At 50.5% G+C, this 128,775-nt stretch overlaps 9 protein-coding genes and 2 pseudogenes across 23 annotated transcripts in view; 6 read left to right on the top strand and 5 right to left on the bottom strand.

Annotated features, from left to right (window-relative positions):
* Dusp7 (dual specificity phosphatase 7) overlaps positions 1–6,500 on the top strand; it is a 7,368-nt gene extending 868 nt beyond the window's left edge. Inside the window, exons 2-3 of the mRNA XM_078043277.1 lie at positions 1,215–1,649; positions 4,444–6,500. Of these exons, the coding sequence (XP_077899403.1) occupies positions 1,215–1,649; positions 4,444–4,751 (743 nt within the window). The 3' untranslated portion in view covers positions 4,752–6,500. The remainder of the gene's footprint in view (positions 1–1,214; positions 1,650–4,443) is intronic.
* Positions 6,501–55,895: 49,395 nt separating this feature from the next.
* On the top strand, positions 55,896–58,544 carry Rpl29 (ribosomal protein L29). 3 transcript variants are annotated; one of them, XM_005326987.5, is made up of 4 exons: positions 55,896–56,006; positions 56,551–56,595; positions 56,904–56,968; positions 58,034–58,544. In XM_005326987.5, exons 2-4 carry the CDS (start codon positions 56,559–56,561, stop codon positions 58,430–58,432), a joined length of 501 nt encoding a protein of 166 aa, XP_005327044.2. In that variant the 5' UTR covers positions 55,896–56,006; positions 56,551–56,558; the 3' UTR covers positions 58,433–58,544. The 3 variants fall into 3 exon arrangements, with proteins under 3 accessions (XP_005327044.2, XP_077899405.1, XP_013214925.2); XM_078043279.1 differs by having other exon boundaries at positions 55,974–56,006; positions 56,557–56,595; XM_013359471.4 differs by lacking the exon at positions 55,896–56,006 and adding an exon at positions 56,049–56,136.
* A 143-nt stretch (positions 58,545–58,687) lies between these two features.
* LOC120884555 (translation machinery-associated protein 7 pseudogene) lies at positions 58,688–60,218 on the top strand (annotated as a pseudogene).
* Positions 60,219–61,656: 1,438 nt separating this feature from the next.
* Positions 61,657–67,711, bottom strand: Acy1 (aminoacylase 1). Of its 5 annotated transcripts, none has more exons than XM_013359429.4 (15): positions 67,409–67,711; positions 66,975–67,086; positions 66,131–66,195; positions 65,936–66,040; positions 65,611–65,705; positions 65,233–65,309; positions 65,052–65,141; positions 64,894–64,950; positions 64,493–64,566; positions 64,362–64,411; positions 64,109–64,253; positions 63,926–63,994; positions 63,220–63,299; positions 63,002–63,062; positions 61,657–62,919 (listed from the first exon to the last, which is right to left on the bottom strand). In XM_013359429.4, the coding sequence occupies exons 2-15, from the start codon at positions 67,066–67,068 to the stop codon at positions 62,755–62,757; spliced, it is 1,227 nt and encodes a 408-aa protein (XP_013214883.1). In that variant the 5' UTR covers positions 67,069–67,086; positions 67,409–67,711; the 3' UTR covers positions 61,657–62,754. The 5 variants fall into 5 exon arrangements, with proteins under 5 accessions (XP_013214883.1, XP_077899395.1, XP_077899396.1 ...); XM_078043269.1 differs by lacking the exon at positions 67,409–67,711 and adding an exon at positions 67,270–67,402; XM_078043270.1 differs by lacking the exon at positions 67,409–67,711 and adding an exon at positions 67,297–67,395.
* An 896-nt stretch (positions 67,712–68,607) lies between these two features.
* Positions 68,608–74,643, bottom strand: Abhd14a (abhydrolase domain containing 14A). Of its 4 annotated transcripts, none has more exons than XM_040269790.2 (6): positions 74,488–74,623; positions 72,304–72,373; positions 71,386–71,600; positions 71,138–71,253; positions 69,604–69,839; positions 68,608–69,384 (listed from the first exon to the last, which is right to left on the bottom strand). In XM_040269790.2, the coding sequence occupies exons 3-6, from the start codon at positions 71,517–71,519 to the stop codon at positions 69,178–69,180; spliced, it is 693 nt and encodes a 230-aa protein (XP_040125724.1). In that variant the 5' UTR covers positions 71,520–71,600; positions 72,304–72,373; positions 74,488–74,623; the 3' UTR covers positions 68,608–69,177. The 4 variants fall into 4 exon arrangements, with proteins under 4 accessions (XP_040125724.1, XP_040125722.1, XP_005327042.1 ...); XM_040269788.2 differs by lacking the exon at positions 74,488–74,623 and adding an exon at positions 73,019–74,481; XM_005326985.5 differs by lacking the exon at positions 72,304–72,373 and having other exon boundaries at positions 74,488–74,643.
* A 1,082-nt stretch (positions 74,644–75,725) lies between these two features.
* On the top strand, positions 75,726–79,919 carry Abhd14b (abhydrolase domain containing 14B). Of its 3 annotated transcripts, none has more exons than XM_005326984.5 (4): positions 75,759–75,888; positions 76,742–76,977; positions 78,344–78,585; positions 78,905–79,919. In XM_005326984.5, the coding sequence occupies exons 2-4, from the start codon at positions 76,767–76,769 to the stop codon at positions 79,082–79,084; spliced, it is 633 nt and encodes a 210-aa protein (XP_005327041.1). In that variant the 5' UTR covers positions 75,759–75,888; positions 76,742–76,766; the 3' UTR covers positions 79,085–79,919. The 3 variants fall into 3 exon arrangements, with proteins under 3 accessions (XP_077899402.1, XP_005327041.1, XP_013214812.3); XM_013359358.4 differs by having other exon boundaries at positions 75,778–75,928; XM_078043276.1 differs by lacking the exon at positions 76,742–76,977 and having other exon boundaries at positions 75,726–75,888.
* Positions 79,920–80,937: 1,018 nt separating this feature from the next.
* On the top strand, positions 80,938–91,722 carry Pcbp4 (poly(rC) binding protein 4). 4 transcript variants are annotated; one of them, XM_078043273.1, is made up of 13 exons: positions 80,938–81,111; positions 87,600–87,756; positions 88,137–88,160; positions 88,272–88,304; positions 88,534–88,650; positions 88,878–89,009; positions 89,170–89,298; positions 89,548–89,622; positions 89,795–89,839; positions 89,917–89,980; positions 90,099–90,151; positions 90,243–90,412; positions 90,540–90,762. In XM_078043273.1, exons 2-13 carry the CDS (start codon positions 87,676–87,678, stop codon positions 90,760–90,762), a joined length of 1,146 nt encoding a protein of 381 aa, XP_077899399.1. In that variant the 5' UTR covers positions 80,938–81,111; positions 87,600–87,675. The 4 variants fall into 4 exon arrangements, with proteins under 4 accessions (XP_077899399.1, XP_077899400.1, XP_077899398.1 ...); XM_078043274.1 differs by lacking the exon at positions 90,540–90,762 and adding an exon at positions 91,027–91,722 and having other exon boundaries at positions 80,940–81,111; XM_078043272.1 differs by lacking the exon at positions 90,540–90,762 and adding an exon at positions 90,830–91,722 and having other exon boundaries at positions 80,941–81,111.
* Gpr62 (G protein-coupled receptor 62) lies at positions 91,672–93,863 on the bottom strand. Its single transcript, XM_005326979.5, has one exon. The coding sequence runs from the start codon at positions 93,511–93,513 to the stop codon at positions 92,422–92,424; it is 1,092 nt and encodes a 363-aa protein (XP_005327036.2). The 5' UTR covers positions 93,514–93,863; the 3' UTR covers positions 91,672–92,421.
* Positions 93,864–94,662: 799 nt separating this feature from the next.
* Positions 94,663–104,583, bottom strand: Parp3 (poly(ADP-ribose) polymerase family member 3). The gene is made up of 11 exons (XM_013359365.4): positions 104,202–104,583; positions 103,220–103,405; positions 102,542–102,667; positions 102,172–102,354; positions 101,836–101,968; positions 101,522–101,748; positions 101,106–101,255; positions 100,827–100,913; positions 100,415–100,592; positions 99,169–99,324; positions 94,663–98,745 (listed from the first exon to the last, which is right to left on the bottom strand). Exons 2-11 carry the CDS (start codon positions 103,397–103,399, stop codon positions 98,576–98,578), a joined length of 1,590 nt encoding a protein of 529 aa, XP_013214819.2. The 5' UTR covers positions 103,400–103,405; positions 104,202–104,583; the 3' UTR covers positions 94,663–98,575.
* Positions 104,584–104,820: 237 nt separating this feature from the next.
* Positions 104,821–113,931, top strand: Rrp9 (ribosomal RNA processing 9, U3 small nucleolar RNA binding protein). The gene is made up of 15 exons (XM_005326977.5): positions 104,821–105,105; positions 105,392–105,474; positions 109,092–109,201; positions 109,596–109,663; positions 109,745–109,786; positions 110,057–110,183; positions 110,891–111,015; positions 111,096–111,188; positions 111,587–111,687; positions 111,771–111,905; positions 111,990–112,052; positions 112,629–112,774; positions 112,856–112,935; positions 113,566–113,639; positions 113,764–113,931. Exons 1-15 carry the CDS (start codon positions 105,019–105,021, stop codon positions 113,855–113,857), a joined length of 1,428 nt encoding a protein of 475 aa, XP_005327034.1. The 5' UTR covers positions 104,821–105,018; the 3' UTR covers positions 113,858–113,931.
* Positions 113,932–128,130: 14,199 nt separating this feature from the next.
* Positions 128,131–128,379, bottom strand: LOC101959524 (cyclin-dependent kinases regulatory subunit 1 pseudogene; annotated as a pseudogene).
* Positions 128,380–128,775: the final 396 nt, after the last annotated feature.

The raw sequence follows: 128,775 nt of genomic DNA, 5'->3' as shown, positions 1-128,775 counted from the left end.
CCGCCCCCCCATTTGTTTATTTATTTAATTTTTTTCTTTTGACGGGGCTACCATAGTGCCCCGGCTCCAGCTGAGCGCCCGAAAGGAGGGAGAGGCCACCTCCTGGAACCCGAAAAGCGTCAGGGCCTTAGTCCAGCGTGGAATTCATGTCCCTGGAAGGCCAGGGTCAGTAAGGGCACCTTTCATAACACCATCCAACTTCTTGAACATAGGGACTGTTTATGTTGGGGTCTCTGGGATCCCGTCATGGCCCCTATCACCCAGGGATTGCTGCCTTTTGGATGCACTTGGACAGAAGGTTGGCAATGCCCATTTTCATGGCCCGGGTCTCCTGGGGCCCCCAAGTCCCCAGCCTGCTGCCTTAGAGCTTTTGGAATAGAGGAGGCAGCGGCTGGGGGGCGAGTGGCTGCAGCCTGTGTTTCCAATTAACATTCCAAAATGGCCTCTTGCTGGCAGCCGGGCGGGCGGGAGGGGAGGGGAGGCCTGCGGCACCCTCGGGCGCAGGGCCCATGCCTAGCTGAAAGGCGCTTCCCATCTTTCCCATCAGTGTGTATCCCCAGTGACCCTCCTGCTCTTCAGGTCCAGGGCTAGACAACCTTGTGTTCTGAGGGAGGGTCCAGAGAAGTGTGTCTGGGCTCCCTTTCACCAATCTACCTCTGGGGGGGTGGGAGTATAAAAACTTCGGGGGGACTCGGGACCAACCTATACCTTCACACTACCGTCCCCTAATGTGGTTATGGAGGTGGACAACCAGAGACTGTCATGAGGCCCAGGTCCTCTCTATCTCTAACTGACCTAAATGTGGCTCTGGACCCTGTGGACTCATCTATAGGAGGGGTTTGCTGTGTGCTGGTCTGAGGGGGGATTGTGTACTTTTCTTTGCCTCTTACTGAGTACTAATGAGTACTAGGTATGCATGAGAACTGCAGGAGAGGATTGAGCTGGTGCCTGTCCTCAAGTGCCCTAAAGCTGGTGGTATGGCTGAAGTGTTATGGGTAAGGGTTCAGAGCTCTGGCCTCAGTTTCCTCATCTGTGAAGTGGTCATAGTTTAAATGGAAAGAATACATGAGAGGATGTACATTGTATGTTTGACATGACCCATGTTGCCCTTTGGTGGTATAATGCATGGGGAGTGCTGGCCATCATTGGTCTTATGTGGCCCTTTTGGACTCTCACCAGCCTCTCACCCAAGCCCTGTCTCACCTCTGTCACAGGTGGTTTCAACAAGTTCCAGACAGAGTACTCGGAGCATTGTGAGACCAATGTGGACAGCTCGTCCTCGCCCAGCGGTTCGCCGCCCACCTCGGTGCTGGGCCTGGGGGGCCTGCGCATTAGCTCTGACTGCTCCGATGGCGAGTCAGACCGAGAGCTGCCCAGCAGTGCCACTGAATCGGATGGCAGCCCTGTGCCATCCAGCCAGCCAGCCTTCCCTGTTCAGATCCTGCCCTACCTCTACCTCGGCTGCGCCAAGGACTCCACCAACTTGGATGTGCTCGGCAAATACGGCATCAAATATATCCTCAATGTCACGCCCAACCTACCCAACGCCTTCGAGCATGGTGGCGAGTTTACCTATAAGCAGATCCCCATCTCTGACCACTGGAGCCAGAACCTCTCCCAGTTCTTCCCTGAGGCCATCAGCTTCATTGGTAAGTGTTGCTGTGCTCTGGCCAGAGTGGGTGGGCGCATCAAGGTATGTGTGAGACTCTGGGTGTCGCCCCTGCCCAACTGGGTACCTCTGGGCCTGTCAAGACCTGTGTGTGCCTTGCATGTGCCAACGTGTACCTGTGGGTGTACCCATGCCTGCTGTGACTCACCGAGTCCCTCAGGCCCCTCTACCTGTCAGGGCCTGAGCAGTCCCCTGAGTCCTGGGCTCCCCCCAGCTCTTAACATGTCACCGTCTCTCTGCTGTCAATCTTATATTTTCTGGCTTTGCTGTTGTTTCTTACTTAGCAAGCCAAAACATTACAGCTTGCAGACTCCCACGAGGCCCAGTTGCTCTGCATCACGCCTTGGCACACGTGTCTTTCCAGGATGGGGCTGTCACTGTGCTTCTTTGGGCTTTACTGTGCACCTAAGAGGACTGAAAGCTAACCCTGGGGCCAGAGACTTATACCAAACAGGCAGTTAATGAGAATGTGGTGCCCCAGAGTGTCTCTGTGGGACCCCAGCTGCTCTTAGCAGCCTGTGGGGTTTGCTTGGCATATAGGGAGTGTGCAGAGAAGGTGGAGAAGCCTGAAAGAGGACTACATCCCCAGCCTCAGCTACCTCGGGCTTCCCCACTGCTTCCTCCTTGGTCAGCTTGAGGTTATTGGACTGCAAGTCATCTCCCCAGGCCTGGGGGCTCACCCAGGTTATGGGGAGGGACTCAGGCTTAAGATAAAAGCAGACCCTCTACTGTCTGAACCTGGTGACCTAGTGTTTCTGTCCAGCCTCCTGTGGTAGAATGGAGTTGGCCTGGGCAGTCTTTTCCCAATGGCGGCTGTGTCCAGAGGAGGGCGTTTGGTGTCAGCCTGGCTGGGCTAGCTTTAATAACAGGAAGTGGGAGGCTTCCCCGCCTCATCCGCTTACTGGGAACCAAAACTAGGTGCCTGCCTGGGAGGAAGGAAGGAAGCTGAGGCCTGGGGGAGGGGCCCCGACTGGGGCTGCCTGGAGCTTCCAGCCCTGCCCCAGGGGACATGCCAGGAGGACTATAGGTGCTGTCTCAGCAGTTGACCTCCCCATTCCCCCCCCCAGGAGGAAGAACAGAGAGGGGAACCCCAGATTTCTCGGGGCTGAGCCTACTTTGGGTGCTTTTATCCTTGAAGGTTCCCCCATATCTATTAGGGGTGAGGGGACCCATCAGGATGCAGAGGTAGAAGAGAATCTTTTTCCCTGTTTGACAAAGTGAAGGAATTGAGATCCAAATATCCCATAGGACTCACTGGGACAGGATTAAGCCAGATACTTGAAAGGACTCAAAATAAAGTCAGCAGAAAAACTTTCAGAGTGACCCTGGGAGTGTGTCCTCTCTGGAACCCTTTTTCCACTACCTCTTTCTCTCACTCCAGATCTCAAGGTCAGACCACACTTCTCCATACAGAGCTGCAACATCTGTCTCCTCTCCTGCTAGTCCTGTCCCTAGTGTCGTAGCCAAGGGACCATCCTGTTAGTCCCTGAGTCTGGACTAAGCACCTACATATGCTTAGTCCTGAGTCCCCTTTGTTGAGTAGAAATGGGGGAGGGAGGCCAGAGGCAATAAAGAACTTGGAGCCAGGTGAGGTGGCTGTAATCCCAGTGACTTGGGAGACTGAGGTATGAGGATCCAAGTTCAAAGCCAGCCTCAGCAGTGTAGCAAGGCTCTGTCTCCAAAACTGAAAGGCTGGGCATGTGGCTCATTGGTAAAGCAGCACCTCTGGGTTTAATTCTTGATACCAAAAAAAAAAAAGGGGGGGGGGACCTGTGTGTCATTTTATAGGAGAGCATTGTTTGAGTGCTGACTGTGTGCCTGGCTCCCAGTGGGTTTGGAGTCAACTGGAAACCTCGAGGAGCCTAGCGCTGCTGCTTGTTAGTCCACATCCCTGGCACAGCTATGGCACTGAGAGTGGAGAGGAGAGATCACAGGGCTAAATTGTTCAGGAGCTCAACCATCATTTACTGTGCACCTACTGTGTGTCTGGCAAAGGAGTCTGTGTAGCAGTGGGGGAAATTGGGAGGATGAAGAAAGAAGGGAAGACTGGCCGAATCCAGTTGGCTATGGGGAGAAATCACTGGAAGGGCCCCCACTTAAGCCAATCCCACCTGAGAAACCCCAGATGTGGCTTTTATCTTAGTCCCTGGCTCTTCAGAAGCTGAAGCTAGGGCCTTCGGGATGAGGTGGGCAGAGCCCAGAGCCCAGGGTAGGGCCAGGCAACCCACTTCCTCCCTCAGGCCCACTTTGCAGGAGGCACTGGGAGTAAGAGAATAAGCACAGCCCCCACCCCCAGGTCATGGTCTGGTAGCAGAAGGTGCTGAGTTAGGAGAAGCCTCTGGTGGCCTTGGGCTTGTCACTTTGTCTCATATCTGTTTCCACATTGTTAAAATGGGCTTATTGGCCATGATGCAGATTATTTGAGAGGAAACGGAAGACATCCTCTAGCCAGTTGTGACATGACAGTTGCTTATGTTTGCTGAACCCTGTTTGGCCTGGGTCCTTATGAGAGTACTGAGAATAAAAGGGCTCAGGTGAGGCTGAGGCTCGGGAATGTGCAGGGGCTTATAGCTAAAACAAGGCAGAACCCTTTGCACACCCCAAGTTGCTAGCCCACCACACTGGGCTTAGCTGGGTCCCTCAAGAGTCAGGTTGTACCAACAAGCCACCTGGCTGCCCTCTGTACCCAGCCCCAACTGCTGTGGCCCCTCTGCCCACCTGTTTGGGGAGGCTCTTTGAGACACACAGCCTTGACCCATGCCCCTGTGTTTCAGATGAGGCCCGCTCCAAGAAGTGTGGTGTCCTAGTGCACTGCTTAGCAGGCATCAGCCGTTCGGTGACAGTCACCGTAGCCTACCTAATGCAGAAGATGAACCTGTCACTAAACGATGCCTATGATTTCGTCAAGAGGAAAAAGTCCAACATCTCGCCTAACTTCAACTTCATGGGGCAGCTGCTGGACTTTGAGCGGACGCTGGGGCTAAGCAGCCCATGCGACAACCACGCGCCCAGTGAGCAGCTGTACTTCTCCACACCCACCAACCACAACCTGTTTCCACTCAACACCCTCGAGTCCACGTGAGACCAGGTGCAAGGATGGGCATGGTGCCGGGGCTCCCCCAGCCCTCCACAGGGCCCGATGGGGCCCAAGCTTGTTGTCCCTGGCCCAAGGAACCCACGGATGTCTCCTGTGCCCAGAAACCGAGGCTGAGTGGTGGCCAGCTCTCTGCCATTTGTGGGGACAGGGCCTCCCTCTGCAGGACTTGCTAAAGAGGCCTCAGCTGTCAGACACATGGCTTTGGGGGCCCCTGGACCCTCATGTCTATCCCAGGACACTCCTTTCTGCTGGTGGCCTGACCATTCTGGCTGTTTTTAAAGACACATCCATGGACCTGAGTTTACTTTTTACTTTTAGCAGGTAAATCCAAGCTCCACGGAGCACAGAGTATTCAAGCTCTTCTTGATTTTTTCTTTTTTTAACGAAAAGTGTTATTTTCAGGCTACATGCAGCAGTGGATTGTATAAACCAGTATTTCATCCTTTCTTGATCTTGTGAGAGAGAGAAGTGTTTTCAGTTTTGTTTTTCTTCCTATTTCAAAGAGCAATTATTGGTGTGTGTTTTTGTTTTTAATGGAAAAGACAAACCCCGTGTTGATCTTGACCAAATGCGTTTTGCACATGTATGGAGCTCGTTTCTCCAGCAGACACTTCTTAAAGGGGTGGCTTGCTGCTTTCCAGGCATCAGGACCCCCAGTTGTGCCATCTCCCACCCATGGCTCAGCCCAGCTTGGTATTGTGTCTGCCTGTGTACACTGCCTCAAGTTGTGCTTGGTGGGCTGGACCTGGGTCTTTGCATTGTCTGCCCTCCCATCCACCCCAAGGTGGTCCTGCACACCTCCTTGCGCTATCCTGCTGGAGGTGGGACTGCCAACTAGTAGCATTAACCCTTTGGTCTCAGCCCCTAGCAGGGCCAGGCCATGGGCCCTTCTATATACTTACCCAAGACTTCTATCTAGTTCTTTCTGTAACTGGGAGTGGAGACCCAGTAGCCGGGGAAAAGAAAGTTTAGGTGGTGGAGCCCAGCCCTGCCTCCCAAGTTCTTTTCTTCATCCTGGCTGTTGCTTTGGTCCAGCTGCAACTCCCAATTCCCTTCTCTCTGGAAGACTGCCTTGCTCACCTCCTGCCCATGCCTTCTACTACCAAGAAACATGTACCCATTTCAACCGTAGGGCAGGGGCAGGTGGGGCAAGGATGGACGAGTAGAAGGGGTGTGAGGCTCCCTCCCCATACCACCCCGGCCCTATAACTACAGGACAAAGCCACGGATTCCGTTACCCTCCTCCAGTTTTGTTCCTCAGTTCTAATCAGGTGTCAGGACTGCATGCGGGCTTGGGAGGGGTAAGCAGTTGGGCCAGGGTCCCTGATGGAGCCAGCACTCAGCATGTGAGCGAGGCCACGGAAACTCTGCCCCCACCGCATCTTACCTCACAGGGGTGGTTTTCAGGGATTCTTTAGGGCAGTGGATTCAAATCTTGCCACAGTCGAGAAATTGACAAAAAGCTTCCAAGCTGTATATGGTTCTCTTTCTCTCTCTCTCTCTCTCTCGTTTTTTATTTTTAAAAAGAAAACCCCAGAAAGATGTATCAGATTTGTGTAAATGAGGGTATTCCAGAGGGTGGCCAGTTTTGCTTTATGATCTTATGAAGGAAAATTTGTGACCCTACATATATATATATACACACACACACATACATATATATATATATATATATCCCGAACCAGCAACGGGACTTTGTTTATATTGCAAATAAATATTATTTTTTCTTTAAAATGAGTTGTGGTGTTTGGTAAGAGCTTGGGGCCCCAGGAAGGTGAAACGGGAGTGTTCTTCACTGCCACCCCAGTGCTTGCTACTGTGAGGCTAGTCCTGCCCATGGTATGCTGGGCACTTGCTTAGACCAGCCAGAGGTATCCCCCAGATGGCAGGGAGCAGGCAGGGCTTCTGTCTGGATGAAGCCTCAGTCTCCATCTCTAAAATGGGGCAAAGCACAATGAGACTCCAAGTGCTTTTTGTATTTGCCCCGATGCTCGTGATCTTTATCTGGTCAGGGTCTGGGTTTGCAGGGAGGAATGAGCTGAGCTCTAGCTCCCACGGGCATGGGGTAGGTAGAGAGAGTGGCCTGGAGCAGAAAAGGATCCTGGAGAAGGATGGTGGCCATGGCCTTCAGGATGGAGCTCCAGAGCCTTTATGTGTCCACTTCTGGCTAGATGGGATGAGTCCCAGGCCAGAACTTAAGGAGCCTGGGTGCTGATTCTGACCCCACTTCCGCCTCTGTCCGTAAGTGGGCTGTGATAGCATTAGGCGGGACCCAGGTGGAAGGTGGGTAGGGTGGTCCAGAAGCAAGGGCATCTCAGCAGCTCCCCAAGATATTCCCGTCAGGATGCCCAGGCTCTCCCTTCTCTGACCCTGACCCATTGCTTTCTGCAAGTCACGTTGGAGCAGAACACAGTCACCACCTTGGCAGCTCAGCCTGTGACCACCAGTAGAGGCCGGGTTCTGCCGACCATGGAACCTGGGTTCGACTCACAGCTTTGTGATTGCCTGCCTTGGCCTCTCCTGCTCAGTGCTCCTGTCTTCAGAATGGAGGGTCACTGTTTTCCAGCAGCTACCCGCAGGGTGGAGGCAAGGGGGAGCCGGGTTCTCGCAGCGTCGGCAAAGGGGCGGGTGCTGCTTTTGCTCTCGGACTCCCTCAGGGCCCTGGTCCTTCTGTGCCAGGGGCAGCCAAGGGGGTGGGGGCCTGGGCAGCCAGAGACTGCGCCTTTGTTCCCTCTTGCTGCCCTCGCCCAGGGCTGGGGAAGCCCGCGGGTGCTGGGCTGGGGGCTGGGCCCTTGATAGGCCAAGTAAGTGCCAGGCAGTGCCAGCGTGCCCAAGCACAGGACAGAGGGTGAGAGCAGCAGTCGCCTTCCGAGCGGACTCCTCAAACTGAGGACTGGGGGCTTGGGAGTGCATGAAATAGGCTGACCCCATGCACTTAACCCCATGCACTCTCAGGCTGGGTGGTCGCTCCGACCCTCAGCGTCTGATCTGTAGAAATCCTGACCTCAGCACTACCTGGCTAAGACTCCCTGCCAGGAGAGTCAGGTTGTAGCTGAGTGGCTAGGGCCCTGGATCCTTGCTCTGTGACCTGAGGCTAGTGCTGTGGACCATTATCCCCCACCTTGGGTCCCAAGATCCCACTCATGGAACCTCACTCTGAGCTCCTGTTATTCTGCCCCATCTCAGCCGTTCTGTCCCTCCATGGGCCCTGCCTGCTCAAGACCATCCTTGACCGGGACCCTTGATGCCAGAGTCCCCTGAACTTTGCATGTCTGGCTCTCTAGGGCTGCTTCTGCTTTGTCTCTCTTCTCCCAAATCCTGTCACTTTCCTCCTGTCCCTCTGTTAGCCCCCTGGGGGGTCCCTGTTTCAGTCTCCATCTCAGCTCCAGCCCCAGGGACCCATCAACTTCTTAGCGCTTCTTAGCATTCTCGTGGGAGAAGGATTCAAGTCACTTACTCACTTACACATTCATCCAGCAGCCATTTCCGGTGCCGCTTGGGCAGTCCCAGGAGTGGGAACATGCCCGAGGGAAAGTTCAGTGATGTCAGGCTGGGTGGCAGGATAATAGGGCCCTCAACTTGTCTTCTGATAAATGAATCAGGTGCAACAGCAAGAGTGACTAAGGCTAGACGTCAGGAAGAACTTTATAACATGGAGTAGCAGTCACCCTGAAGGGTGTTCTGACAAGGAAACCACAAAAGAGATGAGTATTTCCCTAAGGTTCTCTGCTATGAACCTGGGGAGGAGGAGGCAGCCCTTGGGAAAGGGGTCTGCCCCACTTGCTGCCTCCATGAGGTCCCTGCCCAGAGTACAAACAGAGTCATGCCTCATGAATGGGGCAGGGTAAGGGCAGGCAGTAAGCCCATGCTAGAACCTGCCCCTTCTCTGCCCCTGCCACTGCATGGCACACTGAGGCATTGGGCGGCCCCTCTGTGTCAGGATGGATACGTCTGGGACAAAAACATCCTTAGCAGAAACCACAGCCCGTGTGAGAGCACATTAGCATGTTAACCTCCAGACACCTGGGTCGGGGGTTGACGTCCAGGTTCTGATATTTGACGCTTTTCCCCTGACTGTTCTGGGCTCCACCAGGACACATCCCTTTCACCTCCTTGAAGAGGCCTCCTAGGATTGGTCCCATATGACACACAGTTCCGAGAGTCCTGAGCTGGCCCTGTTCCCCCCACACAGAGGAATGAGTCAGGGGAGACGCCAGACCTCCTGTGGCTGCTCTCTGAGTCTTTTCACCAGCCCTGCCTCCTCCATTAGGTTGGGCACCTTCCTTTGCTGGCCCTACTGGGACCAGATACGCACACACTCACATGCGCACACATGCAGCCTCCTCATTTCTGAGTGAGCAAGCCCAGGCTGGCCTTGTTGTGTTTGAGGAGCCGCCTGCCTCTGACTCCAGCCTCCCCTCCTCAGGGTGCGTCCTGGGTGAAGTCACCCCTCTCCAGGCATGGCCATTCAAGAACACCACTAGCAACTCTTGAAGGCCTCGGCCCCATTGTCTCTGACTGGGCTGGATGAGCCCCCGTAGGAGACACAAGACTCCAGTGCTGGAAGAACCCGGCTTTGCTCAAGCAGCAGGACCCTCCCCGGGGTTGCCCTACAACGCACCTCCAGGGGCACTGTCCACCCCACAGTGACCATGCATGTGTGGGGTCTCCATATACCCGCTCCATACCCACGCCTCCTCCTCTGGCCTCAGGGATACAGATAAAAGAGAAGGTGCAGTACCATGCTGGGGGGTTATGGAGGAACCTCTCTAGGGGACAGGGGTCCCCTAAAGGGCTTCAAGCCAAAGACTGACAGTCTGATTGTCACAACCAGATGTCCCAGTTGCTGAGTGGAGAATAGTCTGAAGGGCAAGCATGTGGGTCAGAGAATAAGTGAGGAGGCTGGGACAGTCATTCATTCAAGGTGAGCCAGGAGGGCTGGACCAGGGTGGCCTGGGAAGAGATGGTGAGAGGACATATCTTCACGACCAGAAAGACTTGGGCCCCATGGGAGGTGGGCAGCAGAGTGCCAGCAAAGGTTCTCAGCTTGTCTGACTGTGCCCATGGCCTGGATGCCACGGACACGATTCTATGCAGGAGAATGGGTCCTAGCCAGGGGATGTGTGGGTCCCCAGGGAAACCCTGAGTCCCCATTCAGCTCCCTGGAAGGGAACCTGCCCCCCACCCTCACTGTATATGCCATACCGAGAATCCAGAGAGATGCAGGGTACTATGGTTTCCATATGAGGTATTCCCCCAAAGCTCCTTTTAGTGCAGGGGGAGCCGTGACCTAATCAGTCCATTCTAGTTGAAATGGAATGATGGGTGGGAACTTTAGGCAAGTGGGGCATGGCAGGAGAAGGTGGGCCACTGGAGAGTGCCCTGACAGAGTGCATCTTCCCTCTGGCCCCATTCCCCTCTTTCTGCTTCCTGACCCCGCCATGAGCTGAGCAGTTTTTCTCAGCCGGGCTCTTCAGCCATGACGCGTTGTCATACCTTGAGCCCAGAGCAATGGAGTCGGCCATCTATGGACTGAGACTCTGATCATATGTACCAAAATAAACTTTTCCTCCGCTGAGTTGTTCTGGTCAGGTATTTTGGCCACAGTGACGCAAAGCTAACTAAAACACGGGATGACCAAGGTTCTCCTGCACACCGGTGTCTCTCCCAGGCACCTCTCAGAGTCTTGGGAATGTGAGCCATAAGGATGTTCATTGAGCCATGATCTTCCACCCTGGCTGAGGGGCACTATCTGGGACCAGTCATTGTTGATTCACTGTGGGATCTTGGGTGAGCCTCCTCCCCTATCCAGTCTTCACACAGGAAGAGATGAGAACAATTACCTTTAAATTCAGGGAGCATGGTCCAGACCTTCAGTTCTGTCCTGAGGGCTGGACAGCCTGGCCTCAGTATCCAAGAAACCTAGGAGCCAATATGCAGCCTAAGAGGAAAGGCCCCTTGACTGGGTGAAGCATTGGGATAGGGTGCTAGCTGGGGGCCAAGCTGCCTGGGCAGGACTGGGCCAAGCTAGTCCTTCTCTGCCCCATTCCCTTAAGGACTCTCTCTCTCTCTCTCTCTCTCTCTCAGTACCAGGGAAAATCAGAGGGGCTTTACTACTGAGCCACATCCCCAGCCCTTTTTATTTAATTTTTTTATAGCTTTACTATTTATTTATTTTTATGTGGTGCTGAGGATTGAACCCAGGGCACATGCTAGGCGAATGCTCTACCGCTGAGCCACAACCCCAGCATCCCCCACCAATCCTTTAAAAAAAAAAAAAATTGAGTCAGGGTCAAACTAAATTGCTTAGAGCCTTGCTAAGTTGCTGAGGCTAGCTTTGAACTTGCAATTCTCCTGCCTCGGCCTCCAGAGTTGCTGGGATTACAGGCATGTGCCCCTGCATCCAACCCCTTAAGGACTCTTGCTCCTTCCTTTCTGCTTCTTCCCTGACAAGGGATCCCTCTTCCATTTCCCCATCGTCCTGAGGTGCAGAGTACTGCCAGGGTCAGGGCACCCAGGTAAGCCATGGTTCCTGGTCACAGCTTCACTGCCTGCCCCTCGGTGTTCTGGTCTGGGAGTGGTTTGAACCTGGATTCTAGCTGTCTACCTGGGCTGGCCCCCCACTCCGTTCTTCCCCTTAAGTCATGTGTCACCTACCACCCCTTCCAGCCTGCACCCCCACTCCGTTCTTTCACTCTGCCTATTGCCTACACTGCTCACCTGCAGACCTTGCCACCAGCTTCCCAAGTCTGCACCTTTGTGAGCCACTTGTGTCCCCGCATCCTCTGCCTGAAACCTGGGCTTGTCTGAGAGTCACCTCTCTTCTTCCCTCTCAGAGGAGCAAGGGAGCTGGGGGCTAGTGTTCCTGAGAGGGCTGCAGAACAAAGGCACAGCCCATATCTGGCCTCAGATCCTTGGAGTCTCTCCCTGACCTTTGGGGGAGGGAGGCTGGATACTAAGCCCCTCCCAGACCACCTCTGAGCAGGGAGAGTGGGTATGCTTTGTCTGCATCTTGAATTCTTTCCCTGGGCCTTGTGCCCAGGAGTGGCATTTCTGGGACAAACACCTGAACTCAGTTTTCCCAAATTGGCTTCTGAAAAGAAAGCAGAACTCTCTTTCATATTGGTCTATTATTATTGATGATTTAGAGAAGCCATGTATTGGCTATGCCAGGTACACACTAGGGGCGTTGAGTCCCTATCAGCCTGAGCCCCTGACAGGCCCAGCCTGGGACTTGTGCTGCTGAGCCTTATCCTCTGCAGCTCTAACTGCAGCAAGAGTAATGATAACAATAATACACACAGCATGGCCCTTGCTCTGGGATGGGGTGTCTGCAGGCTTTTCATTATAAACTCATTTAACTTTCCAGTAGCCTTGGAGGAGGTGCTGGACTAACCCCTGTGGGCAGATGAAGAAGCTGTCAGCAGTAAACCCACGTGCTGGGAAGGGGCCACCCCAGGATCTAGGTGTCTGGCTGTCTTGTAAGTCCCTGCTCTCAACTACCCCATGCCTGAGAGGCAAGGGGGCCTTCAAGCCTTGGCTCCCTCCCAACTCCCAGGAAAGCAGCATCTTGTAGCAAGGAGCCCTCTTTGAGGACTTACTGCACAACTGTGGGTTACCTGGGCTAGGAGGGAGAGGCAGAGAAGGAAAGCTGGCAATAGCTGGGGAGGCTTAGGAGGAAGTGTGGCGTCAGGGCTGTCCTGGTGTGTGCAGGCTGGAGGGGCTGAGCGGCAGGGGTCCCCAGGTCTAATGAGTAAGGCCATCTGGGAGGTTTCTCAGAGGAGGCAACATCTTACAGTAAAGTCGAACCTTCTGCAGTTCTTTTATATCCTAATTCTTCCCCTTAAGTCATGCCTCACCTACCACCCTTGCTAAGTGGCTACCTCTGTCTCCTCTTTCCCTGAGCCTCCTCCTCCAGGAAGCCTCCCCTCACTCTGGTGCTTCCTGTGGCTTCCATGGCCCTCTGTACAGCCAGTGTGCCCAGACCCTCCTCATCCCCTCAGGCTGTATGTCTAGGGCATTTCTGGACTTGTGCCCAGCTCTGGATATCAGGCTCTCATGACTAGTGCACACAGAATTTCTGCCAGGAGTTTGAACATATTAGGGATTCAGCCCAGAGCCTTGCACATATTAGGTGAGCACTCTACCAGTGAGCTATGCCCCCCAGCACCCCCAAGCCCTCTAAGGCACTCACAGCCATTCTGCCTGGCAGGGTTCTCCTATGTGAAGAGCAGAGCCCAGCCCCCAACAATGGGTGAGCACCCCATGGGTCCCTGGAGTCCTTGCCTCCTACATCCCCTCACAGGTCCTCACATCACTGCCTCTGCCTGCCCAGGCCTTTGGTGGTGCCCAGGAGGTAGGATTGACCACCTCTGTGCCTCTGCTCCCTGATTCTGCCCACCCCGATAGCGGCTCACTCCTCGGCCAGGTTCCAGCCAGAAAAATGTCTGGCCTCTCCTGTTTAGAAAGATCTGTCACTGCCACAGCTAAGTGGAGGGGTCTGGAGGCCACACTAATTGATTAATTAAACCCTCTCGGTTAATTAGCTGCGTCCCTCCAGGGAAAAAAAAGTCTAGAGCTGAGCTAGGGCCTCCTCTGTGTTGGGGGAGGATTTCATTAGCCTGGGTCAGGCTGAGCCTGATGCCAGTTGCAGGGAGCTGTGGAGAGCCCTGGGGGAGAGTTGTTCTGGGCCCTGGAGCCCTTTAGGCCACCTGGATCCCGGAGAAGTGTCCTCCTGAGTAGGCCCACCCTGAGTCCCACAGGCCAGAGGCAGCTGGACCTGGGGGAAGAGGGAAATGTACACTCAAGCTCCAGACAGAACCCCTGGGAACAAGAGGATAGAGGATGGATATGGGAAGATGAAGCAGTCTACTATGGTCAGGGCTCCCTCACTGGGCTGGGGAGGATTCAGACAGGACCCCACCGCAGGTGCTTCATGCAGGAAGGGCCTTGAATGCCAGCCTAGGAACTTGAACTTCCTCTGGAGGTGGAGGGCCATAGTAGATTTGAAGCTGGAAGGAACTTGTTTTGGGATTTGGAAAGATTTCAGGGGAGGAGAAGGGAGAGGTAGGGGAGTATGGGAGCCCAAGAAAAGGGGCTTCAGGTGTCCAGAGAGATTGAATATCCATGAGGTCTGGGGACTTGTGGGGAGGATGGTCTAGCCTGAGTGCCAGAAGACCAGGTCCTGCTGTGTGGCCTATGGCCACCCAGTTCCCTTCTCTGGCCCTCTCTCCTCTCGTGTGCCAGGTGCTGTGTCTAGGCAGATGTTCCCGAAACCACAGCCTTGGTGAATAATGTCACTAGCACATTTCCTTGAGTCAGGGCAAAACACCTTTTAAAAAAAAAAATCGCCCAAGCCCTCTTTTCTTTTCTTTTTCTTTTTGGTGCTGCAAGGGTTTCAACCCAGAGCCAGGTACATATTAGGTGAGCACTCTACCACTGAGCTACCCCCCAGCACCCCCAAGCCCTCTAAGGCACTTGTGGGCATTCTGCCTGGCAGGGTTCACCTGTGTGATGAGCATCGCCCAACACTGGATGAGCACCCCTTTCAGCATCTGCAATATCATGATTCCCAATGGGAGGAGCTCAGGGGAGGGGGGACATTTGGGTAGTGGAGGGACACCTGTGCCTGGGCTGGATCTAGGAGAGAAAGGACTGACGAGGAGTAGGAGGCAGAGAGTCCAGGACACCCCAAGTGGCTACAGGCAACGGGCAGGGCTGCAGCCTTGGCACGAAGCCCGCCCTGGGCCGGTCCTCCAGCTCCCTGAGTGGCTGCCCAAGTGGGAACAATGACCCTTTCACGTCACGCCTCCTCCAGTCACAGCAACTTTGGCGCCGCAGGACAAAGGGGCCATTTCATCATTGTTGGGCTGGATCAACAGCCCGCCCTGCCTGAGCCCTGCTGCCCCCACCCAACCCAGGCCCCGGGAAGGGAGGTTGACTGCCCAGCCTGGCCAGAGCCTGGGACCTTCTCTCTATTTATCTGGTCCAGCCACATCCATGCTGGAGTCCCCCCTCCCTTTTCCTACCTTCCCCTTTCTGGCTCACTCCTGCCTGCTGAGGGGATGCCAGGCTGTGTTCCCAATCCTTGGTCTCCCCATGCATGGGAAGGGGTGGGGGAAACCGGCTGTCAGGCTTCATCCAAGTCTGCCACCTTGAGGTGTGAGACTTTCCACCTGTCTCTCTGCCCCAGCCAGCCCTGGAAACCCCAGAGGGAGCACCGAGGTGGGGTGGGGCAATACCTCCTTGAGAAGAGCCCCCTGTCCCAGGGGGTGAGGAAAGCAGAAGAGGCCTCTTGCTCTGAGTCTTTGTCAGGGTCCTGCCTACCCTTCTGCTCACAATGGCCTTTCACAATGTGAGCTCGCCCATGGCTAGCTTAGCTCGCCTTTTGGCTAGTCTCAGCCCTCCATGGGTATCTGGCTGTACAAGACTATACCCACGGTAGACTCCCCCATGCCCAGCTCTGCCTCCTGCCTCCTTTGCTTAAAGGATGAGAGTTTGGGACCCTGAGCCCCATCTTTCCATTTTTCTCTCTACTTAGCAGGATTTGCTACAGCGAAAAAGGATGGGAGGCCATAGCTTGCTCTTGGTGAAGAGATCCTAGTCTGAGCACCAAGACAAAGACTGTATACTTTTATGCACTCTGGTCAGAGCTAGGCCAGAAAAAAAGCTCAAGAATCTAGCCACCGGGCCAGGCATGGTGGTGCATGTCTGTAATCCCAGTGACTCTGGAGATTGAGGAAGGAGGATCATAAGTTTGAGACAAACCTTGGCAACTTAGCTAAACTCTGTCCCAAATTTTTTTTTTTTTTTAAGCACTGGGTATTGAACCCAGGGTCTTGTGCATGTGAGGCAAGCACTCTACCAACTGAGCTATATCCCCAGCCTCTCAATTTTTTTTAAAAAGGAACAGAAGTGTGGCTCAATGTTAGGGTGCTGCTGGGTTCAATCCCCAGTACCAAAAGAAAAAAATATTCAGCCACCAGGGGTCCGAGTTTCACTCTCAGAAGCAGGGGCTGTGGGACAGGGTGGTGCCTCATTTTGGGTGCCTACAACCTTGAGCCTACAGATAGCAGTGATGTTGATAGCTCACCCCCCAGTGGTGGGCAAGGGGTAAAGGGATATGCTGGGCTCCACCAGAGGATGGGGATGTAGATGATTCTGTCAAGGCCGATGGGCCTAGGGGATCTCCCACCCCCTGTACATCTGCATAGCATAAACATTTCAAGAAACCTTTCTGGAGACAGCTCAGTGCTCTGGGCCTGGATTCCCCTTCTGTGCAATGAAGGCACAGACTCTACCCTGGTGGCTCTTTCAAACCCAGGACCCTAAGAATGAACCAAACTGGCCTTCCAACAGGCTACTAATGTTGGGAAGGAAGGAACTAGGGGAACATGGGTTCCATGATCTTCCCCATTTTGCAGATGAGAACACCAAGGATCAGAGGTAAAGTGACCATCGAACCACAGGGCAGAGCAGAGACTTAGGAACTGTGTCAGGAAGGAGCTGGAGTTTCGGGCTGGTCACCACTGGGGCCTGGTCTCAAAGTGAACCCCTGCAGTGCTGGGCAGTAGGTTGGCCATGTATGGGTGTAGGAGACCTTCAGGACCAGGCTTGCTCTGCAGCTCCTACAGCTGCCTGTCCCCGCCAGGCCCAGAGGCACTGCACACACATGGCCCATTTGCCCTGCCTCACTTCCTCTGACTAAGACTAAAGAATCACCCCTCGAGGGGAGTGAAGCTCTGGCACTCATTAGCAGGAAATGCCCAGCCCTGCCCTCTCCAGTGCCTGCCTGCCCTGACACCCCTCATCTGGGATCTTGGCCAACGCTGCTAAGGAACACATGGGTGGGGGCACTGCCCTGGTTGGAGGGTGCTGGGCTTAGCCTGATCCACCTTCGTCAGTCTGGGGGTTAAAGCGGTTGCCCTTACACCCGAGCCTGGCCAAGGGCCCCTCTCTGCTAGTCTTAATGACATTCTAGCTTCAGAGTCTTTGGTGCCTAAGATCTTCCCCAACTTAGTCAAACCCAGATTTTGAAAGAGGATTAGATATCTAGCCCCCAGTAGGAGAACAAAACCTGGTCTTTGAGTCTAGTTTCAAACTCTTCCAATTTATTTATTTGTTTGTTTGTTTGTTTTGATGTTGGGGATTAGAACCCAGGGCCTTGTGCAAACACTCTACCTAATGAGCTATATCCCTAGCCCCCAATTTATTTTTATTTAAAATTTTTTTTGTTATACATAATATTAGGGTTCATTTTGATATAATTATACAGGCTTGGAATATAATTTGCTCCAATTCAGACCCGAGCACTTCTCCTTTCCCGCTCCTTCTCCTCCTTCTCCCTGTTCCTTTTCCTCTACTCTGCTGATCTTTCTTCTATTTATTTAATTTTTTTAAAATTAGCACATTTTATATATATATAGGTGAATTTCACTGTGGTATATTCATATATGTACATAGGAAAGTTTGATCAGATTCATTCCACCACTTGACCTTCTTCAATTTTGAGGTAGCTTCTGAAAGGTGTCTGCCCAAAGAACAGAGAGGTTGAGGCCGCCTCACGATGCCTGGAGAGGAATGAGAAGCTGGCCTAATGACGTTGGGGGATTTCCCCTTCTAGAATCCCTGGATGATCTACTGCAACCTCCATACAGGTGAGGAGGTGGGGAGAGTTGGGGCTTCAGAACACTTCTGGATCCAGGGCAAAGCCACAATTTTTCCACCAAGGCCCTGGTCTCCAGTCTCTGCGCCAAACTTAGACCCCAGGCTTCTGCCTACCCAGGGTGGGCCTGTACCCAGCAGAGGAGGCTACTGAGGCCTGAATGAGAGATGCAACTGGCCCAAGACTTTACAGAAGAGCAGGAGGCTGAGGCTTTGAATTCTGGCTCCAGCTCTGTCCCCTAAGGGCTCTGGGCATGCAGGCAGATCTTTGCCCTTTCTGAACGTTAGTCTCCCCAGAGATTGCCCACTGGCTGGGCCCCTGTCAGCGGCTGCCCCTGACTTGGACTCTGAATCCTTGGACAGTGCCTGTTGGCTGAACGTATCAGCACCAATTAGCCAAAAAGCCCAGTTACCAGACAGGGGAGTTCATGGGAGGAGATTACACTCTGTCCTCAGAGTTTGTCCTCCCATGAAGGACCACTGTGAAAAGACACAAAAATGCTCAAATGACAGGGCCAGCCAGTGCTGCAACTGGGTCAGATGATAGGATTCCCTTACTAGTGGAGAGACCAAACATGAAAAGGCCAGCCTTGCAACCTCACATCACTCACGAGGCAGCTTATACTGTGTTACCTGTAAGCACTTCACCAATCAGACTATGAAACACAGCTGGTGTAGAAAGTGCTGCCCCAGAGGGCTGGGGACAGGCAGAAAGTCCATCACAGCTCGGTCCAGCAGCCTGCACCCCTGAAACTCCTGAATGCCTCTCTGTGCACCCCATTACTGCCCTGGATCTGGTGAGCAACTCTAAATTGTGCGATCCATGGCCAGCCCTTCGTGCCTCCTTGAAGGCTGTGGGCAGGATCAGAGATCTCTGGTGAATAAAAGCTCTGGAAACAGCAAAGTTGGTGGCATCACACAGCAGCATTCCAGTGGGACAAGCTGAGTCTGGCTTTGCAGTTAGACTGGTTTGCAGTCCTGCCTTAGGAAGAGATCAGCTGTCTGGGTGCGGTGGCACACTCCTGTAATCCCAGCAAGTTTAGAGTTCAAGGTCAGCCTCTGCAATTTAGCAAGAACCTTAACAATTTACAAAGACCCTGTCTCAAACCAAAAATAATAAAATAAAAAGGACTGGGGATATAGCTCAATGGTAAAGCTGATTGGGTTTAGCTGACTTTTGGCCAGGTCACTTCATTTCTCAAGATACCTGTCTCATCAGGGGTGGGGTAACTTGGGGCAGCCATCATGAGAGCAAGTGGCATTGATCTGGGCTGCTGTCGAGTGGCTGCTGTGGATCCTGGGCTGCAGATCAGAGAATCCCATGGCTGGGGGCAGAACTACCGATCTAACCTGCTGAGATTCACCAACTGGGGCTGTTCAAGCAAACATGCTCTGGAGGACAGAAGGAATGGAGATGCTGTATTCAAGGTAGGGACACAGGCTGGTGACCCCAAAGGAGGGAACAGAGTGAGGGGAAGGGGTCCTGAAGGAAGGTGATTGACAGCAAGACTCTGAATACTGCAATCTGAGGCTGACTGTAGACGAGGGGAGCCCTGGGGCTTTGATCAATGACCAGTGGGCTCCATCAAACTCCCCCTTCTGGAAACGGGGCACCTGAGGCCACCAACGACCACTGCTCCCAGCTGAAAACTTCCCACAAGCTCTCAGAACTCCTCTCTGAACTTCCCCCTTTTACTGTGAATATGGACATTAAGGCTCACAGTTCAGTAACTTAGGATGCCAGAGAGGGCAGGAGGGATAAAATAGTAAGGGTGCTTTGTTCTAGAGAGACTTAGGGACAAGGCCCACCTATACTGACTCCTGGCTACCTTCTGCTTGGGCTGACATCACCTCTCCTGGGACAGACTAAGTTAAGCACCTTGGTGGTACCTCCACCCTGCCCACAAGGACTGTGAGTTCTTTCCCCAGGACCCCTTGGGAAACTCTGTGAGGCAGGACTGGCCCGCCCACTCCCAAGTCCCCACTGAGGGAGCAAGTGAAGTAGCAGGGGACAGTGAGGTGGTGAGCCTTGAGATCAATGCATGATGATGGCCTTTCAACAATTCTCAGGTGGCCTTGTCCCAGGCCAAAGTATGACTTCACTCCCATTGTCAGATGGGATGACTTTTCCCCCTAGGATCTCCCCAGCTTTCTCATAACCCACCCAGGGCATGGGAGTTGGAGATGCTTTCTGGAGGCCATTTGTCAACTTCAGTTTAAAAAAATAAAAATATGCATGACCTTTAACCTAGTGATCCTATTCCTCAGAACCTATTTGCCCTAGGAAAATCACTTGAAGGCACAGAGAAGGATCCACCTCTAATTGGCTCTGTGATCCCTGGCTCATGTCAGCTGGGGCAGTTTATGTCCAGCCTCCCCCACTGGGATTGTCTCCTCCCACAGGTTCACGCACACCATCCTCCCACTGTGCCCAGGCCACCGCTTGGGCCTGTGTCCCACACCTATGCCTTTCCCTGTCCAACCTCCACCTCTCTGGGACTCTGGACTTTCCTCTCCTCAACCACGGGTCTCTCACAGACCCCTTTCTCCAAGGAGTTTGCTCAGATTTCACCCATGGGGATCCTTTCCTACACTGAGGTCTCCACTCCCTGGGGTCTTCCTTGGAATGGGAGAAGGCTCTGCTTTCTACGGAGCTGCCTTGCCAGGCTCTGCTCAATTCCAAGAGTTCCCTGTCATTTGGATTATTGCTACTGAGCACCTTGACAGCACACCCCATGACTCATCTACTAGAGTCACTCTCATGTCCCTTTTCTTTGGCCATTCCCTATCCTATCATAGGATGCCTGGATGAGGAGAGGTCACCCTATTCCCTTCCCTGAATAGGCCCTAAGAAGGTTAGGGGGTCACACCTTTGTCCCTTCTCCTGTCTCCAGGCCCTACAGCTGCAAACTCGTTGTTTTTCCAGAAGGACCTATATGGAACTGCTGGCCTATGTGCTCCCTGTGAGTTCAAGGGTCAGAGAAAGGATTCTTGGCAAGGAGCTCAGCACAGGGACAAGGGACTTGATCCACTCAGTGCCATGTGTCACCTCTGGAAGTCCAGACATGGTGCTTGCTTCCTGTGAACTCAGAGACCCCTGAGCCAGGGAAGAGGAGGCTTTGTGATTTAGCCTTCCTGTGGGCCAGACTCCCTCCTAGGCACACATCACCCAATCTCATCGTCCCGGGAAGGGATTATTCTCCCCATCTTCTAGGCAACAAATCCAAGGAGTACAGGGAGGTGGAGGCCCTGGTAGGAGAGAGCTCGCAGAGCCTCAGAGCCATGAGCTCAGGAAGAGGGGTATGGGCGTGGCAGGGTCCCTAAGGCCTCACAGGCCTGTCCTCCTGAGTCTTTTTTGAGGTCACTTCTCCAAAGACAGAGGCCGGTGCTGGTAGCACAGGGTTTGTCTGCTCTGGCACCTCTCAACCAGGCAAGCCCAGGCCCTGGCTTCACCCTCACAGCCTCTGCTGAAGCCTCAGGATGTGCCTGGAATCCCAAAGCTGCACTGCAGTGTCATCTACCCAGGGCCTGCCAGCTCCAGGCAAGGGTCCGTTTCTCAGCACCGCACACACTGCAGCATCTGCCCTGGCCTCAGGAACCTACTCCAACAAAAGGGGAGTAAATCAAGCTCAACCATCTATTCCTGTCCCTTCTTCTCCCCACCACCAGACCTGAGAGAGAGGTGCTGAGGGAAGTGGGGGATCCTGTATAGTCCTCCACTTGTCTCTGCAAGCTAGTGGCTGCCCAGCCACCCACCCAGGCTCAGAGCCCTGTTCAGAGGACTGAACACAGAGCCAGGCAGCCACGTCTGAGCTCCTCCCCGGGTGCTCAGCAATTTAAAACAGAAAACCCTGTGCAAAACAGGCTCTCCTCCATTGGGGTCCATAGGCACCCTCCTTGCGGGCTGAGCAGGTGGTTGCTGTAGAGTTTGAACTTGCAAGTCCAGGATGGCCAGGTTGGAGCCCCAGCTCTGCCACCTACAGCTGTGTGACCTTGGGTACCTCACTAATACTGCTAAATCCCAAATCCTTCCTTGAGAAAATCAGGAGTATGTGACCAGAACCAGAACCTGGGAGGTTTATTTATTTATTTATTTAAAGAGAGAGTGAGAGAGGGGGGAGAGAGAGAGAGAGAGAGAGAGAGAGAGAGAGAGAGAGAGAGAGAGAATTTTTAATATTTATTTTTTAGTTCTCGGTGGACACAACATCTTTGTTGGTATGTGGTGCTGAGGATTGAACCCGGGCCGCACGCATGCCAGGCGAGTGCGCTACCGCTTGAGCCACATCCCCAGCCCAACCTGGGAGGTTTAAATGAGGCAGTTCAGGGCCAGGTGTGAACTCACCCCCACCAGCCCCTTTAGTGTGGCCTTAGGGTGGCCTTGCTCTGTCCAGGCCCTGCACCAAACCTTTCATATGCACAGTCTTAGCAATCTTTACAGACATCCCATGAGACAAGCTGGTGTAATGGAATATACCTGTAATTCTAGTTATTCAGAAGGCTGAGGCAGAAGGATCACAAGTTTGAGGCCCACCTGGGCAACTTAGAAAAACTCTGTCTCAAAATAAATTTTAAAAGTCTGGGGAAGGCTGGGGTTGTGGCTCAGTAGTAGAGCGCTTGCCTTGCACGTGTGTGGCCCTAAAATAAATAAATAAATAAATAAATAAATAAATAAGTGAAGGTATTGTGTCCAACTACAACTAAAAAATATTTTAAAAAGGGGGGGAGGCTGGGAATATAGCTTGGCACTGTACAAGTGGAAGCCTCTACCCCACCTCATGATAGTGCACTCAAGCACAAGACCCTGTGGTTGATCCCCAGTACAAACAAAACAAACCAAAACAAAATCCTGTAAGACATGCCTATTTGTCAAAGGTAGGGTATCCTCCACAGATGAAGAGACTGAGGCTCTCAAGGCTGAGACTCACCTTGTTGTGAGGACAGAGTGATGGGAGATAGAGTGCCATCTGTCTTGGGGGGTAGTCTGATGCAACTACACGCAGAGGACAGGAATGGGATGGGGGTGGGACGCCCAAGTCCTGTCCTGGGTATAAAGATAGGAAGGTGGAAATCCAAGCAGGGGCCAGTGCCCGACCAGCTTGTTGAGAGCCCAGTGTGGGGCTGCTCCTGCACACCCTTCCAAACTGCTGGGAAGGAAGGTGTCCAGGTCTATTCTTAGCAGGTCCCGCTCCTGAGCTCCCACACCCCACCCCTCATCACCTCCAACCCCTGCTGTCACTGATTCCCCACTGCTCAGTAGAGCGGCTTAGCTTGGCCAGACATAAGAGAGTTGTGATTACAGCTCAGGTGGTGGCAGGTAGACCCCAGGACAACAGAGATGGGGACTTCTCCAAACACAAGCTGCCCCTGGGGCACTTGGTACAGCCCCTGCCACACTCCCCAGTCTCAGCCCAGCGGGAGGGCCAGCCTGCACAACTGCTCTCCAGCCTGCACATGGAGCTGGCCAGGCTCCCAGGGAAGTCAGGAGCATGAATGGACTGCTCACCCCGCCCCGCACCCCCCCAGCAAGGGAGAAACAGCCAACACTGGTCCGCCTCTTGGGCGGTCTTGGTGATTAACCCTGGTGGCTTCCTCCTGTAGAACAAGTGCCAACTCCAGCCTGGAGACTCCATGCCAAGGGCCAGCTTCATCTTCTCTCCCCACAGCCTGCCAGGCAAGTGCCCCAGTTTGACTCAGAGAATCAAGTGATTGCCCTCAGTGATCTCCTGTCCCCAGTCCTTCTGCTCTCCTCACAGAGTGGCATGCTTCTCAGTCTCTTGGCCAGTCTCAGCCTGGAGACCTATCAGCCCTGGTCCCAGGCACCTGAGAAGCCCCCTGGGCACCAGGTGGTGGAATGTGGGGCATGAGAATGGAGCTTCTACCTGCTGAGGACCGGGGGGGGGGGGGGGGGACTGGTGGGAGCAGGGTCTGGAAGCTGCGGTGAGGGAAGGGAAGCAGGAGGGCAGCACAGCGTTGACAGGGATGAGGAGGGGACACTCCTGGAGGGTTGGGTCCCCAACTTCAGTGGCTGCCACGGTGCAGAGGGTGGGGAGATCTCAGTGGACCTTTCATGGCCAGTTCTCAGCGGACTCTGAACCTCACCCAGCTGAGAGAGACATGCAGAACAGCGCTGAGCCTGCTGGGCTGGGGGACACAGAGGTGAGACAAATGGAGCCTCCTCTGGTCAGGACAGGGTTCCGGTGGCCCCAATCCTGGGCCTGTTTCTGGCAGCGCTCCACTCAGAGCACAGATTGCTGAGAGGCGGGGAGGAGCAGTCTAACGGAGGCCAGTCAGATTCCATAGCTGTCAGGTGAGGAAAGTGGTGGCGTTAAAGTGAAGGCCCGGGTTCGATCCTCAGCACCACATACACATAAAGTGAACGGGGACCTAGGCAGGCTGCAAAGATGAGAAGGACCTGGCTGTAAGGAGCCTGCAGTTGCTGGTTACTTCCTGGTGGGCATTCCCAGGCCTGCAGTTCTCCCACACTCTGCCATCACTTGCCCCATTTAACAGATGGAGAAGCCGAGCCTGGCACAGTGCCCCAACTGGCCCTTGGCTAAGGAGAGATTGCCAGAAGCTACCTGGCTTCGCTCACCTCAGTCTCCCGAGCCAGGAACAGTCAGGCAGGTAAAGGGCTAAGGGTGGAGATAGGGAAGCACCAAGGCCATGACCTGCCCCCCAAAATGCCTTGTCTGAGAGGGTACAGTCCTGCCCCTGCTTGTCTCGGCTGTCTGTTTCACCCCTCCAGCCTCGCTTGTACCCTCTCTGTCCTCTGGTGCCACATTCACCCTGGGTATTACCACTGCCCTGGAAGCCTCCATTCTCCCATAGGGCAACCAGGCCCAGGGTCGCCACAGGGGAACAGGGACACCAAGGTTCCTTTGTTCCATCCTGTCCAAGATCAGCCCAAGCCAAGCTGGAAGTGTAGCTTGAGTGAGATTTTGACCACCACAGATCAGACTCCAGGGGGATACCCTGAGGCAGTCTGGGGACTCTGGGGGAGAGGGAGGGCCAGACATGTGACCCCGGGGAAGTGGGAGCCATCAGAAGAAAAGGAGAGAGGGAAGGAGGAAGGAGCTGCTGAGCAGGGGCAAAAGCAAAGTCCCCAGACTACCATTGTCTGGGCCAGCCCTGGAGCCCCAGCCAGAACTGCACCCCCAGGGACCTGGGCCCAGTCCACCTCCCCTCACTCCCAGCAGATGGGCAGGGAGGTAGGCAGAGAAAGAGATTTGAGGGGCCCCTGTGGGGGGTCTGTGTATGCAGTCAAGTGGAGGTGTGTGAAGGGTGTTCTTTGGGCTCTAAGGGTGCCTCTGGTATGTGTGTGTGTGTGTGTGGTTGGGTGCCCCCTCTGTCCCTAGTGCCATCCCAGCTAGTGTATCTACAAGACCTGTGCTACAGGGCGGGGCTGTAGCTCAGTGGTAGAGCGCTCGCCTAGCACGTGTGAGGCCCTGGGTTCAATCCTCAGCACCACATAAAAATAAGTAAATAAAGATATTGTGTCCATCTACAAGAAAAAAAGAAATTAAAAAAAAAAAGACCTGTGCTATACAAGTGGGATGGATCGATCGATAGCAGCTGCACTACCTCTTCCCACAGCAATGGCCTTGGACCACCTTCTGTGCCAGTTTCATGGCTGCTTTGTTGGGGTGCTGGGGAGGGGACCAACTGGTGAACATTTTGGGCCTCCCAGAGATCCACCATTAGGATTCTGCTGGATCAGATCCCTTGCCAGGAGTGTGCTTGTGAGCAGTGAGACACACTCCGGAGTCTTGGCCACTAGGTGTTGGGCCTGTTGATGCTCTGTGATGCTGGGCAAGGGGATTTAACCCCTCTGGGCCTCAGCTCTTCATCTGTAAAAATGGGGATTAATAATTTGCAAACCTTATGAGGTCTTGAGAAATAATTAAATGAGGCATTATCTGGAAGCTGGTATAGTGTTATTCTCCAGGTTTCTTTTGTTGAAGATATTATCCTCATATGCCTCATCTGTCCCCAGGTGCTGGACCCAATAGATCTGGGGTCCTGCTGCCAGCAATGCCTTCACTCAACGACATAACCACCAGGCTACTTCCTCAGGGTAGGACTTTTCTGAGAAGGGTGCCTGGACCTGGTCTGTAGTTCTGGGGGAACAGCCAGGTGCTTGTGTCCTGAGGATTGGAGGCTTGCAGCTCCCTATAGGTTAACATGAGATGACTCCACCAGAGTCATGCAACAAAAAAACCACTTTTACACCCTCAGTAACCAGTGAGACAATCCGTGTATGAAGGTGGAGGCCCCTGGCCACCTTTCAGTGTGGGAACCACCCAAGGAACTGGGATAGTAGGGCTGCCACCGTGTAGTGTTCATCAACTCCTTCCCAGGCCCCAGAACCCTTCTTTTCACAATCCAGACTCCTATCCCTTTCTAACATGGTCTAGGCTAAAGAGGACCCAGAATCTTCTGGAAGGCAGTTATGGGCAGAAATGTCCGAGGTCCTCAAAATCCCACCCAAGACTCCCACTACCTGCAGATGATTTCCAGGGCTCCAAGTGTGGGAAATACTTCCCAGAAAAGTCCCTGACTCATTCTGGCTCAAATCCACTGCCCTGGACATTGGAGCAGAGAGGAAAGACATGGTTAATCCCCAAGCCTGGCCCTGCGTCCCTTGGCCTGGGTCCTCTAACACCCAGAATATACCAGCCCTTAGGAATCCCAATAGTGAGGGCTGCAGAAGTCTCCAGCACAGAATGATGATGAGCCCAGGTGAAGGGTCTCCTCATTCCTTCTCCATCTCCTCCCCATTTCTGCCATCCAAGGCCTGGACTTTGCTTCTGATTCTGGAAAAAACCACGGTGTGTTTTTTTTTTTTGATGGGGCATTCATGAAGATCCAGCAAATGATAGACAGGTATATCCTAGGCAGAGAGCTAGCAAGACCAATATGTGAATCCCTGAATATGGGATTATACAGAAAAATTTGTCATTTTTCATTATTGAGGGGTTTTTTTTTTGGGGGGGGCGGTTGTACGCGCATGTGCACTTGGGATCAAACCTAGGGCCTAGCATATGCTAGGCAAACACTCTACCATTAAGCTATACCCCCAGTCCTTTTCATTTTTATTTTGAGACAGGTCTTGCTGAGTTGTTAACAGAGGCCTCAAACTTGCAATCCTCCTGCCTCAGTCTCCTGAGTAGCTGGGATTACAGGCGTGCACCACAGTATCTGGCTTTGAGTTAAGCATTTGTTCAGTAGTATTTATGGAGCTCTACTGAGTGCCAAGGTAGGGAGAGAGCATGTACAGAACAACTCAGGGCCATTCTAACAATTTGGGGGTGACAGCTTTTAGCTGGCCATAAGGATCCCAGAGCTGTTTGCTTCACAGTGTTTTTATCCAGCCTCTGTCAGGTGAGGCCCCACTGAGGCCCCACTGGAAGAGATTGCTGCTCAATGATCATCTTGGTCTCTGGATACAGTCCCAGGGGCCTGCCTTTAAACCTGTCTTCCTAGAGATGTGACCTTGGGCTGTTGACCTCACCTCTCTGGGCATTGTCTCTATCTAGAAAAGGATAACAGGGTGGTGGGAACAGCGCAGAGGCCAGACACATGGGGACACGTACACTAAGTACCCAGGGATGCAGCACCAGAAAGGTCCCTCTATCCCACCCGGCTCAGGAGGGCCCAGGGCAGGTTCAGAGCCCTGTCCTTGTTCTCTCTGGTAAGTGCAGCTCCAAAGCCCGTTTTCCCATCTGTAAGTTGGTGAGACAAAATCCTGGGGCCGTGCCATGGTACAGAATACCAAGAGGAAACATAGCCACTCGCTGTGGCCGGAGCAAGCTGCTCACAGGAGCCTTAAGTGTCAATGGCCAGTAAGTGTGGGGGCGGGTACCTGTGTGGGGGGGTTGGATAGCCCCAGAGAGGGGACGTGATTCCTTCTGTGCCCTCTGAATGACCCCAGGTTATCTCCTCCAGACAACTCCTTCCGCCAACTCTGCCCTCTGGCTACTGTTTATCTCCCTGATAAATGGCCTAGTGTCCTGACAGAGGGAGGGAGAGCTGTCTGTGTCCTTCAGAGCCCTCCCTGCCTGGGCTGGGAACAGCTGGGTGAAGACCTGGGCCTAGGCACGTCAGCACAACACTGAAGATTCTAGGCCTTTAACCCTGGTGAGACCCTGATCTGAAGGGAGAGACAAGGTCTAACCTTAGGAACTTGACGGGAGGCAAGGTCTGGTTCTCAAAGAGCACTTATTGTTTCCTCCCAGAGCAACCCCATACCCTGCATCCTCCTGCACCAACCCACACATTACAGAGTCTCTGCGTGTCATCAGCACACCATCAGTCATGACCTGGAAACAGGGAAGGGCTGCTTTGATCCGTGACCAATACATGACTCTTAGCAGCCGTGGTTGGAGGCTAGATTCCCACGCTGTGGAGTGGGCATCTGTAGAAGAGGAATGCATGAGCCTGTCTGTGGGCCTCTTGGTCCATATGAGCCCTAATGGCTCCTTGAATGCTGGTCCCAGAGAGCATGGGCCACTGGTATTGTCCTCCAGCAAAGGAACAGGTGCTTTCAGGCTGGCCTGGGTCTGCAAGATGGAGTCAGTTTGTACCTCTCTGCAGACAGCAGCAGTGTTCAGAGAGTGAACAGCCCACTGGAGCAAGTGTCTACTCTTCCCTTTGGTCAAAGGTCAAAGGTCAGCCCCCTTGAGTCTACTTCTCTTCCTGGCCTCAGCATGACGCCAATTTGTGCAAAGGCAGGGTTTGTCTGTCTATCTGTTCATGACCTTGGTGTTCAGTCAACTCCTAGATGAAGAAATCTATGTTGATGAATGAAGCTTTGCTCTACCTAGTTGGATATTTGAATTCTGGCACTTCAATATGTTATTTCAGGCTGGGATTGTGGCTCAGCGGAAGAGCGCTCTCCTAACACCTGCGAGAACCTGGGTTTGATCCTCAGCACCATATAAGATAAATAAATAAAATAAAGATATTGTGTCCAACTACAAATAAAAAAATAAATATTTAAAAATTATATATATGTTATTTCACTGGAAAAAAAAATCCTCACTCATTTGGTGCTGAGGCAACATCCAACACATGACCAGTGTCACTACTGTTGCTGATCACTTTACGGCTACCAGGGACATTGGAGCTGGCTCTGGGATGGCTACATTTGGGGCTCATGCATAAACATCTTTGCAACATCCTCAGCATGTGGGTGTATACATGCATTGTCGCTGTTATCAGCATGAACTTAAATTTCTATAAATAGGAACACTGGTTTTTACATTCATTTAGTCAACACTTGATATATATATTGATTAAGCACATGGTCTGGGCTCATCCTGGGAGTCGGGCAATGGGCTATAACAGCGACCAAGAAAATCATGGCCTGTCCTTTGTCAGAGGGGCATGTGTCAGTCAAAAAAGCACCCACTGAAGGAACTAATTACATGTTCCACGAGTCCTCCAAGAACAGTGGAGGGGGCTACAGGAGCAGGAATCAGGGGACTGGGGAAGTTACTCTGGGAGGAGGCTTGGGAGGCTGGCTCAGCAGAGCAAGCAGGAGGTTGCGGGTGAAACAGGGAGAAAATGTTTCCAGACAGAAAGAAAAACCTGGACAGAGTCCAGATAGTCAGAGAGGCCATTAAACCTGAAAGCATCCAGGGCAGTCGGAGTGGAGGAGGAGGAGGTGGGAGGGACGAGACAGCACTCAGGGCCTCTGGGTCTGGCGATGGGGAACCAGACCAGGGGTGAATTCCTCAGATCCCCCTATAGCTGCCAGGTATAAGGTGGATTTTGAAGGATTCTGCTTCCAAAAGTCTGGAGCTGATTTTATTGGTAAGTCAAGGATACAGGTTTTTTTGTTTTTTTATTGTCCTCTGCTGTCTCCCACATACTTGTCCAGACCTCCAGCTACAGAGGGCAAAGGTTGTGTCTGCATCTAATTCAGTTCTGAGGGCCCAGTATGCATCACAGGGGCCAAACAGATGCATGCTGAGAAAGGAGCTCATGGCAATGCCCCACATGTCTGTTGATGTGCATGAAGCCGACTCTCTGGTCCTGCCTCTACCCATGGGCTTGTGTCCATCCTCAGCTTAGTCAGGCCAGGAAAGACATGCAGGGTAACAGGCCAGGCATCCAGGAAGCAGACCATGTACCCTTCCAGCTCACACCAGGTGGAGACACTCTGACCTATAATCCCCACCCCAGCCATTACTGACGGAATCACAGGCACAGTCTATCCAGGACAGATCCCATTGGTAGTCAGAACCATGTGGGCTGCAGAAACCCAGAACTCTGCCCTGGCCCCAGCCTCAGTTCAGGTAGAGAATGTGAAGACAAAAACTTGGGGTTGGGAATGCATATAGATCAGGATGCAGAGAACTGTGGCAGGGAACTTGAGGGGAATGGCACCTCACTCAGGGTGGGCTTCCCAGAGCTGCAGTTGGGCTAGTTCACATAGGCAGCCAGGTAAGCATGAGCTCTCTCTCTCTCAGGCAAGGTGTGTGCAAGCAGAGACCAGAAACTGGAGGGACTCCCATCGCCTCTCCTCCATCCTGCTGGGAGAACTGCCCACCAAACATCCTCTGTCCTATTGGGGGCTTAAAAGCCATCTGCCATCTGTCCCTGGAGATGGTCACTGTGGCTGTGGCTGTGCGCTCCTCTGGCAGGTCCCTGCCCTCCCTACTTTGCTGCCTCTTCCTTAACACAGGAGTGGGTGATCTCAGGGCAACACTTTCCTTTCTTTCTCTGCACTCAGCACTGAACAAATTGCATTGAGTCTCGACATCTACAATAATTTTCTTTTCAAACAAAACCACTAAAAGTCTGTAACCAATTTGCAAAACCATAGGAAGTCACCTTAATTTCAGGATGCATGTTCCCATGCTTTCCTTGAAGGGAATTTAAGTATTTCTCCAGAGGCTCGAGGACATCTGGAAAGAGACCGAGGGAGGCCAGTGTGGGAGATCCCAGAGGCCTCCTCTCCTGCCTTCCACATCTTTTCCACTTACCAAGAGTCCTCAGGTGGGGTGATGGGTTCAGTCCTCCTTCTGAGCGCACTCGTGTACACATGCCATTCCCCTGATCACAGACCTCTTCCTTCCTTCCTGAGGAGATCCAATGCTCCCAACATGGCTGACTGATAAGGTCCCCAGATCTGGATGAACCAGTGCCTCCACTCAGTAGTCCTTCTCCTTCTCCTCCTTCTTCTTATACCAGGGATAGAATCCAGTGGTGCTTAACCATGGAGCCACACATTCCCAACCCTTTTTTTATTTTAAATTTTGAGACAGGGTCTTGCTGAGTTGCTTAGGGCCTCTCTAAGTTCCTGAGGGTTTGAACTTGCGATCCTCCTGTCTCAGCCTCCAGAGTCGCTGGGATTGCGGGCATGAGCCACCGCACCCCAGCCTCCTCCCATTTCTTTCTTTCTTTCTTTCTTTCTTTCTTTCTTTCTTTCTTTCTTTCTTTCTTTCTTTCTTTCTTTCTTTCTTTTTTTTGAGAGAGAGAGAGAATTTTTTAATATTTATGTTTTAGTTTTGGGAAGACACAACATCTTAGTTTGTATGTGGTGCTGAGGATCAAACCCGGGCCACATGCATTCCAGGCGAGCGCGCTACCGCTTGAGCCACATCCCCAGCCCTCCTCCCATTTCTTGATGCCATGCCACTCCCTGACTGACTCTCTGCTCCCAGGATTCGTACTCTATGCTCTTTTCTCTCTTTCCCCATCTTTGCCTAATTAGGGCACCTTCATCCTTTGGTCTCAGTTTATTTGCCTCTTTCTCCAAAAAGTTCTCCTAGACTCACCAGGGTTCCCATAGCCACTTGTTGGCCTCTTGCCAAAGCCTGCTGAAATTGTCCTGTACCTGCCTGGCCACCTGACTGTCAACTCCTTTGCTGCTCAGTATCTCAGGGCCCCACACAGTTCCTGACACAGAGAATGTACCCAGAAAGTGTTTGTTAAATAAATGAATGAATGACCCCCGAATTGCCTTCAGACTCAAGGCTGATCTTGACTGAACCTCCTGGCTCCAAGTTCATTATCAGGCCTCAGAAGGGCACAGGCTTACTGAGCCCTGGATGCTGGTCTGGGGCCTGAGACCTAGGGATCCCTGAGTTGATGGGAGGGAGAAGTGTGTGTGTTTAGAATTCTTTTCTAATGTGATCCTTTTACTTGGGATTGGGCCAGCTGAGGGCCCTCTGTGAACAGGAAGCAAGAAGGAGAGCTGAGCTTGGGTTCTCCCGCCCAATCTCCAATTTGGAGGAAATGCAGCCTGTAATTTGGAGGGCTAGTTTGGTCTGGGGTTAGGAAGGAGCACTCTGTATGCCAAATAATGCCATTTTCTCCCAGTAGACAAGCATCCCTTCCCTGGGGACTCAGGACCTCTGCTCTCAATCATAGGCCACACTACTCCAGTGTACCCCCTGAGGTCTTACCTGGGACCCCTAAAGAGTTGGATGCCCAGTGCTCATCCAAGGAAGAGGGAGGGAGGGAGAAACCAGGGGCCCAATTTCCTTAGCCATTGACTGTCCAGACAAGGGCTCCCTTGGGGCAGTGGGCCTCAGACATGAAAAGAGCCAGCAGAGGTCTCCAAGAACCAGGACCATGTGTGAGCACTGTCCTAAGGTGCTTCTGGCCAGCAGCTTGTGCCCTGTAGGATGCTTAGGAGAAACACAGGGAATTGGTCATTGTAATGACCTGACTCAAGAAACCATATTATCCAGCAACCACCTGACTCTAATTCCTGCTACTGTCTAAGCCCAGACACAAAGTCACTTAATGTCCCTGCCAGCAGGAAGGCCACTCTCATTCTGCTTCTAGCCTTTGGACACCTTTCACTTCCTCCCCATGAAGTCCTCTGTGACCACCAGAATAATTCAGGAGCTGCCTCCTATTTCCTGTCTTGCAGGTGGCTGGTTGCCTCTCCATCAGGACACAGGCTCAGTGAGAATGAGGCCTGGTTGTGGTCACTTTGGTGGCCCAGATCGCTACCCAGGGTCTGGCTTGGCAGAGCTATGATGATAGACAGGCAGAAAGGCTGCTCTGCTCAAAGCTGTGTGGACTTGGACTAAGCCTGGCAATTCCCTAGACTTCAGTTCACTTGTCTGTGGGCCAGGCACACAATACTAGCTCAGTATTTGCTGAACTGTCGCGACCCCCTTGCCCGCAAGGAAGACGCAACTCAGGAATCTTCTTTCAGCGGTTTATTCAGGCCCTTGATATTTCTTCTACTAATCCCTCGGATGCCCCTCCCAGCCTTAATAAAGCATCTCAAGCCCCAATGCAAAGCTGCCACGTGGAACTTTCTCATAGGGTGCTGAAAAACCATGCGCCAACTCTCCCAAATAAGGAGTTGTTTGTCACAAACCACAGCGGAGCCAGCGCCATCTTGTAATGGCGACCATAATCTGCATAAGCGGCAGAGGCGGCTCACCACACTGAACAAGTGAACAAATGAATGAAGAGTTTGGTTAGATGGTCTTCAAATCAGCTGGGTACAGTGGTGCATACCTGTAATCCCAGCAACTCAGGAGACTGAGGCAGGAGGATCACAAGTTCAGAGTTAGTCTAGAAACTCAGCAAGATGTTCAGCAACTAGACCCTATCTCAAAATAAAAGATAAAAAGGACTGGGGATGTAGCTCAGTGTTAACGTACCCCTGGGTTCAACTCTTGGTATCCATTAAAAAAAAAAAAAAAGAAAGAAAGAAAAAAAAAAAAGATCTTCAAATCCCTAGCAGCCCAAACCCTTCATGCTTCATCCAAGCTTTGAGCCTTTCTGCCCAGATACATGTCAGCAAGGACTGGCATTGGCCTTGGCATGAGTGAATTGGGCAGAAGCCCTGGGGAAGGTCAGAGCATGAAGGAGCAGAACTGAAACCTGTGCCCTGATGGGGTGTCAGGTGACAGTCATCGGGAGGGGTGGAGCAAAAGGGTGACAGTTAAAGGTACCCATCCTGTGCCCCATGTTCAAGGACACCAGCCAGCCTGAGGACAGCGCACCATCCCTATGCCACACCTTCCAACTCACCCACACCCCAGCAGTTCTCTTGAAACTTCTGCTCAGCTCTGTCTGTCGCTGGGGCTGGTGATTCACACACTCTGTTCTTCTTTCCTCTTTCCAACTAATTATAGCTACTGCGTGTTTTTCCCCCTGGAAAAAAAATGTCTTCTTAAAAAAAATATATCCCCAAGCCAATGGTAATTAATTTGGTGAGCATTGCTATATACAATTTAGATGGACTCCGAGGACAGACAGGTCCCAGTGTGGGGGTGTCTACTGACCAGCAGAGGAAGAACCAATCTGGGATATGGGGTGCACATGGGGACATGCAGCAGAAGCTCAGTCCAGCTCCCATACAACCCTTTGTGGCTCTGGAAAAATGGAGGATAGCAGTCACATTAGCAGCCATGGGGACTCTATTGAGAACTACTATTTGCTGGGCACAGAGTCAAATGCCTGTCATGTGCATGAACATTTAATCTTCAGACACCTGCTAAAGCAAGCCTAGATATAGGCCCCACTCTCTAGAAGAAGAAACTGAGGCTCAGAAAGTCATCCAGGGTCACACAGTCATCAGTGACGTAAGCAGAGGGAGGTCTATGGCCATTTTAAGCCATCTATGGGACAAGCAAGTATGTGGCCCTCTGTCCTGTTTCTCCCTCACCTGCCTTCTGGGAATTCCAGCAGCTCTCTTGGAATAGGACCAGAGCTGAGACCACAAGTGTCGCCGGAGCTCTTCCCACTGAGCAGAGGTTGGAGCAGATGTCTGAGTATGTGACCTGGCCAGATGGGAGGGTCCCAAAACAACAGACAAGGGCAATCTGAAACTAGATTAGAGAGAGCCAGATAGAGCTAGAGGAGACAGGGAGCCATAGGGCATTCCCCTCTCCCCCCAGATAGACAGAGCAGAGAGGGGGGTTGAACCAGAGACATCCTTGGCTGAGTCCAAGACCAAGGGATAAAGATAAAGCCCAGAAAAACACTGGGTGTGATGGTGCACACCTTTAATCCCAGTAGATCAGGAGGCTGAGGCAGGAAGATCACAAATCCAAAGCCAGCCTCAGCAATTTAACAAGGCCCTATGCAACTTAACAAGATCCTGTCTCAAAAAATAAAAAGAGCTGAAGATGTGACTCGGTGTTTAAGCAACCCCGGGTTCAATCCCCGGTACCAAAGCCCAAACCAAAACAAAACAAAGAAAAGCAAAGCAAGACAGAAAGACACAAGAAAGAAACTGAGCAAAGAGAGTAGCTGGAATCCCCCAAATGAGCGCAGAACAGCTGAGATGGGAGGGGAGTCCAGGTCCGGAGAGGCAATTCTGCCTGAGGACCAGGGCAGGAGGTTTAGGACAGAGCCCAGAAGAGAGGGAGCAGAAAGATGGAAGCCTCAAACTTTCATAGGGCCAGGCCCCACTGATGGAGCTCCAAGGAGTCAGGGCAGGCATTGGGCCTCCAGGTGAGGAACATGGCATCTCTCTGCCATTATCAATCCAGAAAGACTGTGGAGTGGCCCCCAAGTGGGTGAGCACTTGGACCTTGGGGGCCTTAGGAAAGCCAAGAGAGGATGGGGCAAGGAAGCAGGTAGGAGGTAGCAGCCACCTTGGGCCTATCCTGGGAGAGTCTCCTCCCGGCCCAGTCAGTTTCTGAGTCTAGCCAGCCTATCTCCCGCCTCCCCCTACCCTAGAGCAGAGATGAGGACCAACCCAGGGGTTGAGGAAAATCTAGGCAGTGCTAGGATTTTCCATCATTTCCTGGATGGCAAATTGCAGTGGGGAGACCCCCACCCCATTCCCCTCCAGCCATTAGGAAATATCCTCTCTACCTGCTCTCAGGGCCAGAAAGAGGCCTGTTCCCTCCTCAGACAGGCCAGTTTCCTTTAGACTAGTATAGGACTCTACTTGTGTCCCCAGGCCCCTCAGGACAGGGCCTGCCTCCCCAGCCCCCAGCTGGGCTCTGCCTTGGCAGTCCAGGAGGTGTTGACAGCCTTGCTAACCACAGGCAGCCGGTCCCTGGCTGCAGCCATCACCTCCCCCCAACTTCTCTGGACACCTGACACAGCCTGCCCTGGGTCAGGGCTGGGCGCCCAGGACCTGTGAGCCAGGCAGCTGTCAGGATTTCCGGCGCAGTGGGCCTCTCAGCCACTTTTCTTGTCTGGAATCTCCTGGCCAAGTCTGCACTCTTCTGGGGTCTGTGTCTGGACCCGGGAGCATCTGTTATGAGAAAGGAGGGGGACACAGCAGGGAGCAGGTGGCCTTGAGTGGCCTTGAGCCCAGAAGATTAGGCCCCGGGGAAATGCCAGTGGGCCCTAGGAATGAGGGAAGAAGAGGCTGCCAGTTCCAGGGCAGGGGTTTGGCCAGTGCTGGGGACAGGTGCCTGCACAGTCTCTTCACTGGTGGTCCTAGGAGCCCACTAAGCCTAAGAAGCTGTAGTGACCAGAGCATTTTGTTGGAAATATTCTTTTCCTGGGTCCCCCGAACACACCAGGAAACCCATGGGAATGACTCCATAGAGGAAGACAACACAGGGGGACAAGGGGTTCTGTCCATTCAGCTCAGGTTCTGGGGAGACGACTGACCTCAGTTTCTTTATCTATAAAATGGGACCACCTATAAATCCTCCCTCAAAGAGGACTGTGAATAAAAAAAGATTTCACACCTGAAAATGAAACACAAATGGTTCTATTTTAGGCAGCCCACCTCCCACTAGAGACCCTGAACCTCCCCTGGAGCTACCTTTCCCCAGTCTGGGCCCCCTTGGCAGAGGAAATAGGCATCCCTCAGCCTCCCACGAGGCCACACACCGCCCCCCCGCATTGCATCCTGGAGAAGACCAAACAGATCTGAGGGGAAGAGATGGCCTGGGAGGAGATGAGGAGCCAGGAAATCCAGTTTCCTCCTAGGAGGAAACACCAGCAAGCCCCCTCCCTCCAGGGCCTCTGAGCAATGGGGTTGCACTGGCTGGAGCTTTGCTAAGCCAATCTGGATACCACAGGCCACTCCCAGGGCTCAGTTACCCAATGCACCTACACTCTGGGCCCAGCCCCATTCCAAGCCAGCCTGGCCTTTGGCCCCAGCTCCTTCAACAAGAAAAGAGGGAGGAGGGCTGGCCACCCCCATTCCAGACCGTTTTTAGCCCCTTGGGAACTCGGCGTCCTCCCAGGAAGGGTGCGTGGGTCGTGGCGGGTATTAATAGCTCAGCTGGAGGAGGTGACAGGGACTCTCAGAGCCAAACTGGAGGCCTCACATCCTGGGCAGGCAGGGTAGCCCTCTTGTCTTCATCTCCCTCACGGGGCCCTAACCTCTACTGTGCCTGTCCTCCAGGGCCTCTCTCACCCTTCAAGGCCCCACCCTCTCACACAGGCTTGGTTGCCCCCTTGGTTGAATTTTCCTGTGGTCCCCTGGGGAGACGGAGTGCCCTTGGGGCAGGGCCCTGGTGGGTTGGTGGCCTGAGGCTGCTCTGTGACCAGACCCCGTGGGAGATGAGAACAGAGAAGCCTGTGATAAGGCTCCCCTCATGCACCCTTCTCCTCTGCCTGTTGGCCTCTCATTCCTGCTTGCCTACTCCACCCTGGCTCCTCTGCTGGTGCTGTGTGGGCTTGTCCCCAGATATCGGTCCCTGCTGGGCCCGGACTGGAAAAGAGATAGAAAAACCCAGCAGGACAAATGGGGGTCTAGGAAAAGTGCCCAGAGATTGCTGCTTGTACACAGCACAGGTAGGGGGACAGGCCATGGGGACACCTCTTGGGTAGCCTGGGAAAGGATAGGACCCTGGTCTGTGATTGGGGATTTAGAAACTCAGGACAGTGCTTCTGCTGTGCTTCTGCTGAGACCCACGCCATGGAGGTGGGAAAGGGGCTCAAACTCACACCTGCCTAGAGAACTCGTCCTCTCTCTGAGCTCACCTGCCCCACCCACAATCTCAGGGGCAGAAATTGGCAACATCAGGGGAGCAGGGCTGGTATGCAGGTGGGTGCTATGATTGCCCACAGTTCAGAGAGCAGCAACTGAGGCAGGGCGGGGGGGGGGGCATCTATAGCTCCGGGGACAAGATCCAGTCCCAGTCCCTTTCACAGTCAGATTCAATCCTGGAAAACTCCTATGTTATTTATTGCCAGCAGCCTCCTGTTCTGGGTCCTACTCAATTATTTCTAGGAAATAGGGAGACTTTGGGGTCCCTGACACTGCTCAGAAATGACCTTTGAGGTCAGGTTACTCTTTTTTTTTTTTTTTTTTTTTTAAAGAGAGAGAGAGAGAGAATTTTTTAACATTTGTTTTTCAGTTCTCGGCAGACACAACATCTTTGTATGTGGTGCTGAGGATCGAACCCGGGCCGCACACATGCCAGGCGAGCGTGCTACCGCTTGAGCCACATCCCCAGCCCCGAGATCAGGTTACTCTTGACCTCTGACATCTGACTCACTTCAGCCTAAGTCCTGACACTGAGTTCCGTCTAAGCTTGGATCTCAATCCTTATTACATCTTGATAATGCCCACCACCGTCTGACCCCTGACTTCATGCCCAGTCTGGACTTGACTCCTTAGGCAAGACTGGAGTCTAAACATTTGATCTTGAAGCTCTAGTTTTAAGTCTCAGCCCTAAAATCAGATGGAATCTGGTCCTCTAAGTCCCACCCAGGGCTGAGCTCCAGGCTAGGAACCCTAGTTCCCACTTCCCTTCCTGAGCCTCCATCTTGGTCTTACCCAGCTCACCAGCTCTAAAATTCTTAATCTGGAGGAGGCCCTGTATGCTCCCCACAGCCTCCTCAACCTGAGAACTTGAAACCAGGCAATATAGGGAGCACATTGGACCCAGTGATTTGTGACCTTGATAAATGGGGGTTGGAAACATGCTATTTCTGGACTAGATCTTACTGGTTTAGACTAACAGCCAAGCAGAACCCAAAACAGAGGAGAGGGATACAGGTAGATGAACCCTTAAACATCCAGACATCATGTGGTGGGATGCAGGGGCCTACGGGTGACCTGGGGCTGGGACCATTCTTCCTTGAGGTAGAGAGGCAGGCCACCAACCTGGGGGATAGAGGAAACAAATTGTGATAAATAACACACACACACACACACACACACACACACACACACAAATAAGATTTCTGTCCTAGTTTTCTTTCTAGCTGAAGAGTCCATATTCTAGGTGGCTCAAGGTTGAAACTGGCTCTGAGTTCCAGATCTCCTTCCTACATACCATGAGACCTGAAACTCTAATAGCCTCAGCATCCTCATCATCAAAACTTCGATCATCAAATCAGCATCATCAAACCCCAATTGTACACACCTGTAATCCCAGCAGTCTGGGAGGCTGAGGCAGGAGGATAGCGGGTTTGAAGCCAGCCTCAGCAGTTTAGCGATACTATAAGCAACCTAGTGAGATACTGTCTCAATAAAAGGTGCGGGGTGATAAGGGGAAAAATAGAAGTGCAATAGATTAGACAATGGGGAATGGAGAGGAGGGAGTGGGGATAAGCAAAGGAAAGGCAGTGGAATGAATCTGACATACTTTTCCGATGTACACATGAGATCATAGTTGAACCCCACCACCTTATATATCCATAAGAATGGGATGCTTAAATAGAATAAGATAAATTCCATGCTTGTATAATTGTATCAAAATGGATTCTGTTGCCATGTATAACTAAAAAGAACCAATAATAATAATAATAAAAATATATAATTATGGCAGCAGAATCCTGGAGCATGCCTGTCATACAGCAAGAGCTCACAAAAGGGAAGCTGCTACTATTATACCTGAGATCGAAGCAGAGCTGCTCTGGTTGTGTGGTCAGGAACCCCCACCAGCCCTGCCTCAAGCAGTTATTCTGACTTTCTGAGCCAACGGCTCCACCCAAGGGCTCCTGAGGGACACAGTTTGGAAACTTTGACTTAAGATTCTAAGCCAGCAGCAGGACCAAAAGTAGTGTTAGTTGACAATTAAAGGAGCTGGCACAGCAGGAATTTGTCAGCACGGAATTAGGTCACAGAATTCTTAAAACAGAGGAGCCACAGAAGCCCCCCCAAAACTCAACATCCCAGGGTGCAATGCTCTTCTGATTTCCTGGGCCAAGAATGGCATCAATCAACCAAGAAAGAACGTGCTCCTCCCTCACACAGCAGCCTGGATGCTCTGGGCTCTTTCTCTGGGTGCCCTGCAGCATCCAGGGACAGGAATGCTCTCAGGATTCACCATGATCTTGAATCCTCTCTTTATTGGGGATTTCCTGTTTCCCTTCCTCTACCAGCTTAGGTGTCCCAAAGGTCCAGACTAGATGAATATTTGAGTTGAATCCCTGGGGTGCGGTGTTGGGGAGTGTTCCTGCTGCCCTTGACCTTCTGGGCAGTGCAGGGTGGGCTCCTGTCACACTATTAACCTCAGATCCTGTGTCCTTTGGCCTCCTTGTCCTCACAAGTGAGTGAGGAATTGGCCCCATGGGAAGAAAGTGAGCATTCACTCAAGTGAGGGGTACCTCCTGTGCACCAGGGTTTTATGACCACTGTCTCTGATCCAGGAAACTGAGGGCCAGACAAGAGAAGTAACATACTGAGAGTCACACAACTAGGAGGTGGTAGGGGGAGGATTTGACTTAAGACTGCTGCCTGGGAGGAGAGGTGAGGTATCAGGTCCCAGCTGTCAGATGGGCTTCCACTTAATGGGCAATAGCAGAGACCTACAGCCAACACATCCTGCACCCCAATATTCTGAGGGATAGCCCAGCCTCTGCCATGGCTGGCTGAGTCCCCCTCTGGTGCCAATCCTGCATGACCTTTCCAGGTGGCTAATGAGGACCTGGGTACCACTCAGTAATTGGCCTCATTAAGCAGCTAGGGCTACCCAGGGGATGGGGTGGCGGATGCTAGGCCTCATGGGGACCGGCCAGACAGCCGCCCGTTAATTACCTGAAAAATCAGACAATTAGGCTTCCTGCCACCCGCCTGCCCACGTCCTGCTGGCCCCTAATTACTGAGCGGCAGCTGAGCAGGCCAGGAATGACCTGGATTTCGACTGAGGACTACCCCTGCCATTTCCATCATCTCCCATCTCCTGCCCCCATCACAGGCTTCAGAGACAGAGACTTGGGGTAGGGTGCATCTTTTAGGGATCCTCCCTTGCAGCCCCCAACTCTTAGCCCCTTTTTCCCAGACCTGGACCCTGCCCGCCCACTCTCTCTACTGGGGAAGGCAGCTCTGGAAGAGAGGCAATGGATGCTCAAAGCCCTGGCAGTCCTCAGGGAAGATGTGTGGGCTGCTGGAGGGAGGAGGGGGAAGACCCAGAAAGGGAGTTTCAAGAGGTGTGGGGGTGAAAATGGCTGACATCTCCCTCTGCCTGGCTCCTCCAGGGAAAAGATACCAGACTGTGTTCAGGAATAAGAATGGCAGAGGAGTTGACATCTCCCCTGCGGGTCCTAATGCAGCCCAGGGGATGCCGGGGGACTTGTACTTACCTCTGGGGAGCCCTGCCACTCAAAAGGGGAGATGGTCTTGTAAAAGCACCACCAGTGTGTGGAGACAGAGAGGCCTGCCCTGGCTGTGGGGAGAGGTGGTGGGTCCTGGAAACCTGCCCAGTGACAGTGACATTTAGGTCTAGCTAGGTAAGGGTGCAGACAGTTCCAGGCAGAGGGGACAACATGTGTGAGAGTCTGCAGGCAGTTTCTCCTCCGAAGAAAAGCACAGACCAGAGAGGTACAGCATCCCTCACAGGCATCTATAGTGCATAAACCAATTGGCTGGAGGTTGCCAGATGGGCCCTGCCCTAGCAGGATGAACAAACTGGGCAACTAGGGTGGACCCCTGGAATCTAGAGAAAGACTCCATGGGTGTGGGCAGAGCATTGTCCCTCACCCTGAACACTACTACCCTGACAGGTGGGTGCTGAAGGAGAATGTCTGATCTAGGGGTGTAGAGCCTCCTCTTGCAGGAAGTACCTGGGCCACCCCCTTCCTTACCTATTTCCTTTGCTGATTCTGTTCTGGGATTGAAAATCCCTTCCACTATTTCCCTGTAGGTCCAAAGATGCTGGCTGCTCAGAAAGGCACTTTCGGCCCAGAGAGGTCAGGAGGCTAAGTTGAGGCTGCCCAGCCAGCTGGCTGGAGAGGGCCTCACAGAAGCATCTACTCTAGTCTCTCATTGAGATTCTAGAACCAGTGGGATCCAGAGATGATGCCACTGCAATAGAATGGGATCGACAGGAAGGAGTCGGCATGGGGAGGCTGAATATACGGGCATATGGGAGCTGCCAACAATCATGCTGATTCCCCTGTCCCTAGGTTCAGCTCTAGGTTGGCCCTCTGGGGACCTCAGGCCCCTCCTGAGAAATGGGCCGGGAAGGCTTTGTGAGTTTCCTTTACAGAGGTGCTGGATCCCGAGACTCAGTACAGCCAGGTCCAGAACCAGGGAACAGAGTCTGGGGGGCATAGTCGCTGAATCCCCCTCCTCTCCATCCTCTCCCACTGGTCTGGGCTTGCTGACAGTCACTGGTATAATTTCCCAGCACTTTACAGCCCTCATAGCCACAGGGACCCAGGAATTTCCCTGCCAAACACATTACTTGTTGGGTTGTGATGACTGCAGCATTGTGGGGGGCCTTCAGGCTTCTGCCAACTGCTCCCCAGAGAGTCAGAACCTCGTGGCACAGGCTCACATGCATGTGCACACAAGTGCACCCAACCTGGTGCCTGACTGCCTGATTGCCCTTGGGCCCAACTGTGCTGCATTGTCATTATTCAGCAGAGCACGCTGTGCCCTGCACAGCTCCAGAGCATGTCCTCCCAGACACCCATTTACCATCTCTCTGTTGTTCAACTGGCCACTTGCTTACATCTGTCTGATCTCCAAAGGCAGGCATGAGCCGTGCTCCTTGTATTACCCTCATGGTGGCTGTCCCAGTGTGTGACACACAGAGGATACCCTGTAAATGTGCACTGGATGGGTAATGGATGGGTGGACGGGTGGATGGTTGGGCAGAGGAGTGACGTGTCCAAGGTGTCTAAGCCAGATGTAGGACTTGAACCTGGGTCCTGGGGCTGATCACCCAGCCACAATCCTTTTTCTGTACAGTGGACACCCCTGATCTGTGCTCCCACTTCTGTCTGCCACTGGTCAGGCTAGGTCACCAGACTAGGAAGGTGGTACACATCTGAAGGAAGAGAACATTGCCTGGGCCAGGAGAATTTTTCCATGTGATGTCACCTTCAGGGTCCAGAGCTGGCAGGGAACACAGCTAGGTGGAGGGCAGTGGAGGCTGGGGGGGATGAGAAAGGGGTTCCTCCACATCTCACCAACCCCCAAGACCCAGTGAAGAAAAGAAGGGGTGATGGGCAGAGACAGGCAGCAGAACGGTCTCAGAGCCTGCAGGCATCTGCCTCGCCCTGGCTTTCACTTTCTTTCTGCACAGTGCTGAGTTTGGCCAGACCTGGGGACAATCTGCCTCTGTGGATCACTGGCTTGGTGCCCTCGAGCAGTCTGCTCCTTTTGAAGCCTCATTTTATTCACCCAGAATTGGGTGAATAATGAAATTAAATGCAAAAGATCTCTGAGCATGGTTCCCAGGTATTGTAACTATCTCACAATGGTAGCTACTGCCTATTGCCCCATTTTATAGAAGGAAAAACTGAGGTCTAGAAAGGCAAAGCAATATCCTGAGGGCAATAACAGGGTGAGGAGTGGCACTCAGATCTCCTGGCATATAGTATAGCATCTTGGCCACAGTGACCCCCTGGTTTAAGGTGGACCAGGTCCAACTGGGCTCAGGTAAGCTGAAATCTGTGACCTCAGTTAGGTGCACAGGGGTGCCATTTACATCTAGGAAAATCTGGCTAAACAGGTCCCCAAAGTAGTATGCCTGCGTGACCCTCATGAAGGCTGGCCCTGCAAGGAGTTGGGAAGGGGTGTGCCCTAGGCAATCAGATCTACCCTGAGTCCTTTCACTATTCCTTCTCAGTATTGAGGCTGCCCTTTCTTCTCTATCCCAGCCCAGAACCAGCTGCCCAGGAAGCTATCCTGGGCCATACTCTTGGCCTGAAACCTCCACTGGACATGGTCAGATACATGTCCTTCTTCTGAGGAGGTTGGACCAGGATGGGCAACACCTCCTTGGCTCTTTCTCAGAGCCACACCAAAGTACAGGCTGTTCCTGAAAGACTGGAACATGATCTGGGGCTGGTGGGACTGTGCCCAGGGCCCACAAGGTTCTGGGCAGCTCTGGGGCCAGTGGACTGCTGGCTGTCCTGAGATCAGACTCTGGGATCTATATCTTGGCATGTTAAGGCCAGTACCCCATGGAACTGGATTCTTTCCTGGGGAGAAGAGTTAAGTGCCAGGATCCCCACCCCTGACATGATGATCATGTGTAACTCATTTTACAGTCTAAAAACTCTAACAGTCTCACATCTCCCAGTCAGTGATGGCCAGTGGGGTCGTGTGTGGGAGGGCCTGAGCAGTTTTCTCTATCCTGGGTATCTCCCTATACCCATTCCACAGATGAGGGCATGAAGATTCAGAGAGGGGCAATCCCTTGCCTGTGATCACACATCCCTCCAACTAGGCTCTGCCCAACCTTGAGTAGGTGCTTCTCACTGCTACCAAGGATGTGGGGGGCATGACTACTGCTAGCAGATGGGCTGGGGGCTCAGAGCTGTGCAGCAAGGCAGGCATGGGCCTTGGGCCACTGGGCAGGAGACAGAGGTCACCACAGGAGGACTATCCTGGCTGACCCTGGCCCCTTACCTACCTAATCCTTGGACAGGGCTAAGAGCTCTAGGTTCCCCTGGGGTAAAGGTAGAAGATGCAAGGGACAACAGCCCTCAGAGGGAAGCAACAATTGTCTTGCAATGCTCCCTGTCTTTCTCCTGCCACCAAGAGCCAATAAGCCACAGATCCTCCCATAATCCTTCTCAAATGCCTTGTGTCCCACCATTGTAGCATTGAAGATTCTGAATTGAAACCCTGCATCTGCCTTCCCACCATCAGGAGCTCTAGGAAGGTGGCCATTGTCCGCTTTCCCAGCTTGGCAGCTGACAGTAAGGGAACACTCTGAATATTTTGTAAAATGCATGGATGATTGCAATGGTTTGGATGGTTAGGTGATGCATTTGCTTCTACAGCTGCTGATAAGAGATTACCACAAATTGAGTGGCTTGAACAACACAATACTCTGAAAGGGGTCTTCCTGGGTTAAAATTGAGGTGTTGGCAGGGCTGCATTCTGGGGGCTTAAGGCAGCATCCTCTTCCCTGCCCTTCCAGACCCTAGGGGCTTCTTATTTTCCTTGTCCTGTGACCCACCCCACCTTCCTCCGTATTCAGAGTCAGCCATGTCTGGCCAAATCCTTCTCACACTACCATCTCTCTGGCTCTCTCTTCTGATTCCCTCTCTTCTTGAGAACCCTTGTGATTACATTAGGCCCATTCAGCTAACTCAAGCTAATCTCCTTATTTTAACTGCAGATAATTAGCAACTTAAATTCCATCTGTTACCTTAATCCCACTTGCCATGTTAAGTAACATAATCACAGGTTCTTGGAATTAGGATGTAGATATCCTTTAGGGGCTATGGTCCTGCCTATCACAGATAGATTGGATAGATAGTTGGTCCTACAGATGGATGGGTAGATGGATGGATGGATAGATAGATGGAAGGACAGACAGACAGTTGACAGACTGAGTCCCCACAGTGGGGATGAACAGCTTGAGACAGAGAAGACCTGTTATTGTCATCTTCTGCACCTTCTCCTCTAGTAATGTAGTTTAAAAGCCCTAGACCAGGGGTAAGGAGAGAACTTTTCCAGGCCTTGTATTTTTCTCTATTGTGTTTTATCTCCCCAACTGGCTCTGGCCTTCCCAGAGGTGGAGAATTCTCTCCCACCCACCATCCTGGCCCTCCAAACTGTAATTGACCCTTACTTGCTGAAAAGTAAGAATGACTTCATGGGACATTAGGCTGGGATGGAACAATGGAGGGCAGGGGCAGAGATCTGGAGTTGGGAATACTAAGTGAAATGTTGGAATATGGATGAGAGGAGCTCAGCTCTTAGAACCCGCTTACTTGGGTGGGATTATTTTTCTGGGGGAAGGGAGGTCAATTAACTCTATGTTTGTCCCTTGTTTATCTGTTTAAACATAACATGATGAATACGAAAGAACATCTGTAAGGAGCTATGCATAAAAACATATATACAAATCCTTATAACTATATTGTTTAGTTTTACTTTGGGCCTTTGAACTGAATGGAATTCCCTGTAATTTGCTTTCTTTACTCCACATTCTGGTTTAGGATTCACCCCTGTGGCTCTGGGAGCTGCAGTGACTTTCTCATTTCTCCTGTCACTGGATAGTTGTTCCGTTCCTTCTTTATCCTTAGGAACAGTGCAGCTGAAAAATGTCCCTGGGGTTGAGGATAGGGGTTATTGTCCTTATTTTTATCACTGGTCTTGCTCCCATCCAGGAGAGTTCAACACCTCCTTCTCTTCTCCCTGACCCGCTGCCCACACAGCCACTGGGCCCGCTGATGCCCCAGAATGAGACTTCCATGACCTGAGCCAACCCTGGGTAGAGGTGGAGGAGGCTTTAGTGGGGTGAGGCTGCAGGGAATTTTCAGGTCAGGATCCATACTCATGCATCCCACCTGAGTCACTCCCATAAGTACCTCTGATCCTCCAGGCCCCATGGTCAGAACAGGAAAAACAGACTCCAAAGTCATACAGTGCTGGGTTCAAATGCCCAGCCACCATGTGTCAGTTGTACAGCCTAGGATAAATCAGTTCCCCTTTCTGAGCCTCAATTTCTTCCTGTGTGAACTGGGGATAGACAGTCCCAGTGTGGCTCTCACAGTGCACAGAGTTGGGGTGAAGGCAGAAGAAGCTGGTGGTGGGGCTATCATTCTTTTCCCTACTCCTGCTTTGGCTTATTCTTCTCCCCAGCCAGGCCCAAATGCTTCTGGGTGCTTTAGAGCCCCTTCTGAAACGGAGACACAGGTTGTTGGGGCTCTCTTCCTCTCACCTGCTTCAGGGCTGATCGATCCCACACTAGTATGCACCTACTACTTCTGTGTGCATGTGGGAACGGCTATGCTGCTCCACTGCCATGTGGCCCTGGACCCACCTTCCAGACATTGTCCTCCTTCCCCTGCTCTGTCCTGGCCCTGGGATAGGAAACTGGGGGAACACTGGTAGAGTCAATATAGTCATCTACTGTGCACCCTGACCCCAGCTTCCAGTAGTTACCTTCCACCCTCCACGAACTCTGGAGCCCCCATGTCCCCTAACCAGATCTGCTTCATCTCCAGGGCCCCAGGTCCTGCCTGGCTTAGGGCCTCCCAACCTTGGTGCCTTTAGAGCCCCCAACCTTGCTCTAAAGGCACCAAGGGGGTAGGCAGTGACAGAAGCCTGATATTCTCTCCAAACAGATGCGGTGCCTCTCCCAGAATAGGGGCGGAATCAAATGCTTGGTTTTACAGTTGTACCCAGTGTTCAGATGAGGCAGTTGATCCCAGTGTCACACAAGGAATAGAACAGGAGCCCAAATGTGAGGACTCTGCCTGATGGGCCTGTTTCAAGAGCCCTGGGCAGGAGGAAAGGCAGGGGGCTAGGACCCTGCCTGGAGTGCACTGCACAGGCTTCTGGAAGGAGCTTCCTGCCATAACCCAGCTAGGCTGATCACCCTTAAGGTTGCAAGAGCAGGGCTCAGGGCTAAGCCTCTCCCTAGGCCTGCTCTAGAAGGATGGTCCCCAGGGAGCCAGCCTGGAGCCTGGTGAGAAAGGCCACTCTCCCTTTTACAAACTGCACCCTACCCACCTGCCAACACTCATTCTTCTCCATTTCCTCTCAGGGAACCCCGCTCCTGGCTGCTGCCACATTCCCTCCAGCGCCCCCGCACCCCCAGGCCCCTCCTCTGCGCCAGGGTGGGAGTGCAGTAATTCAAGTTATTTTTAGCCAAGCTGAATCCTCCAGGAGATTCGAGTCAAGGGGAAGCCGCCCCCGCGCCTGCAGGAGCTGCTTGCGGAAAACGATCGATTAAAACCAGTGCTGCCAGGGCTCCGTGCCAGCCGGGCAGCAGGCACTGAGACAGGCAGAACCTGGACTGCGGCCTCTCACTGGTTGACTGGCTCCGGGCGCTGGTGTGCATTGTGAGGCGTGGTGGGAGTCCCCGTAGGCCCCTCATTGTCACCTCTTAGCAGCTGCTCCTAGCCCAACTTTATCTGGCCCTGCCCCCCCGGCAGCTCTGCCCATAGTGAGGAGGGTGGTCCCCAAGCCATCCCTCCCGACTGCCATTCCTCTTCCAAGCCCCTGCCCATCAAGGGTGACCTGGAAGGCAGGGAAGGACCCTTTTCACCGGCCTGATCTTCTGCCTGATTCCTACTTTGTCCTAGGAAAGCTGCTGGGTAAGTTGAAATGACCTGGACCCTCTGACTAATAGTGTAGGGTCCTTAGGAGTTATTCAGAAATAAGGACCAGGGCAGCAAGCAAGCAAGAATGGGAGCAGGAGCCTGGCCCAGGAATTAATCAGAGTACCTGGACAAGCAGGTGACTGAGCAGTGACCCTAGTCCAGTAGTTGCTTGTAATAAAAGAGTCCAGGGACCTCACCACAACCTTACAGATGAGGAAGCTAAGCCATGGAGGTCAAGTCATCCAGCTGCTAGGAGAAAGTTGCTCTTGAGCCTTCACCAGGGGATGTTTGGTGAGAGGAGAACCAACTAATGGGAATAGGGTAAATTGAAAAGGAAGGACTGGCTGGGGGGGTATGAGAAAGCACACACATGGGATGAGGTGGGTCTGCACCTCCCAGCACCCCTCACCTGTCAGGGATGCTCCCAAACCTTCCATCAGAGGAACATTCTCCAGGAAAGGCATCTCAAGCCCAAGCTGTCATTGCTGTGACCAGTCTCAGACAGTGTCCAACCCCAGATGAGCTTCCAACAGTGGCTTTAGCAGAAGAGAAAAACCTAGGTGACCATGAACAAGTCACTTTACCTTCCTGAGCCTCAGTTTCCTTATCTGCAATATGGGATTAACAAGGGAGGCTACTCTGAGAGTGGAGCAAGGACCAGAATAATCCTGCAAGGCTCCTGGCTCCGGTCCCAGGAGCAGCCCCTTTCCCATGTCTGATCCATGAACTTAGGACTATGTGCTGGGGAACTGAGGGACCCCTCTGTGGTCAGGCCTCCAGGACTTTAGGGGTGCAGCAACAGCTCAGGGAGGCAGGGATCAGCTGGGAGACATATGAGGAACACATGTTGGCCTTTGCTCTCCCCAGCCTGCTGTGTCCTCCTCACCTCTGCCTGACCTTACAGGGTCTGCCTCCTCTCCCAGAAGGGTTCCCAGGTCCCTCCTCCAACTCCTAGAGGCTCTGTGGGGCCTCTGGCCTGGCTTGAATGAAGCTCTTTCTGTTCTGCCTCTCACCTGCTGTGCCCGTAGCTTTTCCTCACACAGTAGGTCCTCCAAGTGGATCTTGGCAGCGTCCCAGGTTCAGCAGACACAAGAAGTTTGGGGCTAGGGGTCTCACAGGGACAGCCCCAGATCTGCTGGGTGGAACCCTTTGTGTCTACTACCTTGTGAGAATCCCCCAGGCTGTGTGACTGGGGCCATTTTTCATGGGATTTAGGAAAGGGAGTGAGGGGAGATCTAGCAGCCCCTGGGGAATTGGTTGAGTGACATACAGCTAGGACAGGGCGTGCTTGGTTAGGTATGATCCATTGCCTATGGCCACAAGGCCTTTTGTCAGGGCACTTGATGCTACAGGTGTTTACCCACCTTGTCCCCCACCTCTTTCTCTGTGTCCCTTGTGCCTCCCTGACCAGGGCTGGGCTCTTGTCTCCCTTGCTCCCTGGTGTGTGGGGCCTGAAGGGAGAGGCAGGCACCTCTCTGAATAGAAGCAGGTAAGAGCAGGACAAGAGTTTTCCTGGAACCCCTGGGGGAAACACCACCAGCCTGCATCTGTGCAGCTAGCTGGGCTGCAGCCCTCCTCTGGCCCTCATTCATTGCCTATGTTTCCTGCCTGACTGCCACACAGTCCCTGTGTGCTCTCAAGCTAGGACTTTCTCCTCCCTGACCTCAGTTTCCCCACTCATAAGCTTGGAGAGGGGAACTAGGTATTTTTAGGTCCTGCCTCAGTGCTGTTTTCTTAAACTTTGCCTGACCCAAAGGGTAGGGCATTCGGGTGATATTCTGGGTCACAGTCTCATCTCCTGGGAGCCATGGAGCTGGGGCAGGGGAGGGGGGTAGGGACTGGGAGAGTTGGGACTTGAAATCTTTGGGACATGATCTTCCCCTTGTTCATTCAGAGTAATTCTCTGAAAGGTCGCTTCATCCTGCCCTCTCTCTCCCTTAAAGAGCCCTCCAATCTGTCCCTGGGAAGGGGAGGTCCTGGGGTGCAGCCAGGACATTAACCCCATGGCTGTTTGATAACCAGAGTCCCCTGTCCCCCACCCCTGAAGCTTCTCCTTGACCTGGGCTGGGAAGGGGGGGGGGCGGAGCAAGCTAGAGGGGCATCCAGGCAGGATAGGGTTAAAGGAGAAAGGGGAGCTGGAAGGGGGCCGTGTTGTCAAGGCAACACCATTGCTGGGGCCTATGGAGCTGCTGGGGAGGGAGATGAGAGGGGTGTCCCTTGCAACCCTCAGCTTCATTCTTCCTGTTCAGTTACTCTTTGTTAAAAGGGAGTCTTCTTTGCCTCCTTTTGTCCCTAGGGGTGGGAGTGGAAGAGCCACTTGACGGTTCCTTCCTGCCCTTTTTAGCACTCTCTTGCACCCACCTATTCCATCCTTTCCCTCTCACTCTTTCTGGAAGCTCAATTCCTTGCTGCTGAGCTTGACTTTCATTCACACCTGCCAGCCTCTGCCCACCTGAGGCCAGCAGAATGCAGACCAATCCTGAATTGTCTGGAGACTGCCCTCCGCCCGGAGACATTCCCACCTCCTTTCTAGGCTTGCTCAGGGTAGGCTGGTGGGTCTCAGTAGAGGCAGGGCCTGCATAGATGAGCCCACACTCTAGGCATCTGTTTCCCACAAAATGCCTTCCAGAGGAAAAATCAGTGTCCAAAGGCTGAGGGGGTCTTTTTGATGATCGACTCCTGTGTCACCTGGAGGTAACTGCCACAAATCTTCCTGTATGCCCTCACCAGGTCCAAACCATTGCATGTGGGACCCAAGGACTTTGTCTTCCCACCTGTGAAACAGGGTGATTAAAAACCCCCACTAGGGCTCCTGAGCTGCTATGTGGCCTTTGGAGCCGACCAGAAGCCACTAGGACACACTGCCTGCTCATTTTTGGGTGCAGCTCTTCCCTCCTCTGCAACAGATAAGGAAACTGAGGTCCAGAGAGGGGACCACTCTTCTGGTGAGGAGCAGTCAGAATTAAAACCCCAGTGCATATGATGCTGAAAAGCCTGTCCCTTGAATCTCTAAGGGTGAGGCTTTGGGTATCTCCAAAGTGGGCCAGGAGGGGCCCTGTTCAGGGATGTCCACAGACTCCCTTTCTTTCTTAGGGGAACATAACTCACCACCCTACCAGGAGCTTGGAGCCTGGAGAGACCTGACCTATCCCAGAGAGCTGGATCTGGTGGTAGGGGTGGTGGCCTTGGTGAGTGGCAAGAAATGGCTTTGAGTTGCCAGGAGGCTTGGAGGATTTCCCCAGGGAGGGAGTAGAGCTGGTGCCTGCAGCAGCGACACTCCATTCATGGTTTCACACTGCCCCCTTGTGGACCACAGGCGCATACTCCTAGTTTGGGATACTGCATCACCCCAGGGTCAGGTGAAAATCAGTGTCCTGAGGCTGAGAGGGACTTTTTGATGACCTGAGCAAGGGGTTGCACCTCCATATCTCTCTCTCTCTCTCTCTCTCTCTCTCTCTCTCTCTCTCTCTCTCTCTCTCTCCCCCCCCCCACATCTCTAGGTGCTGGGGATCCAACTCAGCTTCTTCTTCAAGCTAGATGAGCACCCTACCACTGAGCCACTGCACCTCCAACTTGTGTTGGAACTGGCAGACCCTGAGCCTCACTCAGCCTGGCAATGCACACTGCAGCTTTCCTTCTCCCAGTAACTTTAAAGCCCAGACTTCCTGGGTGTGAGGACACGTGCTTGTAATCTCATCTATTCAGAAGGCTGGGAACAGGAAGATTGCAAGTTCAAGGCCAGCTTGGACAACTTATTGAGACCTTGTCTCAAAATTTAAAAAAAAAAAAAAAGTTTAAAAAGAGGGGGCTGTAACTCAGTAGTAGAGCACCACTGGGTGAAATTTCCAGTACTGAGGGAAAAAAAAGTTGTACTTTTCAACCCTTCATTGCATATTTCAGCTCCCAGCCCAGTCATTTCACTGTTGTTTGCATATGCCTTGTATCAGGGAGCTTACTACCACTGGGAACAAACCAAGGTTTGGAAGGGATTCTGATTGCAGAAATAACCCTCTCCATGCAGTTGTCATTTGCCTCTCTCAGTCATAGCACTTCCCTTATGGACACAGAGAATGAGGTGGAACTTCAATGTGAGGCCATTCAAGTGCTTAGGGGCCTCCCCCCCCCCCACCAAGTCTTTTCTCTCGTGGCTCTGGTTACCATTCATAGTCCCTCCATTTGAACACACTGGTAGTCTCTATCTCTTGGAACTTCAGAGACTGAGGGGGATCAGCACCTTTGAGGACTTTCAGTTTCTTTTTTCTTTTTTTAAAGAGTGAGAGAAAGAGAGGGAGAGAGAATTTTTAATATTTATTTTTTAGTTCTCGGCAGTCACAACATCTTTGTTTGTATGTGGTGCTGAGGATCGAACCCGGGCCACACGCATGCCTTGCGAGGGTGCTACTGCTTGAGCACATCCCCATCCCGGACTTTCAGTGTCTTCCACCCTGGCTCTCCCTTGTTCTTCCTTGGATCCTGTCCTCATTTTTAGCATCTGTTTGCTGCTGAGTTTCTTTCCTTGAACCCTGAGGTCCTGCGGGGAAGAAGCATAAATGGGGCTAACAATGATTGAGCACCTAATATGTACTCAGCACAGAGCCTGCTTCTTTAATCAAATTATCCAGTTTAACCCTACCAGGCAATGACTGTTTTTATCTCCGCGTTACACTGAGAACTGAGGCTTAGCAAGCAGAGCTCTGGGTATAGTACAAGAGCTAACTCTTATCTCCATGAAACCCCTGCAGGCCAGTCAGCCCCTGATTCTGTCATCTGCTTAGATTTGAGAAATGTGCACAATTCATTCCTTAAACATTTATTAGGTCTGCACATATACCCAGGACTGTGAAAAATACTGCAAAAATAACCCCAGATGTCTCCAACCCTGTTACTTTGCTGAGTAGATCCCACTGGACATACTTGGTCTGAGGATTGGGCTGAGGGTCTGGATAAGGCCTATGCAGAACAAGGCCCTGTCAAGCCATATGGCTGGGGAAGATCACAAGCACCCTGCTCAGTGCAAATTTATCTTGTCACCCAGGCCTCACACCTCTCTCCCCCACTCTGTTTTGTGCTCAAGGAATTTTGTGTTAAGGGGGCTAGTTGATTGGTGCTCTGCTGACTCTAGGTAGCACTTTGCTCAAGGCTGTGCCTTTGAGGAAAGCAAGTGGGCCCAGGCTTCCATGTGCACTGGAGAAAGAGTAGTAGCTACTCACTCAGGAAGGGTGGAAGTGTGTCAATCTCCGAGGGAGGGTAAGTTCTTAAAAAAATTTATATATATATATGAGAGAGAGAGAGAGAGAGAGAGAGAGAGAGAGAGAGAGAGAGAGAGAGAATGGAGAACGTCCAGTGGGACCTACTCAGCAAAGTAACAGGGTTGAAGAAATATATATATATATTTCCAGAGACTTCTTTGGCATCTCATGATGCTTATTGACCTCTTCTTGGAATAATATTTTCATTTTATTTATTTTTTTGTGTGGTGGTGGGGGAATAAAGGTGCTAGGCAAGCATTTTACCCCTGAGATACACTCCAAACCTCAGATTAATGTTTTTTGTTTATTTTTGTTATTTGATCTTGGGGTTTATGTTGTTGTTTCATTTGTTTTTGCAGTGTTGGGGATTGAACCCTAGTCTAACTTGTGCTAGGCAAGTGCTCTACCACTGTGCTATAACCCTGGAATAATGTTGTTAAATGTGTAAAACAGGGCTGGGTTCAATCCCCAGTACCACATACACATACAAACAAAAGTGCAAAATATAGTAGAATTACAAAGGGTTTCGTGGATGGATAAGAAAACAAGTCCACAAATTATTATTTTTTATTTTTAAAATTTTGTTATTATTTTTTGGTACTAGGGATTGAACCCAGGGATGCTTTGCCCAATTGAGCCATATCTATATCTATCTATCTATATCTATATCCAAATATATATATATATATATTTTTTTTTTTTAAATTTAGAAACGGGGTCTTTCTAAGTTGCTCAGGGTCTTGCTAAATTGCTGAGGCTGGCTTTGAAACTGCAATCCTCCTGCCTCAGCCTCCCAAGTCACAGAATTACACCATGCCCAGCCACAAATTATGACTAAATGTATAAAACGCTTATAGAAGCGTTCACAATAAGGTTGCATTTATGAAGAAAAAGAGAGGGAGGAGGAAAGGGAAAAAGAAAGGGGAGAAAGAATGAAGAAAACAAACAAAAAGAAAGAAAACTATCCCTTTGGACATGACTGACCCTACCATCCATTCTATCTTGAAAAAGCCTGGCAAGTCAGTAACTCCAGATCATGGTCCTCTTTGGTCCCTGGACAGGCCTCCTCATATCACAGCCAAAGAAAGTTCTTCATTCTTGTCATTGCCTCCCCCTTGCCTAGCAGTTGGGATTTCACCCTAGGCCTATCCCAATCATAACCTCAATGTTATTGCTTGGCCACTGATTATCTTTGAATCTTCCTTCTCCATCAGATGAGGCTCTCTGCTCCTGTTCATTCTTCCACTGTCATAACAGCCTGGAAAAACTGGGTCCTGAGTGGGTGTCTCTGCTCACTTTTTAGGAACTATTGGAAGGAGATAGAGCAGGGCAGCCTAGTTCCTTTAAAGTTGTCATAGCCTCCTCTGCCAACATCTAAAATGCTTGCTTGCTTCTCTTTCTCAAGGACAAAGAAGTCAGACTTGTCCTAACCTCTGACCTCACTTCTTCCACTCCCTGGGCTAAGGCCCAGACTTCCCGTCAGGCATCTTGCTACCTCCACCATCTGAAGTCCCTACCTCTGCCCACCAGCTCCTCCACCTGTGCTCAGCACTCTGCAGGGACTTTGCTCCTTCAGAGACATCTTCCTCTCTGGCCTCAACTCTTTCTTTCTTGCTACTAGGTCATCCATCAGCAAATGCTTTTCATTTTCCCAACTCACAGCTCACAGAATAATCTCTCCTTTCTCAGGAATGTGTCAGTCTTTGCGTGTCCTGTTTCTAAGTCCTCCTTTCCCCTTACTCCCTAAAACTTTGCAACATGCTTCCATCACTCTGTGAACCTACCTTGCCAAAGAGTGTTCATGTGGCAGATGTTTACATCAAGTGCAGTTAGGCAGTAGAAAAACAAAAGTGACCAAACCAGTCCCAAACTCAAGGCACTGGGACAATGAACACATACACAAATAAACACATAATTAGAGTCAGGGAAGTTCTATGAAGGAAGCAAATAGAATGAGTAACCGGGGAGAAGGGACAGAGTGTGTCTATTTCAAATAGGGTCGTTCAGGGAGGCCTGAACAAGAAAGAGAATACCATCCAAAGAATAGGGAAAAGGACAGATCAGGTAGAGGGATAGAAGTGCAAAGACTTTGAGACAGCAAAAGCATTTATACTTGGCAGGAAAAAAAAAAAAAAAGAAGGCCTAGGGGTTTGGAGGAAAGCAAATGACAAGGAGAGTTTGCCAGGGTCAGAGAGGTTGTCCTTGGACAGGATCTGGTATCTATCTTTAAAAAGACCTTCAGGCTCCCTGGCTGTGTGGCAAATGAACTGTAGGGGGTGGGGAGAGTCAGAGAGGGCAACCGAGTTGTTAGGAGGCAATGCTTACTCAATTTGGATGTCATCTCACATTTAATGCATGTGAAAAGAAACATTTGGATCATAACCTCTTCAAAACAAAACGACTAAAGCACCACTTTTCCCTATCTCTGTAAAAAAGGACCGTTCACTCAGACGTTTAAACCCAAGTCTTTGGTTCCATGTCTCTTTTTTTCTCCCTCATCGTCTGCATCCATTCCTCTCCATCCTAAGGCAGCCATCACTTCCCATGGTGTTCCACCCAAGCCTCTTTCTCACTCTTCCTCCTCCCCTCTGTCTGCCACAGTCGATTCTCTAAGCAGGGGCCAGACATGCATTTTTATTAAGAACACAGATCTCCTGTCACTCCCTAACATCCAGCACTCCATGATCTTTAAGGAGACCAACTGCCAAGAGGCAGGTCCTGGAAGAACGGAAGGCAAAGGAAAAGGGGTGGAGACCGATGAAGGGAGGCGGGACAAAACTCCTAGCACCGCCTCTCCCTCGAGCTGGCGCCCTTCCGGGCCTCGGAACTTTCCTTCCTGATGCCGCGGGGAACCTTTTCCAGTAGTACCTTCCGGTGTGGTCGGCCCCATTCATCGGGCTGCGCTGAGACCTTTCTCTTCCTCTTCCGGTCCCAACCGCTCCGGGAGCGGCGTCTCGCGGTGTGTTGTCTGCGCGGCATCTGGTGCCATCCGCGGCTTACGGGCGGGCGTGGGGCGCGGAGCTTGGGGTGCCGGCCGCGGGGAAGCCAGGGGGATCGATTCTGTGGCCGTGGAGAGTGAAAACTATAGGGTGGGGGTGTTGCTCAAGAGGTGGATGGCTGAGGGAGGACCTCGGAATTGGTCGGGGAGCTCAATGTTTTGAGTTGGGGGAGTTGGTTTCAAGGTATCATTACCTGGGTTTGGTAGGCAGGAACTGACTTTGGGTCGTGTTAAGTGAGTCCATACTGATGGAAGTCGCAAATATAATGCGTCTGTATTGCAGCCTCATGTTCCATCAGATCAGGGCAGCAGAGGTGGCCCATCCGGGAAAGGCCCTTCCTCCCCCAGTCCTTAATGCTACTTTTCTCCCTTGTGTTTTTTTATTGGTGCATTATAATTACACGTAATAGTGGGATTCGTTGTTACGTGTTCGCACATGCACACGATATAATAATGTAGTTTAGTCAATATATTATCCCCCCTTAACTCTGCTCTTTTCCTGTAGGTGCAGACATGGCCAAGTCTAAGAACCACACCACACACAACCAGTGTAAGTTTCTTGGTCCCAGCTCTCTGCCCCATACCCTGGCAAAGATTGGTTTGGAGATACTAGAGCACAGTGAGGGTTTACCATTCTGGAGCTCCTTTTGTTATTAGTGTTTTGAGATTATACATTTTGGACCAAGTATCCAGTTGAGAAACCCAGGGTACTTTGTATTCAGTGGTAAGGAGTTTTCCAGTTCTCAAGAAGATCTGCTCTGGGACATAATGGTTTTCCCAAGCCTGCCAGCTTTGATACTGAGTAGTAATATTAGAGAAAATTTCTGCTCTAATTTCTTTCCTCCTCATCACCCCCAGCCCGAAAATGGCACAGAAATGGCATCAAGAAACCCCGATCACAAAGATATGAATCTCTTAAGGGGGTAAGTATATGCATTGAATAACATTTTATGTCCCTTCCCAGCTCCAGGTGCATGTCCAGGACCTTTTTGTGTAGTACCCCCCACACACACCTCCAATTCAGCCTCTGCCTAAGTACTGTTGTTAATTGTCCCTTGAATTTCCTGCCCTGTTAAGGACACAATTTCGTTCTCTATATGCCAGACCTAATAAAGTTTTCCTTGGCTTTCCCAGCCCTCCATGTAACCTGCATCCTGAGGGTACAATGGCCATTTCCCTTGCCCAGCCAGAGCCCTTAGGGGAGGAAGTCCTGCCTGTAGTGGGTACCTTAAGATCCTCTTCCATGATCTTTTATTGGGGGGGGGTACCCAGGATTGAACTCAGGGGCACTTGAACACTGAGCCACATTCCCAGCCCTTTTTTGTATTTTGTTTACAGACAGGGTCTCACTGAGTTGCTTAGCACTTTACTTTTTGCTGAGGCTGGCTTCAAACTTTTGATGCCATCTTCCCGTCTCAGCCTCCCAAGCTGCTGGGATTACGGGCTTGTGCCACTGTGCTGCTTGGTGCTTTATGATCTGTATCTGATCAAGTACTATGCTTAGGGACAGTTTGACTCCCTTTGCCAGGAAGTTCTAGGGGAGAGCTGAGCCTCTCCCTACTCTGTTCCTCCCCAGTACTCTTGCTCTCTGATCTTTGGTGTGAATCTGTTGGACTAGGCTTGTTATTTAATTGATAGCTTCCTTTAAAGGGGTAAGGAGTATCCCTGAGGGGTTGTCAAGGTGTGGGGGTGGTTTAGCTGAACTCCTATAGGAAATTCTTGCCTTACAACTTTGGCAAAGAGGTCAGCTTTCCTTTGTTCCTTCTATCAGCATTCACATTTGACTGTTACCTCTACTAGGCTCTGGAGGTGTGGCCTTGAAAATGTGACTGCACACCATTAGCCAGGTGGTTAAAGGATTGGCTATTTCCATATTTAAGGTTGATTTGATGCTATCTTTAGAGTGCCTGTCACCCTTATAGAAGAGGACACCAGGGTATGACTTGGGGACTTCATATGCTGCCACTTACAGCTTTCCTACTTTCCAGGTGGACCCCAAGTTCCTGAGAAATATGCGTTTTGCCAAGAAGCACAATAAGAAGGGCCTGAAAAAAATGCAGGCAAACAACGCCAAGGCCATGAGTGCACGTGCCGAGGCTATCAAGGCCCTTGCAAAGCCTAAGGAAGTTAAGCCCAAGATGCCAAAGGGTGCCAGCCGCAAGCTTGATCGCCTCGCCTTGCTAGCCCATCCCAAGCACGCAAAGCGTGCTCGTGCCCACATGGCCAAGGAACGCAGGCTCAGCCGGCCAAAGGCCAAAACCCAAGCCAAGACCCAGGCTGCAACTCCAGCTCCCGCATCGGCTCCGGCTCCAGCTGCAGCTCCAGCTCCTGTTCCCAAGGGTGCCCAGGCCCCCAAGGGTGCCCAGGTCCCTGCAAAGGCTCCATAAAAAAATCCTCTAGGTATGAGGACAGAAGGACTGGTGTGACCCCTGAGCCTCTATCTATGGGAACTGGTGTCCTCCTGTGCTATTTGTACAAATAAATCCAGAGGCAGGATCATTTTAGCCTGTGTCTGTTGTCCTGGGGTTGGGTGGGGTTGCAGCCTTCTTTGGTATGGGAACAGACTTGAGCCTTCTGTGAATGGTGGGATGTGGATCAGGAAATGGCCAGAGCTTCAGCGTAGGTAGGACACCTCGTTTGCCTAGTTGGGTAAGCTAATAAAGAAAGGAAGAAGTCTGGAAGGAGCCCCATTAAAGAATCTCTACTTGAGCTGGCTTTTTGTTTAGTTTTTTTGTTACCAGCCCTTTTTAATATTTTATTTAAGGACAGCATCTTGCCGAGTTATTTAGTGTCTCACTAAGGTGCCGAGACTGGCTTTAAACTTCCAATCCTGCCTCAGCCTCCTGAGCTGCTGGGATTACAGGTGTGTGCCATTGTGACTGATTATCTGCCTGCAGGGTCTTAATCCTCAGAGAGGTTAGGGGAATAAGTAGTTGTAGTAATGAACATCTCCAGAGGCTTCCTATAGACGGCACCATTTGGGTCATGTGTAGTAGTGCATAACTGTAATCTCAGCCACTTAGAATCCTGAAACCAGAAGGATCTCAAGATCTGAACTAACCTCAGCAACTTAAAATAGTATCAAGTAAAGCACTTATACTTTTTTTTTTTGGCTGGGGAGGGAGGAGAAGGACAAAGAAGTTTTGCTTTGCTAGCAAAGGAGGGGACTCCTGAACCAGAGGCTGTAATTGTGTATATTTCATCTTCAAAACCAGTTGAAGGGCTGGGAATGTGGGTCAAGCAGTAGCGCGCTTGCCTGGCATTCATGCGGCCTGGGTTCCATCCTCAGCACCACTTACAAAGATGCTGTGTCGGGGCTGGGGATGTGGCTCAAGCGGTAGCGCGCTCGCCTGGCATGTGTGCGGCCCGGGTTCGATCCTCAGCACCACATACCAACAAAGATGTTGTGTCCGCCGAGAACTAAAAAATAAATATTAAAAATTCTCTCTCCTCTCTCACTCTCTTTAAAAAAAAAAAAGATGCTGTGTCTGCTGAAAACCAAAAAAATATATATATATATTAAAAAAACAATTGAAGCCAGCCTCAGCAATTTAGTAAGATATCTTAGTGGTGGAGTGCCCCTTGGTTCAACCTGAGCCACATATAAACATTTAAAAAAGCATCAGCCTAACCTTGGTCACTTTGAAGACTCAGATGGGGTACAACAGTACCCCATTTTATTGTCAAGAGTAATGGGTGCAGCCTGGGACATGTCCTCTCTGTTACATGGAGCATGGATGTCAGGTGGGTTCTTTGTCTTGTGAATTCAAGGAACAAAATTCATGATTGTAAGGATGAAAGTGAAGTAACAGGGTTTAATTGAGAGTAATAGGCACCATGTCCTGCTGGGAAGGTGACAAGAAGAAGCCCTTGAAACAACCTAAGAAGCAGGCCAAGGAGATGGATGAGATAAGGCTTTCAGACAGAAACAAAAAGAGGAGCAGAAGAAACTTCAGAAGCTAAAAGTGCCAGGAAGGGCCCCCTGGCCACAAGTGGAATTAAGAAATCTGGCAAAAAGTAAGCCGATTCTTGTGCTTGAAATGATGATGACCGATGATTCCATTTCTATTTAGACATCAGGATCCCTGCTGTAACATCTTTTGCACCTATAGCTAGAATTAAGTGTTGTATTGGGGTTATTTGTAAATTTAATAAACTTTTTTTAAACGAGAATTTTTTTTAATATTTATTTTTTAGTTTTAGGTGAACACAGTATCTTTATTTTGTTTCAATGTGGTGCTGAGAATCTAACCCAGTGCCTCATGCATGCTAAGCGAGCATGCTACCACTTGAGCCACATCCCCAGCCCCAAGAGAGAGAATTTTTTAATATTTATTTTTTAGTTTTGGGTGGACACAACATCTTTATTTTATTTTTATGTGGTGCTGAGGATTGAACCCAGCACCCAGCACATGCTAGGCAAGTGCGCTACCATTTGAGCCACATCCCCAGCCCAAAAATATTTTGTAAAATAATCACACACACCCAGAGTAATAGAGCTCCTGAGGGAGGGATCCCAAGTGAAGGGTATTTGTTGGTGTTTTATGGGCTTAGATCTGTTCCTATAGGTAACTGGTGGGATATAAGATTCAGAAAGGGGGCCAATCAACATATTTTGTCATCTTCAGAAAAATTTGGAGAATAGTGATTTCTAATCCTTCATTAGCACAAGGGTGGGGGTGAGGGCCTGTTGGCACAAGAGAAAGTACCTTTTGCAATTGTTTGTTTCTAGGGGCTGTTCTCACAGCTGGGACCAGCTGTCATGGGAAGCTTGATCCCCCAGTCTTCTCTCTACTTTTCCTGGCTGCCTATGGGTGATTTGTCTCACTACCCCTGAAGTAAGGTTACATAGGTGGCTAAGAAAGGCTGAAGGTAGCATTTGAACCCGGGTGGTCCATGTCAACCTCAGGAAGTAGGTTTTTTTTTCCAATGCCAGGTGGTAGCACTTAAACCCAGTTTATTTAGAATATCCAACCAAGAATGTATGCTAGCTCTGTGGGTAGCCACCTGCCCCATGCCACGGAATAAAATGCAGGGAAGTAGGAGCAAATTTTGTGTGCTGAAGGAGGCTGATGACTTGCAAAGCAAGACCTCTGTCCAAATGCCCCAGATAGGTGGTGTAGTGAAAATAACCAGCTCCAATTGAGGGTGAGAGAAAGGCCAGACCCCCAACCTCAAGAAACTCCAGGTCAGGGGCTTCAGCTAGACATCACTGAGTTGACTCCATCTCCAAGCTCCAGTTAGGCCACCCTGTTGAAGTGGAGCTTCAGATTGTGCATCTCCAGTGTGACCTATGTCCTAAGGGCTACCCTGGGGGTTCAGTGAAGCAGAATCCTTGGTCTTTGCAACTGAGCAGGGGTCATTACGGTTGATAATCTTCAGACTTCCTTTCTGACCACAGCTATGTACTTAAAGTCATCCCTCTCCTCTGTCCCATGGTCATGGAGGCAGGACAGATCAATCAGGGAAAGGAGTAAGCTCAGCTTTTAGGGCCATAGCTAAGCCTGGGGCACTACCATGACTTTAAGAAAAACCCTAGTATAGTATAAATATATGGGAACAAGCCACCAAAGATAGAAGGTGCCAAGAGACCAAAGAAAAGGCAACCAGATTTGTATAAAATGCAATTTATTAGGGTTAAGGAAAGAAGCAGGTCTTGGGCAGCAACAGGAGGATCCTTGCACCCTGAGGCAGGAGGAAGGGGTTTATATGTCAAACTAAATAAAGGTAGCCCACACCCACAGCCGACTGGGATCTGTCTGGGTTTTCTCAAAAAGAAGGAGGAGAAAAAGCAACAAAAACTAATATGTCAAATGTCAGTTAAGCTAGCTGACTACCTTAATGGCTTGATATATCCTATAGGTTTTGGAGTATATAGCAGGGTTCCAGGCAGGCAAATGGTTATAATCAAGATGGCTTTAGTTATATCAAATGGGATCCTGACAAGGGCTGACAGATTGAAACTCAACTCCTGGGCCCCTCTGCACACAATGATTCATGATCACTGGCCAGTCTGCTGGATCTATCAAGGCCCTACTCCCAACACAAGAGTCAGTGGGTTTTGACCAAATAGAACAAAAAAAAAAAAAAAAAAAAAAAGGGTGCTCATACCTTGCAAGCTGTCTCTGCCTACCCACCTGGCAGTGGCCCATCTGGTCCCAGGATCCTGAGTATATCCCCAGAAAGCCAGGAGTAGTTCCCTGAGACGCTAATCTTGGTATGCTCCTTTATGGTACTGGAGATTGAACCAGGGGTGTTCTATGTCATAACCACATCCCCAGGCTTTGTTTGTTTGTTTTTTTGTTTTGAAATGGTTTTGCTAAGCCTGGCCTCAAACTTGAGATCCTCCTACGTTGGCCTCCTGAGTTACTAGCATTACACTTATGCCCTTTTGATGGGAACAGTATCCCTGACCTCACAGTCAGAATATGGTGGCCATTGAACTATGGCCCCTTGTTGCTAGGCAGATGTGGCTGGGACAGTGTGTTATGTCATGAGGGCACAGAGCCAAGCTGTTTCCTCATCTGTGAAACTGGGTTGGTAACAGCATGTCCCCAGAGTAATAAGACTCCCTTCTCCATGAATGTGTGCAGTGTTAGTATTTAGGAGCTGCCTTTGTCCACACAGGCTACATTACTGGTCAGGAGAAGAGGAGGTCCTTGGCACTGGTTGGGATGAAAGCTCTGGGGCAGCCTGGAGGGTATGGGGCTCATTTTTCATTGGGCAGGGCAGGCACACTGGCCAGAACAGATAGCAAGCGCATGTATATGTCAATCCCACGAAGGAACACGGTCTCATGCAACCGCTCATCATGGTCATGCAGCAGCACAGGTGTGCGGTTCATGGGTGAGAAGCCTAGAGCTGGGATCCCCACCTGAAGGAGCAAGAAGGAGCTGTTGGGGGGAAGCCAGCATCCAGACCATCCCCCTGCCCATCCCCCAGTGCAATCAGCTCACCGCACGGAGATAGCGGCTATCAGTGGCAGCAGGGAAGATCTCCGGCTCTAGAGTGAGGTTCCTGCAGAGGGAAGAGCCTGATGAATAAAGGGGGACAGAGGAGATGGCAAGGGAAGAATTCAAGGGGAAAAGGAAGGCAGGGAGAAAAGCAGGGGAGGGGTAGCAAGAAGGAGAGGAACAGGTTGCTGGGTTGGGTGAGGGCTGGTGGGTATGCTTACATGTCCTTGCAGACCCGGTTAAAAGCCGCCCACCAGGGGTTTGCATCATCAATAGGTGTCACTCGGGGCTTCATCCACCTCTAAGGGAGGGGAAGGAAAGCAGGATCAGGACAGAGGCCTGGGCATCTTGCCCTGTTTCTAAGAGTAAGCCATGCCTGGCACAGAGCACAACTCTTTCCATCTACCAGAGACATCCAGGTGGCCAGTGTAGCCACAGGCCCTCTTCCAGGACCTCAAATGCCCTAGATGGTCTGGGACCTTTCCACAACGTTCATCCACTTACCTTCTGTCTATCCTTCAGAGCCTAGCCCAAGTGCCCCTTCCTTAAGACGGCCCCCCCCAGACCACTGGTCCAATGCCAGATTAAATGTTCTGAGTTCCCCCCTTTTCCTGGATCAAATGTGTATACACTCATATCAAAGCAATATTAAGTAAATATTTGACTTATGTCTATCTCTCCCCTTCATGTTCTAAGGACCATGAAGGCAAGCAATAAGCCTAATTTATCTCCCCACTGTATTTCCCAGCACCCATAATGGTCTTTACACCTAACGCTCATTGAATGATAAAATGTCTATTTTGGCTAAAGAAACGCCTGAATATATGTAGACACACCAAGCATACACTCCTACACTCACACATTTGGTAAGCCAAGTCGTCCCCAGCCCCCAGACTACCCCATCATGGATAGGTCCCAAGGTGATACCTGAACAAACTCGAAGGTGACACCCTCACCAGCTGCCTGGCACCAGCTCTGTAGCTGCTTCTCAAAAGCCTGAGAGAAGGGAAACAAGATGATCTCTTAGGCTTTCTCTGAGTCTCTAGGGCACGATTAGAGATATGATTAAAGATGCAGGTTCTCTCCCTCTAACCCAGGTAGAGTCAGCACCTGCAGGTCCACATCTGGTGCCAAGCGGAAGTCAAAGCTGGCGCTCATAGTGGCGGGTACCACATTATAAGCCACACCACCCTCTAGCTTAGTCAGGTTCACACAGGTTACGGCCCCCTCCTTCAGATGAGGGTTTGACTGCAGCCTTTAGTTGGGGGGGAAACAGATAAAAGAAAGTAGCTCAGCCTCCCTCTCCTCTTGCACTGCCCCCCAAGGGCCACCTCCACCCCACCTCATTGCCAGGCCGCTTTACCTCTGCCTTTCCTTCTCCCGGAATGCCAAGATGGAGCTCACAACTTTGTGCTAGAAGAGCGTGAAGTGAGATGTGAGAGTGGCCCCAGGATGGAACCTCCCAAACACCCAGATTCTCCAAGGACCATGTACCAGCTTCTCTGCTGCTGTGTCCTCAATGAAGCGTGACCCATGGCCTGGCCTCCCAGAGCTGGTAAACCGCACCCCTGGGGAGATGTAGAGGGAAGAGAATATTTCCAGCACATGAGAGGGCTGGAGATGCAGTCATCCCAGGTATCTCCCTTATTCCAAGCACCTCTATCAGGACCCTGTCCTGCTTGGAATCACAGCATACAGCTATTCCTGCCTATAGTCAGAACTTGCCCTCAGAAGCTCAGGAAAGAGGAGACCAGGCAGGAAGAGGTGAGAGGCAAAGGCCCTGGCTTCAAGGCCTATTCAGGACTCAACGGGATTTGTGATCCTTTGTAGGCTGATGCTCTTTTTCATCATCCACATATATAGCAAACCCTCCCTCCAAGCCCACCCATACTCACACCAGAGGCTCCGCTCACTATAAAAGACAGTGAAGGCATCAGTGGGGTTAGCCAGGCCTGAAGGGGAAAAGGAGGTTCAGAAAATGGAGTGACTCAGCCCCCACTAGCAGCCTCCATACCCCCATCCTGGCTGATCAGAGGCTTACCAACCTACTCACCCTCATCCAGGGCAAATCCCACCCTCAGGGCCTGGAACTCAGGCCGCTGTACGAACAGCTCCATGCCTTTGTGACCTCCGATTTCCTCATCTGTAAAAGCACAGGGACTTGTGATAAGGGGACTGCTCCATGACACTCCCCTTCAACCCCAAAGCTGCCCTCCTTCATAAGTCACTCCTACCAGGTACAAAGGTCATGTGGATGGTTCTAGGAAAACGGTGGCCCTCAACCTTCAGCCTTCTCACAGCTTCCAGGTACCTGAGGGGGCATAAGCCAAGCGCTGCAGGAGCTACAGATGCTTATTAGAATGGCCCAGCAGAAGGGCCAAGCTGGACTAGCAAGGTGCAGTCCTACCCTGCCATGATCTAGCAAGGGCTCCAGAAAGTCCCTGCCCATCTCTGAATCTCAGTCTTCCCATCTGTTCAATGGTTATGGAAATAATTTTGCCCAAGCTAGGGGTCAAGATGACTCTTACACTGAAGTTCTCCAGTCACATTCCTGTGTCAAGCTATTGGTCCATTGAGGACACTGCAGGGGACTGGGAATAAAAGATACTCACTGGATGCTGACACTCTTCATGTCTTGGGTGCCCCTGGCATAGATGTAGCCCTCAGAATCCTTGAAGGCCTCAAAGGGGTCATGACTCCAATGTTCCTAGGGATAGGGATGGGAAAAAGAGGTGACAGAAAGGGTGGTAAGGAGTACAAAAGAGTACTGAAGAAGGTAGCTGATCACCATCTGGCAGAGTCAATGCTGGAAAAAGACTACTTGAGTGGAGAAATGGCATACAGATGTCAAGAGTTAGTGCTGGGACCAGCAGAATGGATTTCTGAGGTCTACATCCTGTGAGTCCTCCAGGCATGCATATACCCCTCCACACATACCTTGAAGACAGGTACCACATCCATATGGGAGTTGAGCAAGATGGAGGAGAGTGTAGGGTTGGTGCCTGGCCAAGTTAGCACAGGGACCACATAGCCAGGTGTCACCTAGAGACAGTCAAAAGAGAAGTTGGTCTATTCAGGGTGAGGAGGTGCCCCAGGCCCATTGCCCCTCTCCACCCAGGACTCCAGGCTCACCTCCACTTTCTGAAAGCTCAGGCCTAGCTGGTGGGCTCTCTCCTCAAAAAAGGCCACAGCAGTGCCTGGGGGTATAGAGAATCTTGGGGCTGTTTCTGCCTACCCATGGCTCCCACCAGCCCAAGCAGCCAAAAAAAAAAGATCCAGAGATCGGCTTCTGCTTCCCATCACAGTTTCATAACCCTCAGAGACACTTGCATTTCTATCCCCAAGGAAAAAGATATTTTTGGCTAGTGTGCAACTTTGTGGAAGACAAGGGTAAAGTCCAGGATTGGAAGCATGTGTTTTTCTTTGTGTGTATGTGATACTGGGGATTGAACTCAGGATCATTGATCATGCTAGGCAAATGCTCTACCACTGAGCCACATCCCTAGCCCTTTTTAAATTTTATTTTTAGACAAGGTGGCTTGGAACTTGCAATCCTCCTGCCTAAGCTTCCTGAGGAGCTAGGATTACAGGTGTGCGCCACCATGTCCAGCCGCAGGTGTTATTCTTCTTTAAAAGATGAGGGAATTATGGCCTAGAGACTTGAAAACATTCACCCAACATCTCTCAGCTGACAAACTATTGAGCAGAAATTTGGACCCAAGTACACAATTCCAGCTACCAAGCTTGATTCCTGAGGACCTTTATCAGCCCCAGTAAGATCCTTGAAGGGCCTCTCCCCAACCACTCCTGCTCTGGGAAGTTGTTCCCTAACCAATTGCTAGGAGTAACATTTGGAGCAACACAGCTTTTGGGAAAAGGGCAGTCAACAGTAGAAGTGACATCTCATCTATTGACATAGGGAATGACAGAGTTGGAGGAGGTTAGAGCACAGGCCCTGGGACCACCATGTTCTCACCATAGTCGGGATTAGGGTGGACAGTGCGGATGCGCAGGTACTGGCGGAACAGCGTCACAGATGGGTGCTCAGACTCAGGATCCTTGCTGGCCATGGCTCCGATCGTGGTAAGCTGAAGGCAAAGTGAATGGAGAATTGACCCTACCTGCACAAAGGGCTTCCCCACCGAGGCTCCCCAGAAGTTCTAAAGGAGAGGACACCTTATTTTGGAGCCCCTATTCTGCCCGCTTTCAACGCATATTCTTAATTTAATTCCCCAAAGAGCTCCAGGAATTTTGTGTCTCTCAATGCTCACTTTATAGAGAAAAAAGCTGGGGCTCACAGAGGTTCGGGGACAGCCAGAGAGTTGCTGAGCCAGGTTTGAATATGGACTTTGTTCCCCACGCCCTCCTCAAGAACCCCAAACACCTCTAGCCCTAGCCAAGACACCCAACCTTTCTTTCTCCTGGTCTTGGGCCGGCGTTCGCCTTTCAGCTCCCGCTGCGAGAAATGTGGCGGGGACTCGGGTCCAGCAAGGTCGCGAGATCAAAACTGCCCTAATCCGCTCACCACTTGGCCCAAAGCCGGGTCGCGGGGCGGATATCGCAGATTGCAAGTCACAACCTGCCCACTCCCTGCGGCAGTGTAGGCGCCTAGGTCCGGGTCCTCCACCGAGCAGGACCTCCACTGAGTTATTGGAGGCTTGAATCCAGGATCCCGCCCCCTGGGCAGCTCTGGCCGCCGCCAGCTCCGCCCCACAGGCGGCACGTTGGGGGCTGGCTCCACCCCGAGAAGGTTCCGCCCCCAGAGGACACCTCCTTCCCCTCCAGCCTCCAGAGGAGGCCCTAGGAGAAGAGGGCGGTCCCTGACGCTAAAAGTGGCCGCTGCGGTGTTGAGTAAGTAGTAGTTCTCAAGGCGCAGGGCTGCAAAGGCCTGGCCTGTTTCCCCACCCCCTCCCGCAAGACTTCAACCGCTCTCCTTTTCGTGCTTCAGCGGATCGAGAAGATTCTCCCATGCCTCATCTCCATGTTTAGTAAGGTTGTTGGTTAATATCTACCTGTTCCACACTGTGACCTCCAGGAAGCTGGTCCACGTGTCCGCAGGATTCTGACCCTGGTCAGGCACAGAACAGCTGTCCAGACAACGTACCAGGAATGAAGGATACATGGCCTTGTTGGGAATATGTGTGACTGTGTGAATGTGCCACGGTGTGGGCAAACCTGTGTATCAGTGGACATGACCATATGTGTGACAATATGAATGTGAGTTAGTGAGTGTGATGGGATGTCACTGAAAAAGATGCAATCCTGACGCCTTATGACAGTGAGACGTGGGGGAAACAGCACACTCTTGGCTGCCCCTGTGCCAAACTGGATCTTCTTCACCCACCAGAGACGGAGAAACAGACATAGAGGTACCCTTGGCCACCTGCATGTGCACATTTGTGTAACTGGCTGCTCTTTGCACTCTCAACCAGTTCTGCTCTCTGCTCCAGTGGCTGAGTCAGTTTGGCAGCCCACAGGAGTGGAAAACTTCAACCCCTGGACCAAGAAAGCAGTCTGGAAGGGTAAGGGAATGGCCCATCCCATCCTTCCTGGGGTTGAAGTCTCTGGATGTTCACTCACACATAACAAAGGAGCAAACAGGCTTGTGATTCAATAGCAATGCTGTTTTAATTCTTAAACCAGTTTCCCCATACTTCTGTCTACACACTCTACATTCCAAACTCAGCTCAGCTACCCAGACCCTGGATTTCCCACCAATCTCAGTGGTCATACAGCAGCATTAACATGCACTCCTGCTTTCCCCATCTCCACATGACCAAATGCTTTACTTACCAGACACATTCAATCCTACAACTTCCTTCCGAGCTAGATGTTACCATCATGTCTGTTTAACAGATGCCTAAACTAAGGCATACAGAATTAAGTCGTAGAGTGAGGAAGTGGCTCACTCTTAGATCCACAGGGTTCTGGAGCACCCCCCCCCCAACCCCAGCACCCGCCCCTAAAGAGTCCCAAACTTGCTTCCTACTCCCACCTCTCTGGAAGCACACCAGGAAAGAGAGCCTGTTACTCTCTAGGCAAAACAAATATGCTTTTCTTTATTGTGCCTGTGAAGTGAAATGAGACATCCTGGCTGGGCCTGCCCCTTGGGCCTGGCTGGGCCTGCATCCCTGGTTGGGAGAGAGTGGTGGTCCAGACCCTCCTAGCACAGGACAGGCCTAGTGCTTTGGAAGTGGGTTAGTTCGAGACAAATGGTCAAGAAAGTCAAGGAGGACGAGATGGAAGTCTTGTGGCTTGTGGAGGTAGCAGGCATGGCCTGCGTTGTGTATCTTCACCACAGAGTGATTGGGCAGGTGGCGGAGCTGCTGCAGTGACTCTTGAGCCAGTTTGTGGTCGAGCTCCCCATACAGGATCAGGGTTGGGGTCTGCAGGGCAAGGCAAGAGGCTGTGATCCTGGAGACAGGTGAGGATCTGATCCCCAAGTTATTATCTTAGGAAGACTTTCCGAATCCCCACCTCCTCCATTCAAAATCACCGTTAGAGACATGTCCCACCAAGTAAGACTTGAGTCCTGACTGCCCCCTCCATGTCACAAATTAGGGACAGGGTGCCACAGTGACCTTTGAAGATCCTTATTCTAGTACCTTCACAGCCCAGAATTGTTCCTGGTTGTAGTTCTGGGTGGAGGTGGGAGCGATGGGCACGAATCCACGTAGCTGGTGGTGGCTTTGCATCAGGAAGGGCAGGGCGTAGTGGCCACTCAGTGAGGGGCTCACTAACACAGCATTCTGCACCTCCAGGTCTCGCAAAACTCGCTCCAGCAGCTCTGCCCTCCCTGCCTCTGTGCTTACTTCCTTTGAAGGTGCTGAGTTCCCGAAACCTGGGAATGGCAGCAAGTACTAGTTGAAGGTAAATCTGGACTTCTTTCCCACCACAGTGTAGAAGACATGGGGACCAGTGGCACATGGTACATGCTACCCCAAACTTCCTAGAAGCAATTTTTTTTTATATATAATGTAATAGGCCTGCTAGAAAAATATCTTTTAGCCAGGCACAGTGGCACATGCCTGTAATCCCAGCCACTTGGGAGGCTGTGGCAGGTGTATCACAAGTTTGAGACAAGCCTCAGCAATTTAGTGAGATCTAGCTTAGTGAGTTCTAGCCAAGGATCTAGCTCAGTGATAAGAGTACCCTGGTCTCAATCCTCAGGACCCGAAACAAAAAATACCTGACAATACCCAGTTTGGGGGAAAGATGTAGAAAAACAGGCACTTTCATATATGACTAATGGGAGAATAAATCTGTGCAGCTCTTTGGAGGGTGAGGTAGTATTTTTCAGAATTTTAAAATGTGTATCCTTTGATCCATCAATTGTTCTCAGTAACTACCCTAAAAAAAGGATTGCCTCCATGCTTAAAGAAGCATGTCCAAAAATGTTTTACTCTTGAGGATTTCAACTGACATTGAAAACTCTAAATCAATCTACATATCCACCAGTAGAGGAATGGCAGATCAAAGGAGATTTGCAGAGACCAGCATGATCCAAGAGTCATAGTGTAGGGGGAGAAAACCAAATTGCAGACAGACTTGCAGAGCCAGCAAGACACTAATCATGTTTTCAATCCCCACCACACTATCCTGCATACCATCTGTGTTTCTATGTGTGGAAATGCTGAGGAGAGGGGTCTAGCACCCCTGCCAACTGCTTAGAGAGGGAGTGAAATGTGGCACAATCTCTGAAGGCTTCACTTTTTTTTTTTTTTTTAATGACAAAAATGACAGTGTCAGTTAAGGGTGTAGCTCAGTGGAAGAGCATGTGCTTAGCATGCATGCACGAGGCCTGGGGTTGAATCCCCAGCACCAAGGAAAGAGGAAGTGTCACAGGGGTGGTGGTGATGAAGAATTGACAGCACCAATCATTTGTGTTGTTAAAAAAACCAAAAAGCCACAGAGTTTGTGAGTCATATTTCTATTTGCTCTGACATACAAACACACTGTAATTTTCAAGGAAAACAATATAAATACACATTTTCATGTGACCTGCCACTGCTTATCCAGACACTGGCCCCCAAACCATACCTTAAGGCTTCCCTACCCTTCCAATTTCCCCTTCTGGGAAGCTGCCCCTTTGTAATTGCTATGTCCTGCCTCCCTAGATCTAAGGGTGGGGGTGCTCACCTGGAAGGTCAAGGGCCACAGCCCGGTAGCCCCTCCGTGATAATAGCTGCAGTGTGCCCAGCTGCTCCCATGTGTGGGAGTTAAAGGCCTTTCCATGAAGCAGCACCACCTCCACCCTGCAAGCACACAGGGAAATATATCCTGAGACCTGGGGCAGCCTACTGTTCTTTCTCCCTAAGTTTTTCCCATTGCTTTTGTAGGTCCCAAGCACCCTGAGTCAGGCTGGGGTCCTTCAGGTCTACACCCACCTGTGTGTCCGATGGAGTGGAACCACCTCACGGTAAAAGATGGGGGAGTTTCCTGGGGTAAGACCAACCAGGACTGTGACATTGGGGTCTCCCAAGAGCCAGGAAGTTTGCTCAGGGGGGCCAGGCAGTCCCATATACAATAGCAGCAGGAACAATAATACACCTAGGCCCAGCAGAGCAGCCTTGTACCGGCTCACGCAGGTCTGTACCGCAGTCTGGAGGAGGAGGGAGAAGGAAAAGAAGCAAGGCTGAGCCCCTACAAGGTGTCTGGACCCATCCCCAAACCCCAACCTGAAGTCCCTACAGAGAAAGATCTGCAACTCTGGCCCTTTCTTTGCTCTGGACAAAAGACTGGGGGTTCAATACCCAGCCACTCCATATGCCAGGACAAAGGCCCAAAGTGTGAGGAGGTGCATCTGAGTTGTCCCTCTAGCACACAGCATGCTCAGTGACCATCATCCCTGACAGTTAAACTTACTTCAAGCACTGATGACAGCAGGCTCCTGCTCAGCCCCCCTCAATAAGGAGGTCCATAAAGAACAATAAAGAAGATATAATTACAGGTCTCTTACAAATGAGGAAATTCAGGTTTGGAGAGGTGAATTCTATTGCTCAAGTAGCACAAAGCGGGAACTGGGATTTGAACCCAGGGCTGGACTCCTAACCATCAGGTCACACTTGGTTTGGAAGAAGGAAAACATGGAAATGGGAGGCAATGGATGAACTGAAGCCCCCCTACTGGATAGAGTGGTGAGGGCTATCCAAGGAGGAAGACTATTTGAAGAGACCACCCTCTGAGGGCAGGCTCGGAAATAGTTCATTTTATTATTCTGTATATAATACTGCTAAAATCAGAATGTGTTTTATGGTTGATGGGAATATTTAATGGCTGACCACAGCTGTTTTGAGGAAGCTCACAGAGAATGTTGGTGATGGAGGAAATGCAGAGGCCTGAGCCGGTGTGGGGCCAGGGAGGAGCGTGGTTCACCTAGAAATGGAAAAGGCAGCTGGAGGTTGGAGAGATGAATGTCTCCACCCCCATATACAGACACACATACAGCTTCACACCAAATGACCTGCTTCATGGACTCCTCCAGTACAGGGCCTTTGCCAGCCCAGGGACAGAGCCCAAGCAGGTAGACCTGGCTTTACAACAGGTCTCTGCCAATTCCTGACCCTGAGTCTTCAGTATATCAGTAAAGTGGGATAATTCTGGTTGCTCTCTCAAGTCTCCTGTGAGATTTAAATAATACAGGGGACTTAAGAGAAGGTGGGCTCTGTCCCTGTCATCATTTCTTGGGCCTAGGATGAGCACAGCCTGCCTTCTCCTAGGATTCTAGTAAATAATCTTTTTTTTCCTTTTCTTTTCATATTTATCTTTTAGTTGGACACAATATATTTATTTATTTATTTATTTTTATGTGGTGCTGAGGATCGAACCCAGGGCCTCGCATGTGCTAGGGGAACGCTCTACTGCTGAGCCACAACCCCAAGCCCATCTAGTAAATAATCTTTATTGAGCACCAAATAGGTGCCAGCTAGAATTAGCTGGAGTCCAGTCTTGGATCTCTCACACACCTCTGGGGGACATTTGGAGGGGATATCCTTCCCCTGCCCCCACTCCCACGCCTACCCTCCAGGTTCCGGAGTTAAGTGGTGGATAGGCAATGGCAGTTGCACTGGTGCTGATGGAAAAGCCAGGTGGAGAAACAGCTCTTCTTCCTAGTCAGGAACAGCAATAGGACGCATACCCACAACCTAGCACCTACAACGTAGTGTTAGTCTTGATTCCTACTATACTGAGCTTTGGGGTTGGACCCCTCCTGGCTGTCGGGTCTGCTGAAAAGTTGCAGCGCCTCTCACAGGAGGGAGGGGCAGGGCTTTGGTCGTTGCTTTGGCAATCCAGGGTGCAGCCCTTCTAGACTGTTGCAGCTGCAACCGGTGGCTCTAGAGATGGGGTTGGGATGGGGTGGAGTGGAGAACAAGCTGCCCTTTAGGCCACCGAAACACGTGTCCACAGTGACACTCACGTGTCCATACGTGCACACAGTCTTGCCCCTGTACCCTTTTCTTTTGCACGAACTATTCCCTGTACATACATGCAGAGTCCTTGCACACTTATTGGTCCTTGCACAATCAATCCCTTGCAATAACACTCTCAAAATCACGCACACAGTCAGGCATCAGGAAGGCGGACAGTGAACTGGCACACTCTTTCAGAAGGACTTGTACAGGGCGCTCTGGCACATGCCTGTAATCCTAGGCACTTGGGAGGCTGAGGTACAAGGATTACAAATTCGAGGACAGCCTGGGCAAATAAGCAAGACCTTATCTCAAAGTAAAAATAAAAAGGGGGCCTGGGATGTGGCTCAAGCGGTAGCACGCTCGCCTAGCATGCGTGCGGCCTGGGTTCGATCCTCAGCAGCACCACATACCAACAAAGATGTTGTGTCCGCCGAGAACTAAGAAAAATAAATAAATGTTAAAATTCTCTCTCTCTCTCTGTCCCCCTCTCTCACTCTCTCTTTAAAAAAAAAAATAAAAATAAAAATAAAAATAAAAATAAAAAGGGATTGGGGATGTGGCTCAATGGTAGAGCGATTGCATGATATGTGCGAGGTCCTGAGTTCAAATCTCAGTATGGCAAAATAATAATTAATAATAATAATAATAATAAATTAAAAAACCCAAACAACCCACATGCAGACACTCAGAAATACCCAAGCACACAGTCACACATAGTCCTAAAACTACACACTCACATAAGAAACACAAGCACAGACAGATAATCACACTCCCACAGATAATCACACATAGAGAAATACCCCAAAGTAGACATACATAGACCCACAAATACACCGCCCCCACATCAGTACGAAGAAACAGACTGACAGATACACAAGCGGACACATACATATTCCTGGATTCCCAAGAATACAGCCTTCAGGCAGACACTTGCGTGCACACACACACAACACGCGATCACAAGTACACTCCCAGACCCAGCGCGTGCCCCTTCAGTAGGACTCTGCCCCAGGAGGCCTGGGAAAGGTAGCCCGCCTCCGGGGCCAGCCTTCCTCCTTCCTCCCAGGGGACACTCACCGGGCCGACCCCGACGACCCGGCGAGCTACTGCGGGGCGGGCCCCGCCCCAGCGGAACCAAGAGCCAAACAGCGCCGCGGCCATGGCGTGGCCTCCGTCACTAGGTCGGCTGCTCCGTGACTAGGCAGTGACAAGTGAGGCTACCGAAGTGCGCCTGCGCACTCTGCAGCTGGCAGGCGGGGCTCCTACGTAGCAAATAGTTCTAGAGGAGAGGACTGGGGGTGGCGCCTCAAAGCACCAAGACCCGGCCGGGCCCTCCCCGTCCAGAATTTCCGAATAGTTTTGGGCTTAAGAACTGGCGGAGAGCCACCAGATTCTTGTCCCTAGAACATCTTCACTTTAGCTCAGTTATCTCTGTGGATACAATGGGAAGGATTTAAGACCTGTCAAGTCTCCAAGTCTCAGCCTGGCACAGAGGCCTCCTTCTGTAAATGCAGATACTATTTGTTGTTATGCAGCTGTTACAGGCGCGCGCGCGCGCGCGCGCACACACACACACACACACACACACACACACACACACACGAGGAGTCAGGCTTGAGTTCCTGTCTCTCATGCAACCTATCCTGCTTGCGATGTGTGACCATAGTCTGGTCTGTCCCAGGCTCAGGGCTCCGCGTGGTAACCAAACTCGGCACAAAGAAGCTGTGTACAGTGCACAGAACTCGATTCTTACTGGTACCCTGCAGAGGTGGGCAACATTCCACCCATTCTACATGTGAGGAAACAGGCTTGGAGAAGTTGGGAAAACGACCAATGCCACCGGGCTGAACCTTTTTTTTTTTTTTTAATATTTGTTTTTTAGTTTTCGGCGGGCACAACATCTTTGTTTGTATGTGGTGCTGAGGATCCAACCGGGACGCACGCATGCCAGGCGAGCGCGCTACTGCTTGAGCCACATCCCCAGCCCCCCACCGGGGTGAACTTTGACGGAGCCTTGCACTCAAACCTGAGAACATTAATTCTATGCCAGACGTACAATTCTGCTTGGGCAGACCTGACTGGGGATGAGGGTGATAATGGGCAAGAAGGGAGCAGCACAGGGATGCAATTCCGAAAGGGCCCGCATCCTCAAGGTGTACCGAGTCTACAGTGGGCATGTCATGAGGGCTTCGGGACCGCTTTCAGTCTCGCGCCTTGAGCATGTGGGACCGAGTGGCTTGGGGAAACTAAGGTCTCTGTAAGAACAAGAGGGTTTAGTGGCGTGGACAGACCCGGAGACAGCTTGTGAACACAAGAGGGCGCCCTGCAGCATGGCCGGGTCCCCGCCTGGAACCCAGCCCGGGTCCCAGCCCCGGTTCCCGCCCCCGCCCTGGAGTCAACCTCTTCCCTGTTTTCCTCCCCATCCGCTGCGGGCACTCTGCTTGCCTCCGGTGTGCGCGAGACTACGCCGCTCCCCAGGTACCCAACTTGCAAGCTCGACGCACTCTTTCTCTCTCTGGTCAGAACCCACTCCCACCTACCCCAAGTCTTCCCATCTGGCTTCCCAGATCCCCTCCTTCTGTGCTGCCCTGCTTCCGCATGGGTCCGCCAGACCTAGGGAGCCGAACCTTGGTCCCGGGAGTAGACCGAGTGAACCGAGTGAACCGTAGCGGGGAGGATTTGACGGCGCCCCTGGCCAACGCTTTGGGCCCCTGCCGTTAGCACACTGAGCACCCTGTGCCCCTTGCAGGCTGGAACTCCAAAACTCTTGCCCGCTGGGCACTTGAGTTTCGGCCTTTAGAAAATGGGCATTTTATTGTAAACTTTGGCTCCTACCGCCTGCAGTGCCAACTCCCGACCTGTACCAGAGCGTTGGGGAAGATAAGGTTGATAAGCAAATTACTTTTTGTCTATTGAGCATTTACTGTGTGCTAAACATGGTGCCTGATGCGAGCATTTTACATGCGTGGCCTCATGTAATCCTAGCCACCTATAAGCCAATCCTAGTGCATTGTCCCCATTTGTACAAAAGGATAATAGCGATAAGAACAATAACCTGTAGAAGAGCTCCGCTGTTATTTATTTTCTTAAACTCTTAATAAAATTCGTAATTCTTGAGGTAGGCTTTATTATCCCCATATTGCAGATGAGGAAGCTGAGGCCCAAGGTCACACAATTAAGTGAGTGGCAGAGGCAAAAATGACCTTGAAACTTGTTTCTAAAGCCCTGGAGGCCTCCTTGCTACCCACTCCAGACCTCTCTCTGAGAGCCTCCCTGCTCCACCTGGGCAGGATGTTCTGTGGCTCCTCATCAGTCTGGCTTTGAACCACAGGCACTTCAGAACAGCAGCAGCAGAAATGGCAAGTGTGGAGCAGCGAGAGGGCACCATCCAGGTGCAGGGCCAGAGCCTCTTTTTCCGGGAGGCACAGCCTGGAAGTGGGCAGGCCACTGGCTTCTCTGTGCTGCTATTGCATGGTATCCGCTTCTCCTCTGAAACCTGGAAGAACCTTGGTACACTGCACAGGCTGGCTCAGGCTGGCTACCGGGCTGTGGCCATTGATCTGCCAGGTACTTCTGGAGCAGGCTTCTGGGTAGGGGTTGGGGAGGTCATATCTCAGACCCAGGGCCTGGGATGGGAGGGCTAGGAGGACCTAAGAGTTGGGTGTACACTATAAGTGTCTTTGAGCTTCTCCACTATTGATCTAGATGGGGCTTGGACACCACTCAGCTTCTTGCTATTACCCGGGGTGTCTCTGAGCCTTATTTCTTCATCTGTAATGGGAGAAGATACTGCACTCATGTATGGGGTTGCCCTTAGTGAGAATGGAATAAGACTGTCCATGTGAGTATATGGCTAGTGTCTGACATACAGAAATGTGTACTCAGCTCTTTGGAAGTTAAAGTATTTTGACAGAGCCACATTCACAGGCTGTTAGAAGAGTGAGACTTGAATCTCCTGGCAACTTGGAGGGCATGGCAGCACCTGATGGGTAGTTGTCATCCCACATGCAGATCTCTGAGTTGGGCGCTGGAGGAGGTAGGGACAGCCTCCAGAGAGCTTGTTAAAACCTGGACTGCAGGCCCCAGCCCAGCTATCAAGTGTGGGAAAGGAGGCCTGGCTGATCTAATCCCCTCAGAGGCCAGGGTTGGTAAGGTTTCAGGGCTCAAGGGCAGGCCTCCAGCCTGGAGGAATTGATCCAACAGCGGGTTGGGCTGAGCTTCAGGGCAAAGGTCTGGAGCTAAATTGCCGGTGATGGGGACTGGCTGGATGCAGTGGGGCAGACCTATAATCCTAGCAACTCTGGAGGCTGAGACAGGAGGATCGCAAGTTCTAGGTCTCAAAATAAAAAGAAATGGCAGGATGTAGCTCAGTGGTAGAGTGCCCCTGGGTTCAATCCACAGTATGGTGGTGGGGAGGTGGGACTGATTGATTGGAGAGGGAAGGTATGAGTGCAAAAGCGGCCCCTCAGCCACTGTCCTCCAGGACCCCACTCTGTGTTAATTCACAGCCAGGTGCCCTTTAATGAATCAACTTATTTTCCCACAATAGTCTTCAATGGCAGGTACTTTTGTTATCCTCTTTTATCAGGGGACACTGAGCAGCTGAGAGAGGGTTGAAGGGACTTGCTAATGGTCACATGGACAGTAAATGGAGAACTGGGACTTGGATTCAGCACTGTTAGATTTCAGATCCTGATTTTTTTTTCAGGGTACTGTTAGTGGGAAAGGTGGGCACAGTATGGAGGGAAATGCTTATGCTTGCCATATTTATGATAGATTAGGCCACCATAGTTGTAAACTTGGGCTACTGGGTATAAGTAGAAACCTGGGCACAGAGAGATTGAGGTTCCTGGGAGGGCTTCCTGGAGGAAGAGACTTTTGTTTTCCCACTCACTATCCTTGTCTTGCCTTTCCCATACCTGAATCTCTGCAGGTCTGGGCCACTCCAAGGAAGCCGCAGCCCCTGCTCCTGTTGGTGAGCTGGTTCCTGGTAGCTTCCTGAAGGCTGTTGTGGATGCCTTGGAGTTGGGCCCCCCAGTTGTGATCAGTCCATCATTAAGTGGCATGTACTCCCTGCCGTTCCTCATGGCCCCTGGCTCCCAGCTCCGGGGCTATGTGCCAGTGGCCCCCATCTGTACTGACAAAATCAGTGCTGCCGACTATGCCAATGTGAAGGTACCCTTGTGTGGGAAGCTGAGACACCCCTGCCAGGAGCCTGGAAGGGTCCATCCCTGAGTCTTCCTCATCTGGGGGCTGGATAACCAATGGGTGGCCTCTGGGAGGAAATGACTGCCAAATTCCATCATTTTGATGTACTTATCAGATTTCTGTACTAAGCTCTGTACTAAATTGTGTGCTGGGGCAGACACAAATCCAAGCCCCCAACCTACTGATCCAGCTTGTCTCAGTGTGTCACCGCTGATGGCTAGAACTGATCTTCAGGAGGCTGGAATGGCAGGCCCGCCCTGTTGACTCTGCTCCCATTTCCTTTCAGACTCCGGTCCTAATCGTATATGGAGACCAGGACCCCATGGGTCACACCAGCTTTGAGCACCTGAAGCAGCTGCCCAACCACCGTGTGTTAGTTATGGAGGGGGCTGGGCACCCCTGTTACCTGGATAAGCCTGAGGAGTGGCATGCAGGGCTGCTGGACTTCCTGCAGGGGCTAGCATGAGGCTCAGCCTTGCAGATGGGGGTGGACTGCCTTCCTGCCTGCCTTGGGAATCTCTCTCTTCTCCTACCTGGGCTCTGGCTTATGCACATGCAACAGGTTTGTCTGTCTATAAGTCTATATGGAGTCTTGTCTTTTGGGGTCTGTCTGCCTTTTTTCTACTTTCTCTTGCAGTGACAGATTGAGAAGGTAAAATCAAGAGGGGGAAAAAAACCCTCAGGAATTGAAGAACATAACCTGGTGGAGGGTAATTGATGAGTTTCTCCTACAGGCTTTTCTGCTTGGCCTTAACTCCTTACTCTGCCCAGCCCTCCCCTGCCCTCCCCTCCCCTGCCCTCTCCTCCCCTCCACCTCCACCTCCTTCTTTAAGCCCTACAGGCCAGCCACTCCCTCCTCCACTTCTCTAGCCCTCTTAGGCCACTTGCATGCTTACACATTTGAGTCTATGTTCCCAAAGGTCCTAACCTTTCACCTGGGAGCCAAACCATACAGGTGTATGTAACTCGACTGTCATGCACATTCTCATGTACAGTGTGCATTGCATGCATATAACACAAGTGCTTACACATGTACACTTCCACACATGCAGACCTCACTGGGGACCTCACACGCCATCCCTTGCTGGTGACTCTCTTGCTCAGGATGTGGCCAGCCCGAGGCTCCACCCATTGGTTGCAACTGGTCCCAGCCCAGAATTGCCCCCTTCTGGGCGTTCCACACTTTCCCAGGTTATCAGGCCTGGGTCTTCTCAGCTAAGCTAGTTTCCTGCCCTGAGGTTTGGGGGTTGGGGGAGGAAGATGGATTGTAAAGGTCGGTGAAATAAAGTGCTGCAATTAGACCCCACAGGCTCTTGCTGTCTCCGGAGCACCGCCCCTACCTCCGCCCCTTGGGACTGCCACTGTCGGCCCCTCCCCCACCCTGGCGGGACCAGATGGTCCCCCTGCCCTTTGTCCACCAGACCAGATGGAAGGAAAGAGAGATTGGATTCCCCTCCCCACCCACACACACCCAGGTGCCAAGAGACTCAGCTGTGGGGGGAGGTGGAGGTCAGTGGGACCAGGCTGAGCCGATTACAGAGGAGAGGGGGAGGAAAATTTGCTCCCGATGGAGTGGGGGAGGGGCAGGGGACTTGGGAACCGCTCGGCTCCTCCCCCTACTCTTTCCCTAGTAAAGAACTGAAACGGTGTCCCATCCCTTTGGACCCCTAACCCCAAAAGGATTTCCGGGTGTAGATTTGGGGGAATCACGGGGCGGGGTGCATAAGGGCCACACGGCTCTCAGGCCCCTCCTCCGGCTAGTCGGGTAACCTGTCCTGCGCGGATCAGGGCCGGGACGTGCGGTGCGGAAGCTGTGGGTGGCTGAGGGGAGCGGGTCTTGGTGGGCGAGAGCCTGGAGCAGAGGATGGAGCAGAAGCGAGGAGAGCCGGGGCGGGGCAGAGGGTCCAAGCTTGAGGTCCGAGGGACCAGAACTGGGAGCCCGGCAGCGCAGGGACTAGTGCCGGGGCCGGGATCGAGGATGCAGGGAGCTCAGCAGATACGCGGGGTCGGAAGGACTGGCCGGGTGGGAGCTGAGGGGCTCCAGGGCCTGGCGCAGTGGGGAGGGCGCGGGGAGGACCGTGGCTGGGCACCGCGCTTCAAGCTGGACCCCCTGCTCCGCCACGGCCGAGGGCTCTGGGAGCTGCAGGGGAAGGGTCGCCGGAGCCCTCCCGGAAGCGACCGCCGCTCGGGGCGCACCGCGGCGCGCGGGGCGGGGCGGGCGGCTGCGGCACTGGGGCGGCTGGGGCGGGCCCGCCGCGCTGTAATCGGATCCGGGGAGGGGGCGGGGAGGGGCCGGGCCAGGCGGGCCGGGGGGGTGGGGGGGGGGCGCGGAGCCGGGCTCCGGGCCGGCCGGGCTCCGCGCCTGTCAAACCCCTCATTGTTCGCAGCTGATGTCACTCGCAGTTGTGAGCGGCCGCCTCTCCCGGGGACAATGTGGGACTGAGCGGCCCAGCCGCCGCGCCGCCGCCGCCGCCGCAGGACAGCCCCAGCGAGGTAGGGCGCGGGCCGGGCGGGGCACGGCGGGCAGCGAAGTTTGGGGGTTCGGCTGGGGGCGGAGAGTTGATGCCCGAGTACGTGGGTTGGGGTCCTGGGAGACTGCGAGGAACACGTTCCTTGCCCCATAGGGCTGAGGCCTGCACAGGTGGGGGGCACTGGTCTGCCAGGAGAGCCCCCAGCACCAGGCAGGGGCTCCTGGACCTTAGGTACCAGATTTGAGGCCCCATCCCTTTCGCGCTTTTTGTCCTTTGAGCCTGCCCTGTGTTGGGGGTTCTGTCCACATCTGCTATTCTCCTGCAGCTCCTGGCTTGCACACACCCCTTCCCATTCTCTGCAGTCCTCAGAGGAACCAGACACAGACTTCCAGGCCAAGGGTGTATGCAGATGGTAGTTGGGGGTAAAAGTGGTCCCTTCCTATTCAACTCCTAGGTTCTGACCTAGCTTCTTGTTTGGGGTCCTGGGGGGTGGGGGTCTCTGCTACTCACTTCAGCCTGGCTCTTCTGCCTGCCTGGCCTGGGGAGGGAGGTGCCTGCCTCTTCACTCCCCTATCCCAGGACCGCCATCTTGAGACCTGTGGCACCCAGGGCCCCGCCCCACCCCAACACCCAAGGGAGTGGTCTTCAAGGGGATGTACCCTAAGCCAGTTGCATCCCCTGTTCCCAGAATATGGGGCTCTGGGTCCACAACAAGCCCAAGATGATCACCTTCTTGCTGGACCAACAGGACATGTGTCCCTAGGGCTCCTCCTTCCCCCACAAAGAGCTCTTAGACCCCAGGCACTCCCCAGGGGCTGAGATCTAGCCCTTGGGGTCACCCTCATGGCCTCAGGACCAGTACCTGGTACGCTATTGTTTCCCCATCTGAAGATCTCCTAACCCCTCCAGGTCCTGGAACCCCTTCAACTTGCAAGGCACCCCCATCCCTGCCCCCACCCCCTAGCCTTCATCAGCATGCAGGCTCAGACTGCCCAAACACAAGGGGATTGTTCTCCTTGCATGCCCAGGGTGGGGGGCTGGGAGCAGGCGGCCCACACACCCTGGCAGGCCCAGGCCGTGGGGAGGCTGACTTGCCCCACCCTGTGTCCCCAGACAGGCTCTGTCCACTTACCCTACTCCCATCACTGCCTCTCTCCTCCAGTCTCCATCACCGTTGCCCAGTGGCACCAACCTCTTGAGGAATGAGCATTGAGCTGCCCAGGTGGACCCCGGGTTCTCCCAGTCTGCCAGTTGTGGCATGTAGTCTTACAAACAATTCCCTTATATTCTGGACCTCAGGTTCTTCTCTTGATTGGTGAAGCCTTTCTAGTTGTGATAGGCTGAACCCAACTCAGTTCTGTGAAACCTATCCCATGCTCTAGTGCTTCTTACAACCCCCCTTCTTGGGTAGCCTATTCTGATTCCCTAGAAATCTCAAAACACAGTCCAAATTCTTCATTCCAGCAACATGCCCAGGGAGCCTCTAGACCCCCCAAAACAGCAGGAGTAGGGGCTACTGGGTGCTGAGAAAGAACTGAGAATCCTATCCAGGTAGAGCCTGGCTCTCTGCCCATGTGGCTAGTCCTTCAACCCTGGGTCCTTAGGTGAGCCTCATGGTCTCTAGCGATCTCAGGCCCTGTGAGCCCTAACAATTCTGCCTGTATTCTGAGCCTGGTCCTGTCTCAAATTTCTTATCCTCCTGAATCTCTCAGGGTAGTGGAAGGACGGGCTCTGAAATGCTCAACTGGGATTCCTTTGAGTTACAGCCATATCTTTGGGGGCACAGAGGCCTGAGTGTGTCTCATCTGACTTGGAAGGTTGGGGAAGGCTCCACAGAGGAGGTGGCATTTGAGAAGGATTTTGATAGAGAGTGAGGAGGATGGGCCTTTCAAACTGGGATCATCAGCCTGGGCAAAGGCCCAGAGGCCTGGAGGTGGTAAGAGGTGGTTCTGCAGCCTGACCTGTATGGGGGATGGGGTAGAGATGAGACAAGAAGAGTTAGCAGGGGATGGACCATGAAGGGCCTTGATTGCCTGTCTATGGGTTTACTCTTTGGGTTCTGGGAATCATGGCTACTGAGCGGCAGAGAAAGTGCGCTGTCTTTAGCATGGAGAATGGAAGCCAGAGATCTTTCTCAATTTGAGTGAGATCATGCAGGAGTGGGTACCAGTGAGTGGTGCTGTGGCATTTCTCCTGAGCCCAATCTAGTTTCCCTTGGTTGTGAAGACTCTTTGGGGCTATCTAATGATGCCCTGAGGAGGGGAGGCTGTAGCATTTATAGCTTCTGATAAGGGGAATTTATCAGAGGTCCCCTTTCCAAGCTCCTCCTTCTTTACTTTGTCTATGAAATAGACCCAAAGCAAGAAACCAGAGTCTGGGCCTGGGGATGTGGCTCAAGTGGTAGCACGCTCGCCTGGCATGCGTGCGGCCCGGGTTCGATCCTCAGCACCACATACAAACAAAGATGTTGTGTCTGCCAATAACTAATAAATAAATAAATATTTTAAACAAAAAAAAAAAAAAAAAAAAAAAAAAAAAAAAAAAAAAAAAAAAAAGAAACCAGAGTCTGGAGCTTATAGACCCCAGGCTGCTCTCCCCTTCTCCTTCCAAAGGGAGACTGAAAGGCTGAGGCTGGGCCCATGGTCTGAGGGGCAGTTTTTGTGGTGGTCTAGCTAATCAGCAAGGGTGAGCATCCCTCAATTAGGCTACAGGCAGGGGAGCCAGTAGCCCTCCATGCTGACCCCCTGCCCAGTGTCCACCTCCTGCCACACCCTGCCTTGCCTGATGCTCTGAGCCATTCCCTAGCATCACTGGGTGTGGCCTGCATGACTGCTTTTGGAATAGGAGAAGTAAGCTGCTAGGTTGGGAGCTGGGAGAGCTGAGGGAGAAATTGAGGGATGTGAGGTGGGGGATAAAGCTGAGACTGGATCCCCCTTTCTCTCATCCAGGTGGGTCCACAGGCCCCCAACTGGTCCAGATACTCTGGCCAGAAGAGACAAGGGAATCCCCAAGGGGTGGGCCAGTCTACTTGAGTTGCCTAGCCCCAGGAGCCCTCCCCTCCCCCGGATTGTTCTTGCTCCAGAACAAAGCCAGGGTGGACACTTGATCCCTGCATGTGGGGGGAGCTGGCTAAGCCCCCGGCCCTTTGATTGGGCAGCTGTCATGGGAGAGAGACAGCTGGGGGGGAGGGGCAGGAAGGGGGCAGCCACCATCGCTTACACAGCTGTCACCCCCCCACCCCTTCCAGCCTGAGTGGCAGGAAGCCAGGGACAGAAGGAGTGGGCACCGGGTCTGGGGAGGGGGCCTGGGGAGCAGGAGGGAAAGCCCGAGGTCAGAGGCCTGATCTGAGCTTGGTATGTTCTGCCAGGGAGCCCTGCTGACCAGAGGGGGCTGGGCACCCTCAGAGGTGAGCTGGAGGTCAGTGTGGCATGATGTGTGGCTGCCACGTGGGTGGCCCAGCAGAGACCCAAAACCCACCAGACTGGAGCAGCAAGTAACTCTCTAGAGCCCCAGGGAGGGCAGGGGAGCCAGTAAAGCTTAACGGGGGCTGCTTATTTTTAGGGCTATAGGAGAATAATCTGAAAGACATATATCAGGACCCCCTGTTCTCTCTGAAAGACAGGAAAGACCTTGAGGGTCTCTCAGAACAGAAAAGACACAAAGAAACCAGCAAGTCTCCCCCATCCCATCCCCCAAACATAGTTCAGGTGGGTAAACTGAGGTCCTGAGATCAGGGGAAGGCTGGGCCAAGGTCACCAGTTGAATTTAGGGCAGTGAGTCTCTGTTGCAGACCCAGGTGTCTTTTTCATGGCAGGAGCTTCAGTTCTGGCCAGGTTCCAGCCCTCCTGCCCTGTTTTTCCTGGGGCTACAAGAGGTGATGAGACGGTATGGGGACACAGTGTCATTTCTCCCAAAGGATACCTCCCCAAAGTGGATCCCTTTGCCCCACCCCCAAATTCTGGAGTTCAGGACTGTTTCTTTGGACTACCTGTCAGTCCTCTCCAAACAAGACCCACTAGCCACTGTCCACTAGCCAGGCAGGGGTTTCTGAGACAACCAAAGCCTGCAATCCCACCCTGAAAAGCCCGACCTCCAGAAAGAGGACTAGCAGACCTAGACAAGAGCGACCCGAAAGGGGACACACATGGGGCGTGATTCAGGCCCGTGCTAGCAGGTAGGACCCTGCTGGTCTCTTAATTCCCCTTCTCTCTGTGACCTTGGGCAGGTTAAGACCCTCTTTAGGTATCAGGTTCCCCTTCTGTGCAGTGAAATCATCTCAGATCACCAGGATGTTTGAGCACCGTCTCTGGCCCAGCTCTGAACTGAGCCCCAGGGGACACAAGCAGAAGGTGGCAGCCTTGGCTCCTGCTCTAAGGGGCTCCCAGGCTTGGCTGCCCAGGGAGACAGAAACCAAGCACGTCATCACAGTGCTTTGATGGGGGAAGTGCAGGCAGCCAGGGGAATGTCTAGCAAGGGCAGCCAGCATTAGGTTGGCCAGGATGTCCAGAGAGCACAGTCCCTGCGTCTACTGCTGATCTCTCCCCTTTGGTGAGCCTGTGGCAGAACTCAAATGGAAGGAGGAGCAGGTGCCTAGGGAAATGAGCCGGGGAACAGAGCTGTCATCCTCATTTTGTATAGATGAGAAAAAGGATACTGCATGCAATACAGTGGCTTGCTCAGGTTTCCTGAGAAAAAACAGGTGGAGAGCCCCACTTTCCACTTCCCACCTATGCTCCACTAGTGCGAGGGAAGGTTAGAAGAGGGCCTTGGACAGAGCTCTGTGCCCTTGACCCTTATGTTAGAATGGGACAGGGGGCTGAGGAGAAAGATATCGAGAGGCCTTCCAGGTGTTTCATATCCAGTACACTCCTCCTTTGCCCCCATAGTCTTCCAGGTAGAAGAAATTTGTAGGGAGAGGGCTTAGTCTGGGCCCAGATTTGGCATCAGTTGGTCCCACTCCCTGTCTTTCATGTGTTTTGGTCCCTCAGTGAGCTCCTCATCAAAAGCTGAACCTTGGAGGGAGATGGCCTCTGAAGAAGGATTTCTAAGCAGGATTAAGTTCAGGATTAAATTGGGGCATGAAAAGGGGTCGGGGTGGGGAGGGTTGGTGGCTGAGCTAATCCCAGTAGCTAATCTCAGGCTCCACCTTCCTCCATCCGTTTAATGGCCTTGACATTCTTGCAGCCCACCAAATACCTTTCTTACCAAGTACAGTCCCAAGGAAACATCATCTGTTTTATAAGTGAGGAAACTGAGACCCCAGAATTCAAAACGAGTTTTTTTGTGATACAGTAGAAAGTGTTCAAGGCAGGGAATGTGGCCAGCCTGGATGTTTCTTGCCTTCGGTGCCCAGGGCCATTCTCCACAAATAGGAAAGGGATTGGAAACACTGTTGTGCCAGCTGCTGACCAACCCCCGTCCCTATTGAGTGCTGAGTGCATCCTGCCCAGAGCTATCTGCATGGAGCCTCAACTCTAGTGACCTCTAGTAGATGGGATGCCTCTGGGGGTGGCCTTTGCCAGACAGGGGGAAGGAAGGGCAGGAGGGCTAGAGCCTCACCACCCACCTGGCTACCCTCCCTTCAAGATCTCCATTTTCTGCATCAGCTTACTCTCCAGCTGCTGCTTTGCACAAAAGCCAGTGGGCTCTGGCCTCATCCTGCCAGGGTGAGGAGAGGAGCCATAGTTGGGCCTTTGGTGTCCATCTGACTCCATTCTTGTCTTGTTTGCAGGAGGTGGGCAATATAATTGGGAAGGGAGGTGCCCAGTTCTCCTCCTTTTATTTAAAGTTAAAATTTCAACCTTAATTCCACCTTCAAGTCCTATCCACAGGGATCCTGTCTTTCAGGGAAGAGGATGCCTTTTTTTGATTCTCATAAGTTTCCTAGTTAATTCCTCTTTTTTTTTTTTTTTCTTTTGGGGGGTGCTGAGGATAGAACCTAGAGCCTCAGGCATGCTAGTCAAGCACTCAGTCACAACTCCAGCCTTCCTCTAATATATGAGAGAAATGGGGTACTTTGTGAATGCACTTATCTCATTTTAATTCTCATAACTTGAGGGTAAAATTGATATCCCTTTTGAAGATGGGGAAGTTGAGGCCCAGAAGGATTAAGTGACCTATTACACAGCTAGCAAGACACACAAAGCACACTGGTCAGAGGGATATTTATTTTTGATACTAGGGATTGAATCCAGGGGTACTTTACCACTAAGCTACACTCTAGCTCTTTAATTTCTTTCTTTTTTAGCTTGAGACAGGGACTTGCTAAGTTACTTAGAGGCTTGCCAAGTTGCTGAGGCTGGCCTTGAACTTGTGATCTTCCTGCCTCAGTCTTCCAAGTTACTGAGATTACAGGCATGTACCACTATATTCAGCCAGGGACATTTACAAATCAAAGTTTATTCTATCTCCCTTTTCTGGAACTAGTCTGGCTCTGGGGTCCCTGTGTAAGGGCAGGAGCAGGGTGAACTGGGCTACTCTCTGAAACCCCTTCTTCATTACCTCTGCCAGAGCCGGCCAGGCCACAACGTGAACGTGGACGTGGACGCACTCCCTGGCTACTGTGGCCCCAGCCCCGCCTGACAGGATGAGCAGCTCAGATGCGGGGCTGGAGGAGGAGCCAGAGCTTAGCATCACCCTCACACTGCGGATGCTGATGCACGGGAAGGTGAGTGGGTGGGGCTGCCAAGGCTTGGGACTGTTGGAGGCAAGGCAGGGCAAAGCTGGGCCAAAGCAAATTTGATCTCAGGAATCTTGTCTTCTGTGGATCCCCTATCTGATGGAGGGGAGGAATCATCCTTGAGACATTGGTGTCCATCTAACTGTATTCTTTTTTTTTTTTTTTTTTTGGTATGGGGATTTAACCCAGGGGCTCAATCACTGAGCCAAAAAAAATATTTTAGAGAGGGAGTCTAAGGTGCTTAGGGCCTCGCTAAAATGCTGAGGCTGACTTTGAACTCATGATCCTCCTGCTTCAGTTCCCAAGCCAGTGTGATTACATGCGTGTGCCACTGTGCCTGGCTAACTATATTCTTGTCTTGTTTGCAGGAGGTGGGCAGCATAATTGGGAAGGTAGGTGCCTAGTTCTGCTCTTTACGTCCTTTTCAACCTGAGGCCTCAGCCCAGGGTAGGAGGCCATGACCACTCTGGCTAAGAGCAATTATCTTGCTTTGTCTCCCACAGAAGGGCGAGACTGTAAAGCGAATCCGGGAACAGGTGAGGATGGAGTTTGGGGGAGGAATACAGGGTACTTGATATGGAAGGGAGGGGAGACCCCTGTCCCATCTTCTCCCTGAACCATTCCATCTGCAATGACCAGTGAGTGCCTGAGAGGGTGGTGGCCTCCAGGCTTGGCTGGGGCCTGGTGACTTGGACGGGCAGAAAGACTCCTGGTCCCAGAGTGGGGAAGGTCCCCTGCTGCCCAGCATTTGTCCTGTACCCGCAGAGCAGTGCCCGGATCACCATCTCTGAGGGCTCCTGCCCTGAACGCATCACCACCATCACTGGGTCTACAGCAGCTGTCTTCCATGCAGTCTCCATGATTGCTTTTAAGCTGGATGAGGTCTGTGGATGGCTGGGTGGGCGTTCAAGGGTGGTTCCCTGGGAGAAACTTGACTCCTACTCAAGATAGTAGCAATGAATGGGAGGGAAGGTCAAGCCCAGGGCAGTGTTCCCTTGGAGGAGGACTGGGGAGGGTTACCTCCTTATGCCTCAGCAGAACAGGGCGTGATGAGGGTTGGAAGGAGGAGTGGGAGTGTGTGTGGCCAATCCACCATCTCCCTGCTCCAGGACCTTTGTGCTGCTCCTGCAAATGGTGGCAATGTCTCCAGACCTCCAGTGACCCTGCGCCTTGTCATCCCTGCCAGCCAGTGTGGCTCACTGATTGGGAAGGCTGGCACCAAGATCAAGGAAATCCGAGAGGTGAGGGAAGAAGGATGTCACCTAGAGGGAGACCCCACCTGCTAATAGTGAGAGGGGAGCTGGGCTTATGGTTTCAGACCCTCCGGGGAGCTCTGAGGCTGGGCAGCCCTTCTCTGGGCTCTCCGAGTAGCCAGACGTAGCCCCTGCTTTCTATTTGCAGACCACAGGTGCCCAAGTGCAAGTGGCAGGGGATCTGCTCCCCAATTCCACAGAGCGTGCTGTCACTGTGTCCGGGGTGCCTGATGCCATCATTCTATGTGTGCGCCAGATCTGCGCTGTCATCCTGGAGGTGCTGCCTGTGATCAGGGAGGGGGGCAGGAGATGGGCCCTGGGCCTTCTTTGTCGGGCACCCCAAAGCCCATACCTATGACACCAGATGGGGTAGGGCAGGGTTTCAGGGATGGAGTCTGAGCTCCAGAGTGTAGGGATGCATTTATCTGGGGGTCACGGGGGAGAGGGCCTTGAGGCCACTGGGCATTTAGAGAGAGAACTGGGGCCTGAGAGGATTCTGACAGAGTCTCCCATTTGTGCCTTCTAGTCCCCACCCAAAGGAGCCACTATCCCCTATCATCCGAGCCTCTCTCTAGGTACTGTCCTTCTCTCTGCCAACCAGGTAAGGGGAACAGCGGGAGGGATAGGAAGAATTACCGAAGAAGGGGAATCAAGATGGAGGGGAGGGGGTGGAAAAGGGAATTGGGTATCTGAGGAGATGGGGAGGAGTGGTCCTGCCCAGCTGCCCTGGCTGGTCACAGTAACCACCTTTTAACATCACTTTGTCCCCTCAGGGCTTTTCTGTCCAGGGTCAGTATGGAGCTGTGACTCCTGCTGAGGTAAGTGACCTACAGCCCAAGCACGCCTTCCTAAATCAAGCCTCCTCTAACCTCTGACCCCTCTTTTTTTGGCACAGGTCACCAAGCTCCAGCAGCTCTCGGGCCATGCAGTCCCCTTTGCCTCACCCAGTGTGGTGCCAGGTAAGCAGCCTCCGCACAAAGCAGGGGCAGATCCCATGAGGCGAGGCAGCCCCCTTAGAATGGAAATGGGGGCCCTGAGAGACCTAGAACCACACCCAGTCTCTCTTCTCCACCTTAGGACTGGATCCTGGCGCACAGACCAGCTCACAGGAGTTCTTGGTTCCCAATGACGTGAGCAGGGGATGGGGTGGCTGGAGGATGGGTAAAGGATCTGGGAATCCGACCTTTGCCCAGGGTTAAATTCTGCCTCTTCCTTCCTTAGCTGATTGGCTGCGTGATCGGGCGTCAGGGCAGCAAGATCAGTGAGATCCGGCAGATGTCAGGGGCACACATCAAGATAGGGAACCAAGCCGAGGGTGCTGGTGAGCGGCACGTGACCATCACTGGCTCGCCAGTCTCTATCGCCTTGGCTCAGTACCTCATCACTGCCTGGTGAGCATGGGGTGGGCGGCAGTGGGGTGATTGTAGGTGGGGAGGGGAGAGCTGACCCCCTTTCCTTCTGGACTGATCCTCTGCCTTCCCTAACATCCTTCCCTTTCCTCATGTTATTCTACCTAAGTCACCCATGTTGCCTCATCTTTTTCCTCTGTTCCCATCTCTCATATCCTCTTTCTCCACTGCTCTTTTCCCTGGACCTTTGGTCACCCCATTTCTGCTCTCTTCCCCATACTATATCTGCTTGTCCTTTCTGCCCTCCTCACCTTTCCACCTTGCCCATCTTCCTCCCAAACACATTCAACCTGTCTCTTCTCTCCTGTCCTTTGGCTAATCTAATGCCATAATCTGCCCTCATTACTCCTGTCTCATTTCCACTTTCCCTTCATCTCCCCTCTATATCCCTCTCTCCAGTCTAGAGACGGCCAAGTCTACCTCTGGGGGGACGCCTGGCTCAGCCCCCGCAGACCTGCCCGCCCCCTTCTCGCCGCCCCTGACGGCCCTGCCCACAGCTCCCCCAGGCCTGCTGGGCACACCCTATGCCATCTCCCTCTCCAACTTCATCGGTCTCAAGCCTGTGCCCTTCTTGGCTCTACCACCTGCTTCCCCAGGGCCACCCCCGGGTTTGGCAGCCTACACTGCCAAGATGGCAGCGGCCAATGGGAGCAAGAAAGCTGAGCGGCAGAAATTCTCCCCCTACTGAGGCCAGCTGAGGCACAGGCGGGGGCAGGCAGGACCACAGGCAGGGGGCTGCCTCCGCATCCTACCTGCCCATGGAGACTCCACCCTGGGGTCCCAAACACCGCTAATGCCAGACGCATGGATGCACCCCCTACCCTGCCCTGGTCTTTGGAGTTCCCCCTCTTGGAGAGGGGGCAGTTTCTGGCCCAGGGTTCTGGGAGCTATGACAGCCCCAGGACAGGAGGCAGTACCCCTTCAGCTCTGTGCTTGGATTCAGGAAGCAGCCAGGGGCCTCCCTAGTGCTCCACCAGGGAGGGTGGTCACCCATGTACTCTCAACCCTTAGGGCTTCCTGGCCTACTGCCCCACTATAGGAATCAGGGAGGAGGGCTGAGGGTCGGCTGGGGCCATGTTTCTCTCCACCTCCCTGCAGATTCCTGCTGCTTCCACTGATCTCCTTTTGACTGGAATGGACTGGTTGGGCTTGTCAGGGGGCAACCCAAAGAGGCGACTCTGCCGGGTAGCTGGGGGAGTGGCCTGGGGGCAGGGGCCCAGTTCTCAGCAGCAGACACTCTGTACAGTTTTTTCAATCCCTGTTTTTGAATAAATATTCTCAGCGACCAGAAAGCTGTGAAATACTGGTGTTGGGGTGGCAAAACCTCCAGAAAATGGGTATAGCTGAAGCCCCAGAGGACCTCCCATCTGTGAATCCACCAGCCCCAGTTGGGCCACAGCCCCTTTCACATGCCAGTTCTGGGATTCCAAGACTCTTTGGTGTGGGTCATGTTGTCCAGCCTTGCTATGAGCACCGAATTGATCCAGTTGATCTCTGGGCATTTTAGAAGCAGATAGAAGAGTTTCAGTGGCTCTGTCCAGACTTCTTGCTGCACACATCAGGGCAGTCCTAAGTTTCTCTATTGGTTTCTTTTGCTGTGGATGTAACTTACACCTGCCCTGTCTGGTCCATCACTTTGGCTGGAAGCCCTTAGGATTCTCTTCTTTGTGACCCTGCCCACTCTCTCTCCTCCCTGGACCTGGAGATATCCATGAATCCCACAGCCTATAGTGGAGGAGGGCGCCTTAGAAATGGTACAGGGTACAAAAGGGAAAACTGAAGCCTTAGGGAGGGTAGGTTTGGGCATAAGGCCATGCAATGTTGAGTCCCAACCCAGGATTCCAGAGAAGCCTCTGGGCCTTGCCAAACTGTAGACAATCTTCTCTTCATGTACCAGAGCTGAAAGTCCAAGCAAGGCACCTGCTTTGACCTGTGCAGGGGGCTGGATGGGCCCCCTCTAATCCTATTCTTTCTCCAGCTTAGGAGAGTTCTCAGGTGGCCTCTGGCATGCTTGGACTCTGTCCTCCTGCCAATTCCCTGGCAGGATCTGGTGCCTCAGAAGGACCTAGGGCAGGGCCCTGAGGGGATCCCTGGAGACGCTGCAAGAGTGCCCGCGGTTGCCAGGCGTGCAAAGTGCAGATTCCAGGCGTCCCGGGCAACGTACAGCGGGTGAGGCGACCCAGTGTCAAACGGATGGGGCGCTGCAGCAGGCCATACAGAAAGGGGTGTGCCGCGAAGGCCGAGTAGGCTACCCAGGTGACAGCCGCCTCAGCCTCTGCGGCCCGCGCTGCAGGCGCCAGGCACGCGCAACCATAAGGCAGCCAGCAGGCTGCAAATTGGCCCACGGCCAACGCCGGGGCTAGGGCCGCCTTGCCCCCAGGCAGGCGAGGCCGGAGGGGTGGCAAGAAGGAGAGGCGGCTGTCCAGAGAGTCAGAGCGCAGCCGGGACATGCGCGCGGGTCTCGGCGGCCTCAGGGCTGCGCGGCGGGCCACAAGAAAGATGCTGCTGTAGGCGCCAAGCAGCAGAAGCGCTGGCAGCGCGAAGGCCAGCAGCGCCCAGAGCGGCCGGAAGGGCCCGAGACCACCGACCAGGACCGAGCAGCGAGCTGGGGCAGGGGGCGGTGCGGGAGGCGGCCCGAGGAGGGAGAGTGCCCCCAGGAGCCCGGCTACCGCCCACACGGCGGTAAGGACAAGCCCCGGCGGCGGCCACACGCCTGGCCGCAGCGGGTGCACTATGAAGCGGTAGCGCGCTAGGCCGAGGGCGGCCACACCGAGCGTGCAGGCAGGCAGCAGCGCTGCGGAGAGGAAGCGCGCAGCGCGGCACGGCTCAGGCCCCAAGCGCACGCCGCCCAGCCCGGGCGGTGGTGCTGCCAGCAGGCCGAGTGGCATGATGGAAGCGGCTGCCAGCAGGTCCACGATGCACAGGTGCACCAGGTAGAGCGCGTCTTGTAGTCCTGGAGTGCGCAGCACCACGACCAGCAGCGCACCGTTGCCCAGCAGTGCCCCCACCTCCACGAGAACCGCCAGGATCAAACCCACCGAACCTGCGATTTCTGTGGCGTTCAGCCCTGTGGTGTTGGCCATTTGAGCGCTCAGGCTTCACCTGCGTTGGTATGCGGAGAGCAAACTCGAGCCTCCAGCTCCAGGATTCCCATCACCTGTCCCTTCTTTGCTCCTCTGGCCCCTCACTTCATAGGCCGCCCAGGAGGTGGCCTCGACGCCCAGGCTGCCATCCTCTTGGGGGCTTGGCCGGCCTCATGGAGGGGTGCAAGGCTAAGTTGGCCGGCTCTCTCCCCCTGCCCCAGCCCAGATCCAGCAACTCAGCTTCTGTCGGAGATGGTACTGGCTGTCACTCTGATGTTGCACTTTGGAGACACAGAGCTGGCAAGGGAGGGGCAGGGCCTGGTGCCAGCCCCCTGGGTCCTAGCAGCTGCCAGCTGGAGGCTAGAGGCTCTGCTGTGAAAGCGCCTGAGGGTGCCTGTTGGGGCGGGTATGGGGGAGGCACAGCAGATGTGTAGATTTGAGGCAACCAGACTGTTCTGCCTTTCCCAGGGATGGGAAGTGGGGGTAATCAGATCAGTTGATCCATATACTGAAAGAAACTGAGGTACCAGTCAGAAAAACGGGAGTAGGAAGACTCTTATGTATGCTCTGGCTCCTGGAAGGGCTAGTTCTCTCAGAAAGCATGTTGGAAAAGTCCCAGGGTATAGTATGTAGTAGGTGCTCAGGTAATAGGATCTTGGTATAGAATAGGCGTTCCATGACATTGAGTGGAATAAATGAGAGGAGGTCTTGGCAGGCAACTGCTGGTTGTTTTTTGAGTGATATTAAGTAAATCTTGAGCTCTACTTAATTTTTCACAATGATATGGGGATAGAAATCCTGCAATAACCTTTTGTGTGGGATAGGGCAAAAGAGAAAATAGATTGATATTGATGGAAACCCAGGTTCTTACTGTTTGAGATGGGAGGAAATATGGAGTTGGGGAAGAATGGATGGATTCAGTTACTAAATTGGAATTGAGGGCTGAGGATATAGCTCAGTTGGTAGAGTGCTTGCCTTGCTTGCATGCATAAGGCCCGGGGTTCAATCCCCAGCACCACATACACACCCACACACACACACACACACACACAAAAAAAAAAAAAAACCTAAATTGGAATTGGAAAAATAGATATTTTGTAAGTTCTGAGCCATGTTTGCCAAAAGGACTTAAAAGCAATGACACCCCAGTATCAAGGAACACATTTATTTCCCAGGTCTTCAATTCTAAACACCACTGCCTGCTCCAGAGAGCCAAGTCTCCTTGGAGAAATGGCTAATTCCAGATTTGTACAAGATGAACCTCGAACATCCTGTGATGCTAGAAAGTAAGGAAATGCTCAAAAGATGACAGGGGCACTCAAGGGAACTTCTGACCAAATCTGGACAATTTGAAAATCAAAATAAATAATGATAGTAATGGATTAAAATCCATTGGATATAGTAAGAATCCACGAATCTATACTAATAAGGAAAGAAAGAACCAGGCATGGTAATATCACTTGTAATCCCAATTCTTGGGAGGACCAAGCAGGAGGATCAAAATTTGAGGCCAGCCAGAGTAACTTAATGAGACCCTTTTCTTTCTTTCTTCTCCCTCTCCTTCCCCTTCCCCTCTTCTTCCCTCCCTCCATCCCTCCTTCCTTTCCTTCCTTCTTTTCTTCTTTCTTGAATCCAGGGGTGCTTAACCACTGAGCCACATCCCCAGCCCTTTTTATACTTTTTTAAATTAAAAAAAAAAACTTTTTTGTAGTTGTAGATAGATTGAATGCATTTGTTTATTTTTATTTGTTAATTTTTTTAAAAAAAAATTTTAGTTGTAGTTGGACAATGATATCTTTATTTATTTTTATGTGGTGCTGAGGATCCAACCCAGTGGCTCACACATGCAAGGCGGGTGAGCTATAGCCCTAGCCCTTGTTTATTTTTATTTTTATGCGGTGTTGGTGTTGAGGATTGAACCCAGTGCCTCACACTCTGGCAAGTGCTCTGCCACTGAGCTACGGCTTCAGCCCCTTTTTAAATTTTTGAGGCAGGATTTCAATAAGTTGCTTGCAGAAGCTGGCTTTGAACTCGAAATCCTCCTCCCTCAGCCTCCTGAGCTGCTGGGCTTACAGGCATGTGCCTCCTCACCCAGTTTAGTGAGACACTTTTCAAGATAAAAAATATTTTTAAAAGGGATGGGGGCCCGGGCACAGTGGTACACACTTGTAATCCCAGAAGCTGGGGAGGCTGAGGCAGGAGGAGTGCAGTTCAAAATCAGCTTTAGCAATTTAGCAAGGCACTAAGCAATTTAGGAAGACCCTGTCTCTTAATAAATTATAAAAAAGGGCTGGGGATGTGGCTCAGTGTTCAAGTGGTTAAGTGCCCTTGGGTTCAATACCTGATACAAAAAACAAGGGGTAGGGGGTGGGGAAGTAGCTCTATGGTAGAGTGTCTAGATTCAACTCCTAGTACTGCCAAAAGAAATTTAAAATGAAAAAGGAAAAATGGAAAGGAGAAAATAAGTATAAAATAAACAATGGAGCTCAGTAATTTCTATTTGTAACCATCTTAGTAAAAATTGAGTCAGGTGATTGAGTTCAAGTAAATATTATTGATGGATGCTGAAGTTTGTGGGTGATAGTTGAGGAGAAATGGGTATTTATAGCTCACATTTCCCCAAAGATGACTGGCTAATTACAAAGGGCATAAGTGGCAGTGTTACAGTGGAGAAACTTGGTGGATATGCCTCAATGAAGTGATTAAATTTAATTAATGTCTCCAAGAAAAGGACATGTCCCTCCTGATATAATTCTCAGAAGGCACATCATTTTATGTAGTTTCCTGCCCATGAAATACCTGAATCTACTAAGGACAAAATGCCAGAGAAACTCAAATTAAGATATATGAAACATCTTGCCTACACTCTTTGAGACTGTCAATAATGTCAGTTATGAAAGAAAAATAGGATTGAGGAAAAACTTTGGATTAATGGACACTAAAGAGGTACAAGAAGGCACTGGTGCATACCTGTAATCCCAGTGACTCGGGAGGCTGAGACAGGAGGATCCCTAGTTCAAAGCCAGCCTCAGCAATAGTGAGGTGCTAAGCAACTCAATGAGACCCTGCCTCTAAGTAAAATACAAAACAGGGGTTGAGTACCCCTGTGTTTAATCCCCAGTACCAAAAATAAAATAAAATAAAAATAGTAACAAAATAAAGAGACATAAGAGTTGAATACAGGCATGACCCTAGACTGGGTTCTGACCTGCTCTCCAGCACCAGTATCACCTAGGGGTAGGGTCACCTGGGGTGATAACTGCTATTGATTTCATGATTACAGAGCTATTCCCCTCCAACAGATGCATAACTTGTTTGTAATATCCAGAGATGAGACATACTAGGACATCTGATGCTAAGACATGAAGAATGCTTGATTCACCTGGCAATGTCTAGGGTAAAAGTCGGAATCACAAGGTGGGTCCCTGAATGATAAACAATTTAATTAGTTGTGAGGGTCCTTTTTGGAGAATCAATGATTAGAGGAGGCAGAGTTTCAGTGTGGCCCCTGGGTGGGCTGGGATAAGTGTATGATCCATGTTAGCCCATGTGAGTACCCACTCCTTGGAGTAGAACTAGAGCTGCCATGTGCTGGTTCACCACAGAGAAAAAGGAGGCCCAGGCCTGGAAAATTGTGGCACAAACAAGCAGAGTCCAGAGGTTCATGTTTAATAAACTTGCCTGTGAACATCAGATTTAACATATTGTGAGGAACATACCTATCAGATGTATAGACTAGGCCAGTGTGGATAGCCCTGGTGTGTGTGGAATCTGGCCCACTCTCAGCCTGTGTCCCTCTAGCCACATAGCCTTCAATGGGCTGCTGCATTTGGGTCCCAGTAATGAATCCATCCCTACCCCTGCCTTTAGGAGGAAAAACTTGGGTCACAGCCATACTAAGGCTAACAGGGATTAGAGGAAAGGGGGTTCACTTTCTGAGACACAGGAGGGCCTGACAAGAAAGGGTGATTGAAGTAGTGAGCAATCTCACTAGTCCAAAGGAAATGAAATCAATATGAACAGATGTCTGCATGCTTGTGTTTATTGCAGTACTATTCACAATAGTCAAGATAAGGAACCAACCCAAGTTGTCCATCAGTGGATGAATGAGCAAATAAAATGTTAGATATATATATATATATATATATATATATATATATATATAACAGGATACTATTCTGCCTTAAAAAAAAAAAAAGAAGGAAACCCTGTCATTTGCTACAACATGGATGTGAAGCTAAGTGAGATAAGTCAGGCACAGAAAGATAAATACCACGTGATCTAACTTACATATGGAATCTAAAAAAATTGAACTCATAGAAGTCAAAAGCTGGAGGGAAGTGAGGTTGGGAAGATGTGAATCAAAGGATACAAAATTCACCTAGGAGGGATCAGTTCAAGAGATTGACTATAAAATCTATTATATAGGTACTGACAACGTATAGTCATTTTTTGCTTAATGATGAGGATATGTACTCAGAAACACATCATTAGGCGATTTTGTGATTGTGTGATTATTATGAGTGTGCTTATATAAACTAAGATGGCTACAATGTCACTAGGCAATATAATCTTATGGGGCCATTACAGTATATGCAGTTCACTGTTGACCAGAACATTATTATAGGGAACATGACTGTACTGTATTTTTTTTTTTAAAGAGAGAGAGAGAATTTTTTTAATATTTATTTTTTAGTTTTTGGTGGACACAACATCTTTATTTTATTTTTATGTGGTGCTGAGGATCGAACCCTGCGCTCTGTGCATGCCAGGCGAGTGTGCTACCGCTTGAGCCACATCCCCAGCCCCTGTACTGTATTTTTTTTTTGCGGGGGAGGGGTGCAGGTCTCATTCTGTTGCCTAGGCTGGCCTTGCACCCCTGGCTTCAAGCCATCCTCCTGCTTTAGCCTCCTGAGTAGCTGGAACTACAGGCCAGTGGGCCAGGCATGAATTATATTCTTGGGGGCTGTTGAGAAGGGGTGATATGGAGATACCAGAGATGAGAGGAAGATTTAAGATCATGGTCCAGCCCCTAGCAGGACCTGGTAGACGGGCAGGCAGCTCAGAGGTGAACTTCCAGCAGATAGCGTAGACGACACTGGCTCTCCTGGTAGATAAGGTACTCGCTCTGGCTAAAGTGGGAGCTGCTGAACTCTGGGCATTGCAGGGGCGGGCCCTGGGGCACTGCCACTCGCTGGCCATCCAGCTCCAGCTCAGTGTCCTGGGTTGGATCTGCAAGGCACAGAAAGGCTCATGGGTAACCCAGGGGTCACTGGCCCCTGGCCTTACCAGTTTGTCCTGTCCCCTACACTCCCCACTTCTGATACAGGGAAAACTCTGCTCATTCCCCATGTACCCACCTCCAAGCCACTGTACAGGCTGGACTTTCTGCCTGGAATATCCTCCCCCATTTCTCTCTGGGAAACTCCTACTCCTACCTACTTCAATGCTCACTTTTTAAAGCCCTCTCAGATGCCCAGGAAGATCTGTTGACAGTTGTTGGGTGACGAAGTTAAGGACTCCAGTGAAGGAGGCTTCTTCTTTTTGTCCCTCTCCATAGTTCCCTCCTCTCTAAAAGTGTCCCAGTGCCCCATCTCAGCCCCTCCCCTATCCTCAGGCCTCTCTATTTTCCCAGGTGTGTGTGGGGGGGCTCACCAGGCTCTGTGTGGCCTCGGGCGATGACACTGTCAAAGCCAGTGGGTGGACATGTCAAGCTGGGATCATCGATGGTGATGTGATACTCTTTACCCAGGGCCACCTCGCCCAGGAACATATAGCCCACTTGTTTGGACCCACAGCGCATAGGAGTAACTACAGGACATAGGGAGGCTCAGTGAGGAACAGCTCAGACCCCTGACTGACTTGGGGTTAGTCAGGGGTCTGAGCTGTTCCTCACTGAGCTGAAATGACAATGTTATCTTTGCTGGCTTTTTTTGTCCCTGCTCTTTCCTACCTCACCTGCTCCTCACTCCTTGCCCCCTATTGCCAGTCTCTGTCTTCACCAAGTCAGTAAAGTCTTCCCAGTGACCAAACCCACGGAGGCATCTTTCTCTTCCTGGTCTGCTCTGCTGATATTGTTGCTGGAATCTTTCAGACCCCATGCTGGGACCCCTCATGCTAGCTCTCCTGAGGCCCCCAGCCACTCTTTCTTAGGCTTCTCTGCCCTTCCAGTGGAACCCTCGGTGTTCAGCCTCATCTGTCCTGGGACGAATCCTTGCATCTCTTTCTCTTGGATGGGTGAGTGGTAGTGGCTTCCAATGATGCAATCAGCCTGGTCTGAGGAGCCTAGCTGGGGAGGTCACTTCAGTGAGGACACCCTGGACCCAAACTCAGAAGTCACTGGAGATACCTTTGACTCTCCCCAACATGCTGCTGCTCATCCCACCACCCACATATCCCTCTTCATGGATTCTCTCCCTTCCATCACCATAGCCCTTGGCAGGGTGCCCACCACATCTGGCCTGAGTGACAGCCCAGACTTCCTGCAGTCTCCAGCCTCTGCCACCTCCCCAGTGGCAGTCACTGAAATCCTGCTATGTACATGTTCAACTTTTTCTCATTGCTCTCTGGAGAAGGCCCCCTTGATGGTCCTGCATCCCCAGCCCTTGGCTCCAACAGGCATTGCTTTGAGTTTCAGCATCAGAACGTGCCTGGAAATCTTGGCCTGCTGCAGCCTCGTCCCCTTGCCTTGAAGGTTCCTCTTTCACCCCTTGCAGGTCTGGTTGGTGCACTCATCCTATCTATCTCACCTCTACCAAGTGTCTCCTCTGAGGCTCTCCAAGCCTCAGGATGCCCCACTGAGCACAATGGTTAGTAACCCTTTAAAGGTTCCTCTCTCAGGTCCACCACGAGTTTCCAGTGGATAAAGACCACCTTCACACCCTCACAGGGCTTGACTCACCATAGCAAACTGACTTGCTGTTCTCTGAGGCGAAGTAGATGCCCTTGCCAACACGGCCACCAGAATGTGGCATGATGCGGAGCCCACTGGTGAGGATAGCAGCCACCACGGCCACATTGGTGCCATGCCACAGCAGCCTTCGATTACCCAGCTTGGAGTGGGCCTGGAATCTATCTCCCTGGGTGGGGGGAGGGATGGGAAATAGGAGAGGCCTGCCATGCAAGGACCCAGAAGGTGCCTCTTCTGTTGTTTAGATGGGGTGACCAAGGCCTAGTCCCCTCTGGTCATTCACACCTAGGCTGGCAGAAACTGGTCAGAGTTGCTTAGCCAGCTCACCAAGGGGCAGATAAGCCAAGGTTATCTCTCTAAGGGACAGGGTGGCGATGGGGGAAGGGCTGGGAGACTCTCTTACCTCTTTTTCTCGGTTCACTTTCCAAATGTTTTGCAGAACAGGGCATCTGTGTTTGTTGCCAGTCTGTTTTAAGTAGTTTTGTATCACCTGTGGGAGAGCAGAAGCTGGGTGCCAAGGGTGGGAGACTCCAGGACCCACCCCTCTGATCCCTCGAATCCCAGAGTTCTCCTTGGGTCTTAAGGACACAGGGAGAGGAGGCTGAAGGCCAGGTCTCCTCTGGGCACCTTGAGGGTAGCTGGGCAGAGGAAGAGGGACAGTGTTCTGCGGGGCCCAACCTACCTTGTAATCAGGAGCCTCGGAGTCCAGCAGCTGAAGATGACACTTGAGGAGCTGGTAGTCCTGGTCCAGAGGGTGTGGTACCTCTTCCACTTTCTCCTCCTCCCTAGGGGCTGCCTGCAGGGTCTGGGCCAGCTCGATGTCTGCCAGCACCTAAGATGATAGGCACAGGCAGCTTGTCTGCCCACTGGACCTCCAGCCTCCCGCTCCTCTTCCACATGTCTGTTCCCAAAGCCACCGAACCTGTTGTCCACCTGTCCGTCCCTACCCCCCATCTGTCTGAATTTCCCTTCCCCTGTCCCTCAGCCTGCCCACTGTAGTCCATCCCACTGGACTTTCTCGACTCTTTGACCCCCACATCTCTTTCCCAGTCTGTCCGTTGGTGTCTCTCTCCTGCCTGCCCACCTGCTAACCCTCACCAGCAGCATGTCCTTCTTCGCCTGAAGAAGCTCAAGGGAGTTGATGGGCGGGGGCCGGATGCGACCGAAGTTGTGTGGGATAACAGTGTAGAAGTGGGAGGACAGATCCTCTAGGCTTTGGCTACTATCCGTAGGGGCTTTCAAGGCCACCTCCAGTGCCTCCAAGGCCTCAAAACCCCGTGCAATCTGCTGTTTGCTCAATTTTCCCAGGGGCATCTTCTTCAGATCTGGGGGAATGGGAGAATGGGGGGACTCAGCCTGGCAGCCCTGCCATCCCAGGGTTCTGCCACCCTGCATGACCCCTCATCCCTCACCCAGGTTCATGAGGGTCATGGCATTCTTGAACATCTCCTTGCTGAAGATGTTGGTGATGAGTTTCTGGGTTGCAGGGTCCAGGGAGCAGGGTTTCACTTGCTTAGTCACAATCCTCAGTGGGCCTCCATCCACCTGAGGACAGAGGGCCCCGTTAGTCAGGATCAGCTGCCCTTGGAGCAGGGCATGGCATTAGACAGAGACTGGCCAGACACAGAGGCCAGAGAGGGAGGTTGGTGCCTGAGGTTGCATAGTTGGAAAGTGACAAAGCCCCACAGCTGGTCCAACCAGTCTCCTTCCTCTACCCAGAGCCCACCCACCCATCTCAGCCTCTTTACCTTCGCCTCCAGAGTCTCGTCCTCTCCCTGTACTTCGATAAGCGTGTACTTGCCAGGGTGGGCCACAAAGTGGTCTCGCTCTGCCCAGTTGTTCTTAGTCTTCTCCCGAAATTTCTTCTCAAAGTCCTTTTTGGCATCTTCTAGGCAGGTGAAGTTGTTGATCTTTGACTGGCCCACCTCTCCCTGCAAGTGACAACCTTCAGGGGTGTGTCCACCATAAATGTTTGCTCTCCTCTATGTTAAGCCAGGCCTTGTGCTAAATACCCCTGGAGCCTTGGAGGTGAAGGGAGACAGTCAGCAGCTGTGGCCTTCTGGGGACCCTGGGGAGCATGTGTTTATCAGGAAGAGATGGGGACGAAGGGACACTTACCACCCGGCCCCAGCGGTTCCAGCAGAAAAACTTGCCACCCTCTTCCAGTAGCTGGATGATGTAGAACTTATTGTTGTTTTTTCCAATGTTGGTCTGGTTCAGGGTGCAGTCATAGTCTTCATGCACCTGAGCAGAGGCAAGTGGAGGGGGGTGCTGACTGGGGTTGGATGGGGTGCCTGGTTGAACACCAAGAGGGGTCTGATGAGAACAGGAGTCTGATTGCTTTGGGGCATCAGAGGCAGCCTTGTCCTGGAGCTGGAGGAACCGTGTCTCTGCATTCAGGGATGCTCTTTGAAAACACATGGCTAAGCCCTGGCATGGGGGTGGGGAGTTCTGGAAGGACATAGCTCTGCCCCAGGTAGCAAAGTTCAAGGGGGACATGGCTCTGCCCTGAGGGCTGATTTGAGGGGATATGGGTGAGCCCTTGGAACATGGAAGGAGTCAGAGCCCTTTCTTGAGTGTGGTGGGGGAAGCCTCCTGGAGGTCTGATGGGCAGACATTGACCTCTCTTGACCTAATGGGATACAGTCCTGACCTCTGTGGTCTTGGGAAAATGTAGCTTTGCTCTGAAACTTACTTGGGCCTTGAGTTACCTGGCCAGAGCTCAGCTCCCAAGGAGGAGGGGTGTAATTGTATTTAGAAGGGAGCAGGCTCCAGTTGACTAGGGATGTAGCTCACCTGGGTCCCGGCGTTGCTGCTGAGTGGACAAGTGGGGTCCACTCGGATTATACGCTTCTCTTTGGGTGCAGCCCTGAGGGCCTCAGCCACGGAGCAGAAGTTGTCTTCCTCTCCTGTCCCTTGACGTCCCTTCTTCTTGGGACTCTCAGGCTGCTCCACAGCCTTTCGTTTTGGAGCCATGGTTGTCTTGGAGCACAGGAGGTCTTTAGGCTTCCATGGTCTCTGTCCGCTACCCAACCTCACAGCACAGACTGGCCCACCATGACCTCCCCACTACCTATATTTCTAGTCTGGACCCAAACCAGCTCTCCGGCACTCACACATGCCCCTTCCTTCAGTTATAAGAACAAGGTCAGGACTTGTCCAGTTTGCTTGCTCTGGCCAAGGAACAGGTTGGTTTCCTACTCTCTCTAGTTCTTCAGTATGTCCTGAGGTTGTACAGAAAGTGAAAGGAGAATCTCCCCCTCCCACTTGTGGGCTCCACCCTGTTCAGAACACTCCTTTCTGTCAGCAGGCTAAACTTGGCATGGTTGCTGGGCTGAGTCACTGAGCTATGGGGGAGGGTGGGCAGCGGCAGCTGGAGGATGGACAGCACTCCTTGGATCAAACCTCTCTCTAGAGCTTGGGCCCCATAGATGCAGAAGCCTTTTCTTAAGATACTTAAAGAATTCTGGGCTGGGTACAGCGGCGCACACCTGTAGTCCCAGCAGCTCTGGAGAGGCTGAGGCAGGAGAATCATAAGTTCAAAGCCAGCCTCGGCAAAGAGCAAGGCACTAAGCAACTCAGTGAGACCCTGTCTCTAAATAAAATACAAAATAGGACTGGTTGAGTGTCCCTGGGTTCAATCCCCAGTACCAAAAAAAAAAAAAAAAAAAGAGTTCTGGGGTGCCCTCCAAAGTCTAGATCAGTGGCTCTGAATTACCAAGGATCAGGGGCCAGTTCTACCCACACTGTCCTGCCCTACCCTGCAGAGGATACTCACCGAATACAAACAGGAACCTGGGAGAAGTGGCTGCCACCAAGCAGTTCACTTTGTGAACTTCCCTCGGCAGTCTCAGCAACCCTCTGTGGACCTTAGGTTTGACTTATGGAGGGACTTCCCAGCAATCACCAGGAAGGGGAGAAGTAGGCTGGTGTACAATTCCAGGGCCACCAGTGGTATGAGTCAGAGGCTGGGCAGGCTGAAGTCGGTGGCCTGTCCCACGGATGAGGGGGACACTGACATGGACCCATCCAAGGCCCAAGAGACTGGCACGCTCTTAACGCTGCTCGTCCAGCCTGGGGCATGCAGCACATATCGACCAGTTTGACCAGTGTCTTGGTCCGGGGTATGGGCAATGCCTTCCACCGCCTGGACAGCCCCCTGTTTTCTAGAGCCAAGCTCATTCACTCTTGCCTCCACACTCGAAGGGGAGGAGTCACGCAGAAACCCGCATCTCTGGCGCCCCCCAGCGACCACGGGGCGCAAGCGCAGAGGAGGCCTTCTTGGCCCAACCCCTCCCTATAAATCAGGCAGCAGCAGAGCGCAAGCGCCACAGCCGCTGGCCGGAAGCGCCGGGAGAGTTGCTTCCTGCGGTAGCCCAGCGCCGGAACCTATGGAGTCTCTGGGAGGCGTAGCCACGAGCCTCTGTCCTATGGACATTTGGGGGCGTGACAGAACCCTCGGGTGGACCCAATGAAGTTGCGGGAGGCGGGACTCGACGGGCGGCAGAAACCTGTCATGGCGCGGGGACTTGCCGAGCAGCCGAGGGTTTAGTTGCCACGTGAACTTTCCAGCAGCGTCTGCAACTCTTTGCAGCATGTCGGCCACCGCGGCAGCTCGTAAGCCTGGGAAGCAGGCCTCCCGGGCCGGGGCCGCTGCAGAGCCCAGCAAGCGGCGACGAAAGGTGATCATGGGGTTTCCGTGGGTCGTGGTCAGTCTTACTTCTGAGACACGGATCATGCATTCGAAGGACCCGAACCAGACTCCTTCCCCAGCCCTTAGCCTAAGATCCCAGCTGGAGCCAGCTTCGTCCCCTTCTCTGTTAGCCAAATCCCGGAAAGCCTTGCGCTTGACCCAGGCCAGGAGCTGCAGCCTTTCGCAGTCCTGGGACTCTTGAGGGCCCACAGGGGCTCTTGGTCAGTGCAGGGTGGCGAGAGACCTCTGGCCAAAGAAATGGTCCTATCTTCTAGGCCGACTCTGCGGGGAACAGGAAGAAGCTCAAGGATGGCGGCAAGATGAATGAGGAGATCTCTAGCGACTCTGAGGCTGAGAGGTAAGCTGTTCTTAGTGGAAAGGGAAACAGGCTTATCCTGAATGGAAGACTCAGTGAATCCGGGCAGAGCTGGGCCGAGGACCCACGACTTCAGGCCATGGCTTTTAGATCGTAGCTTTTCCCTCTATAATTTTGGCCCTGAGACGTCTCACCTCTACTGCGGTACCTCTGTGCAGAGACCCCAATGGGATACCATTGAGAACTCCTGGGCTCAAGACAGGGCGCTAAGCACAGGGCTGGACTGACAGGCAAAGGGAGAAGAATTCAAGGCAAACTTGTTAGTTCGCTGTTTTCTCACAGCATTATAATTACTGGTCTTTATTCTTTTGATTTAAGATGGGTTTCACTATGTTGCTCAGGGAGGCTTCAACCTACTGGGCTCAAGTGATCCTCCTGCCTCGGTATCCTGGATAGCTGGGACTATTGGCACGTTGTGCTCTCCCACAAGTCTTTTTGACATGCTAGGCAGTGGCTTCAATGAGAGCAGGCAGGTGAAGAGAATGTGTTCTAGTGAGACATACATACATCTTCCAGTGGTGTGTAAATAGGGCCTGAGAGATGAGGAGGAGTTTTATGGAGACATAGGGAGGGCATTCAGGGATCAGAAGAAAGTCGGGGAGGGTCAGTGTGCCAGAATGGGAGGGGAAAAAATGGAAAGGCAGGTGGTGGGTGCATTCAGAATGTGGAGGGCTTTGAATGCTTCCCTCATTTCTCTGGGTGATGGGGTGGTAGCAGGGTCTCAAAGAGCAGGCAAGGCATTTTTTCCTACTACATGGAGGCTTTCATTTCAGGGAATCCTAGTGCCTTCCTATGAGTTTGATACAGAAATTCTGCTTCTAAAATTGAGTATGTGTTGCATTAAGTTGCCCACAGAAAGACTTAATATGTTTTCTTAGTCCTAAGATTAGTGTTAGTGTACATGTGTGTACAAGTGCAAGTGTGTATGTATACATCAGGCCCTGTGCTAAGCACTTGTAAGTACTTAAAATGTTTTATTATGAAATACATCATCTACAAAGAGTGAATGGACTATATGGCTGGGGAGGTAGCTCGGTTGCAAAGCACTTACCAAGCATGCACAAAGTCCTGGGTTTGAGTACCAGCACTGCAAAACAAAAACAAAAGCATATTTGTATATGAAAAGTAAAGATAAAATGGTGAACCTCTGCTCACATTCCACTTAGGTTAAGAACTAGAACTATTATTCCTGATTCCAGTTAATCATTTCTTTGGTTTCTTTCTTTCTTCTTTTTTTGGCAGTACTGGGGATTGAGCCCAGGGCCTCACACTTGATGGACAGATACTCTTTCACTGAGCTACATCCCTACACCTTTCTTAATTTTATTTAAGGCAGGGTCTCACTAAGTTGCCCAGGTTGACTTTGAACTTGCCATCCTCCTACATTAGCTTTCTGAGTAGCTGGGACTACAGGAGTGGCCATTATGTGTAGCTTACGAATCTTTTAAAAGGCCTGGCACAGTGGTGCATGCCTATAATCCCAGTGACTTTGTAGGCTGAGGCAGGTGGATTGCAAGTTTGAAGCCAGCCTCAGCAACTTAGTGAGGTCCTGAACAACTTAGCAAGACCCTGTCTCAAAAAAAAAAAAAAAAAAAGTTGGGGATGTAGTTCAGTGGTAGGGCACCCCGGGATTCAATTCCCAGTATCAAAAGAAAAAATAATCTTCAAAAATTTTTTTCTCATTCAGCTATAATTTATATACTATGACATTCAACTTTTTTAGTTTATAGTTCTGTAAATTCTGACAAGCACAGAGTTGTATAGCTACTATCACTATGAAGAAATAGAAGGTCTCCTCAACCCCATCAAACTCCTGCTACTACCATCCCCCAGCCCTGACAACCACTGTCTCTAAGTTGCCCTTTCCAGAATGCCTTATGAATGGAATCACATAGTGCATATGCCCTTGCTTTCCTTTAGAGTTCTATCTCCTGTGTATTAATCCTTAAACAACAATTGATTGTTAAATAGAAGCTCAATTCTGGATGTGTAAGGAAGGGGCCTGGTCTGGCCTTGGCTTTCCTGAGGGTGAGGTCACGAGTGAGTCCTAGGAAACACAATTTGAGTACCTGACAGAGACTCGGTATCTGCAGGTATATGATTACAAGGGATGAGTTCCTCTGGATTTTCTGTTTTGGAGTTCCTGTGACCTAACTTCATCTCCCAGGAGCAGGTCAAAGCAGGACCCATCTTTGAATGAAATGAATGCCTTCAGTTCAGTTGGTTCAGGGTCTGGAGCTTAGGAGGGACAGCGGGAACTTGATCAGCACAAGACCAAGTCAGATCCAGTTAGTATTCACCAGAGGTTGTGCTCATGGTGCAGGATGGTGTCATGGCAGTGAGTCTAGGGTAATGACAATTCCTGTGTGTCTGCTTGGGTCCTTGTGTCAGATTGGACTGGTTTCTCCCCATGTTTGGGGTGATTGTCACCTTGGGAATCTGCCTTTTCTGTTCTCTGTGTTGATCTGTTGTTTCTCGTACACCATGTCATCATCCTTCTTAGATTACCCTCTTGTTTGGGAAGTGCATTCTTTACCCTTCCTAAAAAAGGGAGAAAGATTCTATGTCCTGTTGTTCATCTGACAATGTTTTTGAACCTAGATAGCCTTGTACATGCCAGACAAGAGTCCTATACAACTTAGCTACACTTCCAGCCCTTTTAATTTTTTCCTTTGAGTCAAGATATGACTAAATTGTCAAGGCTGGATTTGCAACTTGCCCCCGCCCCCTTTTTTTTAAGTACTGGGGATTGAACCCAGGGACACTTAACTACATCCCCCACATCCCCAGCCCTTTTTATTTTCTATTTTGAGATAGGGTCTCATTAAGTTGCTTAGGACCATGCTAAGTTGCTGAGGCTGTCCTTGACCTTGCAATCCTCCTGCCTCAGCCTCCCAAATTGCTGGGATTATAGGTATGTGCTACTGCACCTGGCTCCTGGCGATATCCTGATTTGTCAATTGGTGCCTTAACTGGGCAGGGGATCCCAGGGGTTGGCTCACCCTCCCTTCCTTCCTTCCTTCCTTCCTTCCTTCCTTCCTTCCTTCCTTCCTTCCTTCCTTCCTTCCTTCCTTGAACCCAAGGCTATGCACATGCTAAGTAAATGCTTTATCATTACAACCCTTTTTAAAATTTTTGAGACAGGGTCTTGCTAAGTTATCCAGGCTGTGTCTTTGCTCAGCCTCCCAAGTAGTTGGGATTATAGATGTGTACCACTGTGCCCAGTCAGGGACTGACATTTTCATTCTGAGCTTTGTGTATAAGTCTCCTTTGTCTTGTTCTCAACATTGCTGTTGAAATGTCTGAAGCCATTTTTGATTTCTTGACCCTTTCTCTTGGAAGCCTATAGAACCTTCTCTTTCCCTAGAGTTGAGAGATTTGAGTGATCTCTTTGGATTTTGGATAATTTTACCTTTGCAGGGCCCTATGTATTTTAGTTTGGTAAGTCATATTCTTCAGTTTTTAGCATGTGTAGTTGCTGGTCCTGAGGGCTTCTAGGGATGTGGAAGGTTAAATGGCAGGAGAGCATTAAGAAGGCACAGTCGTAGTGACCAGAAGAGTGATGTGAGCTCTTCAGACCCAGCCTCCTCTGCCCACAGCCCAGCTCAAGGGAAGATTGAGGAGGAAGAAGAGGAGGAGCTGGAGGAGACTGTGCAAGAGAAGAAGCTGCGCTTGGCCAAACTCTACCTTGAGCAGCTCAGGCAGCAAGGTGAGCCATGGGCAGGCCAGCCAAAGGCCAGGGACTCTGCTGAAGCCTTCCTCCTGTCCCTGCTAGAGCCTCAGCTACCTGACATGCGACTGACACAGTTGCTCAGTGGCTGCCAAGGCTTGCCGGTGTTGGCTGCCTTGTGAGCGTGGCTGAGAGCTCCAGTGGTCCTCCAGGGGCAGGCTAGACCTGCAGGGGGCTTTAGACCGATCTGATAAGTTAGGAGGAGATTGTCCAAACTTGCATCCACTCTGTGGAGGTGGACCGAACTTCCCACTGGACATAGACCAAGCAAGCATTTAGGGCCCAGCCCTGGAGTGGAGCTGTGGAGGTGGAAATGGAAAGGGAAAAGAAGGACCTTAGCCCTGGTTTTTGTGAATCGATCTGTCCTGCACAGAGGAGGAGAAGGCTGAGGCTCGTGAATTTGAGGAGGACCAGGTGGCAGGACGCCTGAAAGAGGATGTGGTGAGTGTGGAGGGAAGGTGAGTTCTGGGGGAGGTTGGTCCTGCTCCCAGGACCTCAATCCTCTCTTTTTTTTCCATACAGCTTGAGCAGAGAGGCCAGTTGCAGAAGTCAGTTGCAAAGGAGGTAAGAGGGCAGGGCACTTTGCTATGAGGTTAGAGGGAATCACTTGTTCTACCTAGATTAGCAGGCAGATGGTCCAGTGGGGCTCAGGTTGTGGGGTTCTTTGTTCTGAGACACAGTGTATACCTGGGCAGATATGGTTTGGTAAGGTTCTTATCCTTGGCAGCCATTGGTCTTGTTTTCCTTTTGGCCAATGTGGGTGGGAATGGATGGTGTTGGGGGTGGGTCTCATAATGCCCCTGACTGCAGTGACCCAGCATCTTGCCTGCCCAGATCCAGGCCCCAGCCCCGGACGACATTCGAGTTTTACGGGGCCACCAGCTGTCCATCACGTGTTTGGTCATCACTCCTGATGACTTGGCCATATTCTCCGCCGCCAAAGACTGCACAATCATTAAGTGTGAGTGAGATCCTGGATAGGATGTAGCCCCTGGGGATAGCCTGGAGAGCAGATTTGGGGAGAGGGAGCCATCATGGCAAACTGAGCTCAGATGGGGGAAGTCTTCAGGTTTTCTATCAAAGAGGAGCTTTCTGGGTAATAGCAGTTGCTTTTGCTCAGCAGTTGGGCTTATGAGCTCTGTGGAACTGGAGACCATTAAGTAAAGAAAGGACAGTGACTTAACAGGAATGAAGCTGCAGGTGGGTGGTTGAACTGGAAGATGTTTGAGGTTCTGCACAAACTAGGATTGAGTCTCTAGTCCTTCTGGGTTCCCAGCTATCAACAGCTGAGCACAGTCCTCATCCACCCACAGTAATCACAGGAAGAACTCAATACCTTCAGTCCCAAAATACTTAAAATTTTATTTTAGTTTTTTGCAATTCTGGGGATCAAACCCAGGGTCTTGTGCATGGTTTGCAAGCTCTTCCACTGATCTATGCCACCAGTCCCCAGAGCACTTTTGCATCCCTTCTCTTTTGGGGGCTTCATGGTGTTGTTTGGGACTACTACCCCCAGTTAACTGGAAACTGATGTGACTTGTCCAGAGGTTCACAGTAGCTGAACTAGGTACTTTGACTCGAGTTCCCTTTTTCCTTGCTACCCCTTGAGGGGGTTGTCAGTCTGTCTTGTCTCCCATCCCAATATCCTCTGTCCTCTTCTGGTGATAGGGAGTGTGGAGAGTGGACAGAAACTGCATGTGATCCCACGTGTCAAGAAGGATACTGAGGGCCAGCCTCCTGGCCATTGCACCCACATACTCTGCATGGCCATCTCTTCTGACGGCAAGTATCTTGTAAGACTGGGTTGACCCTGGGGCAGGTAGGAGTCTGGGTATGTAGTGCATGCCTGTAGCCATGGTTCTCATCCCTGCAGGCCTCGGGCGACCGCAGTAAGCTCATTCTCATTTGGGAGGCTGAGAGCTGCCAGCACCTATATACCTTCACAGGACACCGGGATGCTGTGTCGGTGAGGAGCTGGGCCTTCCTGGATGTTTAGCAGGCACCTGTGGAGTAGGCCTGGCACTGAGCTAGGGGTCTGCTGTCCTTAGGGAACCTGTACTCTGGGGTAGTTGAGTGGTGTGTAAAGGACAAAAATGGGCTGATGGCATGGGGAGTTGCTAAGGGAGACCAAGTTCAGCTTGCACAGGGTCAGGTCAGAGAAGCCTTAAGAACTCTATCTGCTTAAGGGTACACAGGCATGCTTCTGGCTTATACAAAGCCTCATGGAGGGACCTCACAGAGTGTTCTTGGAAAAGCTGGCTCCCTGTGTTATGTGACTTGCTTTCAGGAAGTCCTCCCTAAGCTCGACCTCTGACTTCTGCTATAGTCCAGGTCCCCTTTTACCTTCTCTCCATGGAACCTTAGGGGCTGGCATTCCGCAAAGGCACCCACCAGCTTTATAGCACATCCCATGACCGCTCTGTGAAGGTGTGGAATGTGGCAGAGAACTCCTATGTGGAGACACTGTGAGTATCCTCAGGCAGAGGGTGCATGGATACAGGTGTGTGGGTTCATTTGTGACCCCATCCCACTCTATTCTGCCCTCAAGCTTTGGGCACCAGGATGCTGTGGCTGCACTGGATGCTCTGAGCCGGGAGTGCTGTGTGACAGCTGGTGGCCGGGATGGGACTGTGCGTGTATGGAAGATCCCTGAGGAGTCTCAGCTTGTCTTCTATGGCCATCAGTAAGGCATCCATCATGCCAGATGGGAGGGCTCCATGAATGGGGTGTGGATCTGGGCCATGCCTCTAACAGCCCCTTTCTCTAGGGGTTCCATTGACTGTATCCATCTCATCAATGAGGGGCACATGGTGTCAGGTGCAGATGATGGGTAAGAGCTGCCTTTTTTTAAGTGCATCAGTTATACATAATGGTGAGGTTTACTTTGGCATATTTATAAATGCATATAATATAATTTTTTCCATTTAAGTCCCCCTTCCTTTTTTCCTTCTTCTCCCTAGTCCCCTGCTGCCTTTTTTTGGGGGAGGGTGCCGGGGGAGGTGTTGTCAGGGATTGAATTTGGCACTCGACTACAATGAGCCACATCCCCAGCCCTATTTTGTGTTTTATTTAGAGACAGAGTCTCACTGAGTTGCTTAGTGCCTCGCCATTACTGAGGCTGGCTTTAAACTCACAATACTCCTGCCTCAGCCTCCTGAGCTGCTGAGACTATATTGCATGCGCCACCGTACCTGATCCTGTTGCTGCCTTTTTGATGCTTCTGATTACTGTCTGTGACTGGGCCCTGAACTTGCCTGGTGACTACCCTTTATAGAGGAGGTGTAATCGTTTTCATAGGTGCTAGTGACTTGTTTACACCTCACAGCTATTGGGTGTGCACTTGATTCTTACCTGCTCTGTGCCTTTCTCTCCTGCCCCACCCCCTCATTGCATGCCCCGTTTACAGCTCTGTGGCCTTATGGAGCCTCTCTAAGAAGCGGCCACTTGTCCTACATCGTGAAGCTCATGGACTGCAGGGGATGCCAGGCCTGGAGCAGCCCTTCTGGGTGTCATCAGTGGCAGCCTTACTTAACACGGACCTGGTGGCCACAGGTGGGGACCCTGTGAGGTGGAGAGTGGGGTGGGTCCAGGGAGGCTGCTACAGGGTTTGCTCACTGTCTGTTTATTCCTCAGGCTCCCACAATAACTGTGTGAAGCTTTGGCAATGCGGGGAGGGCTTCCAGCGTCTTGACCCTCTCTTTGACATCCCCCTGGTAAGTGGGACTTGACTGTTTAGCCTGTCTTTGCCACACTCCCTGGGCCCCTGGAGTCCCTGGTCCTTGGAATGTGCTCATTGACTTCTTCCTGACAGAAGCAACCCTTATTAGGGCTATGCCACTTCCTAGCAGTCTTATAGGAACCCTCTCTTCTTTTCTCCTCTGCCCCTTCCCTTCCTCCACTGCTCTCCCTGTCCCAGGACATGTTCTGGGTGTCGGGTACAAGGGCAAAAGCACAAAGGCCTCGTGCTGTGATTGGTTCTGCATGACTGGAGCATGTGGAATTGACCATCTGTGCTGAGCGACCTGAGGGAGAACCACAGGATCTGTCAGTGATGTGCTGAGTGTAGGCCTCGGACAGTGAAGGTGATCCTGGTGTTGCTGATGCCCCACAACCAGGAGCCAGGCCCTAGGCCCTGCTCTTGATGGAATTAGTGTGCACTATCTTCTTAATCCTCCCCAACCCCCTGCCAAACTGGTGCTCTACCTCCCTGTTTCACAGATATGGAGGCCAAGGCCCTGAGGGGTAAAGGGCTGACCAAGCAGGGATTTCATTCTCAAACCTGTGACTGTGATGCTAGGTGTTGTTAGCTCTAATGTTTTAACCATGTTCCTTTTTCTCCTCAGGTGGGTTTTATCAACAGTCTCAAGTTTTCCAGTTCTGGGGACTTCCTGGTAGCTGGAGTAGGACAGGAACACAGGTACATGATGACCCCAAAGGGTTGAGACTGAGGGGTAAGATGGTGCTGGCTGGGCAGCCTGGTGGGGATGGGAGTAAAGACTGGATGGGGGCTGAGTGGTCTCAGCTGTTCTCTGGTTCTCTAGGCTTGGCCGTTGGTGGCGGATCAAAGAGGCACAGAACTCAGTCTGCATCATCCCACTCCGCAGGGTTGCCGGACCCCCAGCCTCCAGCTCCTGATGCTCTCATCTTCCTTATTTAAGTTCTTACCAGGTCCTGCCCCACTTTTTGTATTAAATGCCTCCCTTTGTGTACTTTGTGTCTTGCAGCTTCTGAGAGGGTGAAGCTGACAGGGACTGTGAATTGGCAGAGGCCTGGGGAGGGGCAGAACTCCCATGGGCTCTCAACTCTGTCCTTCTGTTGACCTGAGACCCTTTATTGTTTTCCAAAGAACTCTAGAAGGGGCTTTCAGCTGACTTCTGGCTTCTGGTCCCTGGGTATCCTGTATGACCTCATCAAGCTCACTCCCCACTCTGCTCTGGGCTGGAGCGGGATGAAGCTGCTTATCCTTCAAATGTAATTGACCACCTGATTATGTATAAGGAATGGTGCTGGGGCCTGAAAACTGAAGTGGAGACCACTGGGCTTGCCAGTCAGGCTGACCTACCAGGTCAGGAAGCTGAGATAGGGGTCTTTTGTGGGGGTTGGACCCTGGACTGAAGCCTATTGCCTGAGAACAAGGTCAGAGGTGGAGAGAGCACTGTCTCTCCAAATGGCAGAGCCAAGTCACATCACTCATCACAGCAAGAACCCAGCTGGATAAATGTATGAAAGTGATGTTCACTTTCTCTAATTATAACATTAGGTAATTTACTGGGCGAAACTGACAAGGAGTTGGAAAGGCATAGGAGTGCAACGATGGCACCTCCTTTTAGCAGGAAAATGAGAAGGGGGTGTTGAGGAAATCTTTAGCTCTTTGGGCACAACAGCTTCCCCTCTCAAGGGGTGATGTGGTCCCCTCAGGAAAGGAAGCCATAGCTCCTTCCAGCTCCCATGCTCAGGAGGCTTCCCGCCTCACTGATGTGCCTTGCATTTGTCCTGGGGCCCGGGCGGGGGGGTGATGTTTACTTGATCCCGTTTTGGATCAGAAGATATCGGTGGAATTCCTTTTGTTATATATCCTGCCTCAGTTGAGCTCAGCAGTGGCAAATATATCCTCTAAATGACTTGGGAAGCAACATGGAAAAGCTCCTGAGCACATGAACCCTTTCCTATTAGTATACTCCCAGGGAGGAATTACAGTTTGAGATGGAACAGCCCTGTGAAGATAATTTCTCCTGTGGCTTCTATTCTGCTCTGCCTTGCTCTGCTGGGGCTTCCTTGCTGCAGTTGGATTCTTGAGCAGCAGCTGCCATCACCGAACCTTGTGCCTTCAGCCTTTTCCCAGGCCCTTTTTTTCCACTTGCTTTGGCCAAGATCCAGCTATTCCATGAGGATGTGCCTTCCACCCAGCTCTCAGAGGTAGAGGGGATATTCAAAATGTCTCCTGCATCATGTAGTTATTGCTAGGAGACAAGTCATCAAAACTTAGGGTCTTAGCACAGTTATTGCCCATGTGTCTATAGGTCACCTGAGTGCTTCCCTCTGGTCTGAACTGTAGCTCTGGGCTGGAGGCTGTACTGACCTTGTTTAATCTGTATTTGGAGGCTGTCTGGTAGTGGGCCTGTCTAAGCTATAGGCTAGGAAAATTGAACACTGAAAGGTGTTTGATCATTCACCTGCAGGCTAGCTAAGGTTTGTTCACATAGTCTGGAGAAGATTCCAGGATAGTGAGCAGAAACATGGAAGTCATTTAGAGGCCCAAGTGGATGGTGGTATGGCAGATGAGCAAATGTTACTAAGCTACTCTCCTTTCTGCCCAAGAATGGGCCTAGGAGTTATGTCTGAACCTAATCCCTAGTCCTTGTACTAGAACTGGTCACAAGCCTTGACTCTAAAGAAAGAAGCAGTATCCAGAAGGTGAAAGCAGTGGAGCTGACCACCTTTCAAGGATGGTCCTGGGCCTGTGTTCTGGGCTTGATCTTTTTGCAGCCCAGGGGTGTATCCTCTGGTAGCAGTGACAAGGGTTGAGGCCACTTCATGGAGCTGGTGATAATACCTGTCCTGGACACCTGTGGTTTTATCTACCAGGTTTCTTATTTTCATTTTCTTCTGGAGATGGGACCCCAATTTCTCTTGGAAAACTGTCCCTTTGCCCATGTAGCCTGTCTGTCCATACATCCATTCAACAAAACTTGAATTCCTATTCTGGGCCCTGTGGCTACAGAAATGAACCAGAGAAGGTTCCTACATTTAAGAAGCTCACCTCCAGGAGATCATTAAAAAAATGAAACAGGCAAACACATAACATTCAGATGACCAGTGATATGAAGAGTGAAACAAAGTAAAATGACTGGGGCCTCACAGGGGTAGATGCTCTAAGATCTCTGGAGAAGGGATGTCAAGTGAGACCTGAATAATGGTGGATGGGAAGAAAGGGCATCCTCATGCTCAGCCTGACCAAAGGCTCCAAGATAAAAGCAGCAGAGGGGTACCAGTGTGGTGGATGAGATGATGGAAAGATGGGAGAGTGACCTGGGGAGGGCAGGCCAGTTCAGGTGGGAACCTGGGGTCCTGGGAGTCTTGGGATTTTATTCACATATAATGGGACCATGAAAAGATTGAGAGTAAAGTGACTGGATCTGGTTCACATTAAAAAGATAAGGGCTGGGGTTGTGACTCAGCGGTAGAGCGCTTGCCTAGCATGTGCAAGGCCCTGGGTTTGATTCTCAACCACATAAAAATAAATAAAATAAAGGTATCATGTCCAACTACAACTAAAAAAAATATTAAAAAACCCACAAAACAACAACAAAAAAACTTAAAAAATAAAACAGTGGGGCCTTGTACAGTGGTGCATGCCTATAATCCCAGTGGCAAGGGAAATTGAGGCAGGAGGATTGTAAGTTCAAAGCCAGCCTCAGCAAAAGCAAGAGGCTAAGCAACTCAGTGAGACCCTGTCTCTAAATAAAATACAAAATAGGGCTGGGGATGTGGCTCAATGGTTGAGTGTCCCTGAGTTCAATCTCCGGTACAAAAAAAAAAAAAAAAAAAGTGGGCTGAGGATATAGTACATTTGCCTTTCATGCACAAGCCCCTGGGTTCAATCCCCAGCACCATACACACACACACACACACACACACTCACAATCCTTTGGCTGCTGTATGGAGAATTGATTAAGGGTGAGGCTTTGGGGTGGAAGAGAGGCAAGCTATAGTAGTACTGTAGCAGGTAAGAGATGATGGTGTCTTCAGGGCATAATAGCAGGTGGAGACACAAAGCCACGTTTGAGATGGGTGTTTGGAGGTTGAGTTGACACATCTTTTTTTTTTTTTTTTTGCTCTTTTTAAAAAATTTTTATTGTTGGTTGTTCAAAACATTACATAGTTCTTGACAAATCATATTTCACACTTTGATTCAAGTGGGTTATGAACTCCCATTTTTACCCCGTATACAGATTGCAGCATCACATCGGTTACACATCCACTGTTTTACATATTGCTATACTAGTGTCTGTTGTATTCTGCTGCCTTTCCTATCCTCTACTATCCCCCATCCCCTCCCCTCCCATCGTCTCTCTCTACCCCATCTACTGTAATTCATTTCTCCACCTTGTTTTTTCCCCCCTTTTCCCTCACTTCCTCTTGTATGTAATTTTGTATAACCATGAGGGTCTCCTTCCATTTCCATGCAATTTCCCTTCTCTTTCCTTTTACCTCCCACCTCTCACCCCTGTTTAATGTCAATCTTCTTCTCATGCTCTTCCTCCCAACTCTGTTCTTAAATATTTATTTTTAGTTGTAGGTGGGCACATAGCTTTATTTTATCTTTATGTGGTGCTGAGGATCCAACTCAGTGCTTCACATACACTAGGCGAGCACTCTTCCTCTGAGCCACAATCCCAGCCCCAGAATTGACACATCTTACTGATGGATTGATTGTGGAATGTGAGAAACAGTGGTGACATATGGTTTGAGTGGAGGACTCCTCCTGTTTGCAGGATCCAGGGGACACAGGGAAATTGAGTGTACTATGAACTCATTGCTATATATTTGTATTATTGCCTGCATGAAACCATGGGGTTTTGGGCTATATGCACTACCCCTAGTCAGGGGTTTGGGTGGTGCTCTTACCTGGCCAATTAGATTATCAAATTTCTGTGGCCAGGATGATTTTAGGGGGGGTGGGCACATAAATTTTGTTAATCCAGTTGGATTCAAATTTGGGATTCTTATTTGAAGCTTTGGAAAAAGTTCTGTGAGGCTATCAAGTGGGGACTGCCAATAGTCATTTTATCATCATGGATGTGTGTTGGGGAAATTAGAGAAAGGCAGGGGCGTTAGAGGGAAAGAGGTGAGAAATTTACTGAAAAAAGGAAAAGGAGCATTAGGGAGAATGAGGAGCCAGGAGAGCATTGTTAGAACTTCTGCATTCAGTCATGCCTCTGCTGGCCAGCGCTCCTTCTAAGCCACTTGGAGTTTCTTCTCACATTATTCTCCAACAGTATCCTAACAAATATGTGCACACAGTTAAAAGACTAGGTTAGGACACAGGAAAGAGGGAATGTAGAGGGACACATTTGAGGCATTCCTAGGACCTCAGTGAGCAGGCTAATGAAAGAGGTACCAGAAGTCATCATTCATTGGTCATTCATAAAAGCTATAGCTCTGAGTCCCAGTGACAGTACTAACATGGCACTGAGCCAGGCTTTTCACACATGGGGCAAACTTGGGTTCCCTTCCTGCCCTAGGTCTTAATCACCCATAGATGGGGCAATACCAAGAAGCAGTGAGGTAGATGCTCTTGAAGGCATCCACTCCACTCAGTCCTAGGGATGCTGGGACCTACCTGGGTCATGCAGTGGTCATGCAGGTAGGATCTTCCTCAAAGATATGCTTCCCAGGCCTTCCTACCATTCAAGAGAGAAGGCAGTGACAGCTGGGATAGAAAGGGGTTGGTTGCTGGCTCTTCTCCAAGTGCTTGTTCCACTCTCTCACCTCTCCCTCCCCTACTAATGCACCACATATCTCTCAGGCTTTTCCCCTTCTTTCTTCCACCTCTAACTTTTCAGTGCTTGCTCATTTGGTTGCTGTCCAGATCTCAGTGCTGAATCCACCTTCCTGATGCACAGAGTTTCCTCAATCACAGGCCAGTCACTTCCTGATCACCTCTACCCCTACTGGGGGCACTGGGCATAAGGAAGAACAATGACAGAATCTTCCTTAAGAATGAAGTGAAGCATCTCAGGACCTGAGGACTTCAGCCCTCTCTTAGAGAAGCAGTCTGGTCCTGGTGTACTTTACAAGATCCCATTCATTCGTTCATGAATACTTACTTAGTACTTGCAATGTGCCAGCACTGTTCAGCCCCTGGAGACACAAATGAGGAAAATGCTCAGACTTTGCCAAGTAAGAGCTGGACAGGAAAAGACAAAAGCTAGCAAGGTGATGGCATAAGATCATATGGTGACTGCTGCCCCCTACCCACATGGTCAGTTGTACTTAAGGTCGCTCATGTGAATTTCCAGGGACACCAAATAAAACACAGACACACACTTTACCTTTAAACAAGCTTCAGGATGGCTCCTCTGCTCTCAGCCTCAAGCTCTCCAAATGGGAGAGCGAGGGAAAGTCATGAGGCTGGCGAGAGAGAGTGAGCACGTTTGGAAGTGGGCTTTTATTGGGGTTAGAAAGTTCCATACAAAAAAAAGTCAGAAGGGGCAGGGTGAGTGTAATTCAACCCAAGGAGCTATCATGTGACACAGCTACGTCAGAAGACAAGCCCTCAAACTTCTGGGACTAGGGCAATGTTCAGGTCACCACGAGATGTAGTGATGGTCAAAGCCTCCCCGCTCCAGGACGGAAGACGGCGAATCATTCAGAGTGGCTCCCCACAGGCGACCATAATGGACAGAGATCTATAAAAGGGCCCTGGGGTTTCTCCAAGAGCAGGATCCACTAAGTCAACTCCTGGGTCCTTCTGGGAGGTCTGCCATGCTGGAATCTATAGGCAACAGTCACTTATCTGGGGGTGGGGCTGCTGCAGAAGAAATGACCAGGGCAGGGGCTGATGGAGAGGGAACATCCTAGTACAACTCACTCCAGGAAACCTAATGTTTTCCTCTTCAGGCAATGGGGCATGTGAAGAGGTCTGATCCCATTGGTACCTCAATGACCTCTCCTTTCATCTCTCTACCCCTCCCCAAAGGGGTCTAATTAGGATCTATCTGGGGGAACTCATGGAAAGAGGATCAGAGAATAATGGAGACAGGGTGGGTAAAGGGAAATAGACTGCAGAGTACTCGAACTACCTAGCCAGGGTCATCCACAGTGGTCATGAGGGGCTTATTTCTTTTTCTGGGGGAGGTCTTGATGCACTTTGTTTATTTGCAATCTGTCCCAGGAGGCAGAGTGTCTACATATTCAGAGCCCCAATCTGATGATTTTACCACTAAGCTATATCCCCAGCTCTCTTTCACTTTTTATTTTATTTTTTAAATTTTTATTTATTTTTTAAAAGAGAGAGTGAGAGAGAGGAGAGAGAGAGAATTTTTAAATATTTATTTATTTTTTTATTTTATCGGCAGACACAACATCTTTGTTTGTATGAGGTGCTGAGGATCGAACCCAGGCCGCACGCACGCCAGGCAAGTGCGCTACTACTTGAGCCACATCCCCAGCCCTTTCACTTTTTATTTTGAGACAATTTCTCACTAAGTTGCTGAAGCTAGCCTTAAACATGCTATCCTCCTGGCTCAGTCTCCAGAGTCGCTGGGATTACAGATTGAACCACCACACCTGTCTATTTATATATGTCTATTTATATATTCATATTGTAATGGACATTTGGGTTATTTCTAAGTTTTGGTGATTATGAATAGAATGGTTATCAATATTTGTAGGCACAAGTTTTCATTTATTTCACTTATTTGTTCATCATTAAGAGTTCTTTTATCAGTTCTTTTAAATTTTATTTACTTGTTGGTATGTGGTGCTGAGGATCAAACCCTGTGACAGGCAAGTGCTCTGTCACTGAGTCATGACCCAATCCCTTTTATCAGTTCTTTTAGGAGCTCTTTTTTTAAAATGAGAAAGAGAGAGAGAGAGAGAGAGAGAGAGAGAGAGAGAGAGAGAGTTTTAATATTTATTTTTTAGTTTTTTTCGGCAGACATGACATCTTTGTATGTGGTGCTGAGGATCGAACTTGGGCCGCACACATGCCAGGTGAGCGAGCTACCGCTTGAGCCACATCCCCAGCCCTTTTAGGAACTCTTTATAAGGTTAAAGAAGTACTCTATTTCTGGTTTGCTGAGTTTTTAATCATGTTAAAAATTTTTAAATGCTCTTTTTGAATCAATTGATACAATGATACAATCATGTGATTTTTAGTCTGTTCACATGATAGGTTATATTTTTATTTATTTATTTTTAGTACTGAAGATTGAACCCAGGGGCACTTAAACATTGAGCCACAGCCTCAGCTCTTTTTTGTATTTTATTTAGAGACAGAGTATTGATGAGTTGCTTAGGCTCTTGTTAAATTGCTGAGGCTGGCTTTGAACTCACGAGCCTCTCATGCTGCTGAGATTATAGGCATGCACCACCACACCTGACATATTAGTTGATTTTCAACTATTGAACCATTCTTATATTCCTAGGATAATTTCCATTGGCCATGTGTATGATTTTTAAAAAAATATTTGATGAGCCAATATTTTGTTTATTATTTTTGTTTCTCTGTTTACAGAGAATATGGTCTGTATTTTATTTTCTTGTAATGCTTTTGGCATTAGGGTAATTCTGGCCTTTAAAATCCCTTGGAAATTGGTCCCTTCTGTTCTAATCTCTGGAAGAGATTGTGTGGAATTGTTACTATTTCTTTCTTAAATATTTGGTAGAATATGACAGTATCTTGGTCTAGAATTTTATTTATTGGAATTAAAAAAATTTTTTTAGCTGTAGATGGACACAGTATCTTTATTTTATTCATTTATTTTTATGTGGTGCTGAGGATCAAATCCAGTGCCTAATGTATGCAAGTCAAGCGCTCTACCGCTGAGCACAATCCCAGCACTATTGGAAAATTTTTAATGTCAAAATTAATTTCTTTAATAGACACGAAACTATTTTGGATTGTCTATTTCTTCTTGAGTGAGTTTTGATACTTTGAGACTTTCAGTGTATTTGCCTCTTTTTATTTTTTATGGGGGTTGTTAGGGTTCAAACCCAGGGCTCCACAAATGCTAGGCAAGTGCCTGAGGAATATGTGTGTGTATGTGTGTGTGTGTGTGTGTGTGTGTATACACACACACACACATACATATACATATATATATACATACATACACATACATACACACACACACACACACACACACACACACACACACACACACACACACACACCGGGAATTAAAACCAGGAAACTTAATCACTGAAACACATCTCCAGCCCTTTTTATTTGAGATAGGGTCTTGCTAAGTTGCTGAGGCTGGTCTCAAATTTGACACCTCCTGCTCCAACTTCCCAAGTCACTGGGATTAAAGGCATGTGCCACCATTCCTGGCTCTCCTTCACTTTTAAAGAGCAATTTCACTGATTATTTTTAAGTCAACAGTTTAAATATTTCACTCCATTCTCCTTCATTTACTTGATCTCTGATCATAAGTTTGTTGTATTTATTATCTTTGCTCCTCCATGACATATTCCCCCATATTCCTAGCTTTTCAAGAATTTTGTCTTTCCAGTAGTTTGAATATGGTATGCATGGGTGTAGTTTTTTGGTTTTTATTCTGCTTGGTGTTCTTTGAGTTTCTTGGGTTTATGGTTTAGTATCTACCATTAATCTGTAAAACTATGCCCAGATAAATTTTAATAAAACTATTGAAAAGCAAAGAAAGAAAAAAATCTTAAAAGTAGAGAAAAATGAAGCATTAATTGCAGAGAAATTATGTAAATGAGTGTGGACGTTTCATCAGAAAGCATGAAAAACAGGCCTGAGGGTGTAACTCAGTGACAGAGCACTTGTCCAGCATGTATGAGGCCCTGGGTTCCATCCCCAGCACCAAAAACTAGAAAAAAAGAAAAGAAACCATGAAGACCAGAGACCAACGTCTTTAAAATGCTTAAAGAACTGTCACCTAGAATTATATGTCCACAAAAATATCCTCCCAGAATAATGGTGATATAAAGACACTCTCAAGGGCTGAGGTTGTAGCTCAGTGTTAGAGCGCTTGCCTAGTATGTGTGAGGCACTGGGTTCGATCCTCAGCCCCACATAAAAATAAAATAAAGGTATTGTGTCAACCTATAACTAAAAACAAATATTTTTTTTTAAAAAGGACACTCTCAAATGAAGAAAATAAGAGACTGCACTTCAGCAGACAAGCTCTTAAAGAAATGTTAAAGGAAATTCTTCAGGAAGAAGAGAAAAAAGGGGCTGGGGATGTGGCTCAAACGGTAGCACACTCGCCTGGCATGCGTGCGGCCTGGGTTCGATTCTCAGCACCACATACAAAGATGTTATGTCTGCCGATAACTAAAAAATAAATATTAAAATTCTCTCTCTCTCCCTCTCTCACTCTCTCTTTAAAAAAAAAAGAAATAAGAAAAGGGGATTACCAATGATGAGGAAACATTTAAAGTGATGGATTCTAAACACAGTCTAAATCCTAGCAGATTAAACAAATTCTCACACTAAAGCCTACTTACCCTCCATTCCTATTATCCAACTTTCAATTAAAAAAAAAGTTAAACATCTCTAGCAATTAGAGAACTACAAATCAAAACTACTCTAAGATTTGATCTCAATACAGTCAGAATGTTTGTATTAAGAATACAAACAATAAGTGTTGATGAAGATGTGGGGGGAAAAAGCACATTCATATGTCGCTGGTGTATATCCTTTTTGGTATTGGTCTAGATTCTTATTCCTGTAAATTTAAACCTTTTATCAAATTTGGGAAGTTGTTACCCTTCCCCTCCTTCCCTCCCTTCCTTCCTTCTTTCCTTCTTTCCTTCCTTTCTCTCTCTCTCCTCAGCATCCCCACTGCCTCTCTATCTTTCTTAGTAGAGATCAAACCCAGGGTTACTTTACCACAGAGCTACATCCCATTCCCAGCCTTTTTTTTTAAACTTTTATATTTTGAGACAGAATCTTGTTAAGTTGTTTAGGGCCTTGCTAAATTGTTGAGGCTAGCCTCAAACTTGGAATCCTCCTGCCTGTCTCCTGAGTCATTGGGATTACAGGTGTTTGACACCACCCCCGGCTACCCATTATTTCTTCAAATCATTTTTCAGCGCTAAGTTTTTTCTCCTTTCCATCTAGGTCTCCAACAAAATGAGTGTTAGTCCATTTGATATTGTTCCACAGTTCACTGAAGCTGTTTACTTTATTTTTTTCTAACATTTTATTTCTGTTTTTTAGATTAGGTAATTTCTATTATTCTGTATTGAAGTTTACTCACTAATTTATCTATCATGTCTATTCTCCTAAGGAGCCTGTCAATAAATTCTAAATTTCATATATTGTATTTTCACTATTAAAAACTTCTATTCATTCTTTTAAAATTTAGTTTTTATTTCTCTGCTGAGAATGTGTATCTTTCATTAATTTAAAAAGAGTTCACCTTTACCTCATGGATGATGGTTATAATAACCATTGAAATCTTTGCTATTTCTAATATCAAGATTTCTTGGAGAGCCGAGTTTGGTGGCACATGCTTATAATCCCAGAAACTCAGGAGGCTGAGGCAGGAGGATCGCACAGTCAAGGTCAGCCTCAGCAATTTAGCAAGGCCCTAAGCAACTTAGGGAGACCCTGTCTCAAAAAAAAAATTTACCCATGTCACTTATCATTACTTCTTTTTTCATTGCTCAGTAGTATTTCATTTTGTGAATATACCACAATTTGTCCATTCTTCTGTTTATAGATATTTGACTTATTTCCAGTTTTTGGCTATTATGAATATAATGCTAAGAGCATTCCTATACAAACCTTTTTGCAAATCTTTGGTTTCATTTCCCTCTTTCTTTCTTTTCTGTTCTTTTTGTTTGTTTGTTTGTTCACCACTGAGCTACCCCTAGTCCCTTTTTATTTTTTATTTTGAGACAGGGTCTTGCTAAATTATTGAAGCTGACTTTGAACTTGTTATTCTCCTGCCTTAGCCCATAGAATTGCTAGCCATTACCCACAGAGGTTTTTGTTTCTCTTGAATAAATATCTAGGAGTTGAATTGCTGATGTAGGTGTAGGTTTGTGTTTAATCTTCAAAGAAATAGCCAAATCAATTTCCATATTGGAAGTACCATAAAAATTACATGAGAATTTCATTTGCACTACATTTTTGCCAATATTTGCTATTTTTTCCTGTCATTTTAGCCACCATAATGGATATGGAATAGTATGCCATTGTGGTTTAAATCTTATCTTTCCCTAATGACTAATGATGTTGAGCAACTTTTCATTTGTATAATGACCATTTGGATATTTTCATTTATGAAGTATTGGTTTAAGTCTTTTGTCCACTTTTATTGGTTGCTTATCTTTTTCTTTTTGAGTTTAGAAGTTCTTATATTCTGAATATAAGTCCTTTGCCATTATAAGGTCTTGCTTAGCATCTGAACGGTCATCTTAAGTGACAGCTGCCATTTTAAGGAAAAAGTTTTGCTTTCCCAGCATTTCTGAGAAAGGCTCACCACTCCTTCATACCAACCCAGCTCTGATTCCTGAGTCTGCCCCATAAAAGCCTGGGAACCCAAGCCTGTTTTGCCTCTCTATAGAGAGATGGCCTTTATTTATCCTTTCTAGCTTACCTGTCTCTCGTTCCTCGCTTTCCCTTCAGCCAGACATATGGATTTTAAATGTTTTTTCCCCAACCTGTAGTTTAAGTGATTTTTTTGATGAACAAAAGGTTTTAATTTGGACAATGTCCAATTGATCAATATTTTATAATTAGTTTTTTAAAAAAATACTTAGTATTTTCTGTGTCTTGATTAAGGAATTTTCATCAACTTCAGGGACACAGAATAATTCTCATAGAATTTCTTCTAGAAGTTTTATAGTTTTATTTTTTGTTTAGGTCCATGATCCATCTTGAATTAATTTTTTTTGGTCTATGGTGTTCAATAAGGGTCAAATTTTTTTTAAGATCAAAAACTGCATTTTCTTTCTACATTGAATTATCCTGGTACACTTCAAAAAAAAAAATCAATAGACCATATAAATGTGAGTGTATTTCTGCTTCTCTATTCTGTTTCATTGATCTGTTTATTTATTCTTACAGCACATTGTTTTGGTTATTGTAACTTTATTTATTTATTAGTTTTAGATGGACACAATAGCTTTATTTTTATTTTTATGCGGTGCTGAGAATCGAACCCAGTGCCTCACGCATGTTAGGCAAGCGCGCTACCACTTGAGCCACATCCCCAGCCCGTACTGTCACTTTATAATGAGTCTTAAAATGAGATAATGTAACTCCCTCACCTTTTTACTACTATATCAAGAATTTCCCAACAGTTCATTGATGTATAGAATACAGTTGAATTTTTTATATTTCCTTTGTATCTTAAAAAAAATGATGCCTTTTATTCTTTTTCTTTTTTGATACTGGGTATTGACCTAGGGGCATTTAACCACTGAGCCATATCCCTTGCCCTTTTTATTTTTTATTTTGAAACAGGGTCTTGCTAAGTTGCATAGGGTCTTGCTAAGTTGCTGAGGCTGGCTTTGAACTTGTGATTCTCCTGCCTCAGCCTCACAAGCTGCCACCAGTCTGGGCCTTTTTTTATTCTTAATTAATTTTATTATGATATAATTCACATGATACAATTCACCCATTTAATATGTACCTTTCAATGGTTTTTACAATATCTACAGATACATGTAATCATCACAATGGACATCTTGCAAATTTGCCAAATTTTCTTTTTAGTTCTAGTAGCTTTTTTATATTAGATTTATTAGGATTTTTGGTAGTGTGCAAAACTTGCACCTGCTAGGCAAGTGCTCTACACTGTACTATGTCCTCAGCTCCTTCTGTGAAAATTTTTATGCACATAACCATGATATATATGAATAGCATAATTTTTCTTCTTTCTTTTTGGCATTGGGAATTGAACCAGGGGTAATCTACTACTGAGCTACTTCCACCCCTTTTTATTTTTTATTTTGAGACAGGGAGGGTCTCACTAAGTTTTTTAGGGCCTTCCTAAGTTGCTGAGGCTGGCCTTGGATTTGCAGTGCTCCTGTCTTAGCCTCTTGAGTTGCCAGTATGTGCCCCGGCACTCAGCACAATTTTATTTCTTTAAGACATTACATTTCATTCTCTTGCTTGATTACACTGGTCAGTACTTTTAGTATATTGTTAAAGAGAAGTGATAAGAACATATCTTCTTATATTTTATTTTCCCATCTTTATTTTTGAAAGATGTTTACTCTGGGTATCAAATTTTAGGTTGGCTTTTATTTTCTTTCTTCTTCTTTAGCACTTTACAACGTCATTCCATTTTCTTTTGCTTCCATTTGTTTCTGATGACAAGTCATCTATCATTTTTACTATTATTTCTTTAAATGTAACGTGGCCTTTTTCTCTGCTTTTGAGTTTACAATTTTCTTTTAATCCTTGGTTTTCATCAATTTGACTATTTGTGCCTATATGTGATTATTACATGCATGGGTTTAGGGCTTGGATTCCAATGCAGAGTTAAGGTCTTTAGGAGGTGTTTGAATCATGAGGTCAAATGAAATCTGACCTTGTGAATGCTTGAACTGAGCTATATTCCCAGCCCTTTTCTCACTTTATTTTTGTTTCCTGACTGCCACAAGGTAATCTGCTTTGTTCCACCACATGCTCCCTGCCATGATGTTCTGCTTTTCACAGCTCAGAAGCAATAGAGCCACTTAACCATGGACTAAAACCTCTGCCACTATGAGCCATAATAAATCTTTCCATCTATTTATTTATTTATCTATTAATTTATTTTAGATTATAAAAAACTTCCACTTTAATCAAGGCTTTTAATGTGGAACAGATTTATCAATTAAAATGGAAAGTTTCCAATACAATGAAACATAAATCCATAAATCACCATACATAACAACACCCAACAGGAAAAAACAAAACAGCAAGTTTACACAATCCCTGTAACAGCACGGTCTGATTCTCAGATGCTCTATCCATCTGCCAAGTGTGTTCTGCTGGATACAAAGCACACTGTGGCTAAGGCTGTGGGCCACAAAGCACTCATCTGAGCCAGCAGTGGTGGCTCTATTCCACAGACAAAGCCATATCAGCACATTCATACAGTGTATTGAGTATCCTTTAAATATAAAAGTAGAAAACAAGAAGGAAACATGATCATGTTATCAGAAAGATATCAGAAAGTTAGGGCAGCTATGTAAAGCTGGAGGCCTCATTTCTTTGGCTTCTTGGGTAGTGGCTGCCAAAATAGCAAGATATGAAGTTCTGGTTCATGGATCATATAATGAACACATCCCTGACACCAAGATCCTTCCATTCAGATTCAGTGGGTTTTAGGGACCAGTTTGGCTCTGTCCTTGGGCAACATGACATGCCAGTACTTGAACTCCTTGTTGTCATATTTGTCTGAATAGTAAATTTGTTTGACATAATTGCTTTGCCTGCAGGCCTCCAGCACCATGCTGCCAACCTCTCCAAAAGCATGCCAGATCTTTAGGTTGATTTTCTCAGGTATTTTGTCATGGGAGTGGAAAGCTGACTAGCACAAGATTGCATAATTTTTTGATTTGCCTTGAGGTTTTATAATCTAGTATTTTGTACATTGTAATTTTCAATGTTAGAATTTCCATATAGTTCTTTTGTTCCATTTTCTGGTGCTTACATTTGTTTGCCAATATCCTTCATTTTTTTTAGTTATATTGTCCACTTTTCTCTTTAAATTCTTTAAGTTTTAGAGGTTTTACTTAGTTCTTTTGTTATTTTAAAAAAGAGTTTCCATTTGTTTGCCTGTAATAGCTTGTTACTATAATGAATTAGCTGACGCAGAATAACTTTCTAAAGAAAAGTGATTTATTTA

This window comes from Ictidomys tridecemlineatus, chromosome 3 (genome assembly GCF_052094955.1).
Source record: "Ictidomys tridecemlineatus isolate mIctTri1 chromosome 3, mIctTri1.hap1, whole genome shotgun sequence".
Classification (NCBI taxonomy): Eukaryota; Metazoa; Chordata; class Mammalia; order Rodentia; family Sciuridae; genus Ictidomys; species Ictidomys tridecemlineatus.
Note: the sequence above shows the minus strand (reverse complement) of the source record. Positions and strands in the feature narration are given on the sequence as shown.

Excerpts from the sequence above, each read along its gene's own strand:
- Rpl29 (XM_005326987.5), top strand. The coding sequence starts at position 56,559 with ATGGCCAAGTCTAAGAACCACACCACACACAACCAGT. Across the intron at positions 56,596-56,903 it reads CCACACCACACACAACCAGT|CCCGAAAATGGCACAGAAAT; the intron begins GTAAGTTTCTTG and ends CATCACCCCCAG. Across the intron at positions 56,969-58,033 it reads GATATGAATCTCTTAAGGGG|GTGGACCCCAAGTTCCTGAG; the intron begins GTAAGTATATGC and ends CCTACTTTCCAG.
- Pcbp4 (XM_078043272.1), top strand. The coding sequence starts at position 87,676 with ATGAGCAGCTCAGATGCGGGGCTGGAGGAGGAGCCAGAGCTTAGCATC. Across the intron at positions 88,651-88,877 it reads TTGCTTTTAAGCTGGATGAG|GACCTTTGTGCTGCTCCTGC; the intron begins GTCTGTGGATGG and ends TCCCTGCTCCAG. Across the intron at positions 89,981-90,098 it reads CTCACCCAGTGTGGTGCCAG|GACTGGATCCTGGCGCACAG; the intron begins GTAAGCAGCCTC and ends TCTCCACCTTAG.
- Abhd14b (XM_005326984.5), top strand. The coding sequence starts at position 76,767 with ATGGCAAGTGTGGAGCAGCGAGAGGGCACCATCCAGGTGCAGGGCCAG. Across the intron at positions 76,978-78,343 it reads TGTGGCCATTGATCTGCCAG|GTCTGGGCCACTCCAAGGAA; the intron begins GTACTTCTGGAG and ends GAATCTCTGCAG. Across the intron at positions 78,586-78,904 it reads CCGACTATGCCAATGTGAAG|ACTCCGGTCCTAATCGTATA; the intron begins GTACCCTTGTGT and ends ATTTCCTTTCAG.
- Acy1 (XM_013359429.4), bottom strand. The coding sequence starts at position 67,068 with ATGGCCAGCAAGGATCCTGAGTCTGAGCACCCATCTGTGACGCTGTTC. Across the intron at positions 66,196-66,974 it reads CCACCCTAATCCCGACTATG|GCACTGCTGTGGCCTTTTTT; the intron begins GTGAGAACATGG and ends CTATACCCCCAG. Across the intron at positions 64,254-64,361 it reads CGGGAGAAGGAAAGGCAGAG|GCTGCAGTCAAACCCTCATC; the intron begins GTAAAGCGGCCT and ends CCCCAACTAAAG.
- Gpr62 (XM_005326979.5), bottom strand. The coding sequence starts at position 93,513 with ATGGCCAACACCACAGGGCTGAACGCCACAGAAATCGCAGGTTCGGTG.
- Parp3 (XM_013359365.4), bottom strand. The coding sequence starts at position 103,399 with ATGGCTCCAAAACGAAAGGCTGTGGAGCAGCCTGAGAGTCCCAAGAAG. Across the intron at positions 102,668-103,219 it reads GCAGCAACGCCGGGACCCAG|GTGCATGAAGACTATGACTG; the intron begins GTGAGCTACATC and ends GCCTCTGCTCAG. Across the intron at positions 100,914-101,105 it reads CCGAGGCTCCTGATTACAAG|GTGATACAAAACTACTTAAA; the intron begins GTAGGTTGGGCC and ends GCTCTCCCACAG.
- Abhd14a (XM_005326985.5), bottom strand. The coding sequence starts at position 74,571 with ATGGCCGCGGCGCTGTTTGGCTCTTGGTTCCGCTGGGGCGGGGCCCGC. Across the intron at positions 71,254-71,385 it reads CCACTCCATCGGACACACAG|GGTGGAGGTGGTGCTGCTTC; the intron begins GTGGGTGTAGAC and ends GTGTGCTTGCAG. Across the intron at positions 69,840-71,137 it reads TGTGGCCCTTGACCTTCCAG|GTTTCGGGAACTCAGCACCT; the intron begins GTGAGCACCCCC and ends TGCCATTCCCAG.
- Rrp9 (XM_005326977.5), top strand. The coding sequence starts at position 105,019 with ATGTCGGCCACCGCGGCAGCTCGTAAGCCTGGGAAGCAGGCCTCCCGG. Across the intron at positions 109,787-110,056 it reads AGAAGTCAGTTGCAAAGGAG|ATCCAGGCCCCAGCCCCGGA; the intron begins GTAAGAGGGCAG and ends TTGCCTGCCCAG. Across the intron at positions 113,640-113,763 it reads GGAGTAGGACAGGAACACAG|GCTTGGCCGTTGGTGGCGGA; the intron begins GTACATGATGAC and ends CTGGTTCTCTAG.